The 113954-nt window shown below is 54.5% G+C and overlaps 2 protein-coding genes across 5 annotated transcripts; both read left to right on the forward strand.

Moving 5' to 3' along the window:
• The first annotated feature begins 10263 nt into the window (after positions 1–10263).
• Positions 10264–30669, forward strand: Pdcd6 (programmed cell death 6). Of its 4 annotated transcripts, none has more exons than XM_070042105.1 (6): positions 10264–10431; positions 12754–12815; positions 17754–17798; positions 21413–21571; positions 25799–25973; positions 30088–30174. In XM_070042105.1, exons 1-5 carry the CDS (start codon positions 10331–10333, stop codon positions 25957–25959), a joined length of 528 nt encoding a protein of 175 aa, XP_069898206.1. In that variant the 5' UTR covers positions 10264–10330; the 3' UTR covers positions 25960–25973; positions 30088–30174. The 4 variants fall into 4 exon arrangements, with proteins under 4 accessions (XP_069898206.1, XP_069898205.1, XP_069898203.1 ...); XM_070042102.1 differs by having other exon boundaries at positions 10275–10431; positions 25799–25908; positions 30088–30669; XM_070042103.1 differs by having other exon boundaries at positions 10275–10431; positions 21413–21565; positions 25799–25908; positions 30088–30669.
• A 5067-nt stretch (positions 30670–35736) lies between these two features.
• Positions 35737–107953, forward strand: Ahrr (aryl hydrocarbon receptor repressor). The gene is made up of 11 exons (XM_070042081.1): positions 35737–35832; positions 50741–50813; positions 57785–57966; positions 76283–76380; positions 88525–88614; positions 96142–96271; positions 97175–97308; positions 100737–100924; positions 105957–106018; positions 106242–106383; positions 107029–107953. The coding sequence occupies exons 2-11, from the start codon at positions 50752–50754 to the stop codon at positions 107951–107953; spliced, it is 2013 nt and encodes a 670-aa protein (XP_069898182.1). The 5' UTR covers positions 35737–35832; positions 50741–50751.
• Positions 107954–113954: the final 6001 nt, after the last annotated feature.

Raw genomic sequence — 113954 nt, forward strand, 5'->3', positions numbered from 1 at the left:
GCGCTCTACCACTGAGCCACCTTCCCAGCCCCTGTTTTAGATCTTGTATGAACTTCTTTACTTCCTTAATTTGGTGTTCAGCGCTTATTCTCAAATCACTTAGTTGATTGCTTTTGTTTTCCTTGGAGTCCCGGTCCTTCTGTTGGGCTCCATTCAGCATTCCCTTTGTGGTCTCCCTGATTTCTTTCAGTTCTCTGTTTATGGATTCCATGAATGCCTCCATTGGTCTTTGTCTATTCTCATCCCAATCTCTCAGTTTCTGTATTTCTCTTTGATTGGCTTCCTCTGGTTCACGCGATTCCTGTAGCTCTCTTTGAGTGTTTTCAGCCTGCTCACGCCATTTCTTTATTTCTCTTTGAGTGTTCTCAAGCTGCTCACACAATTCCTGTATCAATCTTTGAGTAGCTTCCTCACACTCATGATATTCCTGCATTGACCTTTGGTTTGCCTCCTCTCTCTCCCTATCATGCTCATACAGAGTCCTTTGCAGGTTTTCAATCTTTTCATTTACCATGTTTACCAGTAGTGTTTGTAGAGCTTTTTGGGAACTCTCCTCTCAATTATTATCTGTTCTGTCCCCTGATTATCATGAGTGGGAGTTGAGATACCCGAACTTGCCATTTTTCTTCTGTTTTTCTGGCTTGCCCTGCCCATTTGGGATGAAAATAACACCAGTTTTGTGGCCCTGCCCATTTGGAATGAAAGAAACACCAGATTTGTGCTAGAACACTATCTTAAGGTAAGCATCAACCAAAGTCTGTAGTTGCACAGTCAAAAGTCTGCAGATACACTCTAGTTCAACAGATACATTTATTCAACATCAAACTATGTATTAATGGACTACGAACCGCAAAGAAGAATTTGGCAAACCAAAAATTATTAGGTTTAGGGAGAGATGTGGGTAAAAATAGGAATAGAGGCATGTGGAAAGGCAGAGGGAGAGTTAACTAAGTCCTAATCTCAAAGCGGGAAATAGGTTGGATAGAATGATAGAGAAAAAGAAAAAAAAGACAAAAATAGAAAAATATTAAAAGTTAAAAAGTGAAACAAAAACAAAAATTATGCAAAATTAAAAACGTAATATTCAGAGAATATGGATAGGATAAGAGTAGGGATAGAAAGGAGACGTGAAAAACTTTAAAATGCTTAAAATATATAGATATAAAGAGGTAATACTGCTATTAAGGAATTTAAGTCTAAAAGGTTTAGAATTGAGTAATTTCTGGATTAAGTGTGTACACAATGGGGGATAAGGTCTAATCATCAACTACGGGTATATCTGAGGATGAGCAGAACAGCAATTAAGTCATGCAAAGAAGAACAAAAGAAGAAAAGTGAAAAGAATAAGGAAAGAGAATAAAGGATCAAAAGGTCAGTAGAGCTAAACAAAAAAAAAATTTTTTAAAGAAAAATTAAAAAAAGGCACACACACTTATATCACTAAAATAAAAATGAGGAAGAAAAAAATAGAAAACAAAATTTTTTTTTAAAGTTAAAAATTTAAAAATTTTAGAAAATTTTTATAAAAGTTACAAAAAAGAGTTCTTTGATTTTTTTGGGGGGGGGGGGAATGGGAAGATCCTGTATCTCCCTTGTGTCTGTAACCAGTCTCTTGTTGGAGTTTCTGGTCTGCTTGTGGTGTTAGATTTTCCTGTGGCTTGGATGGTTTCTTAGTTTTTTGAGCAGGCAGAAAAATGCTCTGCTTTACCCAGGATTTTGTGATCCTCCGTCCAGGCTAGTTCAATGGGAGGGAGATCTGCGTTGAGTATCACAGAAGAGGGAGATGGCTGTTTCCTCTAGTTTGGAGATGCTGTGATGAGGCTAGGTTCTGGGTGGAGTTGAGGCCTTTCATCAAACAGTAGCTTTTCCCTGAGGGGCTAGCTTGTGAGAAACTCACAGAGCCCAGCCTGGGCCATTCTCAGAGTTTATGTTTATTGAATTTCAATTGTCAGGGCTGCCGAAGAGGGGGGCAGCCTCTGGCTCTATTTACCCAGTGAAGAAAGCCACTCCTGGGGCTGTAGGCCTGGGCTGGGTGACTTTTCCCTGGGTGGAGCTGAGCCTGCCCGGTCAGGTAGGTTCCTGTGACCTGCTAAATGACTTGTTTTCTTCCAAGGCCTGAGTTGGAGCTAGCTGCTCAGCCAGGCCTTTTGTCAGTTGGAAATATCCGGTAGTTGGGGGGTGGGGAAGGGTGGCCTTCCCTCCTCTGCTCCCTGAGAAGGAGTGAGGATGTCAGGCTTCTACTCTTGCTGAGTCTTGGTTCCGGGGTCGTGTCTGGTCTGCGAACTGCAGGATGAAGATGTCTGCTCCTTGTCAGTTCTTCCTGGTGTTGAGTAGAATCCGCTCACCCACCACGTCTGATGCCTTCGTCCCGGACTCTGTTGCAAGTATGGCGGCTATGGCGGCCGCGGCTGCAGCCGCGGCTATTGGCAAGTGCTCACATCTGTCTCCTTGCCTGGATTTTCCCTCTCTGGCCTAACTCTCTGTCCTGTGATGGCACACTTGGTGTGATTCTCTGGGACTGTTCACTGGAACACTAAAACTGCTTTCTATATGAGAGCTTGTTTAGTCTCCAGCTTCTCCTCCGCCATCTTCCTGGAAATCTCATAAATTTTCGTATAATTTAAGAAAGAATTTTGCTGAAGCCAGATGCTTATGGCTCATACCTGTAATCCTAGCTATTCAGGAGGCTGAGATCTGAGATTGTACTTATAGAAGCCACACCAGGTAGGAAAGTCAGTGAGATTTTTTTTTTTTTTTGCCAGTCATGGTGCCTGAGCTCTGGGCCTGGGCACTGTCCCTCAGCTCTTCAGTTCAAGGCTAGTGCTCTACCACTTCAGCCACAGCACCACAGCACCACAGCACCAGCTTTTTCTGCTTATGTGGTGTTGAGGAATCAAACCCAGGGCCTCATGCATGCAAGGCAAGCACTCTACCACTGAGCCACCTTCCCAGCCCCTGAGATTCTTATCTATAATTAACCTTCAGAAAGCCAGAAGTACAGCTGAGGGTCTACGTGGAAGAGAAAAAAAAAAAAAAAAAAAGTTCTGTCAAGGCCTAGGCCCTGAGTCCAGGCCCCAGGCAAAACTGATTAAAAACAAAACTACATATCTATATCTAGATGAGACTGTAAGACAGGGAACATTTGCCCCATTAGAGGAAGGGTAACCTGGTTTACCTGAATAGGACTGCCACAGGATCCAGGCAGAAAAGTTTATTGGGGGAGAGCATACTACCAGCCTACACAAGCTGGAGGGTACAGGGGGTGGAAAGGCCGAGGTGCCCGTTACCTGGGTTACAATGCTGGGTGGGGGCTGTAGGGAACAGGCCATTCTTCCTGGGAAGACCTAACAGCAAGCACCCAGAATGCTGCTGTGGAGTGCAAGAACGCTTGGGTTTGACTGGTGGGAGGCAGAGTTCAGCCATTATGGAAGAGAATTTGACAACATCTAACAAGACTACTTATGAATCTGCCCTTTGCCCCAGAAACTCTCCTTAATCTTCCTTTAACATACAAAATTTATTTTGTTTTTTGTTTTTTGTTTTTTTTTTTTTTTTTGTCGGTCGTGGGGCTTGAACTCTGGGCCTGGGCGCTGTCCCTCAGCTCTTCAGCTCAAGGTGAGGGCTCTACCACTTGAGCTACAGCGCCACTTCGGTTTTCTGGTGGTTTATTGGAGATAGGAGTCTCACGGTCTTTCCTGCCCGGGCTGGCTTTGAACCGCAATCCTCAGATCTCAGCCTCCTGAGTAGCTAGGATTACAGGCGTGAGCCACCAGCACCCGGCATATTGTGGTATTTTTTAATATTGGAAACAGTAAAGTACATTTATCCAAGCACTGGGAGTCTTGTATAGCTAAAGAATGGGGGAGAGGCTGGGCACTGGTGGCTCATGCATGTTCACGCCTGTAATCCTAGCTATTCAGGCTGAGATGTGAGGATCACAGTTCAAAGCCAGCCCTGGCAGGAAAGCCCATGAGGATCTTATCTCCAATGAACCACCAGAAAACTGGAAGTGGCACTGTGGCTCAGTGGGTAGAGCACTAGCCTTGGGCTGAAGAGCTCAGGGACAGCACCTGGGCCCAGAGTTCAAGCTCCATGGCAGACAGGACAATTTCAAGTTCAAGTTACAGCCTGGGATACCCTGTCTCAAAAACAACCCAACACTGTAACAAACTACTTAGCTTATTTAGTACCATGCATTCATTCTATTTTTTCTTACACACTGGAAGGTGAAATATCTCAAATGGAGGATAGTACAGTACAGACTGGCAGTGTACGACAAGAAAACAGAGAAGCCACATTTTCAGAGGCCATATCAGGGGTCTGCAGATGGACTCCTATCTCAAGGATCTGCAGCCTCACAAATACAACTTAACAGAAAACTGAACCATGAGAGATAGAGGAGAGAGCGAGCTGGAAAACCAGACCCACAAACCAGATCAGCTCCAATGGGGACCTGAAGGACTCCATGGTGGCGGGGAAAAGAGACAGGAGACAGGACAAGAACAGGAGACATGTGTGGTGTCAGGGTGCAGGGTCACAGGGAGCTGCCGGCCCAGTAACACACCCTGCCTCTAGGAATTCAGGCATGCCCATCACCCAAGAGGTGAGGCTTGCCTGCCCCCACCATCATTGGGTGCCAGTTAAACCTAATCCCCATCATCCACCATGTGGTCCTGATGGTGCCCATTAGATTCAGCATCTACTTCAGAAGTGAGGTTGGATATACTAGGAAGTGATATACTGGGCAAGTGTTTTACATATTTATGAACAAAAATTGTTAGTGTTAGGTTTTTTTAAAAGGTAGCTGAGTAAGAACAGTACCAGGCACGTGGTATTCAGGTAAGGGGTAGGTTTATTCATTGTTCCGGCTGGCACCAGGTCATCTTGGTCCTCCATGCAGTGGGGAAAGGCCTGGGAAAGAGAGCTGGGAAAAAGAGAGCTGGGAAAGAGAGAGAAAAGAGCTAGAAAAGAGAGCGTCTGGGAAAGAGGTGGGAAAGAGCAAGCTAGGAAAGAGAAGAGATCTGGGAAAGAGAAGAGAAGGAAAGAGCTGAGAAAGAGCTAGAAAAGAGCAGAGAGAGTGTATCTGGGCCTGGGCTAGGCTTTATCTAGGGTATGGGCAGAGAAAGGTGTGGCCACATCAAATTCAGATGTGACCTCAGCAGAAGGGGATGTGACCTCTTCCAGGTGTGCCAGTTGCCTAGGTAACCCAGGTACTAGGTGGAGACTTTGCTGGGAGGAGGGTGGAGTCTGCTCACCATCTAGGAGTGGACCTTACAGTTAGATCATCTTTCAAATTAAAAATTAGTCTGAGATGAAGCCAGGCATCAGTGGCTCATGCCTAGGTACTCAAGAGGTTAAGAGTTGAGGATCGTAGTTCAAAGCCAGCCTGGGCAAGAAAGTTGGTGAGACTTATCTCCAGTAAACTACTCACAAAAAGCTGGAAATGGCATTGTTGGCCAAGCGGTAAAACGTCTGAGATGAGTGAATTTAAAACTTTATTACTTTGGAGCCGGGCTCTGATGGCTCACCCCTGTAATCTTAGCTACTCAGGAAGCTGAGATCTGAGGATCACAATTCAAAGCCAGCCTGGGCAGGGAAGTCCCTGAGACTCATCTCCAGTTAACTACCAGAAAACTAAGTGGCTCTGTGGCTCAAGTGATAGAGCACTAGCCTTGAGCTGAAGAGCTGAGGGATAGCGCCCAGGCCCAGAGTTCAAGCCCACGACCAAAAAAACAACAACAACAAACTTTGTTTCTTTGGATTGTACAAAAGTTGCTGGGAGATGACTCAGCAGCAGTTGAAGTAGGAGGTAAAAGGCACAGGAGGAAGTGCAGAACTGGTTTCTCCTTAGCTCCATTAATCTAGTTTGCAAACTAGCAGGGTTTCCAACCTCATGTGTTGTCTTTTTTTGTCAGTTATGGGGTTGGAACTCAGGATCTGGGCGCTGTCCCTGAACCTCTTTGTGCTCCTACCACTTGAGCCCAGGGCCACTTCTGGTTTTTGAGTGGTTAATTGGAAATAATCTCACAGGGACTTTTCTGCCCAGGCTGGCTTTGAACCTTGATCCTCAGATCTCAGCCTTCTAAGTAAGTAGGATTACAGGCATGAGCCACCAATGCTCAGCAAGCTCATGCAATGGGGTGAGGGGGGGAGTACATATTTCTATTTCAGATTTTGAGCTATTTTTTTTTCTCATAAAAGATTGTTCATTTAGGACTGGGAATGCGGCTTAGTGGTGGAGTGCCCATGAAGCCCTGGGTTTGATTGCTCAGTACTACATACACAGAAAAAGCCAAGAAGTGGTGTTGTGGCTCAAAGGTTAGAGTGCTAGCCTTGAGCAAAAGAAGCTCAGGGACAGTGCCCAGTCTGAGTTCAAGCCCCAGGACTGGCAAAAAAGAAAAAAAAAGTTCATTACTAGCCTTCGAACAATGAGACTGACTAAAGTAGGATTTCTCAGTGACTCTGTAGATTATAATTCATTGAATTCACATAAAATGCTATGTTCTAACATGCCCTGAAGTAGCCCTTTAAAACGTACCAGCTCCATGTGCAAGCAAGTTGAATTGGTGACATGGTAGAGGCCAGCAGTGAGCAGCAAGCCCAGGGCTCATGAGAAGCCCTGAGCAAGTCCTGGAACTGTACCAGCAACTCCCAAGACAAAGCAGCAAGTCATCCTGCTGAGATCTGCTAGAAAACACTGAAGGGTCTCCCTCCCTCCAAAGCCTCATAAGTGAGTGAGGATAAAACCGATGGAGTGTAGTTCCTTGTAAGCATTGGAAAAGGCCTAGAATTAGCCTGAGCATGGAACAGGACACGTCTGTGTGCCACGGCCACCGGTTTCTGTGCATCTGTCTGTGGTTGGTCCTGGGGAGCCTGGGCCCCGGTGCCTGTGCATCTCTGTGGTTGGTCCTGGGGAGCCGTGGGGCCCCAGTGTCTGTGCATCTGTCTGTGGTTGGTCCTGGGGAGCTATGGGGCCCTGGTGTCTGTGCATCTGTCTGTGGATGGTCCTGGGGAGCCGTGGGGCCCCGGTGTCTGTGCATCTGTCTGTGGTTGGTCCTGGGGAGCCTGGGCCTCGCGGTGTCTGTGCATCTGTCTGTGGTTGGTCCTGGGGAGCCTGGGCCTCGGTGTCTGTGTATCTGTCTGTGGTTGGTCCTGAGGAGCCGTGGGGCCTGGTGTCTGTGTATCTGTCTGTGGTTGGTCCTGGGGAGCCTGGGCCTCGGTGTCTGTGCATCTGTCTGTGGATGGTCCTGGGGAGCCTGGGCTCCAGTGTCTGTGCATCTTGTCTTTGGATAGTCCTGGGGAGCCATGGGGCCCCGGTGTCTGTGCATCTGTCTGTGGTTGGTCCTGGGGAGCCGTGGGGCCTCGGTGTCTGTGCATCTGTCTGTGGATGGTCCTGGGGAGCCTGGGCCTCGGTGTCTGTGCATCTGTCTGTGGATGGTCCTGGGGAGCCTGGGCCTCGGTGTCTGTGCATCTGTCTGTGGTTGGTCCTGAGGAGCCTGGGCCCCGGTGTCTGTGCATCTGTCTGTGGATGGTCCTGGGGAGCCGTGGGGCCCCGGTGTCTGTGCATCTGTCTGTGGATAGTCCTGGGGAGCCATGGGGCCCCGGTGTCTGTGCATCTGTCTGTGGATGGTCCTGGGGAGCCTGTGCCCCGGTGTCTGTGCATCTGTCTGTGGTTGGTTCTGGGGAGCCTGGGCCCTGGGCTTTGAAGTCTCGGTCCCGGGACGCCTGCTGGCAGGCACAGATGGTAGTTAGGGTTTAGACATTCCTGGAGGGCAGAGCAGGGCCCGGCGGCGGGAAAGCGGGAGGCGCAGGACCGAGGTTGTGGGGTCTAAGCCTGTTCAAGGAGCGCGCGAGTTCGCTTGGCTGAAGAACAAGGGGCCTGGGGACTGTGTAGGGCTGGGCGTGGGCTGGGGCCGCTGGCGCCTGGGAGGAGCGGGAGGAGCGTGCGGCGGGGCGTAGCGGACGGAGGAAAGGGCGGGGCGAGGGCGGGGCTGGCAGAGGACGGGGGCGGGGCTGGCGGAGGACGGGGGCGGGGCTGGCGGAGGACAGGGCGGGGCTGGCGGAGGACACGGCGGGGCTGGCGGAGGAAAGGGGCGGGGCTGGCGGATGACAGGGCGGGGCTGGCGGATGACAGGGCGGGGCTGGTGGAGGACAGGGCGGGGCTGGCGGAGGACAGGGCGGGGCTGGCGGAGGACGGGGTGGGGGCGGGGCTGGCAGAGGACGGGGGCGGGGCTGGCGGAGGACGGGGGCGGGGCTGGCGGAGGACAGGGCGGGGCTGGCGGAGGACACGGCGGGGCTGGCGGAGGAAAGGGGCGGGGCTGGCGGATGACAGGGCGGGGCTGGCGGATGACAGGGCGGGGCTGGTGGAGGACAGGGCGGGGCTGGCGGAGGACAGGGCGGGGCTGGCGGAGGACGGGGTGGGGGCGGGGCTGGCGGAGGACAGGGCGGGGCTGGCGGAGGACAGGGCGGGGCTGGCGGAGGACGGGGTGGGGGCGGGGCTGGCGGAGGACAGGGCGGGGCTGGCGGAGGACAGGGCGGGGCTGGCGGAGGACAGGGCGGGGCTGGCGGAGGACAGGGCGGGGCTGGCGGAGGACAGGGCGGGGCTGGCGGAGGACGGGGGCGGGGCTGGCGGAGGACGGGGTGGGGGCGGGGCTGGCGGAGGACGGGGCGGGGCTGGCGGAGGACGGGGGCGGGGCTGGCGGAGGACAGGGTGGGGCTGGCGGAGGACAGGGCGGGGCTGGCGGAGGACGGGGGCGGGGCTGGCGGAGGACGGGGTGGGGGCGGGGCTGGCGGAGGACAGGGCGGGGCTGGCGGAGGACAGGGCGGGGCTGGCGGAGGACAGGGCGGGGCTGGCGGAGGACGGGGTGGGGGCGGGGCTGGCGGAGGACGGGGGCGGGGCTGGCGGAGGACAGGGCGGGGCTGGCGGAGGACGGGGCGGGGGCGGGGCTGGCGGAGGACAGGGCGGGGCTGGCGGAGGACGGGGCGGGGGCGGGGCTGGCGGAGGACGGGGCGGGGGCGGGGCTGGCGGAGGACGGGGCGGGGCTGGCGGAGGACGGGGCGGGGCTGGCGGAGGACGGGGCGGGGCTGGCGGAGGACGGGGCGGGGCTGGCGGAGGACGGGGGCGGGGCTGGCGGAGGACAGGGTGGGGCTGGCGGAGGACGGGGGCGGGGCTGGCGGAGGACGGGGTGGGGGCGGGGCTGGCGGAGGACAGGGCGGGGCTGGCGGAGGACGGGGGCGGGGCTGGCGGAGGACGGGGTGGGGGCGGGGCTGGCGGAGGACAGGGCGGGGCTGGCGGAGGACGGGGGCGGGGCTGGCGGAGGACGGGGTGGGGGCGGGGCTGGCGGAGGACAGGGCGGGGCTGGCGGAGGACGGGGTGGGGGCGGGGCTGGCGGAGGACGGGGTGGGGGCGGGGCTGGCGGAGGACGGGGTGGGGGCGGGGCTGGCGGAGGACAGGGCGGGGCTGGCGGAGGACGGGGTGGGGGCGGGGCTGGCGGAGGACGGGGTGGGGGCGGGGCTGGCGGAGGACGGGGCGGGGGCGGGGCTGGCGGAGGACAGGGCGGGGCTGGCGGAGGACGGGGCGGGGGCGGGGCTGGCGGAGGACAGGGCGGGGCTGGCGGAGGACGGGGCGGGGCTGGCGGAGGACAGGGTGGGGCGGAGGGCGGGGCGGGGCTGGCGGAGGACGGGGTGGGGCGGAGGGCGGGGCAGGCGGAGGGCGGGGCGGGGCTGGCGGAGGACAGGGTGGGGCGGAGGGCGGGGCAGGCGGAGGGCGGGGCGGGGCTGGCGGAGGACAGGGTGGGGCGGAGGGCGGGGCAGGCGGAGGGCGGGGCGGGGCGGAGGACAGGGCGGGGCTGGCGGAGGACAGGGCGGGGCGGAGGGCGGGGCAGGCGGAGGGCGGGGCGGGGCTGGCGGAGGACAGGGCGGGGCGGAGGGCGGGGCAGACTGAGGGCGGGGCGGGACTGGCGGAGGGCGTGCGAGGGGGGCCGGCCAGGCGCGGGGCCGTGTCCAGTCACGCGTCACGGAGCGTCCGGCAGGCGGGGCCCAGGTCCGGCCTTGGCGAGCTCGCCATCGCTGGGGGAGGCCGGCGGTGGAGGCCGGCCGCGGCTCGGCGTTGCGGGGCGCAGGGCGCGGCGGCAAACGCGGGCAGCTCCGTCTCCCACGGGGAGCACGCGCGGGAGGCCCGGGGCGCCGCCGGCGACACGCGCGACGCGCTCAGCCGGGCCCGCCCCTTCCGGAGACACGCTTCCGGAGCCGGAAGTCACGCGCGCGCAGGCCCCGCCCCGCGGGGAGGCGGAAGCGCTGCAGTGAGAGCGGAGCCGCGTCGCCCGCGTCCATGGCCGCCTACGCCTACCGCCCGGGCCCCGGGGCCGGCCCCAGCCCCGCCGCGGGCGCGGCGCTCCCGGACCAGAGCTTCCTGTGGAACGTCTTCCAGCGGTGAGGCGGGGCCCGTCCCCGTCCCCGTCCCCACCCCGCCGTCCCCGTCCCCGCCGTCCCCGTCCCCACCCCGCCGTCCCCGTCCCCGCCGTCCCCACCCCGCCGTCCCCGTCCCCACCCCGCCGTCCCCGTCCCCGTCCCCACCCCGCCGTCCCCGTCCCCGTCCCCACCCCGCCGTCCCCGTCCCCACCCCGCCGTCCCCGTCCCCGTCCCCGTCCCCGTCCCCGTCCCCACCCCGCCGTCCCCGTCCCCGTCCCCACCCCGCCGTCCCCGTCCCCACCCCGCCGTCCCCGTCCCCGTCCCCGTCCCCGTCCCCGTCCCCGTCCCCGTCCCCGTCCCCGTCCCCACCCCGCCGTCCCCACCCCGCCGTCCCCGTCCCCGTCCCCACCCCGCCGTCCCCACCCCGCCGTCCCCACCCCGCCGTCCCCGTCCCCACCCCGCCGTCCCCGTCCCCACCCCGCCGTCCCCGTCCCCGCCGTCCCCACCCCGCCGTCCCCACCCCGCCGTCCCCGTCCCCGCCGTCCCCGTCCCCACCCCGCCGTCCCCGTCCCCGCCGTCCCCACCCCGCCGTCCCCGTCCCCGCCGTCCCCGTCCCCACCCCGCCGTCCCCGTCCCCGCCGTCCCCACCCCGCCGTCCCCGTCCCCACCCCGCCGTCCCCACCCCGCCGTCCCCGTCCCCGTCCCCGCCGTCCCCGTCCCCGTCCCCGCCGTCCCCGTCCCCGTCCCCACCCCGCCGTCCCCGTCCCCGTCCCCACCCCGCCGTCCCCGTCCCCGCCGTCCCCGTCCCCGCCGTCCCCGTCCCCGTCCCCGCCGTCCCCGTCCCCACCCCGCCGTCCCCACCCCGCCGTCCCCGTCCCCACCCCGCCGTCCCCACCCCGCCGTCCCCGTCCCCGTCCCCGTCCCCGTCCCCGTCCCCACCCCGCCGTCCCCACCCCGCCGTCCCCACCCCGCCGTCCCCACCCCGCCGTCCCCGTCCCTGCCGTCCCCGCCGTCCTCCCGTCTCCGTCCTCCTCCCCGCCGCCCCCCTCCTCCCCGTCCCCACTGCCCCCTCCCCTTCTCCCCTTCCTTGTCCTCTCACTCATCACCGTCCTCCTCCCCGTCCCCGCCGCCCCCTCTCCTTCCCTGTCCTCCTATCCGTCCTCGTCCTCCTCCCCGCCGCCCCCTCCCCGTCCCCACTGCCCCCCCTCCCCTTCTCCCCTTCCTCGTCCTCCCACCCGTCCCGTCCTCCTCCCCCGCTGCCCTCGTCCCCTTCCCCCGTCCTCCCCGCTGCCCTCATCCTCTTCCTCCGTCCTCCTCCCCTTCCCCCTTTCCCCTCCCCGCTGCCCTCATCCCCTTCCTCCGTCCTCCTCCCCTTCCTCCCCTTCCTGGTCCTCCCCCCTTTCCCCTGTGCGCCTCCCTTTCCCCCGCCCTCCCCCTCCCTCCGTCCTCCCTCTCGTCCTCCCTGGGACCCCCCCCCCCCGTGAGTTCCCCTCTTCGTGAGTTCCCCTCTTCGTCTTCCACACCTCCTCACCGCCTTCCCCCTCCTCCTCATCCTCCCTGCCCCCCCCCAGTTCCCCTCTTGGTCCTCCCCCCCCTCCAGCCCTCCTCACTGCCCTCCTTCCCACCATCCTCCTCACCGCCTTCCCTTTCCTCATTCTCCCTGCTCACCCCCATACACACACTAATTCCCCTTTGTCCTCACTCCTCCTTACAGTCCTTCATCCTCCTCCCTGCCCCCCATGAATTCCCCTCTGTCCTCACCCCTTCTCTCTCCACTCCTCTCCTCTCACGAATCCTCTCTTCATAGTTCCACCTCCTCTAGTCCTCCTACCCTTACACACACACACACACACACACACACACACGCACACGCGCCTGCGCGCGACAAGGCCACGGGATGTAGTCTTAGGCTCAGGGTTGAGATGCAGTTTCCAGCACCCCAGAGGAGCTGAAGTGCTTGTTTCAGAAATTGAGCACTGTGAAAACAGACAAGGATCCCCAGTGTCTTCCACTGCTTCTGAGTGTGACTAGTTCTAGTGACCTATGGCCAGGGAGCGATTTAACTAGTTCAGATATGAATTCATACAGGCCTGGGGTGGAGCCAAGCAAAGCTTGAGACAGTGACAAAGGGGATTTAGCCTCTTAGAGGCTAGAGGGGTCCCCCTAAAGCTCAGGGCAAAAGGGGCATGTGGCATTCAGTCACAGTGGCAGGTCTGCTGAGCAACAGTACAGGAGTAGTGTCGGAATACATGTGAATGTATAGTGATGGAAGACATGTTCTGTTCTGTTTGCTTTGCTTTTCGTGCACTTTTCCTCACAGCTCCCCTGGCCTTGATTTTGTAGGGTTGATAAAGATAGGAGTGGGGTGATATCGGACAATGAGCTTCAGCAAGCGCTCTCCAATGGTGAGTTGAAACCTGATAAGTTACTAATAAGCCATTTCCTTTTGGAGTATCCCAAGTACGGGTCACTGTTAAAACCAAGTTGTTGTGGAGGTCTTTCTGTTCCATGGGTTCCTGGTTGTATTCATGACTCCTACCTTACTGAGCGCCAACAACTGATCTTGACGACCTTGGAACGTACCACCTGAGAAGTGGGGCTGGGATGCAGGTCTTAGGAGAGAAACGGGGTCTTGAATGTGTGGGTGAGTTAGTCCCAGCGCATCTGGGGAGGACCATCCCAGACACTAACAGAATGTTTGAGGGGTCCATGTGGCCACTTTTATGATGGGAACTGCTGAAACGTTAGAGCCAGATTGGGAAGTGGGGGCTGTTGCTTCGGGGTGATAGGGAGGCGTTCTTATCGGCTGGGGGAATAATAAGCATTCTGGTGGGCTGGGAGGGCCGCGGCCCTCCCGTGGAGTATAGTGGGGGCTTTCTATGGAGTCATTGTTAGAGACATTGTCCTTCATCAAATGAGTTCCAGTCCCTCTTCTGTCTTCTGGTTTTGTATTGGTAACTTACTTTCGAGAAGTCACTTCTACAGTCTGCAAGTGTTGGAAGGCTGATGTATAGTGGACACACTTTCATGTTGTAGTTGGTTGGACAAGAGATTGGGCCCTTTGGCTGCAGTGCCTCTAGTGTTAGGACCATGCTATTAGCACATGATAGACATTTTGTTCTTTCTGAGAATCTGTGTTAAGTGAGGGGTGGTGTTGGCTACAGACTGGGAAGGTGGCTCATTGGTAGAGCGCTTGCCTTGCATGCATGAGGCCCTGGGTTCGATTCCTCAACACCACATAAGCAGAAAATAAAAGCCAGAAGTGGCGCTGTGGCTCAAGTGGTAGAGCGCTAGCCTTGAGCTGAAGAGCTGAGGGACAGCACCCAGGCCCAGAGTTCAGGCCCCATGACTGGACCCCCCCCAAAAAAATGAAGGCTACCATAGCACCATTTCCCACTGTCTAACCTGTGTGAACAAAGAATCTGGGTGCTATTTCAAAGTTTTGTTATTAGACAATTAAGAGATTCCATTGCCTCTACCTTGGTATTATGCTTTCTTGATTAGTCTCTTCTGTAATTTGCATCTCTGAGTGTACGTCCTTCTCAGGGGAAATATTAGGTAGGTTTATTAGAAAGTGCCTTGTTTCCCAGCAGACTGATAAGCAAATCCTGGCCTAAAACTTGACAACAGAACTCCAACATGGTAGAGGGCTCCAGTGGGAACCCTGAGGGAGGCTGCCTGGGTTCAAATCTTGGGCAGGCACACAGTGTAGAGAGGGTAAATAAAGGAAACCTAGGCAAGATGCTCTCAGGATGTTGAAGGTTGTTAGTTGTAGATACTGGTGGAGGTAATGTTAGTGCTGCTGCTATTGGCCAGCTTGGTGGGAGATAAAGTAATGTCAGTGATCATGGGTTCTACTTATGAGTATCCTATGGACACAACATAGGGTGCTCAGCAGAGTGTCCCCTACCATGGGAAGGCGAGACCACCTCACCTGCTCTGAGCACCTGGCGCTGCTCTAGTCCTCAGCAAGTAGTGGTCAGGACACAGCCTTGGTCACAGCTGTCACTCAGCCTTTGTCAGGAGCCTGCTTGAGAGAGCAGCAGCTGCCTAAAGGGTATTGAGACGTACCTCCTCCCGTAGTTTCAAAGATTAGCTCCTACTGGGCCCCAGTGAAGTAGGGAAACCCTCAGCTCCTGTTGGGGTCTCTTTAGCCTTGCAAGGCCTCAGTCTGCATCCCTAGAGGGGTGGCAGCCTGAGAGGCTGAGGCCGCTGTTTTCTTTTTGTATCTTACACGACAGTCTTTTTTTGGCTTGAGTCTTTCATCTTCAAGGTAGCTGCTAAAAATTTGAAGATGCATTTGTGGCCTCCTGGTAATGAGAGTTTAGAATTAGGAGGTAAATTTTCAGACTCCTTTCTTTCCCTCTTAAGCCTCCTATTTTATGGGTTGGCCAACATAAGTGAATTTTATTTTACTTTGTGTGCAAGTTTCTTCCATTTCTCTCTGGGCACCATGATCACCGTTCAGCCCATGGAGCAGGTGAGGTGGACGCCACAGCTCTGCCTTGTCGTCTGTGGTGCTGTTGGAGCAGAGCCAGGATGCCTCTTCAGAGGGGGCTGTGGACGCTCGCGGCTCCTGTGCTCTGCCATTCTTTTCCTTGCCCTGGAGCATTCCTGTGGTGTTTCCCTGTCTCTCTGCTTGCTAGCATCCCCACATGCTCTGCAAGGCACCTGTATTTCTCTGTCCCCCTGCCACGTGCTCCGGGTTCCCCTGCTTTTCTTTCCTGCCGTGGTGTGTGCTGCTCCTACCCGGGCTACCATTCTTCATTCTGATGGACCCTGTCTCCATTTTCTGATGCTACAGCACTACCACAGACAACAGACAGAAACTCATTTTGCTCAGCCTTGGAGGTTGGGAGGTCAAGAGCGTGGTGAGCTCTGGTCAGGGCTTCCAGGCTGGTCATTGCTTGGTAGAAAGTGAAGTGGCAAGATGGAGGCAGGCCCTCTGTGCCCGCCTCACCTCTGACTGCTAACATACCAGTGCCAGGTTCTGGGGGGAGCGGCTTTAAACCTCAGCTTGCCTTGCATGCATGAGGCCCTGGGTTCGATTCCTCAACACCACATACGCAGAAAAAGCCAGAAGTGGTGCTGTGGCTCATGTGGTAGAGTGTCAGCCTTGAGCAAAAGAAAGGACAATGCCTAGGCCCTGAGTTCAGACCCCTTGATTGGGAAAAAATAAAAAGAAACCCCAGCTCTTTCTGGTTACTTGATCACAAGTACCATGAAGTTCACCGCCTTCTTGGGTGCAGGATCAGCATATTTGTGACTTAATAGATGCAAATCAATTCTCTCCATCTCCTTCTGTGAACTACCACAATATGGTTGAAAAACTACTTTGATTTCTAGTTCTGGGTTAGTCTAGTGTTTTGGTATTGAAACCAGATTAAACTTTCAGGCATTTATAGGAAGTTGTAAATTCAAAAATAAAATAGTTTCCCACTTTAGTCTGAGATTCTAAGCGTAAGCTCCCTGTAGCAGTTCAATTGACGCATGCTGAGTATGTCTGTAGGCCCTTACTTGGGTCTCTAGGAGACAAGGAGCTACTGAGCAAGTACCTTTTTTAAACTTTCACATCATACTGGTCACCAGTGGCTTACGCCTGTCTTCCTACCTATCCTAGGCTGAGTACCTGACAGCCCAGGAAGGAAAGTCAGTGAGAGTCTCATCTCCAGTAAACCACTCAGAAAATCAAAAGTGGCTCAAGTGATAGAGCGCTTGTCTTGAGCTGAAGAGCTGAGGGACAGCGCCCAGGCCCAGGGTTTAAGCCCCATGACTGATTTTTTAAAAAAGGAGGGAAAAACTTTCACATCATTTTTTTGGCTTGTAAAAAAACTAATCTCAAGTCTTTTGTGCTTTGAATTGGGTTTTCTAACATAACCTAGTTGTGATTTGAGGAAAATTTTGAGAGTTTTTTTAATGTTTCAGTTTTTAAATTTAATATACAAAGGGGTTGCAGTTACATAAGTCAGGTAAAAAGTGTGTGTGTGTGTGTGTGTTATTTTTTTTTTTCTGCCAGTCCAGTGACTTGAACTCTAGGCCTGGGCTCTGTCTCTGAGCTTCTTTTTTTTTGTTGTTGGTCGTGGGGCTTGAACTCTGGGCCTGGGCGCTGTCCCCAGCTCTTCAGCTCAAGGCGAGCGCTCTACCACTTGAGCTACAGCGCCACTTCCGCTTTTCTGGTGGTTTATTGGAGATAGGAGTCTCACAGTCTCTCCTGCCCTGGCTGGCTTTGAACCTCGATCCTCAGATCTCAGCCTCCTGAGTAGCTAGGATTACAGGCGTGAGCCACCAGCGCCCGGCTCTCTGAGCTTCTTTTGCTTAAGGCTAGCACTGTACCACTTGAGGCACTGAGCCACTTCTGGCTTTTTCTATGTACTGAGGAATCAAACCCAGGGCTTCATGCACACAAGGCAAGCACTCTACCACTAAGCCACATTCCCAGCCCAAAAGTACATCTCTTTTTGGACAATGTCATCCCTTCCTTCACTCAAATGTTACTTTATTTTAAAGGTAATTTTATCAGAGTTATAGTGTCTATTAAGAGACTGGAGAGAACCCAGACTAAGGCAAGATAAGTCCTTGCCTTAGACCAACCCAATTACAGAGTGTTACTTTGTGCTGGAGCACAGGAGGGGTGTGATCTCCCCATGCCTGGTTCCTGGAGAGGGTGGAGGGAAGATGAACTCAGCAGGCTGGGCAGCCTAGTCCCTCACATGGCCAAAATGACCAACTTGTCTACTTTGTGGGAACTGAGCTCCTAGAAGGTTCTGATGGAAAATTACTTTCTCCCCAGCCGCCTACCCCAAAGGTCTTGAGCTGAGCTGTGCCATTCTACCTAGTTAAACCAAAAATACGATTTGTGGCAAACCTGTTTTTGCTTAGTGATTGACTACAGAGAAACCCTGGACCTTATCCTACTTTGGCCTAGGCCTGTGCTGCTTGAGTGAGGTTTATCCCTCAGGCTCTGGGAGCTCCCCAACTGCTGTTACTCCGTGTCTCTTGTAAGAAACTATTACCATGATACTTAGCCTAGAGAATTGTTGACCTGAGAAGTGTGTCCGCTCTGAGACACTCACCACACCAAAGCTCCACAGAGAAACAGTTAATTCCTAGGTTCTAGTGATTATATGGATGTTTGGCAGGACACGGAGAGCAGTACACACTTGATGCAGAAGAGAGGTGCTTAGTTAGGGCTCTTGAGTGCTCTCAGAGTCCCTAGAACCTGCTCTCTGCTGGGAACCTCTGGCTGCTGGCTCTCAGGGGCTCTTCCCATAGGTGAGGCAGTCAGGTGTCGTGTCAGATGGCTTTATTTTGTCAGGTTGGTGATGTCTGTCATTTGTTTTCAGGTACATGGACCCCATTTAATCCAGTGACCGTCAGGTCAATCATCTGTGAGTATCTGTGCAGACAGGCCAAGTCCTGCTGCTGCCTGGACCAACTTGTGCTTCCTTTTCTCTGTTTCTGGGATTTCAGTCAGATGGTGTTGGGTCCTTGCATTCCACCCTCCCTACCTCTACATCAACTCTTGCCTCCTTATGTTGTTTTTCTGATTTTTTTCACTTGAGTTACAGCTTAACTTGTCCTTTTACTCTCTAATGCTAAAAGTCCTAGATGTATAGAACTTCTGGAAGAGTATTTAGTTGTCTTTAAGCCTTACTTGGTTATTGTTGACAGTCTCTTGCTCATTTTTGATTATACCTTTCACTCAAATGTATATGATGATGTGTTTTGTTTTAGGGGAGGGGATCGTGTGGCTTGAACTCAGGGGCTGGCCACTATACCCGAGCTCTTTTGCTCAAGGCTTGTGCTCTTTGAGCCACAGTGCCACTTCTGGTTTTGAGTGGTTAATTGGAGATTAAGAGTCTCACAGGGACTTTTTTGCCCAGACTGGTTTTGAACCACAATCCTCAGATCACAGCCTCCTGAGTAGCTATGATTACAGACATGAGCCACCAGCGCCCAACTATGATTATCTTTTTTTTTTTTCCAGTCCTAGGGCTTGAACTCAGGGCCTAGGCACTGTCCTTTAGCTTCTTCTGCTCAAGGCTAGCACTCTACCACTTGCCACAGCGCCACTTCTGGCTTTTCCTGTGTATGTGGTGCTGAGGAATCAAACCCAGGGCCTCATGCATGCTAGGCAAGCACTCTACCACTGAGCCACCTTCCCAGCCTATGATTACATTTTTTTTTTTTTGTCGGTCGTGGGGCTTGAACTCTAGGCCTGGGCGCTGTCCCTCAGCTCTTCAGCTCAAGGCGAGCGCTCTACCACTTGAGCTACAGCGCCACTTCCGCTTTTCTGGTGGTTTATTGGAGATAGGAGTCTCACGGTCTTTCCTGCCCGGGCTGGCTTTGAACCGGAATCCTCAGATCTCAGCCTCCTGAGTAGCTAGGATTACAGGCGTGAGCCACCAGCGCCCGGCGCTATGATTACATTTTAAGTATGTTTTTCCTGAAAAAGTAGTTACTTATCCTTACTTTGCTGTGTTCCTCATGACCCCCGCCCCAGGAGGGTGATCTTCCTCTGGTTATGGTTCCTGCTAAGCCTCACATAAGTTTTTCTTTGTACTGTAGGTTTGTGTTTGGTTGAATTTAGTATGCACAAGCTGATGGCTTGAATGGCGAGTGGGCCCTAGAGAGAGCATGCTCAGTATTCCTGCTAGTCAGCTTGCTGGTTCTCAGTTTGGGTTTGTTCTTGCTGTACAGGGAGCAAGTATTTGAGGCCCACATGCAAGAACAGGGGATGGACCTCTGGCCAAATGTTCTCACAAGACGGTCACCGTCTTTTTGGTTTCTGAAGGATTTCCTTTTCTGGGAGGTGGATTTTTCCTCTAGCCTTCTGGAGAGACAGTTCCCTTCCAGCCCGTTAAATAGACAATCTTGGGACCAGTACTTCATTCCACAGGAGCCAGGACACATGCCCATTGTTCCCTCCCATTGTTCCCTCCTGTGAGCGCTTTGAGAAGGTTCTCAGTACTGTTTTGTGAACCCAGTGGCATTCTGCAAAGTGTGTTGGTGTCCGACATGTGAGTTGGAGGCAGTAAAGACTTACTAGGAGGTTTGCTGGCTGTGGCCGAGCCTTCAGCACTAGGAAGATGTGGACCCTCTGGCAGAGGTCAGTCTGGAAGCTGGTCTGTCCATCCTCAACTGAAGGTGCTCTTTAGCATTTGCCTGTGTGCATTATGTCTGCACCACACCATGCATGCAGTTTTTGTCTCTGGGCATCCCTTGGTGTGGAGTTTATTACACATTCCTTCACTGGGATTGGCCCTGGTGGCCTGTAATTTTAGCTCTCGGGGCCTGAGAGCAAAGGATCATGGTTTAAAGCCAACCCAGGGAGAAAGTCTGTGAGGAGGCTATCTTCAATTAACCATGCTGGAGGCGTGGTTCATCAGCTGTGAACCACAAAAGGTGAGGGGTGGAGGCCCAAAATTCAAGCCTGAGTACCTCCCCCTACCCCTCAAAGTCACTGGATTGTCCACAGTCTTTGTCCAGCCAAGGTCACTGCTACAGACACTAAATGATCCCTCATCTCCTCTACAGCAGGAACTCAATCTGAGTTTTTTTTACAGTTTTAGTCATTGTGTCATTATATGTAAACATAGTTATCGGTTCTTACATAAATACATGGTTCCAGAATTTCTGTTTCTTTTGTTTTTTGTTTTTGGAACCAGGGCTTAAATGAAGAACCTCATGCTTGCTCCATTTTCTCAGCTGGTGTTCTACCACCTGAGCCTGCTGTTTGCTGGTTATTTTGTAGGTGAAGTCTGGTGGATTTCCTGAACAGGTAGAATTATAGGCATGAGCCACCAGTACCTAGCTACTGATTTTTTTTTAACTTGTATCCTAGCATTCATATACTTTTTTCTTTGTTGTGCCAGTTCTGGGGCTTCAGAGCTTGGACTCACCCATCAGCTTTTTTTTGCTCAACACTAGCATTCTACCCTTTGAGCTACTTCTCTAGTAGAGAGAAGTGAAGTAGGCCTACAGCTCTACTTCTCACTTTTTGGTGGCTAATTAGAGGTCAGAGTCTCAAAGACTTTCCTGCCTGGGCCGACTTTGAACTTCAGTCTTCAGATCACAGCCTCCTGAGCTATGAGGATTACAGGTGTGAGCCACTGGCACTGGCTTTGTTTATATATATATTTTAACATTTTGCATAATTAGACATAAACATAGTTATCAGTTCTTACATGTTTGGGTCAAGAATTAAATTTTTTAAAAAATGAAAGTCATGGGCTGGGAATGTGGCTTAGAGGTAGAGTGCTTGGTTCACATGCATGAAGTGCTGGGTTCATTCTTCAGTACCATATACTCAGAGCTGAAAGTGGCGCTGTGGCTCAAGTGGTAGCTAGCTAGCCTTGAGCACAGAGAGGCTCAGGGATAGTGCCCAGGCCCTGGGTTCAAGCCCCAGGATTGACTAAAGAAAATTTAAAAAAAATGAAAAGTCATGTTTTTTTTTTTAAAAAAAGTATTGCAATAATTCAGGCAGTTTTACGGTTTTTTTAAAAATGATTTTGTAATGATTATTTTTGTAACTATTCTAATTTAAGTCTAGAATTCTACCTTTTTTAAGTGAAGTATCAAATATTTAAAAGAATCTAAAAGTAATAGGACAACAAACAGCCTCTGTCTTCCTAATTAAAATATGGCTTCACTGTCCTAGCTGTGCTGAGCCTCGCGCAGGAGGTGTGGCCTGAGGAGTGAAAGGGGTAGGCCCTGTCCCAAGACTAGAAGCCACAAGTAGGAGAGCCATTTACCTCTGCACCCCACTTTTCTCTTGGTAAAATGAGAGCAGCCCCAGATGTCAGCTTTCTAGAACATACTGTAGTGTAAAAAATTGTTTTTAAGTTTTATCATGGCTCCATCCACAATCTGCAGCACAGTGTGTGTGTGTGCGCGCGCAAGTGTAAAGGGCAGGCCGGCACCTAATGGGTAAAGTCTGGTGTAAAACCTGACTCTTTACACATGGAGACCTGATAAGTCACTGCTGTTCTTTGTGTCTCAGCTATGTTTGACCGGGAGAACAAAGCTGGAGTGAACTTCAGTGAGTTCACTGGTGTCTGGAAGTACATCACAGACTGGCAGAATGTCTTCCGCACCTATGACAGAGACAACTCCGGGATGATCGACAAGAACGAGCTCAAGCAAGCACTCTCAGGTTTTGGTAATTCACTTGTCTTGATTGGGTAGCAGATTGCGGTTTGGAACCCAGGATCTTCTTCAGCTTTTTTAACTCATTCCATGTGAAATTTCTGTTTACATTGTACAGGTTCCTATTTCAGTATTATTTATGTCGATAATGTGTCGTGAAGGCTTATGTGGAGTCTTCCATGCAGTTTTCATCCAAAATGAGATAAGAGCTATGCAAATGGTCCACTTTTGTGAAATGGGGTGATATGAATTGAGAATGTGGCATTTGAAACAATTTAAAGTAAATAAATGAAAATAAAAGGAGAGTGTACAGTCTATTGATATACAATTCTAAGACGTGATTCTGTAATTTGTCAAGAATAACTCCGTCCATCCAAATTCTGCCTCGGGAGAGCACGCCCATTCTCAAGTGCATGCGCCACAGAGTGTTTGCATACCTGTTGGGCTCAGGTGTGTGACTTTGTGCCATACTTCTCACACATGTTCATGGTCTGCCCAGAGCACATCTGAGGCTTCCAGAGCTGCCATTGTCGCTGAAAGACGCTGAAAGTATTTCACAAAGGAAATACTACTGGCATGTCTGGGGCCAACCCCAAACTCACTGTGATTATACCAAGAGTCTAGTTGGGGACATTTTCATTCAGTACTTTGGTCATCCGTCCTAAATTATCAAACTCTCTGTTTTCTTTAAAAGAATGCTTATAAATGCCTTCTAGAAAAAGTGAAATTATAGTATAGTGGATTGTGGGCATTCTGCATCTTCCCTCCCTAAGTGTATTATGTCTGTACCCTGTGGATGCTACTATGGCTTCTCTTGTCCCCATCTCTCCTTCCAGCATGCTTCCAAGGCTGCCTGTACTTGTCACCTTCTGTGTGGGGGGGGCGGGGGGATAAGGGGGAGTGGGGCCTGAACGCTGGGCCTGGGCGCTGTCCCTCAGCTCTTCAGCTCAAGGCTAGCACTCTACCACTTGAGCCACAGCGCCACTTCTGGCTTTTTCTGCTTATGTGGTGCTGAGGAATGGAACCCAGGGCCTCATGCATGGGAGGTAAGCCACTTTCCCAGCCCTGTGTTTTTTTTTTTAAGTGTGTGTGTGTCTGTGTGTATCTGTGTGTCTCCATGTGTCCTGCTAGTCCTGGGGATTGAACAAAGGGCCTAGGTGCTGTCTCTGAGCTTTTTTTGCTCAAGGCTAGTACTCTACCACTTGAGCCAAAGCTCTGCTTTGGCTCTTTTGCCACATAATTGGAGATTCGTCTCACATACTTTCCTGCATGGGCTGGCTTCAAATTGTGATGATCAGCTCGCAGCCTCCTGAGCAGCTGGGATTACAAATGGGAGCCATCAGCTCCCAGTTGTGGTTTATTTTTCATCACAAAAAAGGTGTGGAAATATCATGAGCCTCCATTTGTTCATTGCTTGATTTCAACCATTTCCCATCTTTTTGTTGTGTTCGCTTGTCCTTTTCTATTTATTTATTTTTATTTTATTTATTTTTTATTTTTTTTTTGGTCAGTCTTGGGGCCTGAACTCTGGGCCTGGGCGCTGTCCCTCAGCCCTTCAGCTCAAGACTAGCACTCTACCACTAGAGCCACAGCTCCACTTCCAGATTTTTTTTCTGCTTATGTGGAATTGAACCCAGGCCCTTGTGCATGCAAGGCAAGCACTCAAACCACTGAGCCACCTTCCCAGCCCATCGCCTGTCCTTCTTTATTTCCAAGGCTTTTTTAAATAGTCTCAACACGGTGTCACATCTCCCAGGTTTCTCATGCAACTGCCGCATGTGAACATTGGCTTACGGCATCAGTGTCATCGGCTCACTTTACAAGGTTGACAGTGTTTTTATGATGCTTCGTTTGAATTATGGTCTGGTGAGGCCCAGGAGCAGCTTTTCTCTGCCACCACCTATCCTTTGGAGAGCACAGGCTGTGTTAGTCTCATCCTGTGACCTATTTCCTGTTCCCGTGTTCGTTGGTGGTTGCTGACTTCAGGCCTGCATTTCTTAGGTGACAGCTGTGACTTAAAGAGGTTCCTGTTAATGGGGCTGCAAGCTGCATGCCTGGGCCAGTGGGTCTGGAGTGGTGTCCCCTCTGTTCCTAGGTGGAGGTCTTTGCTTCACCACCAAGGGCTATTGGCTCCGGGAACACAGTAGGTCATTTCTGTTGCCATCTGGTGAAACCGCCATCACCCTGTCTGGAGAAGAGCGTACCTGGCAGAGGTAGATGGGCTGGAAGGGTGGGAATCATTTTCCCTGCTGCCCCACTCTGACCTGCATCCCTGCTATCGGTGGCATCCTGTTCTGTCCCAAAGAGGAAGACAGGCCTCAGAGATGACTTGAGACTGACCAGGAGCACTCTTGTGCTTCTGCTACTGTGCGAGAATGTAGGGCTTCTTAGTGGACCAGTCCTCTGGGGTGGGTGCGGTCCAGTTAGGGTGCAGTGGGTGCGGTTGGTTCGTTAGCAGTGCTTCCAAAGTTAGAGACTTTTTGCTTAGGAGGAGCGAAGGACCATAAGCTGGGCACTGGTGGCTCACCCTTGTAGTAGTAGCTACTCGGGAGGCCACGATTGTTGCTCCTTCTCAGTGAAAACCTGTACTCTGTAGTATGCACCTGTTACCCTAGCTATGGAGATGCCCAACACAGGCGTATCACACCTGAGCAGGAAGTAAGACCCCCCCACTCAGATACAATGAGCAAAAATCACGGCTGGAGGTGTGATTCAGTAGTAAGAGTATCTTCTTATGAGCACAAAGCATTGAGTTCAAAACCCAGTACCACCAAAGAAAGAGAAGGGCCATGGGAAGGAATTCAGAGCCTGGCCTGATGTCAGCATGCCTGATGTGACAGGTAGATCTGGCTCCAAGGCCTCGTTGGGTCTTCCTGGCTATTCTTGACTGGGCTGCAGGGTTTTCAACACAAGTGCCTTGCTACTGGGGCTCTGTTGCTGTCATATGGGTTTTCATTGAAGAAGGCTTTTTTTTTTTTTTTATTTGAAGAAGGCTTTTGATAAGGCTTTGCCTTAACAGCTGGCTTCCAGGTCCTGGACTCTCCTGGACTTGGGTGAGCCAGGTGAGCCATGTCCTGTGGCTCTCTTGTTTACTGTTCATTTTACTACTGGGCTGACTGGTTTTATCCTTCTCTACAACAGTGCCAGTGGCCCCTCTGTCTTCCTCTGTCCTGGCAGGAGAACAGTGGTGGGCCTCGCCCTCACACACACTTGCACAATGCCCTGTGGCTGTGTCCCAAGGCCAAAGCCACCTGGTCACCTTCTAAGCACTTGCTATGTCTTTCTGACTTAAATTAGGAGTCTGGCCTTCTGTTTAGCCTGAAGGGAAGGGTGGGCATGTCACTGGTTTAAGGTCCCAGAACTTAAGTCACACCTCATTCTGTGTGCTCTGGAAGTGCTTTGAACATGTGCTGCATGTTTGTGCCTTTTTCACAGAATGATTAAGTGTTCATACGTGTAAATAACTGGAGATTCACTCAAACAGTCAGCATGCAGGTCCTTGGAGTCCAGCAGGACTGAACACCAGTAAAATGTGTTGGCACCTGGATCTTACTGAATCAGCAAGGATGCGCATGGCCATACATGTAGTGAATAGCGAGGAAGGGGACAAGAGAGTATTGACTGAATGCTGTCTCCAGCGGTGTCTGCACATTGTCAGAGCTAGCTCCCTGATGGAATTACCGTGCGGGATGAGCATTCAACGATGCTGACCTTTGTGAGGCTGTTTGTACCTGCAGCTCCCCTGGTGTCAGAGTACTAATTTATGTAAGGTCCCCCTCACTTAATCTCTTCCTGATTTAGGCATATGCTTAACTGAAGCTTCTTTGAGATTTTTGCCTTTCAGAGCATTCTCTGATAGTAAGTGTCCTGTGGCAGCAAGTCACATCTGTAACTGTCAAATCTCGAGTAGCAGATGTGGTGAGATGGTACCCCCTGCATTCAGGAAGGCCAAGCCTGGCTGTCCTGTGGGTTGGACAGAGTGAGTACAGTTACTTAACACGAGCCGGTGAGCTTGTGGGAAGCAGAACTGCATTAGCTTCCACATCACTGTTCCAGTTTCTGGAAAAATAGTACTAGAAACCTAAATTACTTCAGAATATTTGAGTAGTGTCTTGGTTTTTAGAGTGCGTTTGAAGGAATTTGCACTTTTATTTCCACATTGATGATGGCGCGGGAGAGTTTGGAAACGATACGTGTCTGCCTTCCTGACCTCCTTTGACTCTGGTCCTCCCTTCCCCAGGCTACCGGCTCTCTGACCAGTTCCACGACATCCTCATCCGAAAGTTTGACCGACAGGGACGAGGCCAGATTGCGTTTGATGACTTCATTCAAGGCTGCATCGTCCTGCAGGTGACTGGGCAGCGAGCATCATGCTGGTTTTCTGAGGCTCACGGAGGCTGACGGGAGGACAGGAAGTGGGTAGCCAGCAGAACGGGGTGCCACCGGCATGTATAGAATTGCCTTATCTTTGGAGAAATAACTGGTGTTCTGTTCATAGTTTTTTATACCCTTGGATATACAGCCAGATGCTATATAAATACATTTCAGTTTGATTCTTGTAAGGTCAGGAGCTGGAAAAAAGCTGTTGCCTAGTGATGGTGTAGCTATTATGATTCATAATGTCATGATATAGCACAAAGCATTGCATTTTTACAGTAATAGCTGGTGTGAACCTTGGTTGTCAGTCTTACAAAGTATAGCACATAGTTAACTTACAGTGCCTAATCCTTGGTAATGATAGTAACCTACAGCCTGACTTACATTTGGTATACTATGCTTTTTATCATTATATAGCTGCTTTTGAAAAAGCTTATTACAAACACACTGTTTACCCTGGTAGACACCTAGTATCTTATCCTTTATTGCAACCCTTATATGAAGAGGCCGTGCTGATTGATGGACCTATGCCCTCTGCTACCAGCCCACTCCAAAATGTTCTATGATGTGTACAGTCCTCAGGACATACATGGCCCTTGTTAGGTACGTGGAACAGTCTGCCTGCTGCCTTTAGTTAGATATCCAGGTTATAGCTTAGAACTTTGGAGTTGAAGTGGATTGATAAACTTTTAGGTGTCTTTAAGACTTGAGGTGGAGTGCTTTGAACACAAGCGGTAGTGGCACAGCATAATGATTAGATTGAGTGATAGCCATTAGTGTAGGTGTGGTGCTTGTAATACCTCTCCGCACCACACTCCTTTTCAGCATGGAAGAGGTATTTCCCCATATTGCTACAGTACTAAGTCCTTGTAGTTTGAGTCCAGGTTGAGGTCATGTCTGCTAGCTTCATACACATGGAAAAATAAGGGCCACACAGGGTTTTTGGATAAGATGTGGAATTTTGGAAAGTACTCAGATCTCTTCCAGTAGTAGATCAGTGTTAATATCAGAATTAATAGATCAGTAAAAGTGCATTTTCTCTCAATTTGACCTGCTGGTTTAGCACTCTGTGATTTCTTTAAAAGTGATTATAGGCCTAGCCTGGTGGTATGTACTTATTATAATCCCAGAACCTGGGAGGCTGAGCCAGGAAAAATGTGAATTTCACTGGAGGGTAGATCCATTAGGATTCAGGCACCGCATCTCTGAACTGGGAAGGCCTTGCCTTGTCTTTCCCCTCCCCCCTCCCCGCTCAGTTCCTCTTAGGTGGTCATGGGACATGAACTCTGGGCCTGGGCACTGTCCCTTAGCTTCAGGTCTAGTGCCCTGCCACTCTGAGCCACAGTGCCACTTCCAGTTTTCTTAATGGTTTATTGGAGATAAAGAGTGACATGGACTTTGCTGCCCAGGCTGGCTTTGAACCACAGTCCACGGATCTCAGCCTCCTGAGTGGCTGGGAGGACAGGCGTGAGCCAACAGGGCCTGGCCAGGTCAAAACACTTTTTTTTTTTTTTTTTTTTTTTTTGCTGGCCCTGGGGTTTGAACTCTGGGCCTGGGCTCTGTCCCTGAGCTGCTTTTGCTCAAAGCTAGCACTCTACTACTTGAGCCACGGCACCACTTCTGGCTTTTTCTTCTTATGTGGTGCTGAGGAATTGAACCCAGGGCCTCATGCATGTGAGGCAAGCGCTCTACCACTGAGCCACCTGCCCAGCCCCTGGTGGAGCACTCTTAAGAGGAGCATTGTGGAATTTCTCTGTGGACTGTTTCTAAAGTGTTGTAGAGTTTCCAGTTTTCATTTGTCCCATAAGTAATAAACTTCTGATCCTATGTTTCTGCCTAATTGTGGGCCTGTTGGCCTTCAGCAGCTCGGGCGACACAGTCAAATCCTCTGGGTAGCTCTCCAGCCCCCAAAGGCCCAAGTCCTCCATGTGAGGTGATTTTTGCCTCCCAATAGCCAGCACGGGACTCACCTGTTCCTGAGTCCAGCGTCCCACTCTGACCGTGGCCTTAACCACTAGACAGAGTTGGTGGAATCTAAAAGAAAATAGGCCATGCCTCTGTAATTCCAGCCACATCAGAGGTAGACAGGAAGATCGTGGTGTAAGGCCAGCCTGGGTAAATACTAGGGAGAGCTCACCTCAAAAAAAAAAGCACAGGCACAAGCCAGCTTTTCTGGAGGCCAAATTAGGATCCCCATCTGAAGCTGCCGTAGCAAAGTGCAGCACCTATCTGGAATGCAAACACAAGCAAAAGGACCAAGTGGTAGAGCCACTGACTAGCAAGCATAGGCAAGTGTTCAGTCCCCAGTGCTGAGAAAGAAAAGCTGTAGCCTACAAGTGAAAATATCCTTTCTTTTTTTTGTTGCTCGTGGGCCTGAACTCTGGGCCCGGGCGCTGTCCCTCCGCTCTTCAGCTCAAGGCGAGTGCTCTACCACTTGAGCCACAGTGCCACTTCTGGCTTTTTCTCCTTTTGTGGTGCTGAGGAATTGATCCCAGGAATCGAACCCATGCATGCAAGACAAGCACTCTACCACTGAGCCACCTTTCCCAGCCCCTGAAAATATCCTTAAAAGTGTTTTCCTTTGTCTTTTTTCCAAGAAACAAGTTTTTTTGAAGTCTTTTTTTTCTTTTATATAAAATGACATGGAAAGCGGTAAGAATCCTGGGGAAATACAAATAGAATATAGATGGGGAAATGATGGAAGGCAACATTGGTCAATATGCGTTGTATTCTAAATTGACGTTGAATTGAAACCACCCTCTATACAATTATTTAAAGATTATTTTTAAAGACATTTAAAAAACCAAATAGAATATTAGAGAAAGAAGATTTACCCTTTCTTTGTTTTTTGTTTTGTGGTGCTGGGATGTGAACACAAGACCTCATACATGTGCGGCAAGTGTTCACCTCAGCGCCTCTCACCATTCTCGGAGTCAGAACTGACGACTGCTGCTGTTGGTGCAGTTCTGTGCCACTCAACCACAGGGAAGCTTTTCTGTGGGATGCAGCACCAGAGGGTTTTGTTACTGTGCATACAGCATATAGCATATATGCTGTATGTGTACAGCAAAACTTTCTGTATGTCTGTGCTCCGTGGCACATCTGCTATTCAGCTTTCTGTGGTTAGTTACCACAAAGACCTGACAATTTTGCAGGTGTCAGCTGATGGTTGCACGGTTGTTTTGGGTCTGGTTAGGGTTAGTGTCCTGATAGGAGTGATGGTAGAGAAGCTCCCTCTCATGACGGTCAGAAAGCAAAGTTGGGACAGGGGCTCTAGTACCCTCTTCTAGGGCCTTAACTTCCTTCCACAGGTTCCACTGCCTATGGTTCTATATCCTGGGAACCAAGACTTCTCTAACACATGGGCTCTGGGACACATTCCGGGTCCACCTTGTACCAGTTGTTAATCATATCTGCAGTCTTCCACTGACCAAAACACAGGTTTTGTGGTGTGTGACTGGAGTGTTTGTGCTAGTATTTTTCATACAGAAACATTTAATGGCTGACACATGGGAGTTGGAGGCCAAATGAACTCTAGTAGGTCTTGATGCGTTGGAGCTGCTGTATTTTTCTGTTGCCACTTGGAGTTGACTTGTATTTTCTTGGCACTAAAGTATATTTTACGTCCATTCAGAAGTGGCGCATGCTGTGTTAGGGTGTAGGGTGGTTTCCTCTCTGCTCCTGACCTGGCCTGCTCTTCAGGCTATTAAAGGTAAAGGGTTAGAGGGTGGGGTAGGCCCTGCATGGTGTGTACACAGCCTGTGCTGCTGTCGGCAGTGCCTAGGTTGGGCCTTTTTCCCTGTCCTGAGCTTTCCCTGGCCCAGGCCCCCACCACCAGCAGAGGTGAGTTACCAGGAGGAGCTGTCTGCTGAGTGGTGTGGACTAGGAGCAAGGGCCGCGTTTGGGCCTGGTCGGGTTGGACTTGCCCCACCCTGTGACCTTTCTCCTTGGACTTTGCTACCCTGTGGTCTGGAAATGCTGACTATGGTGCTCAGGGCTTGTGCCTCCCTGAGTCCATACCATTGCTGATTGTCCCCCTAGGAGTTAAGGAAAAACCGGTGCTTCTGATTCATATTGGGTCCCTGTGTGTTTTTTACATAAGCCTGTTGCTTTCTGTTCAGCCAGTACCCATCTAAATCCTTGTTCTCCTAGAGGCTGACAGATATATTCAGGCGCTACGACACGGATCAAGATGGCTGGATTCAGGTGTCTTACGAGCAGTATCTCTCCATGGTCTTCAGCATCGTGTAACTACATCTTGTGAATATCAGCACCGTTTGGGAAGAAAATGCCAACCCCCTACCTGGGGCAAATCAGGACACAGATGCAGTTAGATTAGTTATTCTTCCTTCTGTGGGTTTTCTATAATTAATACTTGTGACCCGACTGTACATACACGTTTAAACCATTAGTGCTATTGCAGCTGTAACAGTAGCTTCAGTGATATGATTACAAACCTTGGCTTTGCTGACTGGGCCGTGAGGTAAAGTGTAATAATGATTCAGATATTTTACGTGCAAGCAAAACATGTATCATGTCCTTTTCTCAACATCTTCAGTTCTGTAATTGAAAATGCTTCCACTAGAATAGAATTTTCGAATTATATGGAATGTTATGAGTAATAATGGAACTTGCACAGAAACTTTTCATGTGCCTTACTTTTTTAAGAGAGTATTTATTATATTCATTGAAACATACAAAATATGCAATAAAATAATGATACAGAATACTGGACTACATTTTGGTTTCTCTCATTAAAATTTTTTTTCATGTCTCCAACATGCACCATCTGAGATGCGCACATGTCTGAACGTGTGTGATGTTGACCCGTGCTTCGGACACCACTGGAGGGTGTGGACGGTACATTCAGATTTCGGGGAAGGGCATGAGGACATTGGGGTTCTGTTAGGTGCCAAAGGTAGAAAGGTGTACCCATGGGCTTTCTGGAGACTAGAATCTGAGGGTTTCTTACCTGGGTGTACAGTGGTGGGATCATGGGGGGGGCCTAGAGTATGACCCCAAGATGGCAGTCTCTGGAGAGACACATGCCAATTGTACTGCAGACATGACTAGAGTCATGGGTACCACTAGGTACGGTCAGCTTCCACGAGTCTAGCACTTGGTGATACCTAGCTGTTTTCTTCCTTTTTACTTTTTTTCCCCAGTCCTGGGGCTTGAACTCAGGGTTGGGGCCCTGTCCCTGAGCTTCTTTTTGCTCAAGGCGAGCACTCCTACCACTGAAGCCACAACACCACCTCTGTCTTTTTTTGTGTATGGGGTACTGAGGAATTGAACCCAGGCCTTCATGCATGCTAGGCAAGCACTGTACCACTGAGCCACCGTCCCAGCCCTATCATACTATCTTTGTGGGAGGGAGGTGGGAGCGTGGGGGGGGGGGTCATGGGGCTTGAACTCTGGACTTGGGTACTGTCTCTCAGCTCTTCAACTCAAGGCGAGCACTCTACTGCTTGAGCTACAGCGCCACTTCCAGTTTTCTGGTGATTAATTGGAGATAAGAGTCTCTTGGACTTTGCTGCCCAGGCTGGCTTTGAACCTCGATCCTCAGATCTCAGCCTCCTGAGTAGCTAGAATTACAGGCGTGAGCCACTGGTGCCCGGCTTGTCTTACTGTCTTATACTGGCACTTTCACCTACAACTGTTTCCATTGGGCAGCTATACCTATGGAAGTTTCTTATTGATGAGCCTCAAGCATGCTGGTCCCAGTGTGGGGTCCGCCCAGCTTTGTCTAGCTCTTCTTGCCACATGTCTTTAGAGAACCTATGTAACACCTGAGTGTACCTGTTCCACATTCCTGAGATGTGCACGTATACCAGAGGTATATGATGGAAAAGGGGGATGCCTTCCCTATCTCACAACTATGTGCATCTATACCATACACTTAAAGGTCATCTACATGTGGTGTATTTATTTCACACTCTGCAGGAAGACCTGAGCTGTTTGACATGGTCCGGGCTACGGGAGCAAACTCAGAATGGCCTGAGTCAAGGATTCCAGCCGTGGAGCATGGACTCGAGTTCTGTGATTTGTAGGGTAGGGTCTTCTCTGTGATCTGGAAGGCCAGGAGGGCACGGGGCTCAGGGGTGTGGGAAGGCAGTGCCTACCCAGAGGCAAGCAGGTTCCCAGCTGTTCCCAGGTTGTCCCAAAAAGACCTCCTGGCATCCAGGGAGGGCCGCCAGTGCCTTCCCTAAAGCAGGGTGTCTGGGGTCTAGCAGCCAGAGCAAGGAAGCCAGACTCAGGTGTCGGAGAACAAGAGTGCTGAACTGGAGCTACTGCCACGGTCAGTGCAGCCACACAGACCTGCCCTCACTGAAGAATGGCTGGAGTAAGTTGTCTGTCCGTGTGTCCACTGAAGCTTTTGTCCTGTTGTTCCTTTAGAACTGCATAGGGTGGAGTAAGGATGGATGGAGCTGGTTAGGGATTGTGGATAGCCGGTGGTATTGTCCACGGGGACCCAGCGTTGCTCCAGAACACTCTGTAATACACTGATCCTGTATCACAAGGGGGAAGACATTTTTATTTATTTATTTATTTTTGGGTCTGGTTGTGGGGCCTGAACTCTGGGCCTGGGCGCTGTCCCTCAGCTCTTCAGCTCAAGGCTAGCGCTCTACCACTTGAGCCACAGCACCACTTCCAGCTTTTTTTTCTGCTTATGTGGTGCTGAGGAATGGAACCCAGGGCCTCAGGCATGGGAGGTAAGCACTCTACCACTGAGACACCTTCCCAGCCCCAGAAAGACATTTTTAAAACGTTCTTATGACAAGCCAGTGAAATTCACTCTGGAGACTCTCTTCTCAGTTTTACTTAATGTCCGCATATAGAATTAGAGAGGAACCAACTTCCTCCTTCCGCAGGTCTGTACCCAGACATACCTGACCTCTAATCAAGCACAATTGCTAGGGATTATTTCTTGACTCTCTTGCATTTTATCTGATGCCTACGTGTCTCCTTCACTGGTGTGTAGGCAAGTAAATCATGAAGTCTTTGGAAGAACTTAGGCTGGGATTCCAAGGAGGGAATCTCTTGGCATCTTAGATGAGGATACCACATCCATTCAAAACAGAATGGGCTTCTAGAAAAAAATGACAAAATGGTGCATAATTCAGGAATTAGACACAAAACATCTGGAAAGGTTAATGCAGAGGAAAATTACAAGGAACACATTTTCAAAAGGAAAAAGAAAACTCCCAGAGCTCCGTGTGAGGCTGGTTTGGAAAGTGCCAGCTCTGTCCCAGAAGAGACCTGAAGATGGCAGCAGAGGTCCATCCAGGAGACCGAGATGGGCAGAAGGGCTTCCCTCGGTCTGGTCTGGGAGCCAGGCTCAGGCTACCTGGGGAAAACGTGTTGTGTGCAGGCTCAGGTAACCTAAGTACACAAGTACACTATCCACTGTTCCTCCGTCTAGGGATTGGGAAGGAAGTGACCCTCCGGAGACCAGGCAGTCAGGGCCCAGGGGCATTGCCAGAGGGAGCAGATGGAGATGGAAGGAGGGAGGTGAGGGGCAGGGCTGGCCACAGGAGCAGGGCAAGAACAGCCCTGATGAGCCCGAGATGAGGTGATGTCAAAGGTCAGGCTGGAGGAGGACCTGGCATCTCCGTCCTGTGCCCAGGCAACCTGGACCCTACCCTGGGTGAGATGTGGAATCCACCAGGGCAGTGTCCGGCAGGAGAACTCAGAGACAGCACACGGCCGGTGGCCACGGCTGGGGTCCCCACGGGGCAGCCACCCAGCTGGGGTCCTGGGTATTGGTTTGGGTCTGCAAGGCTGGGGCTCTCAGACCAGGATGGAGGGTGGAGGGTGGAGGATGGAGGATGGAGGATGAAGGATGATGGGTGGAGGATGGAGGGTGGAGGGTGGAGGGTGGAGGATGGAGGGTGGAGGGTGGAGGATGAAGGGTGGAGGGTGGAGGATGGAGGGTGGAGGGTGGAGGATGGAGGGTGGAGGATGAAGGGTGGAGGGTGGAGGATGAAGGGTGGAGGGTGGAGGATGATGGGTGGAGGGTGGAGGGTGGAGGGTGGAGGATGGAGGGTGGAGGGTAGAGGGTGGAGGATGGAGGATGAAGGGTGGAGGGTGGAGGATGATGGGTGGAGGGTGAAGGGTGGAGGATGAAGGGTGGAGGGTGGAGGATGATGGGTGGAGGGTGGAGGATGGAGGATGGAGGATGAAGGGTGGAGGGTGGAGGATGATGGGTGGAGGGTGAAGGGTGGAGGATGAAGGGTAGAGGGTGGAGGATGATGGGTGGAGGGTGGAGGGTGGAGGGTGGAGGGTGGAGGATGAAGGGTGGAGGGTGGAGGATGATGGGTGGAGGGTGGAGGATGGAGGATGGAGGATGAAGGGTGGAGGGTGGAGGATGATGGGTGGAGGGTGAAGGGTGGAGGATGAAGGGTAGAGGGTGGAGGATGATGGGTGGAGGGTGGAGGGTGGAGGGTGGAGGATGAAGGGTGGAGGGTGGAGGGTGGAGGATGATGGGTGGAGGATGAAGGGTGGAGGGTGGAGGATGATGGGTGGAGGATGAAGGGTGGAGGGTGGAGGGTGGAGGATGGAGGGTGGAGGATGAAGGGTGGAGGGTGGAGGATGGAGGGTGGAGGATGGAGGATGAAGGGTGGAGGGTGGAGGATGGAGGGTGGAGGGTGGAGGGTGGAGGGTGAAGGGTGGAGGGTGGAGGGCCTCCAGCAGCTCCGTCGGCCCCTGGGTTATGGAGGGTTCTGGAGGGTTCTGGAGAGTGGGGAGGAGGGAGGGGCAGGGGCAGAGTTTGGCCACCACCAGCTGGGGGGTCCGGCGGGGCGGGGCGGGCTTGGCGGGGCGGGGCGGGGCCTGGTGAGCAGGGAGGGGCGGGGCGGGGCCTGGTGAGCAGGGAGGGGCGGGCGGGGCGGGGCCCGGTGGGCGGGGGCGGGGCGGGGCCCGGTGGGCGGGGCGGGGCCTGGTGAGCAGGGAGGGGCGGGCGGGGGCGGGGCCTGGTGAGCAGGGTGGGGCGGACGGGGCGGGGCGGGGCGGACGGGGCGGGGCGGGAGGGGCGGGGGTGGGTGAGTGGAGCGGGGCCGGGTGAGCGGGGCGGGGCGGGGCGCGGCGGGGCGGCCCGGGAGGACCGCAGCGGCCGGGAGGAGCTGGCGCCCGCGGGCGGACGGCGCGGACGGCGGCGCCCGGTAAGGGGGAGGCCGGGCCGGGCCGCGGCGGCTGGAGGTGCGCGCGTCGAGGAGCCGGGCGGTCGGGAGGGGGGGCGCGGGGCCGCTGCCCGACCCGACCCGACCCGACCCGACCCCGGGGCTCGCCCCGTGACCTCCCCACCCCGCACAGACCCTGGCCCCGGGCTCGCCCCGTGACCTCCCCACCCCGCACAGACCCTGACCCTGACCCCGGGGCTCGCCCCGTGACCTCCCCACCCCGCACAGACCCTGACCCTGACCCCGAGCTCGCCCCGTGACCTCCCCACCCCGCACAGACCCTGACCCTGACCCCGGGGCTCGCCCCGTGACCTCCCCACCCCGCACAGACCCTGACCCCGGGCTCGCCCCGTGACCTCCCCACCCCGCACAGACCCTGACCCTGACCCCGGGGCTCGCCCCGTGACCTCCCCACCCCGCACAGACCCTGACCCCGGGCTCGCCCCGTGACCTCCCCACCCCGCACAGACCCTGACCCTGACCCCGGGGCTCGCCCCGTGACCTCCCCACCCCGCACAGACCCTGACCCTGACCCCGGGGCTCGCCCCGTGACCTCCCCACCCTGCACAGACCCTGACCCCGGGGCGCGTCCCCGTGACCTCCCCACCCTGGGCAGCCTGGACCCCCGCAAGACCTCTGTTTCCTGCCCACCGGGGGCCCCACACGGCAGGGGAGAGGCGGCCGAGCCTTCCACAGCGACATGACCAGCCACCGGGAGGTGAGTGTGCACACGGGCGTGTGTGTCAGCCACCGGGAGGTGAGTGTGCGCACGGGCGTGTGTGACCAGCCAGAGGGAGGTGAGTGTGCGCACGGGCGTGTGTGTCAGCCACCGGGAGGTGAGTGTGCGCACGGGCGTGTGTGACCAGCCAGAGGGAGGTGAGTGTGCGCATGGGCGTGTGTGTCAGCCACCGGGAGGTGAGTGTGCACACGGGCGTGTGTGTCAGCCACCGGGAGGTGAGTGTGCGCACGGGCGTGTGTGTCAGCCAGGTCCCGGCCTCGGTCTCCTCCCCTGCAGGCCCGACCCCCGCTAAGCCTTTCACCCTCTGAACGGAGGGCGCTGGGAAGCGGCCACCCCGGGCCTGGTGGGCGGCCGGTCAGTTCTGCTTCTCCTTGGTAGATACTCAGTGATGCCGGCTTTTAGAAACGACCAGAGCAGAAGAGCGCGAAGGCCGCTCATGCCCCTGGGTTCGGGCCGGCTCGGACGCGGGTGCAGGGGCATGCTCTGCTTAGCTGTGTCTTCTACAGTGAGCAGCTATTCTTTTGATTCTTAGAAAAGTTCAAATTTTAGGGAGAAATGAGATCAGCTCACTGCTCAGTGTGTGACCCCAGAGCAGCCTGACTGTGCGTCACAGCGATTACCTGAGGAAGACTCAGTGTGTGTGACCCCAGAGCAGCCTGACTGTGCGCCACAGCGATTACCTATGAGGAAGACTCAGTGTGTGTGACCCCAGAGCAGCCTGACTGTGCGCCACAGCGATTACCTATGAGGAAGACTCAGTGTGTGTGACCCCAGAGCAGCCTGACTGTGCGCCACAGCGATTACCTGAGGAAGACTCAGTGTGTGTGACCCCAGCAGCCTGACTGTGCGTCACAGCGATTACCTGAGGAAGACTCAGTGTGTGTGACCCCAGAGCAGCCTGACTGTGCGCCACAGCGATTACCTGAGGAAGACTCAGTGTGTGTGACCCCAGAGCAGCCTGACTGTGTGCCACAGCGATTACCTGAGGAAGACTCAGTGTGTGTGACCCCAGAGCAGCCTGACTGTGCGTCACAGCGATTACCTGAGGAAGACTCAGTGTGTGTGACCCCAGAGCAGCCTGACTGTGCGTCACAGCGATTACCTGAGGAAGACTCAGTGTGTGACCCCAGAGCAGCCTGACTGTGCGCCACAGCGATTACCTATGAGGAAGACTCGGTGTGTGTGACCCCAGCAGCCTGACTGTGCGTCACAGCGATTACCTATGAGGAAGACTCAGTGTGTGTGACCCCAGCAGCCTGACTGTGCGCCACAGCGATTACCTATGAGGAAGACTCAGTGTGTGTGACCCCCCAGCAGCCTGACTGTGCGCCACAGTGATTACCTATGAGGAAGGCTCGGTGCACATGAGACCCCCGAGTGCCCCTGTATCTCCAGCTCCCCCGGGCTGCGGAGGCACAGGCCCCATCGCCAGGCGCTGGGTGGAGCTGCTCTTACCTGCCTGCCCCTGAGAGGCTGCTTGTCGTCCAGTGAGGCGTGGAGGGGCATCCATGGGACTCTGTCCTGGCCCCGTCTAGAGCGTTATGTGGCAGTCTGTGATGTGCACTTGCTGTTACAGCGATGCTCCTATATAGGGCCGGAGCCAACGCCCAGGGAGAAACTCACCTTGGTCACCGGGCCGGTCTCTGGTGGGCCCTCCTGTCACCTCCCCTCCCCCTTCCCTGCTGTGGCCCAGCCTGTGCTTGGGCTTTCTTGAGGGACCGGTGACCATGGCTTTGTGGTGGCCCTGACTGACCTGGAGGTCACCAGCAAGCTAGGGGCTGTGTGTGAGGCGGGCCGGGTCTGGCCACACCACACCCTGCCATCCTGCCAGCCAGAGGCAGTGAGAGCAGGGAGCCCGCTTTCAGTACTCCTGCCGTGGACCCTGCCGAGGACGCCTGCTGTCTCTCCCCAGCCGCTCCTTTGCCCACGAGAGTCCTTCAGAAAGGTGGTGCTGGGGACTGGGGTCTTCCAGGCTTGTGGGTCAGCTCCGCCCCTTTGCCTGGGGGCTAGCTTGCTGGGTGTGCGGTGTACCGGACACCACTGGGCAGCGGGAAAGGCCCCTGGCCTGTTCTCCCCTAGGCGAGCTAGGCCTGTGCCAGTGGTGCATGCTGGGCCGCAGCCCACTCATGCCAAGCCCAGTGTGTTGAATGTAGGACAGCAGCCTCCTCTGAAGCTCCCCATGTCACCCCCCTGCTGTGTCCAGCTCTAGCTCAGCACTGTCACCCATGTCCACCCCGCTCTGTCTACTCTAGCTCAGCACTGTCACCCATGTCCCCCCCGCTATGCCCAGCTCTAGCTCAGCACTGTCGCCCATGTCCCCCCCGCTGGTCCAGCTCTAGCTCAGCACTGTCACCCATGTCCCCCCCGCTGGTCCAGCTCTAGCTCAGCACTGTCACCCATGTCCTCCCCGCTGGTCCAGCTCTAGCTCAGCACTGTCACCCATGTCCCCCCCGCTATGCCCAGCTCTAGCTCAGCACTGTCACCCATGTCCCCCCCGCTGTGTCCAGCTCTAGCTCTCAGCACTGTCACCCATGTCCCCCCCGCTATGCCCAGCTCTAGCTCAGCACTGTCGCCCATGTCCCCCCCGCTGGTCCAGCTCTAGCTCAGCACTGTCACCCATGTCCTCCCCGCTGGTCCAGCTCTAGCTCAGCACTGTCACCCATGTCCCCCCCGCTGTGTCCAGCTCTAGCTCAGCACTGTCACCCATGTCCCCCCCGCTATGCCCAGCTCTAGCTCAGCACTGTCGCCCATGTCCCCCCCGCTGGTCCAGCTCTAGCTCAGCACTGTCACCCATGTCCTCCCCGCTGGTCCAGCTCTAGCTCAGCACTGTCACCCATGTCCCCCCCGCTGTGTCCAGCTCTAGCTCAGCACTGTCACCCATGTCCTCCCCGCTGGTCCAGCTCTAGCTCAGCACTGTCACCCATGTCCACCCCGCTGTGTCCAGCTCTAGCTCAGCACTGTCACCCATGTCCACCCCCGCTATGCCCAGCTCTAGCTCAGCACTGTCGCCCATGTCCCCCCCGCTGGTCCAGCTCTAGCTCAGCACTGTCACCCATGTCCCCCCCGCTGTGTCCAGCTCTAGCTCAGCACTGTCACCCATGTCCACCCCCGCTATGCCCAGCTCTAGCTCAGCACTGTCACCCATGTCCCCCCCGCTGTGTCCAGCTCTAGCTCAGCACTGTCACCCATGTCCACCACCCACTGTGTCCAGCTCTAGCTCAGCACTGTCACCCATGTCCACCCCCCGCTGTGTCCAGCACTAGCTCAGCACTGTCACCCATGTCCCCCCCTCTGTGTCCAGCTCTAGCTCAGCACTGTCACCCATGTCCCCCCCGCTGGTCCAGCTCTAGCTCAGCACTGTCACCCATGTCCCCCCCTCTGTGTCCAGCTCTAGCTCAGCACTGTCACCCATGTCCCCCCCGCTGGTCCAGCTCTAGCTCAGCACTGTCACCCATGTCCCCCCTGCTGTGTCCAGCTCTAGCTCAGCACTGTCACCCATGTCCCCCCTGCTGTGTCCAGCTCTAGCTCAGCACTGTCACCCATGTCCACCCCCCGCTGTGTCCAGCTCTAGCTCAGCACTGTCACCCATGTCCACCCCCCCCCGCTGTGTCCAGCTCTAGCTCAGCACTGTCACCCATGTCTACCCCCCGCTGTGTCCAGCTCTAGCTCAGCACTGTCACATATGTCCCCCCCACTGTGTCCAGCTCTAGCTCAGCACTGTCACCCATGTCCACCCCCCCACTGTGTCCAGCTCTAGCTCAGCACTGTCACCCATGTCCCCCCGCTGTGTCCAGCTCTAGCTCAGCACTGTCACCCATGTCCACCCCCCGCTGTGTCCAGCTCTAGCTCAGCACTGTCACCCATGTCCACCCCCCCACTGGTCCAGCTCTAGCTCAGCACTGTCACCCATGTCCACCCCCGCTCTGTCCAGCTCTAGCTCAGCACTGTCACCCATGTCCACCCCCCGCTGTGTCCAACTCTAGCTCACCCCTGTCACCCATGTCCCCCCCACTGTGTCCAGCTCTAGCTCAGCACTGTCACCCATGTCCACCCCCCCACTGGTCCAGCTCTAGCTCAGCACTGTCACCCATGTCCACCCCCGCTCTGTCCAGCTCTAGCTCAGCACTGTCACCCATGTCCCCCCCACTGTGTCCAGCTCTAGCTCTCAGCACTGTCACCCATGTCCCCCCGCTGTGTCCAGCTCTAGCTCAGCACTGTCACCCATGTCCACCCCGCTGTGTCCAGCTCTAGCTCTCAGCACTGTCGCCCCATGTCCACCCCCCGCTGTGTCCAGCTCTAGCTCAGCACTGTCACCCATGTCCACCCCCCGCTGTGTCCAGCTCTAGCTCTCAGCACTGTCACCCATGTCCCCCCCGCTATGCCCAGCTCTAGCTCAGCACTGTCACCCATGTCCACCCCCCGCTGTGTCCAGCTCTAGCTCAGCACTGTTGCCCCATGTCCCCCCATTCCCGCCTTCTTCAGAATTGTCCCTTCTGCCTGAAGATCCCACCAGCCCAGCCTCCCCTCTTTTTCCTCCCTGGGGGTTTCTGTCCCTATCGGGCACCTGCCAGAATTCCATTTACATGTATGTGTAAATTTGCTTTTTATGTCCTTTTACTGAGGCAAAAATCAACTAAAAGCAGCCATTTATAAGTGAACAACCCGGTGATGTTTAACGTACTGGTGACTGTGCCCAGCGGTGTTTAACGTACTGGTGATGGTGTCCAGTGGTGTTTAATGTACTGGTGACTGTGCCCAGCGGTGTTTAACGTACTGGTGACTGCGTCCAGTGGGGTTTAACGTACTGGTGACTGCGTCCAGCGGTGTTTAACGTACTGGTGACTGTGCCCAGCGGTGTTTAACGTACTGGTGATGGTGTCCAGTGGGGTTTAACGTACTGGTGACGGTGCCCAGCGGTGTTTAATGTACTGGTGACTGTGTCCAGCGGTGTTTAACGTACTGGTGATGGTGTCCAGTGGGGTTTAACGTACTGGTGACGGTGCCCAGCAGTGTTTAACACACTGGTGACTGTGCCCAGCGGTGTTTAATGTACTGGTGACTGCATCCAGTGGTGTTTAACGTACTGGTGACTGTGTCCAGGGGTGTTTAACGTACTGGTGACGGTGCCCAGCGGTGTTTAACGCACTGGTGACGGTGCCCAGCGGTGTTTAACGCACTGGTGACGGTGTCCAGCGGTGTTTAATGTACTGGTGACGGTGTCCAGCGGTGTTTAATGTACTGGTGACGGTGTCCAGCGGTGTTTAATGTACTGGTGACTGTGCCCAGTGGTGTTTAATGTACTGGTGACGGTGTCCAGCGGTGTTTAATGTACTGGTGACGGTGCCCAGCGGTGTTTAACGTACTGGTGACTGTGCCCAGCGGTGTTTAATGTACTGGTGACGGTGTCCAGCGGTGTTTAATGTACTGGTGACGGCGCCCAGCGGTGTTTAATGTACTGGTGACGGCGTCCAGTGGTGTTTAACGCACTGGTGACTGCGTCTAGCGGTGTTTAATGTACTGGTGACGGTGTCCAGCGGTGTTTAATGTACTGGTGACGGTGCCCAGCAGTGTTTAATGTACTGGTGACGGCGTCCAGCGGTGTTTAATGTACTGGTGACGGCGTCCAGTGGTGTTTAACGCACTGGTGACTGCGTCTAGTGGTGTTTAATGTACTGGTGACGGTGTCCAGCGGTGTTTAATGTACTGGTGACTGTGCCCAGTGGTGTTTAATGTACTGGTGACGGTGTCCAGTGGTGTTTAATGTACTGGTGACGGTGCCCAGTGGTGTTTAATGTACTGGTGACTGTGTCCAGTGGTGTTTAATGTACTGGTGACGGTGTCCAGTGGTGTTTAATGTACTGGTGACGGTGCCCAGTGGTGTTTAATGTACTGGTGACTGTGTCCAGTGGTGTTTAATGTACTGGTGATGGTGTCCAGCGGTGTTTAACGTACTGGTGACGGCGTCCAGCGGAGTTTAACGTACTGGTGATGGCGTCCAGTGGTGTTTAACGCACTGGTGACGGTGTCCAGCGGTGTTTAATGTACTGGTGACGGTGTCCAGCGGTGTTTAATGTACTGGTGACGGTGTCCAGCGGTGTTTAATGTACTGGTGACGGTGTCCAGCGGTGTTTAATGTACTGGTGACGGTGTCCAGCGGTGTTTAATGTACTGGTGACGGTGTCCAGCGGTGTTTAATGTACTGGTGACGGTGTCCAGCGGTGTTTAATGTACTGGTGACGGTGTCCAGCGGTGTTTAATGTACTGGTGACGGTGTCCAGCGGTGTTTAACGTACTGGTGACTGTGCCCAGCGGTGTTTAATGTACTGGTGACGGTGTCCAGCGGTGTTTAACGTACTGGTGACTGTGCCCAGCGGTGTTTAATGTACTGGTGACGGTGTCCAGTGGTGTTTAATGTACTGGTGACGGTGTCCAGCGGTGTTTAATGTACTGGTGACTGTGCCCAGTGGTGTTTAATGTACTGGTGACGGTGTCCAGTGGTGTTTAATGTACTGGTGACAGTGCCCAGTGGTGTTTAACGTACTGGTGACTGTGCCCAGCGGTGTTTAATGTACTGGTGACGGTGTCCAGCGGTGTTTAATGTACTGGTGACGGTGCCCAGCGGTGTTTAATGTACTGGTGATGGTGCCCAGCCATGTGTGGCCTCTGTCTGTCTGGCTTGTGTCAAAGCATTCATCAGCCAGTGGCACCCAGCAAGTCACTCTCCACCCACCCCCAGGCCCTAGCAAAACCCTTCTGCCTCCCCATTCTAGAAACTTATAAGGAACTAATAGATGACACTTTGTGTCTCGTTTCTTCTATGTGGCATAGGGTCCAGGATTGCTGTATGTTGTAGTGAGTGTCAGGCCACCAACCTTTCTGTGGCTGGATAATGCTCCACTGTCTGAATGGACCCCATGGATCTGTGCTTTGTGGGCACTTGGGTTGTGTACCTGATTTGAATAATGATGACCTTCTGTGTGCAAGTTTTGCTTGAACACATGCTTTCTGTTCTTTGGTGCCTTCCCTAGGTGTGGAATTGCAAGGTCACATAGCAATTCTGTTTAACTTTTTAAGGAAGCACAAAACTGCTTCCCAGCTATACTATTGTGCATTTCCCCTTCGAGATGCACAAGGTCTCAGTGTCCCACATTCCCACCAATATTTGTTAATTTGAGTTTTGAGCAAGTTTTAAGTTAAATCTTTTACAGATTTGATTTGATTTTCCTCTCTTTCTCTCTCATCCGCTCCCTGCAGTACTAGAGTTTGAACTCAGGATCTTGTCCTTGCTAAGCTAATGCTCTGTCACTTCACCTGCTTTTTTGCTGGTTATTTCTGAGATAGGACGCCGTTCCCACCAGGTACATGCCTGAGCCCCAAGCCAGCTAACTTGGTTAGCTGAGACCATAGGCACGTGTTCAGTTTCCCTCTGTGGAGAAGAAGTCTCAAGGACTTTCTAGATCAGCAATTCTGTAGATTTCAGGGGCAGGCCACTATGTCCAGCTCAGATTCACAAACTTTTCTGCCTGCGCTGGCTTCAAACTGTGAGCCTCCCTTTCTCAGTCTTCCAGTAGCTACAATGGTAGGGTGAGCTACTGGTCCAACTGCTTTTCATTTTCTTAATGATTTAGGATGCTGACAGTCTTTTTGTACACATGCCTATTCAGTTATTTTGCCCATGTTTTAACTGGATTGCTATTTTGGTTATTGAGTTATGAAGAGCTATTTGAATACTCTGTAAGTTAGGAGTTAGACCCACACCAGGTATATGAGTTGCAATGCCCTTCAAAGTCAGTTTGTTTTTTGTTTTTGTTTTTTGTCAGTCATGGGACTTAACTCTTGGCCTGGGCGCTGTCCCTGAGCTCTTCAGCTCAAAGAGAGTGCTCTACCACTTGAGCCACAGCGCCACTTCTGGTTTTCTAGTGGTTTATTAGAGATAAGGGTCTCATACTTTCCTGCCCAGGCTGGTTTTGAACCCTGATCCTCACATCTCGTCCTCCTGAGTAGCTAGGATGAATCACTGGCACCTGGTCAAATTTTTAATTTTAATAAAATCTAAGTTAACCATCTTCTCTTTTATTACATGTGCTTTGAGTGGCAAATTTAAGATCATCACCCAAATCACACTAAGCCCATGAAGACAAACCCTCTGTTTAAATTTTAACTCTTACATTGGTGACCTCAGTATTGAGTTATATTTTGTAATGTGGCAAGAGGTAGGATCTAACTGTATGAGTTATGTTGTTTATGTGGTATGACGTAGGCCCAGCTTCATTCTTCGGGCTGTGAATATCCATTTATCTCGCCACCATTTATTGAAGAAACCCCAGTTGAGTGATTGGAGCCCTGGTCAAAAATCACCTGACCCTGGTATGACCATTCACCTCCTCTTAATGCTTCAAACAAATCCACACATTTTGTTTTTGTTTTTTTCCAGGGCTGAGAACCGAACCCAGGGCCTTGCGCGCGTCAGGTGGGCGCCCTTCCGCTGGGCTAAACCCCCAGCCCCCACACATTTGTTTTTAAAGACAGGTTCTTCCTAGGTAGCCCAGACTGGCCTTAAACTGCTGGCAGTGGAGTAGTCAAGTAGCACCATCCCTAGCTCCTGCACCTTTTATTCAAGAAAAAAAAAAGTGGAGAGAATTACATCACGAATTCATCAGCCAGCACAGAGAATGGTCGCTAATAGCAGACCCAGCTCCTTCGACCTCTCTGCCTTTGACTCTGCCCTCCCTGCGTGCCTGTATGTATTTTAGTGTTAAACAGGTGAACTTGAATCCACTTTTTAACTCCATTTTTATTTGCATTGAGAAACTGGTGTTAAGAAGTGTTTATGCTGGGAAGGTGGCTCAGTGGTAGAGCGCTTGCCTTGCATGCCTGAGGCCCTGGGTTCCATTCCTCAGCACCACATAAGCAAAAAGAAAAAAGCCGGAAGTGGCGCTGTGGTTCAAGTGGTAGAGCGCTAGCCTTGATCTGAAGAGCTGAGGGACAGCGCCCAGGCCCAGAGTTCAGGCCCCACGACCGGACAAAAAAAAAAAAAAAAAGTGTTTAACTAAAGGGTAGAGTAACTAAAACGATGTCAAGGGGCGTCAGAAAGTACTCTGAATGGTGGAGAGAGCCTGGGTGCCCTTTCCTGACCCTGGGATCAGACCTTTAGGTTCAACCGGATGGCAGAGGAGATGCCTGAGTTTTCTGGCTTTTGCAGTGCTGAGCGGAAACTGAAAGCAAAATCAGTCTGGGAGCGGGAGCAGAAGCAGAAGCAGCCCCTTCCTCCTGCAGGGTCTCCTGGGCACTGCTGTTCCGGGCAGGACGTGTGCTCACTCCAGACCCGCAAAGGCCCAACCCTTCTCCTGCAGAGCGGCAGGGCGGGGGTGGCTCTGAGCCGGAGCAGCGGGTGGGAAATGGAACCAGTTCTACCGTCCCCTCCCTCATCGGGGTCCTCTTCCGCTGGTCTTCAGGGTCCTCTGGCCATAAACTCCATAATACACTGTCATTGTCGTTTAAACAGCAGCTGTCTTTTAAGGTATTAACTAATAATAAAAATTGCTTGCGTACATGTCAGTATCGTTACCATTTCCAGAGCCTCTTCCCTTTTGTGGGTGCATGCTACCCTCTGGACCATTGTCCTTTGGCCTGAATATTTCCTTTAGAATTCCTCATGTGTTTCCAAAAAGTCTTTCTCTTACCTCTGTGTTTGGAAGGCATTTTACAAGATAGAGAAGCCTAGGCTTCAGGTGTGCTCCTTTTTCTTTTTGTGCCAAGACTGGGGGCTTGGACTCAAGGCCCTGGGTTGTAGCTCTGCTTTTTCTTTTATGGTTGATACTCTACCACTGGGCCATACCTCCTGCAAGTCTAGCCTTTTTTGAGGTTAATTGGAGATGGGTCTTGTGTGAGATGGGTCTTGGGCTGCCTTCAAACTTCGATCCTTAGATCTCAGCCTCCTGAGTAGCTAGGATGACAGGCATGAGCCACTGGTGCCCTGCTTAAAAATTATTCTTCATGTCAGTTGTTACAAGCAATTTGGCCAGTCTTTGTGTAAACCCGTCCCGTTTTATGTGCTTGGAGTCCATTGAGCCTCCTATCTGTAATCTACAGTTTTCATCACATTTGGGGAAAATGTCTACTATTAGTTTTTCCTATCATGCCCTTCCTTTCCCTGCTGCTCTTCAGAGACCTCTTACATATATTAATACACTAACGGCATTTAAGTGTTTGTTTTTATTAAGGTGGTATTTGTGGTGTGTGTAGTGTGTGGTGTGTGTGTGATGTGTGTATAGTGTGTGTAGTATGTGGTGTGTGTGCTTTCTTGTGTGTGTAGCATGAGGTGTGTGTGGTTTGTTGTGTGTGTATGTGTGTGTACTATGTGGTATTATGTGTCATGTGTGGTGCATGTGTAGTTTGGTGTGGGGGTGTGTGTTGTATAAATTGTATGTGTGGTTTGGTATGTGTGGTATGTGTGTAGTTTATTGTATGTGTGTGGTGTGTGTGGTTTGGTGTGTGTGGTATGTGTGTAGTTTGTTGTGTGTGTGTGTAGTGTGTGGTGTGTATGTGTGTAGAGTGTGGTGTGTGTGAAAGTACTGGGTTTGAACTTGGAGCCTTACATTGTCATGTGGATATTTTGTTCATAAGGCTGATACTCTACCCTGTGAATTACATTTCCAATTCCAATTTTTTACTAGTTAGAGATAAGAGTCTCAAAGATTCGTACACATAGGCTGTCTTTGAACCTTGATATTCAGATCTCAGCCTCCTGGGTAGTTAGGTACAAACCACAATCACCTGACTCTGGGTACTATTTTAAATGACAATTGTTTTAAAAACTGAATTTTGTTGCTAGTACAATTGATTTCTCCATATTTTTTCTTTTTACCCTGTGATTTTTGCTCATTATAGGGGTTCTTGAAAGTGTTTTTGTTATTTTCTATGTGTACAATGATGTGGTGTGTGAACAGATAGAATTTGATTTCTCCCTTTCCATACTGTGTGACTTGTATTTGTTTTTCTCACCATTTTGCCTTGGCCACTATGGAGTCCGACGTGGGGTGGGAGCTGAGATGTAAGATATCTTTGTCCTGTTCCGACCCTCCTGCCCCATCCTGTACTAGATTCATTGATTTCTCTTCTATACTAGTTTGATGAGAGTTTTTAATTATGGTAAGTGGATTGGCTTTCATCAACTGATGTTTTGAGTGTATTGAGATGATTATATGTTTTTTGTTAGTTTATTAATATAATGAATGGTTGATTAGCTCTCAGTATTGAAGCATCTCTGAATCTCTTGGTTAAATCATGCATTGTAGTTGTGATGTATGACCCTCTTTGTGTATTTCTGGATTCCATGTGTTAATATTTCATTGAGAGGGCTGGGAAGGTGGCTCAGTGGTAGAGCGCTTGCCTTGCATGCCTGAGGCCCTGGGTTCAATTCCTTAGCACCACATAAGCAAAAAGAAAAAAGCTGGAAGTGGTGCTGTAGCTCAAGTGGTAGAGCACTAGCCTTGAGCTGAAGAGCTGAGGGACAGTGCCCACGCCCAGAGTTCAGGCCCCACAACCGAGAAAAAAAAATTTTCATTGAGAATGTCTGCGTCTATGCTTGTGAGGGATGTTGACTTTACTTTCTTCCATGTTTGTTTATTTGTTTTTATTTTTATTTTTTGGGTCCGGTAGTGGGGCTTGAACTCTGGGCCTGGGCGCTGTCCCTCAGCTCTTCAGCTCAAGGCTAGCGCTCTACCACTTGAGCCACAGTGCCACTTCCGGCTTTTTTCTTTTTGCTTATGTGGTGCTGAGGAATCGAACTCAGGGCCTCAGGCATGCAAGGCAAGCGCTCTACCACTGAGCCCCCTTCCCAGCCCCTGTTTGTTTGTTGTTGTTGTTGTTTTTGCCGGTTGTGAGGCCTGAACTCTGGGCCTGGGCACTGTCCCTCAGCTCTTCAGCTCAAGGCTAGCACTCTACCATGTGAGCCACTTCCGACTTTTTCTGCTTATGTGGTGCTGAGGAATCGAACCCAGGGCCTCATGCGTGCAAGTCAAGCACTCTACCACTGAGCCACCTTCCCAGTTCTGACTTTCCTTTCTTATAGTATCTTTGCTTTGATATCAGAGCAATGCTGAACTCACACATGAATTAAATGGTTCATTTGTTTTGTTTCTTCCAGAGATCGTGGACTTGGTCTTACTTCTTCTTTGTTGGTGGAATATGCCATCTTAGGACTTTGTTGGAATACAGGACTATCTAGGTTATCTGTTTTTTTTCTTGAGTGAGTTTAATTTAGCTTGTTGAGTTTGTGAGGATGTCATTTGCCGTATGGTCTCAGGCTGCCGTAGCATTGAAGTCTGGACTGCTTACCCAGTGACGTTCGCTTCTCACAGTTCTGGAGGTTGGAAGTTGAAGATCAAGGTTCTGGCTGTGTTGGTTTCTGGAAAGAAGTCTTCTTGGCTAGCTGGGCTGTTCCTGCAAGTTCTCAGCCAGGATGCCGAGAGCCCGGTGTGCTTCATTCCTCGCCTAAGACACAGCCCCGCACCGGGCCTCCACCAAGTGCCCTACCCCTGGGTTCCCCATGTGTCTGCTACAGCATCCACACGGACATTTCGGGGAGGGCTCATGTCGCAGGAGTGCTCTCTCTGTCCCCTGTCTGTGGATCTGTGATGAAGCCCTCTCTCCCTGATTCTACCAGCTCCCATCTTCTCAGTTTCTTGGACAAAGCTTTGCCTGTTTTGTTAATGTTTTAAAAGAACCAGCTTTTGGATTCATTCATTTTTCTTTGTTTTATGTTTAAAGCATCATAACGTTTTATGCTATTTCAACCCCCCCCCCCCCCCCCCCCGGCGGTAGCAAGGTTCAAACTCAGGGCCTTCTATTGTATTGCTAGGCTTTCTTGTTTGGCTGACACTCTAACTCTTGAGACACATTTCCAATCCTACATTGTGCTTGTTATTTTGGAGATGGAATATCATGGACTACTCAGACTGGTCTTGTACAAAGTCTTCTGGATCTCACCCTACTGAATTGCTAAGATTTTAGGCATAAAGCCACCAGTGTCCTTAGCTTCCATTCTTCTTGGTTAGAGTCTACTTTCTCTTCTTAATGTTACTTCATTTGAAAGCTTACTAACTTGTGACTTTTTTCCTAGTAAACACTGAATTCTGCACCTCACAAAGTTCAAAATCTTTGTGTTTTTATTCAGCTTGGAATATTTAAAAATATCTTTTTTATTCTTTCTCTTTGGCACATGGTTATTTAGAAGTGCATTGCTTTCCACATATTTGGGAATTTTTGTCTTTCTAGTTTAATTCCATTGTGTCAGAGAATGTACTTTGTATGATTTCTTTTTTTCTTTTTTCTTTTTTTTCTTTTTGCTGGTTATGGGGCCTGAACTCTGGGCCTGGGCACTGTCCCTCAGCTCTTCAGCTCAAGGCTAGTGCTCTACCACTTGAACCACAGTGTCACTTCCAGCTTTTTCTGCCTACGTGGTGTTGAGGAATCGAACCCAGGGCCTCATGCATGCAAGGCAAGCGCTCTACCACTGAGCCACCTTCCCAGCTCACTTTGTATGATTTCTGTTGCTTCAATTGCAAAGTCCTGGAATCCTGTCTGAGTGCACACACATGCACTCTGAGGTGTGGGGCGTGATCTCTCACCTCGTCCCTTTACATTGTCATGAAGTAACAATGTCTCCGTGGGTCATTTTTTCAGTTGTATTAGCTTCTGCATCTGTTACATGCACACATTTGGTTTATCCTGTCTTCTTAGAATATGAATTACTTTGTTACTTTGGGACACTCTTTTTGTTTCATCTCTTGTTCTTCAGTCTCTTTAAAACTTACTATGCTGCTATAGTAATCTGGCTAGGGTATCATATTATCTCTGCCTTCTTATGTATGTATATATGTATGTATTTATATATTGGTCAGGCATGGGGCTTGAACTTAGGGCCTGAGTGCTGTCCCTGAGCTCTTCCGCTGAAGGCTAGCACTCTACCACAATGAGCCACAGTTCTACTTCTGGTTTTTGAGTGGTTAATTGGAGATAAGAGTCTCATTGGGACTTTTCTGTCAGGGCTGACTTCGAACCACGATCCTGGGCACTCAGGCTCCTGAGGTGCTAGGATTACAGGTGTGAACCTGTAATTGGCACCTGGCTTCCCAGGTGTTTCTAGCCATAGTGGGTCCATCGCACACATAGGTAGAAATTGGGTGTGTGTCTGCCTGTACAGACAGGACACACGTACGATCAGGTGGGATCCGTTGCCTTTGGCTCAGGGCCTGGGTGCTTGCTGTGCAGAAGCTGCAAGACATTCTGGCTGCTGGAGAAGACAAGGTTCTGAGATGGGGCGGTCCCTGTCGGGTCTGGGGAGGACAGACGGCCGGCCTCCTGGGGCCTGGGCTCCTTCAGGGACCTCGGCCAGCTGTGTGCCTGCCCTGCAAGGACCCTGTGGCTGGGCCCTCATGACAGGGAGTAGGTGGCCGTGGAGGGAGCCGAGTGCCCAGCGCGGGGAGGAAGGTCTGACCCGGTGGAGGGAGGCGCAGGTGGTGGTGCCGGCCGGGCTGGCTGGCATGGGCGCCAGGAGGCCTCCAGAGCACAGGGCCGTGTGTCTGCGGCTGCTCCACGGCTTCTGGGCTCAGCCTCCTGTGCCCTGCTCCAGGCGCCCCCAGGAGGGTTTGTCAAGGTGATGGTGATGTGGGTGCAACTCACAAATCAAGGTGATGCAGCGTGGGTGTGACTCACAAATCCGTGTCTTGTTCTGGGTCATGTTCTAGGGGCACCCTCTGGCCAGGGCTGGCCCGCGGCGGGTGGGGCCCCGGATGGAGGGAGCTGGCTTCTCTGCCTGGAGCTCCGACTGGCTGCCCGGGATGCGTAGGTCCCTCGTGTGACCACGGCCTCTTTCTTGTTCCAGGGCCGGTGAGCATGATCCCCCCTGGAGAGTGTACCTACGCGGGCAGGAAGAGGAGGAAGCCTGTTCAAAAGCGGTAACGCACCTGGGAAGAGGGAGGGGCTGTGAGGACAGGGCAGGAGAGGCTGGGGGTCTTCCGCCCGCTGGCCTCGCCGTGCCCTCCGGAGCGTGTGTGCTGCTGGCCTCTCACAAGTTCCCTTTGGTAAACGGACTTGCTCTGGGCCGCTTTGACACACAGGAGGGGCCGGGGCGGAGGGAGGCCTTCCTGGCTGGCAGCCAGCGTGAGAACCCCCCGTCCCCGGTTCAGGTGATGGGGCTCGGGGACGGGCTTCCCACAGGGCCGGCCTGGGGCTCCTCTCCACCCGGGCTCTGGGGCACAGCCGTGGGGCCAGGGCCCAGGCTGTCTGTCCAGGGTTGCACGGATCACTGCCCAGCCCCTCAGCTTCCTGGGATGGACTTTGTGAGACTCAGGGTGACCATGGCAGCGGAGCGGCTTCCTTTCTGTCTCCTTCCCCCTCTTCTAGGGTTAGTGGAATTGTAGGCAGTCAGAGAATGGCTTCATCAGGAGACCTACAGCTGCTTTCCCACTCTCATACAGAGTCCTCTGCCCAGTGCTTGCTGCTGCGGACTGTGGGGTTTGTGTGTGTGTGTGTGTGTGTGTGTGTGTGTGTGTGTGTCTGCCTGCCAGTGCAGGGGAGTGCAAGTGTTTTAGATGTGTAATTCTGTGTATATGATGCAGCTCTCTGTGTGTGATGTAGCTGTGTGTGATGTAGCTGTGTGTGATGTAGCTGTGTGTGTGATGTAGGTGTGTGTGTGATATAGCTGTGTGTGATGTAGCTGTGTGTGATGTAGCTGTGTGTGATGTAGCTGTGTGTGTGATGTAGCTGTGTGTGTGTGATGTAGCTGTGTGTGTTGTAGCTGTGTGTGTGATGTAGCTGTGTGTGATGTAGCTGTGTGTGATGTAGCTGTGTGTGATGTAGCTGTGTGTGATGTAGCTGTGTGTGATGTAGCTGTGTGTGTGATGTAGCTGTGTGTGATGTAGCTGTGTGTGTGATGTAGCTGTGTGTGATATAGCTGTGTGTGTGTTGTAGCTGTGTGTGTGATGTAGCTGTGTGTGATGTAGCTGTGTGTGATGTAGCTGTGTGTGATGTAGCTGTGTGTGTGATGTAGCTGTGTGTGTGTGATGTAGCTGTGTGTGTGATGTAGCTGTGTGTGTGATGTAGCTGTGTGTGATGTAGCTGTGTGTGATGTAGCTGTGTGTGTGATGTAGGTGTGTGTGTGATGTAGGTGTGTGTGTGATGTAGCTGTGTGTGATGTAGCTGTGTGTGTGATGTAGCTGTGTGTGATGTAGCTGTGTGTGTGATGTAGGTGTGTGTGTGATGTAGCTGTGTGTGTTGTAGCTGTGTGTGTGATGTAGCTGTGTGTGTGATGTAGCTGTGTGTGTGATGTAGCTGTGTGTGATGTAGCTGTGTGTGATGTAGCTGTGTGTGATGTAGCTGTGTGTGTGATGTAGCTGTGTGTGATGTAGCTGTGTGTGATGTAGCTGTGTGTGATGTAGCTGTGTGTGATGTAGCTGTGTGTGATGTAGCTGTGTGTGTTGTAGCTGTGTGTGTGATGTAGCTGTGTGTGTGATGTAGCTGTGTGTGATGTAGCTGTGTGTGATGTAGCTGTGTGTGTGATGTAGCTGTGTGTGATGTAGGTGTGTGTGTGATGTAGCTGTGTGTGTGTGATGTAGCTGTGTGTGATGTAGGTGTGTGTGTGATGTAGGTGTGTGTGTGATGTAGCTGTGTGTGTGATGTAGGTGTGTGTGTGATGTAGCTGTGTGTGATGTAGCTGTGTGTGTGATGTAGCTGTGTGTGTGATGTAGCTGTGTGTGTGATGTAGCTGTGTGTGATGTAGCTGTGTGTGTGATGTAGCTGTGTGTGATGTAGCTGTGTGTGATGTAGCTGTGTGTGTGTGTTGTAGCTGTGTGTGTGATGCAGCTGTGTGTGTGATATAGGTGTGTGTGTGATGTAGGTGTGTGTGTGATGTAGCTGTGTGTGATGTAGCTGTGTGTGATGTAGCTGTGTGTGTGATGTAGCTGTGTGTGATGTAGGTGTGTGTGTGATGTAGCTGTGTGTGTGTGATGTAGCTGTGTGTGTGATGTAGCTGTGTGTGATGTAGCTGTGTGTGTGATGTAGCTGTGTGTGATGTAGCTGTGTGTGTGATGTAGCTGTGTGTGATGTAGCTGTGTGTGTGATGTAGCTGTGTGTGTGATGTAGCTGTGTGTGATGTAGCTGTGTGTGTGATGTAGCTGTGTGTGATGTAGCTGTGTGTGTGATGTAGCTGTGTGTGATGTAGCTGTGTGTGTTGTAGCTGTGTGTGTGATGTAGCTGTGTGTGTGATGTAGCTGTGTGTGTGATGTAGCTGTGTGTGTGATGTAGGTGTGTGTGTGATGTAGCTGTGTGTGATGTAGCTGTGTGTGTGATGTAGCTGTGTGTGTGATGTAGCTGTGTGTGATGTAGCTGTGTGTGATGTAGCTGTGTGTGATGTAGCTGTGTGTGTGATGTAGCTGTGTGTGTGATGTAGCTGTGTGTGTGATGTAGCTGTGTGTGTGATGTAGGTGTGTGTGTGATGTAGCTGTGTGTGATGTAGCTGTGTGTGTGTTGTAGCTGTGTGTGTGATGTAGCTGTGTGTGTGATGTAGGTGTGTGTGTGATGTAGGTGTGTGTGTGATGTAGCTGTGTGTGTGATGTAGGTGTGTGTGTGATGTAGCTGTGTGTGTGATGTAGCTGTGTGTGTGATGTAGCTGTGTGTGTTGTAGCTGTGTGTGTGATGTAGCTGTGTGTGTGATGTAGCTGTGTGTGTGATGTAGGTGTGTGTGTGATGTAGCTGTGTGTGTGTGATGTAGCTGTGTGTGTGATGTAGCTGTGTGTGATGTAGCTGTGTGTGTGATGTAGCTGTGTGTGTGTGATGTAGCTGTGTGTGTGATGTAGCTGTGTGTGATGTAGCTGTGTGTGATGTAGCTGTGTGTGATGTAGCTGTGTGTGTGATGTAGCTGTGTGTGTGATGTAGCTGTGTGTGATGTAGCTGTGTGTGATGTAGCTGTGTGTGATGTAGCTGTATGTGTGATGTAGGTGTGTGTGTGATGTAGGTGTGTGTGTGATGTAGGTGTGTGTGTGATGTAGCTGTGTGTGTGATGTAGGTGTGTGTGTGATGTAGCTGTGTGTGATGTAGCTGTGTGTGTGTTGTAGCTGTGTGTGTGATGTAGCTGTGTGTGTGATGTAGGTGTGTGTGTGATGTAGGTGTGTGTGTGATGTAGCTGTGTGTGTGATGTAGGTATGTGTGTGATGTAGCTGTGTGTGATGTAGCTGTGTGTGATGTAGCTGTGTGTGATGTAGCTGTGTGTGTGATGTAGGTGTGTGTGTGATGTAGGTGTGTGTGTGATGTAGCTGTGTGTGATGTAGCTGTGTGTGTGATGTAGCTGTGTGTGTGATGTAGGTGTGTGTGTGATGTAGGTGTGTGTGTGATGTAGGTGTGTGTGTGATGTAGCTGTGTGTGATGTAGCTGTGTGTGATGTAGCTGTGTGTGTGATGTAGCTGTGTGTGTGATGTAGCTGTGTGTGTGATGTAGCTGTGTGTGTGATGTAGGTGTGTGTGTGATGTAGCTGTGTGTGATGTAGCTGTGTGTGATATAGCTGTGTAGATTCCACATGCACTGAGAATGTGGTCTGAGGTTGCCCTGGACCTCGTTGGGGGTGTTTGGTTGTGTGGAGGGGGGTGTCTCTCAGGCTGTGGGGCTGAGGTGGGTCAGGCTGCAGGCCTGAGAAAGGGGGCTGGTGGTGGGCTGGACATGGGGCTGTGGATAAGAGGCTCCCAGTGGCCACCGACAGGGCACAGTGTCTCGGGGACACAGAGGCATAGTGAGGAGGGGACAGCCCCCCTGCTCAGTGTGAAGATGTGACCCTCTGTGGTAGAGGACTGTGTAGGTAATGAGCCGTCCCTTTAATAAGGAAAGAAAAAAGGTTGCCACTTGGCTCAAATCTAGTGGTCTTGTCACTGTAGAAAGAGTAAGAGCTGCATTTTTTCACTTAATTATATTTGTAACCCTGCTAAAAGGCTGTTGAGTTTCCTAAGCCCAGACATTTTCTTTTTATTTATGGGTGTTTGCCTGGCTCACGTCTCAGATGTCTGGTGCCCTGTGCTCTGGGCCTGGGTTCTGGGCCTGTGAACGTCTGGTGCCTGTGCTCTGGGCCTGGGTTCTGGGCCTGTGAACATCTGGCGCCCTGTGGTCTGGGCCTGGGTTCTGGGCCTGTGAACGTCTGGTGCCTGTGCTCTGGGCCTGGGTTCTGGGTGGGCCTGTGAACGTCTGGCTCCCTGTGCTCTGGGCCTGGGTTCTGGGCCTGTGAATGTCTGGTGCCCTGTGCTCTGGGCCTGGGTTCTGGGTGGGCCTGTGAATGTCTGGTGCCCTGTGCTCTGGGCCTGGGTTCTGGGCCTGTGAACATCTGGTGCCCTGTGCTCTGGGCCTGGGTTCTGGGCCTGTGAATGTCTGGTGCCCTGTGCTCTGGGCCTGGGTTCTGGGCCTGTGAACGTCTGGTGCCCTGTGCTCTGGGCCTGGGTTCTGGGCCTGTGAATGTCTGGCACCAGGGCGCCCTGTGCACGGCCACACACCTTGGCGGCCAGGCTCCTCAGCCAGGTCTCTGCTTCTCGGGCTGTAGCTGGGGTGTGTGTCAGCCCAGGACCTGGGCCCACAGCACACGCAGCAGCGCCTGACCCTTCTGCCTGTTCTAGGGACGTGAGGGCGTGGGTAGGTCACTTGGTGGCTGATGCTTTGTCTTCTGCCGGTTTCCTGAGCGGACATAGGGTACCAGTTTTCATGACGGGTTAGAATCAAACCCAGTCTCATAGCTCATTTGTTGGAGGGTAAAGGCCTCTCAGGAGCACTTGTAATTCTGGACACCACCAAGTTGCCTAGCATTTTACATTTCTTCCTCTGTTCCCTAGCACAGGACATTTTCTAAACTTCAAGATTTTAATTTAGTTCTCCTACTGTAAGTGAAGGTCTCTGTATTTCCTTTCTCTGAATTCTCGGATAATGCTTGCTCATTTTTCTGTAGGGTAGTTTCTGTATTCTCGGATAATGCTTGCTCATTTTTCTGTAGGGTAGTTTCTGTATTGGTGCTTCTTTGTTGTAGGAGCGTGCTGTCACTAAAGATCCTAGCTGGGGAGGAGCGCCTCAAATACTTTTCCCCAGTTTGAATTTTATTTGTGGTGTTCTTTGCCATGTGGAAAACTTCAACTTTTATTAAGTTGAACTTGTGGCTCTTTTCCTTTGTGGCTAATGATAATTTTGCATCATGATTGCAAGCAGGAGATTTTGTCACTGTATTTTCTAATAGTTTTTTTTTTTTTTTTTCTGACTGTGGTTTGAGCTCGATGCCCGGTGCTGTCACTGGGCTTACTGAGTGTAGTTTATTCAGCTCACCTTGTGAGTGAATGGGCTGGGGCTGGTTCTGGTGACGGGCTGAGCAGCCTTGTGTCGTGGAGCATGGCAGCATGGCACGCAGGCGACGGCCACACGCACAGAGCCAACGCCAGGACCGTCTTGCTCTCCTACCACCCACGGTCTGGGGTGCTGACCGGGCCTCACAGAAGCAGGCCACACAGACCACCAGACCAGAGCCACTGCCTTGCGTGGTCCTGCGGAGTCACACTCAAGTCACGGCCAACCGTAGCCCTGACCGTGGCTAGCTGTGCGTGTGAGCAGACCTCCAGGCAGGGCTGTACCCCCTGTCCAAGCCTGGGGTCTCTAGGCTCTGCAGAGGCCTCTGCCCATCCTCTGCACCCACCTGCACCCCAGCTCCGTCCACCCTGGCCCTGCCTTCCCCTCACAGGCTCAGGCCTGTGGGTCACCTGTGCCCACCGCTTGTCTGGGAGTATGGTGGGTGCCACATGGAATGCAGAAGAGGCTGAGAGGCCAGGAGTGAGCTCACGGTGGCACCTCAGTCCTCCTTGCTTCCAGAAGCCCGCAGGCCATGGGGCGGTGTCCACACTCCGTGTCCACCGGCGTCCGTGGCGCTTAAAACTCACCGCTTCCTCCCCAGACACGTTGCCCTTCCACCGTCCCTCCTCAGGCTCCGTGAGACCAGCAACACGTCTTCAGCGCATGGCAGAGCCAGAGCCACGGGACCCTGCTTTGCCTTTTCATTTCCCCTTTATTAGAGCATAATTGAAATGCATGTTTCCATTGAGTGTGCATGGCTTTTCAGAGTTGATACTTCAAACATGTCTGGCACGTCAAAAGTTTCCTCATGCCCCTTCCCTCCTGTCCCCAGGCAGACTCTTTCCTGTGGCCGTGGGTTTTGGCTCCTTTGTAGGATATACTGAATTGGCTCTCAGTTTGGAGGTCTGAGGGCAAGCCTTTGCTTCCATTCCTCTTGAGTAAATACCTGCACATGTGATTTCCAGGTCAAACAGTGCACCTAACTGTTCAGAAACCCTTAAACCGTGCTCCTAAGAGGTGATCGTACACTACCTGGAAAGCTGTGGATTCGGGTCGCATTCCTCTCTCCCTCGGATGGCCAATCTTTCTAGTTTCAGCCACAGTGATTTACCAACCATTATGGCATCCTGCCAGTCTCATCAGGGTTGGATTGCATTAGGCTAATAACTTTAGTCTGACACTGCATGCTCCAAGTTTCCTGGTGTGTATAGTTTAATCATTGTGTTTGATAGGTCTGGGGCCCACTTTATCAACATTGTGCACGATCACTTCTGAGGTGTACTTTATCAAAGCTGTGTGTTCTGAGGTGTACTTTATCGGAGCGCTGTGTGTACCGTATTGTGTGAGTCACTGGTTCCTAGGTGTAGTTGATCATTGAGCCCCACTGGTCCCAAAGTGCACACCTTGGGAATAAGGAAGTTTTCATCCTTATTAGTACTTTCTGTCTTGCGTCACTTGAATGCTCCCGGTAATACCTTACCAGGTAAAACCTCAGAGGACAAGTTCCAGACCTGGGCCAGGGCATCCTGATGGAGAAACCCTTATGACTCAGATCTTTTCCCCATAGGAGGCCTGCCATGGGTGCACAGAAGTCCAACCCTTCAAAAAGGCACCGAGACCGGCTCAACACCGAGCTGGAGCACCTGGCCAGCCTGCTGCCCTTCCCACCTGACGTCATCTCGAAGCTGGACAAACTGTCGGTCCTGCGCCTCAGTGTCAGCTACCTCAGGGTGAAGAGCTTCTTCCAAGGTAGGATTTGTGCTTACGCCTGTCCTCAGAGTGCAATGGGGCTGTATGCTCTCCCTGGTTCACTATTGTCGGGAGGTGTGTAGAGAGTCTCTCCTGGTTCACTGTTGTCAGCAGGTGTGTAGAGAGTCCCTGGTTCACTATTGTCAGCAGGTGTGTAGAGAGTCTCTCCTGGTTCACTGTTGTCAACAAGTGTGTAGAGAGTCTCTCCTGGTTCACTATTGTCAGCAGGTGTGTAGAGAGTCCCTGGTTCACTGTTGTCAGCAGGTGTGTAGAGAGTCTCTCCTGGTTCACTATTGTCAGCAGGTGTGTAGAGAGTCTCACCTGGTTCACTATTGTCGGGAAGTGTGTAGAGAGTCTCTCCTGGTTCACTATTGTCAGCAGGTGTGTAGAGAGTCTCTCCTCGTTCACTGTTGTCAGCAGGTGTGTAGAGAGTCTCTCCTGGTTCACTATTGTCAACAAGTGTGTAGAGAGTCTCACCTGGTTCACTATTGTCAGCAGGTGTGTAGAGAGTCTCTCCTGGTTCACTATTGTCAACAAGTGTGTAGAGAGTCTTTCCTGGTTCACTATTGTCAGCAGGTGTGTAGAGAGTCTCTCCTGGTTCACTATTGTCAGCAGGTGTGTAGAGAGTCTCACCTGGTTCACTATTGTCGGGAAGTGTGTAGAGAGTCTCTCCTGGTTCACTATTGTCAGCAGGTGTGTAGAGAGTCTCTCCTCGTTCACTGTTGTCAGCAGGTGTGTAGAGAGTCTCTCCTGGTTCACTATTGTCAACAAGTGTGTAGAGAGTCTCACCTGGTTCACTATTGTCAGCAGGTGTGTAGAGAGTCTCTCCTGGTTCACTATTGTCAACAAGTGTGTAGAGAGTCTCTCCTGGTTCACTATTGTCAGCAGGTGTGTAGAGAGTCTCTCCTGGTTCACTATTGTCAACAAGTGTGTAGAGAGTCTCACCTGGTTCACTATTGTCAGCAGGTGTGTAGAGAGTCTCACCTGGTTCACTATTTTCGGGATGTGTGTAGAGAGTCTCTCCTGGTTCACTATTGTCGGGAGGTGTGTGAAGAGTCTCACCTGGTTCACTATTTTCGGGACGTGTGTAGAGAGTCTCACCTGGTTCACTATTGTCAGCAGGTGTGTAGAGAGTCTCTCCTGATTCACTATTGTCAGCAGGTGTGTAGAGAGTCTCTCCTGGTTCACTATTTTCGGGACGTGTGTAGAGAGTCTCACCTGGTTCACTATTGTCAGCAGGTGTGTAGAGAGTCTCACCTGGTTCACTATTGTCAGCAGGTGTGTAGAGAGTCTCTCCTGGTTCACTATTGTCAGCAGGTGTGTAGAGAGTCTCTCCTGGTTCACTGTTGTCAGCAGGTGTGTAGAGAGTCTCTCCTGGTTCACTATTGTCAACAAGTGTGTAGAGAGTCTCTCCTGGTTCACTATTGTCAGCAGGTGTGTAGAGAGTCTCTCCTGGTTCACTGTTGTCAGCAGGTGTGTAGAGAGTCTCTCCTGGTTCACTATTGTCAACAAGTGTGTAGAGAGTCTCACCTGGTTCACTATTGTCAGCAGGTGTGTAGAGAGTCTCACCTGGTTCACTATTGTCAGCAGGTGTGTAGAGAGTCTCACCTGGTTCACTATTGTCAGCAGGTGTGTAGAGAGTCTCTCCTGGTTCACTATTGTCAACAAGTGTGTAGAGAGTCTCACCTGGTTCACTATTGTCAGCAGGTGTGTAGAGAGTCTCACCTGGTTCACTATTTTCGGGACGTGTGTAGAGAGTCTCTCCTGGTTCACTATTGTCGGGAGGTGTGTGAAGAGTCTCACCTGGTTCACTATTTTCGGGACGTGTGTAGAGAGTCTCACCTGGTTCACTATTGTCAGCAGGTGTGTAGAGAGTCTCTCCTGGTTCACTATTGTCAGCAGGTGTGTAGAGAGTCTCTCCTGGTTCACTATTGTCAGCAGGTGTGTAGAGAGTCTCTCCTGGTTCACTATTGTCAGCAGGTGTGTAGAGAGTCTCACCTGGTTCACTATTGTCAGCAGGTGTGTAGAGAGTCTCACCTGGTTCACTATTGTCAGCAGGTGTGTAGAGAGTCTCTCCTGGTTCACTATTGTCAGCAGGTGTGTAGAGAGTCTCACCTGGTTCACTATTGTCGGCAGGTGTGTAGAGAGTCTCACCTGGTTCACTATTGTCGGGAAGTGTGTAGAGAGTCTCACCTGGTTCACTATTGTCAACAAGTGTGTAGAGAGTCTCTCCTGGTTCACTGTTGTCAGCAGGTGTGTAGAGAGTCTCACCTGGTTCACTATTGTCAGCAGGTGTGTAGAGAGTCTCTCCTGGTTCACTGTTGTCAGCAGGTGTGTAGAGAGTCTCACCTGGTTCACTATTGTCAGCAGGTGTGTAGAGAGTCTCTCCTGGTTCACTATTGTCAGCAGGTGTGTAGAGAGTCTCTCCTGGTTCACTATTGTCAGCAGGTGTGTAGAGAGTCTCACCTGGTTCACTATTGTCAGCAGGTGTGTAGAGAGTCTCTCCTGGTTCACTATTGTCAGCAGGTGTGTAGAGAGTCTCTCCTGGTTTACTGTTGTCAGCAGGTGTGTAGAGAGTCTCTCCTGGTTCACTATTGTCAGCAGGTGTGTAGAGAGTCTCTCCTGGTTCACTATTGTCAGCAGGTGTGTAGAGAGTCTCTCCTGGTTTACTATTTTCGGGACGTGTGTAGAGAGTCTCTCCTGGTTCACTATTGTCGGGAGGTGTGTAGAGAGTCTCACCTGGTTCCGCGTTGGTCAGGGGTGTGTGGTGTGCTGTACTTCGTACACCTCCTCCCTTGCTCATGGGGTCAGGCAGACCTCTGTGTGAGTTCACCCCTGACAGGAGTCCGGTTCCCTTTCTTTCTCCTCAAAGGTGGGGTCTTCATCCTCAGTGCTGGAATGGGATGGGTTTGCTGAGGGCCAGGGCCCGGGGTCTCTATGGCGGGCGGGGCTGTGGCCGGCTTTGCCGCTCCTCTCTCCCCTAACACTCTCTGTAACTTGGGTCTCTGGATGGGCCACGGCCAGCCCGGCTGAGTGTCTGGGAAGGTATGGCTGTGGTCGGGGTCTGCCCTGTGTGTGGGAGGAATCCTCACCCACTCGCTCCAGCGGCTGCCCAGGCCTGTCGCTCCCTCACCAAGAGCCCAGTGGCTCATCCCCAGAGCGAAGGGTTCTTGAGCACAACACTGGCCACTCTGGGCTCTGGCTGTTGTTTGGGGGAAAAGGACTGGGCAGGACTGGGTGCAGGGCCTGTGAAGGGCTGGGAGACAGGCTCTCCGCCGTGGGGCTCTGTCCACCCACTCTGTGATGCTCCCCAGCTTTCCTGGAGAGGCAGAACCCGTAACCGTGTGCACAGGGGTCTTTCCTCACACTGACTTGCATTGAGCATTTCACCAGTATTCTTCCTCATTCCCACAGTGTGTGTAGTCCTGTCCTTGTGTTCCTTAGGTCTTTAGACTTTGGGTACCCTGGACTTTGGGTCTCTGATGGGCTCAGGAAAAGTGGCAGATGGAGAAGTAGGATCTTATTTGTTAGAAGCAAGAGTGAAGTCCATTACTGCACTGTGTGCCAGCGGAGGGGAACAGACAGTAAGAGTTTGTCCACACACAAAGAAAGGGCTAGGGTGGGAAAATACCCAGGACAAGGACGGTGTGGAAGATGATGCTGGGTGGACAATACGTCATGGTGGAGGTGATGTGTGTAGGACGTCATGGTGGAGGTGATGTGCAGGATGTCATGGTGGAGGTGATGTGTGTAGGATGTCATGGTGGAGGTGATGTGCAGGATGTCATGGTGGAGGTGATATGTGTAGGATGTCATGGTGGAGGTGATATGTGCAGGATGTCATGGTGGAGGTGATGTGTGTAGGATGTCATGGTGGAGGTGATGTGTGTAGGATGTCATGGTGGAGGTGATATGTGTAGGATGTCATGGTGGAGGTGATGTGTGCAGGATGTCATGATGGAGGTGATGTGTGTGTAGGATGTCATGGTGGAGGTGATGCGCAGGTTGTCATGGTGGAGGTGATGTGTAGGATGTCATGGTGGAGGTGATGTGTAGGATGTCATGGTGGAGGTGATGTGTGTGTAGGATGTCATGGTGGAGGTGATGTGTGCAGGATGTCATGATGGAGGTGATGTGTGTGTAGGATGTCATGGTGGAGGTGATGTGTAGGATGTCATGGTGGAGGTGATGTGTAGGATGTCATGGTGGAGGTGATGTGCAGGATGTCATGGTGGAGGTGATGTGTGTAGGATGTCATGGTGGAGGTGATGTGTGTAGGATGTCATGGTGGAGGTGATGTGTGCAGGATGTCATGGTGGAGGTGATGTGCAGGATGTCATGGTGGAGGTGATGTGCAGGATGTCATGGTGGAGGTGACGTGTGTGTGTGTGTGTGTTGGAGGTCCTGGCATTAGTTGCTTCACAATGATAGGAGGCTGATATCTGAGGATTGTGGTTTGAAGGAGGCCTGGAGAGGAAAGCTTGGCTGTCTCATCTCCACTAAACTATGAAATCACTGGAAGAAGGCTGTGGCTCAAGTGGGAGAGGGCTGGGCTTGAGCAACAAAGCTCAAGGGACAGCAGCTATGCCCCAGTTCACGCCCCAGGACCAGCATCAAAAGAGACACAGAGAGAGAGAGAGAGAAAGAGAGAGACAGAGACAGAGACAGAGAGACAGAGACAGAGAGAGACAGAGAGAGACAGAGACAGAGACAGAGAGACAGAGAGCGAGTGAGGAAGAGAAGAAATAAGTGCGCAATTACTGTAGGATGGATTTAAAGAGGGTGAGTCGTGCTCGAGAGCTATAATGTTCTTATTGTCTTTGGAGGTTGATTATCTCACTTCAAGGCAGAACTAGGGTTTAACTTTTAAACTAATGGAAAGGAAAGAAGGAAGGGGAAAGTACAGCCAGTACAGCAGGAAAGACAAGAAAATAGGAAAGCAACCCCAGTCAGTTAGCACAAAGTCAAGTCTGTCAGTAGAAATAATTCGTGTGAATGTACTCATTGTGCTAATTAAGATCACTGGAGTGTTCACAAAGAGAACAGCTAGTCACAGGGGCAGAAAATGTTAAATGCAAGAAGGACAGACACACTGGGAAATTCCAACAGCAGCACAGCCCCGGGGTCCGCAGTCAGATGCACGATGTTGTTAGCCCTGAACGGACTTGCTAGAGAATGGTTCTCAGCCCTGTGAACAAGCGGGGTCCTGCCAGTCACGCAGTAGACACACAAGTCGAATCAGTACTGAGAAACCTCCATAGTCGATGTCTTCAGAGCATTGCAGCAGTGATTGATTCGGGCAAAAATATCAGTGCAATCCAAATTTTAGTGGTGAAAGTGAGGTGAAAAACATACCTACTGTGGCTCACGCCTGTAACCCTCGCTACTGAGGAGGCTGAGATCTGAGGATCGTGGTTCAAAACCAGCCCAGGCAGGGAGGTCCATGCGACTCTTATTTCCAATAAACCACTAGAAAACCAGATGTGGAGCTATGGCTCAAGTGGTAGAGCACCCGCCTTGAGCTGAAGAGCTGAGGGACAGCACCCAGGCCCAGAGTTCAGGCCCCACAACCGGCAAAAACAACAACAACAACAACAAACAAACGGGCTGGGAAGGTGGATCAGTGGTAGAGCACCCGCCTTGAGCTGAAGAGCTGAGGGACAGCGCCCAGGCCCAGAGTTCAAGCTCCACAACCGACAGCAGCAGCAACAAACCGTACCTACTAATTGGAAAAGAGAAATGGGAAGCAGAGGCACGCGGTGCTCAAGGCTTCTGTGGCTGGTTTAAGCCTGCAGTGGCCACACCGCACGGCCATTCAGATAGAGAAGGGTGAAGGACACCCAGGGAGGGAAATGGGCACCCAGCTTGTGTGTGGTCTTCAGAGACAAGGGCTGGGGAGAGGGTGGAACCACAGGTCCGTCCAGAAGTCTGGCCTAGAGACGCGGCTGCCTCAGTTGGTGATGCTGTGTGGCCTTGGGGAAAGGCGTCTAGGGTACATGGTACTTCCTTCATGTTTGCAATGGTCTCAGAATAAACCAGCAGAAGATTAAAAACAAACACAAACCACCAAGCCCAGGAGCGGAGAACAAGCCGTCGGTGAGGGGTCTCCAGGGTGGGGGGACCTGGGAGGGGCTGCAGGGGCAGGGCCCGCTGGCGGGTCTCAGCAGCTTGCATGCACATGTGCGTGTCTGTGAGGTGTGTGCTCACTAGGGGTGCTTGGGCCTTTTGTGACGAGACCTAGAACTGTACTGAGCACTTGACCCCCTGCCACCATTACTGTAATGTTTAGCGCATAGGAAGCGGTCTGTAGGCCAGGGACCTCAGAGAAAGGGAGGTAACTGCCCATCACCTGGGCAGCCCTGATGCTTGCTGAGACTTCCAGAGGGGATGTGGGGTCCTCTGTGGAAACGAAGGTGACGGGAAGTCTAGAGCAGATGCTATGGAGAAGAGCAGCCCTTTTCCTGGGCAAATATAACAATGACAACATGAGCATTTGTGCACACGTCACAAATGCAGGCCTGGACAGCAGCAGAGGCCACAGGGAGAAGTGTGGGCAGTGGTGGATGTGGCCACCAGGGCACCAGGACTGAGCAGGGCTTGCATCGAACACGAGGATGGGGGAGAGCCGCATGGAGCAGGAGGAGGGGAGAGAGCTGCATGGAGCAGGAGGAGGGGGGAGCTGCATGGAGCAGGAGGAGGGGGAGAGCCGCATGGAGCAGGAGGAGGGGAGAGCTGCATGGAGCAGGAGGAGGGGGAGAGCTGCATGGAGCAGGAGGAGGGGGAGAGCTGCATGGAGCAGGAGGAGGAGGGGGAGAGCCGCATGGAGCAGGAGGAGGGGGAGAGCTGCATGGAGCAGGAGGAGGAGGGGGAGAGCTGCATGGAGCAGGAGAAGGAGGAGAGCTGCATGGAGCAGGAGGAGGGGAGAGCTGCATGGAGCAGGAGGAGGAGGGGGAGCTGCATGGAGCAGGAGAAGGAGGGGGAGAGCTGCATGGAGCAGGAGGAGGGGGAGAGCTGCATGGAGCAGCAGGAGGAGGAGAGCTGCATGGAGCAGGAGGAGGAGGGGAGAGCTGCATGGAGCAGGAGGAGGAGGGGGAGAGCTGCATGGAGCAGGAGGAGGAGGGGGAGAGCTGCATGGAGCAGGAGGAGGAGGAGGGGGAGAGCTGCATGGAGCAGGAGGAGGAGGAGAGCTGCATGGAGCAGGAGGAGAAGGAGCTGCATGGAGCAGGAGGAGGAGGAGGGGGAGAGCTGCATGGAGCAGGAGGAGGAGGAGGGGGGAGCTGCATGGAGCAGGAGGAGGAGGAGGGGGAGAGCCGCATGGAGCAGGAGGAGGAGGAGGGGGAGAGCCGCATGGAGCAGGAGGAGGGGGAGAGCTGCATGGAGCAGGAGGAGGAGGAGGGGGAGAGCTGCATGGAGCAGGAGCAGGAGGAGGGGAGAGCTGCATGGAGCAGGAGCAGGAGGAGGGGAGAGCTGCATGGAGCAGGAGGAGGAGGGGGAGCTGCATGGAGCAGGAGAAGGAGGGGGAGAGCCGCATGGAGCAGGAGGAGGGGGAGAGCTGCATGGAGCAGCAGGAGGAGGAGGGGGAGAGCTGCATGGAGCAGGAGGAGGAGGGGGAGAGCTGCATGGAGCAGGAGGAGGAGGGGGAGAGCTGCATGGAGCAGGAGGAGGAGGAGGGGGAGAGCCGCATGGAGCAGGAGGAGAAGGAGGGGGAGAGCTGCATGGAGCAGGAGGAGGAGGAGGGGGAGAGCTGCATGGAGCAGGAGGAGGAGGGGGAGAGCTGCATGGAGCAGGAGGAGGGGGGAGCTGCATGGAGCAGGAGGAGGAGGGGGAGAGCTGCATGGAGCAGGAGGAGGGGGGAGCTGCATGGAGCAGGAGGAGGAGGGGGAGAGCTGCATGGAGCAGGAGGAGGGGGAGAGCTGCATGGAGCAGGAGGAGGGGGAGAGCTGCATGGAGCAGGAGGAGAAGGAGGGGGAGAGCTGCATGGAGCAGGAGGAGGAGGAGGGGGAGAGCTGCATGGAGCAGGAGGAGGGGGGGGAGAGCTGCATGGAGCAGGAGGAGGAGGAGGGGGAGAGCTGCATGGAGCAGGAGGAGGAGGGGGAGAGCTGCATGGAGCAGGAGCAGGAGGAGGGGGAGAGCCGCATGGAGCAGGAGGAGGAGGAGGGGGAGAGCCGCATGGAGCAGGAGGAGGAGGAGGGGGGGAGCTGCATGGAGCAGGAGCAGGAGGAGGGGGAGAGCCGCATGGAGCAGGAGGAGGAGGAGGGGGGGAGCTGCATGGAGCAGGAGGAGGAGGGGGAGAGCTGCATGGAGCAGGAGGAGGAGGGGGAGCTGCATGGAGCAGGAGGAGGAGGGGGAGAGCTGCATGGAGCAGGAGGAGAAGGAGGGGGAGAGCTGCATGGAGCAGGAGGAGGAGGAGGGGGAGAGCTGCATGGAGCAGGAGGAGGAGGGGGAGCTGCATGGAGCAGGAGGAGGGGGAGAGCTGCATGGAGCAGGAGGAGGGGGAGAGCTGCATGGAGCAGGAGGAGGGGGAGAGCTGCATGGAGCAGGAGGAGGGGGAGAGCTGCATGGAGCAGGAGGAGGGGGGAGCCGCATGGAGCAGGAGGAGGAGGAGGGGGGAGCTGCATGGAGCAGGAGAAGGAGGGGGAGAGCTGCATGGAGCAGGAGGAGGGGGAGAGCTGCATGGAGCAGGAGGAGGGGGGGGAGAGCTGCATGGAGCAGGAGGAGGAGGAGGGGGAGAGCTGCATGGAGCAGGAGGAGGAGGGGGAGAGCTGCATGGAGCAGGAGGAGGAGGGGGAGAGCTGCATGGAGCAGGAGGAGGAGGGGGAGCTGCATGGAGCAGGAGGAGGAGGGGAGAGCTGCATGGAGCAGGAGGAGGGGGGAGAGCTGCATGGAGCAGGAGGAGGAGGGGAGAGCTGCATGGAGCAGGAGGAGGGGGGAGAGCTGCATGGAGCAGGAGGAGGAGGGGGGAGCTGCATGGAGCAGGAGGAGGAGGGGGAGAGCTGCATGGAGCAGGAGGAGGAGGGAGAGCTGCATGGAGCAGGAGGAGGAGGGGAGAGCTGCATGGAGCAGGAGGAGGGGGGGAGCTACATGGAGCAGGAGGAGGGGGAGAGCTGCATGGAGCAGGAGGAGGAGGGGGAGAGCTGCATGGAGCAGGAGGAGGGGGGAGAGCTGCATGGAGCAGGAGGAGGAGGGGGAGAGCTGCATGGAGCAGGAGGAGGGGGAGAGCTGCATGGAGCAGGAGGAGGGGGAGAGCTGCATGGAGCAGGAGGAGGGGGAGCTGCATGGAGCAGGAGGAGGAGGGGGAGAGCTGCATGGAGCAGGAGGAGGAGGGGGAGAGCTGCATGGAGCAGGAGGAGGGGGAGAGCTGCATGGAGCAGGAGGAGGAGGGGGAGAGCTGCATGGAGCAGGAGGAGGAGGGGGAGAGCTGCATGGAGCAGGAGCAGGAGGAGGGGGAGAGCTGCATGGAGCAGGAGGAGGAGGGGGGAGAGCTGCATGGAGCAGGAGGAGGAGGGGGAGAGCTGCATGGAGCAGGAGGAGGGGGAGAGCTGCATGGAGCAGGAGGAGGGGGGGAGCTGCATGGAGCAGGAGGAGGGGGGGAGCTACATGGAGCAGGAGGAGGGGGAGAGCTGCATGGAGCAGGAGGAGGGGGAGAGCTGCATGGAGCAGGAGGAGGAGGGGGAGAGCTGCATGGAGCAGGAGGAGGAGGAGGGGAGAGCTGCATGGAGCAGGAGGAGGAGGGGGAGAGCTGCATGGAGCAGGAGGAGGAGGGGGAGAGCTGCATGGAGCAGGAGGAGGGGAGAGCTGCATGGAGCAGGAGGAGGAGGGGAGAGCTGCATGGAGCAGGAGGAGGAGGGGGAGAGCTGCATGGAGCAGGAGGAGGGGGAGCTGCATGGAGCAGGAGGAGGAGGGGGAGAGCTGCATGGAGCAGGAGGAGGAGGAGGGGGAGAGCTGCATGGAGCAGGAGGAGGAGGAGGGGAGCTGCATGGAGCAGGAGGAGGGGAGAGCTGCATGGAGCAGGAGGAGGAGGGGGAGAGCTGCATGGAGCAGGAGGAGGGGAGAGCTGCATGGAGCAGGAGGAGGAGGGGGAGAGCTGCATGGAGCAGGAGGAGGGGGAGCTGCATGGAGCAGGAGGAGGAGGGGGAGAGCTGCATGGAGCAGGAGGAGGAGGAGGGGGAGAGCTGCATGGAGCAGGAGGAGGAGGAGGGGAGAGCTGCATGGAGCAGGAGGAGGGGAGAGCCGCATGGAGCAGGAGGAGGAGGGGGAGAGCTGCATGGAGCAGGAGGAGGAGGAGGGGGAGAGCTGCATGGAGCAGGAGGAGGAGGAGGGGAGAGCTGCATGGAGCAGGAGGAGGAGGGGGAGAGCTGCATGGAGCAGGAGGAGGAGGAGGGGAGAGCTGCATGGAGCAGGAGGAGGGGAGAGCCGCATGGAGCAGGAGGAGGAGGGGGAGAGCTGCATGGAGCAGGAGGAGGGGAGAGCTGCATGGAGCAGGAGGAGGAGGGGGAGAGCTGCATGGAGCAGGAGGAGGAGGAGGGGAGAGCTGCATGGAGCAGGAGGAGGGGGAGAGCTGCATGGAGCAGGAGGAGGAGGGGGAGAGCTGCATGGAGCAGGAGGAGGAGGGGGAGAGCTGCATGGAGCAGGAGGAGGAGGGGGAGAGCTGCATGGAGCAGGAGGAGGAGGAGGGGAGAGCTGCATGGAGCAGGAGGAGGGGAGAGCCGCATGGAGCAGGAGGAGGAGGGGGAGAGCTGCATGGAGCAGGAGGAGGAGGAGGGGGAGAGCTGCATGGAGCAGGAGGAGGAGGAGGGGAGAGCTGCATGGAGCAGGAGGAGGAGGGGGAGAGCTGCATGGAGCAGGAGGAGGAGGAGGGGAGAGCTGCATGGAGCAGGAGGAGGGGAGAGCCGCATGGAGCAGGAGGAGGAGGGGGAGAGCTGCATGGAGCAGGAGGAGGGGAGAGCTGCATGGAGCAGGAGGAGGAGGGGGAGAGCTGCATGGAGCAGGAGGAGGAGGAGGGGAGAGCTGCATGGAGCAGGAGGAGGGGGAGAGCTGCATGGAGCAGGAGGAGGAGGGGGAGAGCTGCATGGAGCAGGAGGAGGAGGGGGAGAGCTGCATGGAGCAGGAGGAGGAGGGGGGAGCTGCATGGAGCAGGAGGAGGGGAGAGCTGCATGGAGCAGGAGGAGGGGGAGAGCTGCATGGAGCAGGAGGAGGGGGAGAGCTGCATGGAGCAGGAGGAGGAGGAGGGGGAGAGCCGCATGGAGCAGGAGGAGGGGGAGAGCTGCATGGAGCAGGAGGAGGAGGGGAGAGCTGCATGGAGCAGGAGGAGGGGGAGCTGCATGGAGCAGGAGGAGGAGGGGGAGAGCTGCATGGAGCAGGAGGAGGAGGGGGAGAGCTGCATGGAGCAGGAGGAGGAGGGGGGAGCTGCATGGAGCAGGAGGAGGAGGAGGGGGAGAGCTGCATGGAGCAGGAGGAGGAGGGGAGAGCTGCATGGAGCAGGAGGAGGGGAGAGCTGCATGGAGCAGGAGGAGGAGGGGGAGAGCTGCATGGAGCAGGAGGAGGAGGGGGAGAGCTGCATGGAGCAGGAGGAGGGGGAGAGCTGCATGGAGCAGGAGGAGGGGGAGAGCTGCATGGAGCAGGAGGAGGGGGAGCTGCATGGAGCAGGAGGAGGGGGAGGGGGGAGCTGCATGGAGCAGGAGGAGGGGGAGAGCTGCATGGAGCAGGAGGAGGGGGAGCTGCATGGAGCAGGAGGAGGGGGAGAGCTGCATGGAGCAGGAGGAGGGGAGAGCTGCATGGAGCAGGAGGAGGAGGGGGAGAGCTGCATGGAGCAGGAGGAGGAGGGGAGAGCTGCATGGAGCAGGAGGAGGGGGAGAGCTGCATGGAGCAGGAGGAGGGGGAGCTGCATGGAGCAGGAGGAGGAGGGGGAGAGCCGCATGGAGCAGGAGGAGGAGGGGGAGCTGCATGGAGCAGGAGGAGGAGGGGGAGAGCTGCATGGAGCAGGAGGAGGGGGAGAGCTGCATGGAGCAGGAGGAGGAGGGGGAGAGCTGCATGGAGCAGGAGGAGGGGAGAGCTGCATGGAGCAGGAGGAGGAGGGGAGAGCTGCATGGAGCAGGAGGAGGAGGAGGGGGGAGCCGCATGGAGCAGGAGGAGGGGGGAGCTGCATGGAGCAGGAGGAGGGGGGAGCCGCATGGAGCAGGAGGAGGAGGGGAGAGCTGCATGGAGCAGGAGGAGGAGGAGGAGGCTCCCTAGTCCATAGCCCAGATAGCTCAGCTCTTGCTCTGGCTTTGTACTCCAGCTTCTTTAGATCTTTCTGCTTCTCAAGTTTAGCTTTCAGTGGGATATTTATGCTTAATTTTCTTTGGTCAGCGTGGACAATGGGATTTTATTCTGATCTGTTCATACCGCCATACAGCATGAACGTTGATAAATTTACCCCATTACTTACTTGACAGGATAAAACATTTTAATCTGGTGCACATATACAGTGTACAATAAGAAAGCCTGGATGAGCATTTCCAACTTGTCGAACGTCAGCATTTGTCTATATGGAGACCTTCAAAGTCTTTTCCTTTGGTTATTTTGAAATGCAGTCCCTTTACTGTGCTACACATTGGAATTACCTCAAACTCTTGTTGTTTGCAAGTCCTGGGTCTGGCACTGTCCCTGATCTTCTTTTGCTTAAGGCTAGCACTACCACTTGAGCGACAGCACCACTTCCGGCTTTTTCTGTGTATGAGGTATTGAGGAATTGAACCCAAGGCTTCAGGCATGCTAGGCAATCACTCTACCGCTGAGCCACCTTCCCAGCCCTTGAACTCTGCTTTTGTATACATTATCCCTCTTCCCACTACCCTTTCTGCCCTCTACTGACCTCCTATTCTATTCTCATCTTCTAAGTGAGCAACACTTTTAGCTTCCACAAATAAATGAGAGCATGTGCTAATTCACTTCACATTCTAGTTCCATCTTTGTTGCTGCAAATGACACAACTTCAACCTTCTTACAGCTGAATGGTTTTCCACTATGTTTATACACGCACTTTCTTCTCCATTTACCCATCAATAAACACTTGGGTAGATTGCATGTCTTGGCTGTTGGGAACATGGAAGCAGGTGTCTCTTTGATATGATGATTTTTCTTTGTTAGCATGCCCAAGAGTAATTCACAGGATCGTGTAATAGTTCTAATTTTAGAGTTTTTTCCCCCATGCCATACTGCAGTTTGAACTCAGGTCTGGGCACCGTCCCTGAGCTTTCTTGCTAAAGGTTAGTGCTCTACTACTTATGCCATAGCCACTTGGGCTTTCTGCTTGTTAATTGGAGATAAGAGTCTCATAGACCCTTCCTGCCTGGGCTGGCTTTGAACCACACTGCTCAGGTCTCAGACTTTTGAGTAGCCAGTGTCTGGCTTAATTTTAGTTTTTCAAAGAGCTTTCATATTGTTTTCATAGTGATTATTATAGAACATTGGTTGCATTCTACTAGCCATTCTAACTAGGGTGAGTTCATATCTCTTTGTATTTTGTTTTCTTTCTTTTTCTTCTTGCTAGTACTGGGGCATGAACTCAGGGACTTGTGCTCTTGCTTAGATTTTTTTTGCCCAAGAATAGCACCTTACCTCTTGAGCTACATCTCCATTTCTGGCTTTTCTCCTGAAAAGAGTCTGGGGTGTCTTGGTCACCCCAAGATGATAGAGGATGTGTTTGCCCTTGCCCTGTTATCAGATGCCACCTGGCTCTGTTTAGTTTGTCTTTCCTCCTTCGATTTTCTTTCCTAGTCTCCTCTGTCTCGAATAGGGCCCACTTCTGCGTATTGAGGATCTGAAATATGCTTTTCCTAACCTTGTAAACATGTAGGAAGTTTGCTGCAATTCTGTACCACCTCTGCTGCAGCTGGCCTGGTCCTGTCTAGGAAAAGGATGGCTGAAGGCTGCCTGGAGCCGCTCCACTCCGGGGGACTGGCTGGAGCCAGGGCTGAGGCGGCCACACATGGCAGGGATGGCCCAGTCTGTTCCTGTCTGTCCCAGGAACACTGGGCAGAGCTGGGCACAGGGCTCGGAAAGGGTGGGTCCCACCGCACGGGTGACCCCAGGACCATCCCCTGCAGGACTGCACACCCTGCTGGTGTGAAGCAGGGCTCAGGCGTGGTGTGTGGGAGGGGGAAGCCGGCCAGCGGGGCGTTCACCTCCCCTGCTCTCAGCGTGGCCATTTCAATCCCCACGCTGATTCTTCATGCCTGCTGCTGCAAACAAGCCTCTCTGTGGCTGCAGGAAGCCAATGACAAGTTGGGGTGTGGAGGTGGCCCTGGGAATTTCAAAGGTGGCTGTGTTTGTGGATGGGGGCGGGTGTTGGCAGACCCTACCGAGGCCTGCAGGACACTGCAGACACAGCCGGGCAGGAGTGGGCTCGGGCCAGCTGGAGACTGGAGAGCAAAGGGATCCCGCCCACTTCTAAGGAGTGGTCCCAGCCAGGGGGAGGGGGACTTAGAGCTCCTGCCGCTGGGGCCCAGCTCTGGGTGAGGAGGGCTGCGAGGTCTTCTGGTGGAGAGCAGAGGCCTGGCCAGGGGCTGCAGGGCTGGCCTTGGCACCTGTCCTCTAGCTGCACTCGCTACCTCAGAGAGCACCTTGCTCCAGGCCCCTTCAGGCTGTGCCGGGGGAGAGGCGGGCTGGGAACATGTGCTGTTGGCTACCCCATCCTGTCATGTGCCTGCCAGCCAGCCAGCCTGGGTCTCTTTGCACGCAATATGACCTCACATGAGCTGTGGTGTCTGCAAGAGGAAGTGGGCAGCCGGAGCACGCGATGGTGCCGCAGGAGGGTGGACAGTGCAGGGAGGTGCGTGACAGCGAGCTCTCCTCCCCACCCCTGCCTGGGTCCTGGGCGCTCCACACCCCCAGCTCCCTCCCTTCCACACAGCCAGTGAGGGCTGGGAGGAGGGAGCTGGCCAGAGGGGCAGGGAGAGGGCTCTGCTGGCCCTGTCTGCATCTGTGCACCTCTGCCCTGGGCTCCTGAGGTAGGATCCCGCCCACCAGTGGCCGGCCCTTCAGCTCCTGGAGGCCCTGTGGAGGAGGAGCCCTCCACACGGAGTGCTGGGCGCCAGGATGCTGGGTGCCCAGAACTCCCTCTGCCCTGGCCACATGGCCCCCAGGGACTCAGGCCAGCCCAGACCCTGACCATCCTCCTCCCAGTCCAGAGCTCAGGCCAGCCCAGACCCTGACCATCCTCCTCCCAGTCCAGAGCTCAGGCCAGCCTGGACCCTGTCCATCCTCCTCCCAGTCCAGAGCTCAGGCCAGCCTGGACCCTGTCCATCCTCCTCCCAGTCCAGAGCTCAGGCCAGCCCAGACCATGACCATCCTCCTCCCAGTCCAGAGCTCAGGCCAGCCCAGACCCTGACCATCCTCCTCCCAGTCCAGAGCTCAGGCCAGCCCAGACCCTGACCATCCTCCTCCCAGTCCAGAGCTCAGGCCAGCCTGGACCCTGTCCATCCTCCTCCCAGTCCAGAGCTCAGGCCAGCCCAGACCATGACCATCCTCCTCCCAGTCCCAGAGCTCAGGCCAGCCCACACCCTGACCATCCTCCTCCCAGTCCCCAGAGCTCCCAGACAGGACTGGGGAGCAGAAACTCTAGTTCTCAACTGCATCCTCTCAGCTACAGCCCAGGTGATTCTCTCAGTAGTCTGTGCCCATGAAGAGACAGACTGCCTTCCTCCTCCCAGGAGCAGAGGGCCAGGGCTGCCTACCCCCAGGAGAGGTTAAAATGAAAACCAAACACCGACCCCTGCAGCGTCCTCAGGAGACTGACCAGGCCCAGTGTGTGGCAAAGGCTGTGGACGAGGGTGTGGGGCAGGGCCCAGGGAGCCTGCTCTGCCCCTTTGTGCCTTGAATGTTCACGTCTCCCCAGGAAGGACCTATTTTCTGGTGAAGGAAATGGGTCTCTTCCACACTTGGTGCCATGAGCAGAACTCCAGTTCCTTTAGCTGTGGGAGTCCGGGGTGGTGGCAGGATGGCTTCTAAGAGAGAGGGCAGAGATGTGGGCCACAGGCCACAGCACAGCCCTGGGGCCTTTTTCGGGACTTGCTGTGGAGAGCAGCCTCCCGTATCCAGTCATTGGTCCCTGCTCAAGGCGTCGGAGGGTCTGAGTCTATAGCCCAGGTGGCCTCCTGGGCCGGGGAGCCCCGCACAGAGGCCGGCTTTGGGTGAGAGTTGTCGCTGCCCACTCTGGAGGGCAGGGCCAGATGCTGAGAACCCAGGGAAGGGTCTGCAGAGGGGCAGACAGGCCCTGGGACATTGCCACACGGTGCAGCTCAGACCGTAGAAAGCCAACAGTCCCCCAGTCACCGCCGTGGGGACTCGGCTCAGCCTGGGTGGACTGCAGAGGGTTATCTCTTCCCAGCAGGCCCAGTTCAGCAACTTCGTCCTCTCTCAATGAGGTGGGCTAGGAACAGGGGCTGTGGCCCTTGGTGAAGGCTTGTTGTCTGTGCCCAGCTTTCTCGGGTAGGGAGAGGCGGGCTTTGGGGTTGTTGTTGGGGGTAGGCAGTCTGATAAAGTCAGGGCCGTGGGCCGGCCACCTGTGGGTGGAAAGTTCACCACTTGTTCCTTTGGGCAAAAGTGGATGATTCACATATCCCATGTAATAACAGTAGTTTACATTCTACCTCACAGTCAGAACAAGAATCAAGGATTTCATCTCCTTGAGTAAACAGGGCCCACTGAAATCACTGGTCACTTTGGCAAGACAGAAATAAGGGGCCTGCTTCCCCGGCGTGGTCTCCCTCCCAGGTAAAGACGAGAGTAGCCACCTTCCGAGGACGTGGACAGCTTTGGCTAGGGCCCTCCGCTAGGACGCGCTTACCTGACTGTCTCAGGAGCCTGGGGTAAGAGTCCTCCACGAACCCCACGCACCAACGCTGCAGATGTGGAGTTAGGTGTCCAGGCAGAGCCCTGAGGTCAGCACCCAGCTGGATGGATAAGATTTACAGCTGTCAAGTGAAGCCCAGGAAATGGAAATAGGTTTTTAATATTGCTGTTTTTGCTTTCTTCTCTTTTTGTCTTATTTGTTTGTTTATTTGTCTTTGGAAAGATGGGGTTGGGTACAGACATGGAGGGACAAAGGCTGAACCAATGCAGCGGTGGGACTCAGACACAATGTGGAAAACAAACTATGCAACTTGTGGATGGGGATGGGAGGGGAAAAAACTGGGGAAGCGTGAGGGAAGAGGGGACGTTGTTGAGAAAGAACTGTACTTTTTACCTGACTTGCGTAACTGTAAGCCTTCTGTATATCACCTTATGATAACAATTACATTTTCTCTGTCGGTCACGGGGCCTGAACTCTGGGCCTGGGTGCTGTCCCTCAGCTCTTCAGATCAAGGCTGGCGCTCTACAACTTGAGCTACCACACTACTTTTGGCTTTTTTTCTGCTGAGGAATTGAACCCAGGGCCTCATGCATGTGCAAGTGCTCTACCCCTGAGCCAGCCCTAAAAAATTTTTAAAGACTGTTTAACTCCCAGGGCTGCAAGTGCTACCCCAAGTAGGGGGCAGGCTGAGGGAAGCCCCGGGAAGCTGCTCGAAGGGTCGCTCCTGGGTCAGGGGTCGCTCCTGGGTCAGGGGTCGCTCCTGGGTCAGGAGACGCTCCTGGGTCAGGGGTCACTCCTGGGTCAGGGGTCGCTCCTGGGTCAGGGGTCGCTCCTGGGTCAGGGGACGCTCCTGGGTCAGGGGTCGCTCCTGGGTCAGGGGTCGCTCCTGGGTCAGGGGACGCTCCTGGGTCAGGGGACGCTCCTGGGTCAGGGGTCGCTCCTGGGTCAGGGGGACGCTCCTGGGTCAGGGGTCGCTCCTGGGTCAGGGGTCGCTCCTGGGTCAGGGGTCGCTCCTGGGTCAGGGGGACAGGTGCGCACTCTGTGCCCACAGCAGGAGGGGGGGGGCTGTGAGGCAGTTTTGGCCCAGCCTGGGAGGGGCTGACAGGTGGGCTGATTCTCCAGCCAGGATCCAGTGCCATACTGGGATCCACTGGGGCTTAGGGCCCAGGAAAAGGCCATGGTCGTGGGCAGAGCTGTCAAGCTGAGTGGACTGGGGTTCTACATGAATTTCCTGGGAAGGGAGTTGGGCAAGATGGTGCTCAGGTGGGAGCCGCTTCCAGCCAGCGTGGCTCATTCCTCCCGGCCCCCTGGCCCCCACTCACAGGGCTGACCTGCCGTATGTGGAGACGGGGTAGAACCTGCATGTTACCGGAGGCCGGGGGGGGGGCGTGCAGCTCGGCCGCCATCCAACAAGACCCCTGGGGTGAGCCTGGGGAAGCCAGAAGGCACGGCAGGGACTCATCTGTCTGCTCTTCCCTGCAGCCTTGAGGGAGAAGCATGTGTGGCCAGCGGACACCCTCCCCTCCGGAGAAGGCCCTATCAGAGCGTGTCCTGTGCAGGAGGGGCGGCTGCTGTTAGAGGTGAGCGTCTACCTGGTGGTGACCCCGTGCCCGGCGGTGACCCTGTGCCCGGCGGTGACCCCATGCCTGGCGGTGACCCTGCGCCTGGCGGTGACCCCGTGCCCGGCGGTGACCCCGCGCCCAGCGGTGACCCCCGCACCGCACTTGCATGCGGCTCTCCTCTGGGAAGCCCTTCAGTTAACATAAAGCCACAAGGCTCCTGTGTGTGCTCAGGAGCAGTTGGGCCCACGCGGTCCCGGGTCAGCAGATAGTTGTCAAACTCCCGGAGGTGAGCACGCCCACAGTTTGGGACAGAGAGATGCCTGTAGCTGCGGGACCGACATGCAAGTCTGAGTGTCTTTCTTTATTCTGCATTTTCTGGTTTTGTTCATCAATGAGAGAATCTAATAAAATAATAAGCCATTCCTTTTCCAGTTTAAAGAGCTGGAAACGTCAGTGTGGAGCTTCTCCGCCTGAGTTTGGCTGGATTGGCTTCTGAGACGGACTGGACAGTTCTGGAAGTGCACACTGGACTGGGCTGGAGGAGCACTGGGATTTTGTTTATTTATTTAGTTATTTTGTAGTCCTGAGGCTTGAACGCTGGGCCTGGGCACTCTCCCTGAGCTCTTTTGGCTCAAGGTCAGTATATCACTTGAGCAATTGTACCACTTCTGGCTTTTTCTGGGATAAGTGTCTCACAGACCTTTCCTACCCTGGCTGGCTTTGAACTGTGATGCTCAGATCTCAGCCTCCTGTAGCTGGGATTACAGGTGTGATTACCAGTGCCCAGCTTGGACACTGAGATTTTAGAGGGCTGGGCTTTCCCTGAGCCACTCACTCTGGGCCTGTGACACTTCAGGGGGTGATCAGGACGGAGCAGCCTGTGGAGCTCGAGGTCTGGCACGGGACCTGGAGGTCAGTGGAGTTGTCCTGGGGTTTGATGGGCACCCATGGAGCCTGCTGGACTGTATCTTTCCCACTCCCACTCCTAACTCGGCTGACCATGACAAGGCCAGGGTGAGCGGGATTTTCCTTTCCTGACTGTGGCTGTGGGAAAGGACTGGCCTCCAAGAACCAAACCTGTTCTGGAATTACCCTGAAGAGAGAGCAGAGGATCTCTGCAGCCACAGAGGTCCTGTGAGCCTCCCCTCCCACCTTCGTGCCCAGCAGGGTCAGCTGGGGCCGGCCTGCCTTCCGTCTGGGGAGCTACCCGGCTGTGGGTGCTGGTTTCTCCGGATGTTCTTAGCGTTATGAGAAGCTGAGCGCGGTATTCCAAGGGGCCTGGCAATGGTGCACCCCGGAATGAGCAAGTCCTACAACTGACATTCTGTCGCTAGCGTCTCACAAATCCAGCTGGCATTTCCTCTACAGAAGACAGACCGCTCTTCTTACAGATGGCTTATTTGCTGCGTTTATTCAGCTGTTCACCTAAAAGCAGACCATCTGCTTCTCTGCTGCTGAGTTCAGAGAATTCTTTATGAATCCTAGACACGTGTCCTTTGTCAGTTCATAAATCCTGTGGAACGATTTGTAAAATGTGCTCTTTTCCTTGTCCAGACATGGCAGACTGCAGGGGAGGTGATTAATTCTGACAAAGATCAGTCTGTCAGTGTTTAATTTTGATGAAGATTGATTTATCAATGATTAATTCTGACAAAGATCAATTTGTCAGTGTTTAATTCTGATGAAAGTCAGTTTATCATTTTGTAGGCAAAGACTTTATATATCACATCTAGGAACTCCTAATTACTTCCATTTATGTTGGGTTTATGCCTAAGTATTTTATAGTATCTATGTGGTGTTCTTTTTTTTTTCTTTTTGTCGGTTGTGGGGCTTGAACTCTGGGCCTGGGCGCTGTCCCTCAGCTCTTCAGCTCAAAGCTAGCACTCTACCACTTGAGCCACAGTGCTACTTCCAGTTTTCTGGTGGCTTATTGGGGATAAGAATTGCACAGACTTTTCTGTCTGGACTGGCTTTGAACCGTGATCCTCAGATCTCAGCCTCCTGAGTAGCTAGGATGACAGGCGTGAGCCACCGCTGCCCAGCTTCTATGATGCTTTTATTTCACTATATAATTCTCATATCTATAACTAGAGATAGGTGTTTTGTTGTTGTTATTTTTTGTGTTTTGTTTTATGGTACTGTGGTACTCAGGGTCCCACACAAAACAAACACAGGAAGCAAAAAAATGGACACTCAGCCAGGCACTGGTGGCTCAGGCCTGTCATCCCAGCTACTCAGGAGGCTGAGATCTGAGGATCATGGCTCAAAGCCAGCCCAAGCAGGAAAGTCCATGAGGCTCTTATCTCCAATGAACCACCAGAAAACCGGAAGTGGCGCTGTGACTCAGTGGGTAGAGCACTCTCCTTGAGCTGAAGAGCGCAGGGACAGCGCCCAGGCCCAGAGTTCAAGCCCGACAACCGACAAACAAAAAAGGGAAACTCAGCGTCCTGACCAGCTGGGATTACAGGTGTGGGCCACCGCCCCAGGCTAATTGAATTTATTGTGCTTTGAATCATTCTCTCTACTTCTCCTTTGTGGTAGAGGCCTTTCACAGAAGCTGGACCCACCCCTCTCCCCTGAAATCTCTCCCCTGGACCTCCCCCCTCTCCCCTGCAGTCTCTCCGCAGGGTCTCCCCCCTCTCCCCTGCAGTCTCTCCTGGCTGCCGCTGAGTGCTGTTGTTCTGTCTCCACTGGAAAGTGGGCATGTGTCCTGCTCCCTTCATCCCTGCCGCGCATGGTAGCACAGAGCCGGGAGGAAAGTGCTTATCTGAGGGCCGCCCCCTGGCTGCAGTGCAGGTCTGTGCAGCAGCTCATGGCGGCCTAGCGTAGATGAGAAGGGGAGAAGCCGGGAGAGGCTGGCGGTGTGTTCCTGGATCTTTCCCCGATGCCCTCGAGGGGCACAAACGCCTGCCGTCCGCACTGCTCCTATTGGCAGAGGAGACTGTGTCCCGCACACGCAGGGGCGGCAGTGGAGTTCAGGCTCCACCGTCCTTCAAGGATCACCTGCCATCCAGCCCTGCTCCAGGTGAGGAGTTTCCCTGTCACACCGGACTGAGACAGGGCCAGACCCAGCCTTGCTCTGCCTCCAACCCAGGACTTCACACACGGCCCCGAGCTGCAGGCGCTCTGCCCACACAGGCCGGGCCCGGTTGTCGGAAGGGCTGCCGACGGGCCGGTGGCACCCTCTGGGCCCCTTCAGTCTTGGGGGCTCTGGTTTCAAATCTCACAGCCTCTGGGGACTGGGTAGTGGGGACTTGTGTCAGCCGGGAGCCACGTCACCAAGGCCAGAGTGAAACAGGAAGCTGTGGGGAGGTGCCGTGACTAGTGGGGTCAAGGCACTGATCCTCACGAGGAGGCAGTGGGCATGGCTGCTTTCCTCGCCATCTTTCACAGAGTACAAAATGGAGCCTGATCCCAGGGGCTAGAGACAGGCTACGTGGCCTAAGGGCTGGGCTGCTGGGACTAGGGGTGTTAGCAGACATCCTGGGACTCCGGCTGGGACTAGGGGTGTTTGCAGACATCCTGGGACTCCGGCTGGGACTAGAGGTGTTTGCAGACATCCTGGGACTCCGGCTGGGACTAGGGGTGTTTGCAGACATCCTGGGACTCCGGCTGGGACTAGAGGTGTTTGCAGACATCCTGGGACTCCGGCTGGGACTAGGGGTGTTTGCAGACATCCTGGGACTCCGGCTGGGACTAGGGGTGTTTGCAGACATCCTGGGACTCCGGCTGGGACTAGGGGTGTTTGCAGACATCCTGGGACTCTGGCTGGCTCTCTCTAGAGGATTCTCCAGCAGAGCCAGGATGTAGGCAAGTGGTGTAGGGCCGCAAGGGTGTGCCAGAGGGGGCCCGTGCCTGGATGCCAGGTAGGCCCTGACAGAAGGTGGAGCAGCCGGGTTGAGTGTGAGCTATGTCAGAAATACAAGGCACCATGTCTCTCCATACTGCCAGAATTTATGGAATAACAAGTTCGTAAACTCTTATCAGTCTCACTGGTCCTCATTTGCCAAGAACAACTGAGTTCATTTGATACGAGGGACATTGGCTTTTTAACATTTGTTCCAATTGTTGTGACTAATATTAGCTCTCAGATCACACATCACACAAGGCCTGTTTACAGAATAGCAGAGAAGGGGTTAAAGAGGCTTGTCACATATAATAGCTTGTTCTCTGCAGCAGGATGTGTACAACAGGGTCTCGGCACCGGCCACTCACTGTTGCCATAAAGAATGCCATGGAGCGGGGCTTAGAAAGAATAAAGATGGTTTTAGCTCACCATTCTGCAGTCTGCAGTGTCGCAGACAGACGGCCACCTGTGCAAAGCTCTTCCTGCTGGGGGGACTCCACCAAGGCTTGAGGTGACACAGGGGTCAGACACTGGGACATCCTCAGATGACACAGGGGTCAGGGCTCCCCGGTGTGGAGGAGGTGACAATGGAGGGCAGGTCCGGGCTCTCAGGTGTGGAGGAGGTGACAGTAGAGGGCAGGTCCGGGCTCCCCGGTGTGGAGGAGGTGACAGTGGAGGGCAGGTCCGGGCTCCCCGGTGTGGAGGGGCTGTGTAGTTGTCGCATGGGGATTCCAGTCCCTGAGATGTGGCAGAGGCTGGAATAGAGGATCCCTGAGATGAGGAACTTTCTGGCCTGGGCATGAGCAGGTGGAGTGTGCTTTCCGTAGGCCTGGGCCCTGGGGCTCCGAGAGCAGCACGGGGCCCGTAGGGCACCTCAGTGCCACTGGATAAGAAAGCACGTCCTACATCTCCCTCTGTCTTTGACTTTGGGTAGAAGGGATGAAGCCCCACAGCCGGAAGGCGGCGGCCTTCCGAGGCCGGGGCCCGTGCTTGCCCTGGCATTCTGAGAACTTTCAATGAACAGGAGCTGGAAATGCTTGCTCCATCTTCTGGCTCAGGGTTTCCTGCTTTCGCCTGAGTCTTTTGGACCAGAGAAACCCCACTCCGGTGTCATTGCCTGTGTGTCTGGCAGCTGGCCCCGCACACCGTTCACACACACTCTTGAATACACATTCTTCCTTCACAGCAGAGGTTGTGTCCAAGAGTGATGGTCTGGCTTCACCGTGGCCTCCAGGTGGACACAGCTAGGAGGCTCACCCTGGGGATACACCCAACGGGAGCCACTACACCACACCAGTAACGGGGTGCAGTCTGCCACCCCTGGTCCCAGGGCACCGCTCTTGGTCCCTCTGGAGGGGTCAGGTGTCTGGGGTTGAAGGAGCCCCCTCTGGCTTTGGATCACTAGGGCTCACCACCGCCAGCCTGACTACCCACCACCAGCTTCTGAGTTTCTGCTGTTAGCCTCAGATCGTCAGCTTCTGACCCGTGAGCTTGGCACACTGGGCCCCAGTGGTGCCGCCGTCAGAACCCCTGTCCCACCCCTGCCCCTGGGCTACGGGCTCAGGCCAGTGTGTTCAGGTGGCCGGGCCCCGTGATGCCCGTCGAGTCTCTACTGAGTACTGATGCTGAGGTAGCTGTGTTACCAACGTTGAAGCAGCAGCACACGGTGAGGGAGGAGGGCTTTGGAGGCAGAGGGGTCTTCACGGTGTCAGGTCTGAATCATGACACTGTCAGGGCCCCAACTCAGCATTAGCACCTGAGCCAGATTACAGCTCAAACTTCTCAAGTGGAAGAACAAGCAGGTAGACGTGGGCATTTTACCGGCTGGAGCTGAGAGGTGCCAAGCCCTCCACGCCCGCTCTCTGTGGCCAGTGTCTACACCTCTTCAGGAGCCATTTCCAAGTGCTGTTGCTGCTCTGCAGACACTCAGGCTGGGATGCGTACACAGCCCGCCACGCTCTCCCCGGCAGGCTGCTGCTTGCACGCACACAGGACCCAGGCGGCGGCCCCTCGAGTGATCTGGCTCCAGGAGGTCCAGCCAGCTGCCCCTGCGCCTGCCCGGGCCGCGGCTCGCGTGACTGCACGGCCGGCTGCTGAGCGGTTGCTGTGACAACCGCTCCCCGGGGAGCAACTTGCGCCAACTGGCCTGTCTCTGGGCCAAGGAGTAGGCGTGAGAGCGGCTGGAGAGAATTGCGCCCCCCCTTTTTATCCCTCTTCTGAGACCTTGACAAAAATAATCTTTGAAGTGGTTGCTAGCTACTTTTCTGCCATGGGACTGGAGGGAATCAGGGCATTCAGCGCTGTGCCAGGGCAAGCCCAGCCCCTCCGAGTGCTGGCCTCATGCGTCTTGGATGGGCAGGGAGAGAGGGCAGCAGACCACTGACCACTGCCATGGCCACCAGGCCTGCCTGCACCGACCTCTGACCTCGGCTTGTATAGACTGCTAGCCTTCACTCAGGCCGGCTGCTGGCCCTGACACCTGTGCTGACCACGGACCCTCACCTGAATTGCCAATGGCCATCACCTATTGTGACCACTGCCTTTCCCCTATACTGACCACAGACCTTCAGCACTCATCCTCCTGCGTGCTAACTACTGATCCTCATGTCGGCAGACTACTGACACACACGTGTGTTGACCACTGACTAACACATGTTCTAACTATTGATCCCCAAGTATGCTGATCACCGACCCTCATATGTGCTGACCTCTCACCCTCGCTTTCCCTGACCAGCCCCTCATGACAGGTGGCAGTATTTAAACATAGATGTGATTTTCCCCCTTTTGAAAAGGAGCAGCCATAATCTCAGGGCCAAATTCTTTTCCACTTGGAAAAGTGATCTCATTTTCCATGTCTCATGCTGGGGGTGGGGAGAAAAAGAAAAGTTTCAGGATTTAAAAGAGAGAGGGGGAGAAAAAACCAACCAGCATTCACAATGCGTACTTGAAAGATGGCTCCACATCTGTAAAAGAACTTGGCATGATGGTTTGGACCAAAAAGTCAATCTGATATTAAATCCATATGATTCCACAAACAGCATTTTATGGTCTTAAAAAAAATCTGCTTTGTTTTTGCTTGTGACTGATCTCATAAAATCTTTTTTAAGAAGCCACTTTATACGCTCATGTCTTGAACATTTCTTTGAACTATTAATAGTAGGGCATCTTCAGTATGTGGCAACCGTCGGGCTGGGGCAGCCCGTGGCAGGCCGGGCGGCTTGGCTCTGAGAGGGAGGTGGGGGTTTGGGGTTCCGGGGCGGGGACCCCCACCCTGGCTCAGCCAGGTGCACGCCTGTAGCTCCCCTGAAGAGGGAAGGCCCCTGTGCACCACCCTGCCCCCATGGAATGCACTGGACTCTGCAGACTCTCCCATGTGTCCTGGTTCTGTGACCAGGTTCTTGCGTGACCGGCTGTGGGACATGCCGCGGCACTCTGCGTCAGAGTGAAGTCTTGTGTTCTGACTCTCCCACCTCATGCCGGTCTCTGCCTGGGTACCAGGCCCCAGGGGCAGAGGCTCAGGGCCCTGGAGTGGCATGGATAGCAGCCAGTGGCAGATCGTGGAGTGCTTTGGTGGTTTGGAACCCCCTCATTCTGGGACAGAGCCATTAGCTCCTGACCGTGGCGAATGGTGGGCCCATCGCTGGACCCCATGGGTGCTGGACAGACAGGCTTTCCTGACCGTGCACCTGTTAATCACAGGAGCCAATGGTGTCCCCGTGTTCTCCTATCACAAACTAGCCCAGGACTCATCACCTGGTAATGCTGAGCACAGGGTTGAAAATGCCGGCTGCTGCCACCCGTGTGGATATTCTTCACTGGATCAAATGCTGGCAAGATAAGCACTCCAGGATTTCCCACGGGGAAGTCCTGGAAGTCGGTGTAGGGAGACCAGCCGTTTAGTGCAGGTTGACAGTGCTGGATGCTGGCTTCTTTTCATAAAAGTTTTGAGGGCCAAGTGACAGCCAAGCCTCACAGCAAGATTCTGAATCTTGAGAAGATCTAAGTACCTTCCTTCACAGCTCTTGCTTCCGGAAGCTTCCCCTGCTTGCTCTCACCCCCACACAGCATTCCTTAACCCCGAGGGATACCACATTTACTATTTATTAATTGGTAAACAAATAAAAAGGCAAAATAGATGCTTGTCAGTGGCTCATACCTGGAATCTTATCTACTGAGGAGACTGAGCTTTGTCATGGTTCAAAGCCAGCCTAAGCAGGGTAAGAGTCTATGAAACTCTTTTAACCACTGAAAGCTGGAAGTGGAGCTATGGCTCAAGCTTTAGAGTGCTAGCCTTGTGCACAAAGGCTCAGAGACAGTGCTCAGCCCTGAGTTCAAGCTCAGCACTGGGTGAGGGGACGCAAAATAGCCCAATAGGGCATTATCAAACTAAAAACCTTCTTCACAGCGTGATCAGTCAGAAGTGGAGAGGCAGTCTGCAGAGTAGAAGGAAACATTTGCAAACCATGCATCTGAGGAGGAGTCAACATCTAAAATACACAAGAGACTCAGTAGCAAGAAAACAAATGCCTGGTTAAAAATGAGCAAGGACCTGGAGAGATGGTGTCAGAAAATATGAAGTGGCCATGAGGTATATAAAGACATGCTCAAATCACTGTTCATCGGAGAAGTATACACCCAGACCACAGCGTCTCACTGCAGTAAGAATGCTGCCATCACAAAGAAGGGTGGAGACTTGTGTGAACTGATAGAGCCGTTGTGGAAAACCATATGGAGGTTCTTCCAAAGACTAAGACAGAACTCAACATGATCCACCAACCTCACTACTGTAATTCCACCACTCAAAGGACATGAAGTCCGTACTCTGCACTCATAGAACCTGCAGCCAAACGTGATCCCGCCCAAGTGTTCCTTACCTGATGAAGGTGTTTAAGATGTACTTATGTACAAGGGACTACAATCATGACAGGAAGTCCTGCCATTGTAACATCATAGTTCGGACTATAGTAAACAAGCAAGACCAAAATAAAATCACCGCAGGATCTCATTTACATGTGGAATCTGAAAAGTGGGACTTGCGGAAGTGGAAAGTAAGATGCTGGCAGCCGGGAGTGAGGATGGAGGGAACAAACGGAAGGAAAGTCTCACGCGTGCTGCAGTATGGAGAACCCCTGAAGGCATTATGCAGTTACGGGGGAATGCCGTGCGAACCATTAGCAGGTTCAGGAGGGGTCAGACTAACAGAGGCAGAGGTTGAATGGAAGTGTGCTGGGGAAGGGCATCAGCAGCCTTGGTGTTAAATGGGGAAGTGAAGGGTTCTAGAGACCTTGGTGATGTCTGCTGGCCTGTGTACTCAAAAGGAGGAAGATTATGTCTTGGATATTTTGTCACAACTTCTAAAACTTTTTTTTTTTTTTTTTTTTTTGTCGGCCATGGGGCTTGAACTCTGGGCCTGGGCGCTGTCCCTCAGCTCTTGGGCTCAAGGCGAGCGCTCTACCACTTGAGCCACAGCGCCACTTCTGGTTTTCTGGTGGTTCATTGGAGATCAGAGTCTCACGGGCTTTCCTGCCCGGACTGGCTTTGAACTGGGATCCTCAGATCTCAGCCCCCTGAGTAGCTAGGATGACAGGCGTGAGCCGCCAGCGCCCAGTTTAATTAAAAAGTAATTTAAAAGTAAGCTGTCATTGGAAGACGCTCTGTCTTGGTACAATGTGTGGGAGAAACATGAGTCCCCAGGGGCCTGACTGCAGCCTGGTCACAAGTGTCACCAAGGAGCGCTAGAGAAGCCCTCCAAGAACAAACCCCCCGGACGGAGGAGGTGGGAGGAGAAAGCCTTTCACTCTTAGGCACGAGGTCTCTACCGTGTTGGCCGTGGCGGGGGGAAATTACCTTCCAAGCTCACTGTTGAGCAGGTGTCACGGCGGTGGATGCCAGGGGACAGGCTCCCCACACTCCCGGGCCGCTGCTCCTAGTCTAGCATTGCTTTGGCACTGTCAGGAAGAGAGCCGCTTCCTGTGTGGGTCAGCACAGGTGACGAGTTTGGCCTTTTGTTCAATGATATCAGCACACAATCGTCAAAGTCCCACGGTCCCCCCTTCCTTCCCAGAACTGGGGCTTGTTGGGGACAGAGCCTCGTGAAGGAGGAGCCTGGGCGCAGACTTGCACACGGCCCCTGAGATGTTCCAAGTAGACGCTGGACTCTCATTCCTTGTTCACCACTGGGACTGTGCAGGAGTTAATATGCCAGGCACAAACCTGGTTGGTTGCTCTAGGACTTTCTGGTGGACCAAAGGTTAAACAGGACACATTTCACCTTTACAAACCTGGACAACAGTGACAGACTGTGTGAGGAGGAGGAGGGGGAGGGCGGGGAGGGGCAGGAAGGGAGGAGGAGGCGGTAGCGGCGGCTGGGTGAAGAGCCAGCTGTAGTGTTCGACAAGCTGTACAGGGCCCCCCTCTTTTGGTTCTAGGGCTGCCGCTGGTACTGAGATTCTTCACTAGAGCTGCACGACTCCATAAAATCTAGATTCCCCTGTGCGTCCTCCTCACCCTGGAGCTTTCTTCTCCAGGGCATCTGGGGAGGTTACCTCAAGAGCAGATAGGAAGTGGGTGCAGGTCTTTCCAAGGTCCTGCAGAGGAAAGTCATTCGAGAACTGTTGTGGAATTTCTGGTTTGTATCTGAATCAGCAGTGCCTCCTACCCTCCTGAACCTTCTGGGTCCCAAACACTTTATTTTCCACAGTGATAATATTATTTCAGTTTTTATTTATATTTTGTGCCCGTCCTGGGGCTTAAACTCAGGGCCTGAGTGCTGTTCTTGAGATTTTTTGTGCTCAAGGTTAGCACTCTATCACTCGAGCCCTGCCGGGCTTTGAACTGTGATCCTCAGGTCTCAGCTTCCTGAGTAGCTAGGATGACAGGCGTGAGCCACCGGCGCCCGGCTTAAGAAGCTGTATTTCAGAATACTTTATTCAAGGTGTAAATTTGTTTGTATAGAAGTCTTTTTCCTACTTCCCCTCTGTGACCCTCAGGGAACCGTTTTCTGACATTTGTCACTGTAGATGTTCTTGTACTTTATATTCTTTCTGTCTAGTTGCCTTTACTTAACACATTTTGGATATTTAGTCACATTTTCATTTGATCAATAGTTTTGTTGTAATTTACATATTTTCATTGTGTAATTGTCCAGTTGGCGGGTATTTTCTAAATTTGGATTATTATGAACACAGCTGTTGGGAGTGCTTTGCTTATATGCTTTTGTGCACATACCTGTCTTACCTGGGTAAATACTAAGTGTGAGATTTTATTAACATAACATTTGTGCATGTTTGTGGAAGTGTGATAACGATACACATGCACACATGCAATGGGTCACAATCAAGAAGAATAATCACCGTTTTCATCTCTGAAACAATGGTCACTTCTCTGTTTACTTTTTCAGGGAACTGAGGACAGATTCATATTGGTGGAGTGGTTTGATCTGGGCGATCTGGCCTTTGATTTAACCTGTGTTGGCATGTGTGAAATACCATTTTCCTGTGGTTTTAGTTTCCATTTCCTGGTGATTATCAGTGGTCACCTAGGATACATTTTCATGTGTGTACTCAGCACAACTCTTACTCTGTAAAATCAGTTTCAAAAATTTATTCAAATGTTTCTGTCAATTAAAAAACTAGGTTTGGGAACGCGTATGTGTACGTATGTGTGCATGTGCGCTACTTTAAACTCAGAACCCAGGCACGACCTGAGCTTTTCTTGTTCGAGGCAAGAGCTCTACCATTGGAGTCACAGCCTCACTTCTGGCTTTTTGGTGGATAATTGGAGATAAGAGTCTCATGGATTATATTACTCCAGTTGACTTCAAACCAGCATCCTCAGAGCTCAGCCTACTGAATAGCTAGTGTAACTGGTATGAGCCACCAGCTCCTGGCAAAAACACACATTTTATAATTATTAGAGCTTGAACTCTGGGCCTGGGCGATGTCCCTCAGCTCTTCAGCTCAAGGCGAGCGCTCTACCACTTGTGCCACAGCACCACTTCTGGTTTTCTGGTGGTTTATTGGAGATAAGATTCTCACAGACTTTCCTGCCCAGGCTGGCTTTGAACTGAGATCCTCAGATCTCAGCCTCCTGAGTACCTAGGATGATAGGCATGAGCCACTGGCACCCGGCACAATTTTTAACCTTGAATCCATGACCCCCTTCCTCTGTGACTTGCTGGTATGGGCCTGTTATGAAGTAAGAATAAATTAGAGGTGGGTGCTTGATGTGGCCACAGGCGGGCTGCTCCAAGTTCACACAGAACATCACTTTTAGCATTTTAGGTAACTCACCTTCGTGTTCTTGTTTTTTCCTAGTCTCTCAATGGCTTTGCGCTGGTGGTAAGTGCAGAAGGGATGATCTTCTACGCTTCAGCAACAATCATGGACTATCTGGGCTTCCACCAGGTAATAGAGCAGAAAAACCTTTCAGTGCATTCAGTGCTAGGTTCCTTCACCTTCACATACATACGCTGTCCTCCAGGCTTGAGAAGATCTGACATCAAGCTTTCCAAATCACGGAGCTTTAAATATGTCTTGCAGCTGTCCCACAGTCCAGCTGTATCCACAGCAGGATACACTCAATGATCTAGAAGCTTCTGGGTGGGATATGACTCTGTCTTGGACTTCACGCACTCAGGATTCTATGGACAGTGCCATCCTGTGTGTATCCCATGTCTTAGACCGCAGATATCGAGTACCTTGCGAGATAGTTAGGCTTGCACCTAAAATAGACCACCATTGACACCATCTCCTTTGGTCATAGATCAAAGGAGGGTCAGAATCCAAGAGAGGCCATTTTCCTTCCTCCACATAGTTAGCACAGGCATGGTGTGACCCAGGAGTCTGCAGGCCTCACGTTCTCCTTTTAGCCCAAAGGGAATGGGCTTGGTGCTGGGTCTGGGGAGGAGAGCTATGCAGAGAGCTTGACTCTAAGTCAGAACTTGCTATTATTTCCTTAGTGCTCCATTATTCCCCTCCAAATGTTAGAAGTATAAAGCAGCTTTGCCTTCATTGTAAAGTATTTCCAAATACCATTAACTCAGGCATTGCCTCTAGTTGATGCAAACTATTTCACCAACACGTGAAAACGGCCTCTGTTTCGTTTCCATGAGCGTCCTGTGCCAAATGCCTCCTGGAAAGGCCAGAGCCAGCCCCTTGCTGTCCTAGCCCAAGCAAAGCCGTAGGCTTTATGTGTGTGTTTTATGCCTCTGGTGTTTATTTACTGAGGAAATTACCCATTCCCTCACAGTCTCCCTGAGTGCACCAGCTTGGTCTGAGAAGACTGACTCTGAAGGCAAGATTAGTAGACACATACACATTTTTTGCACAAAAAAAGTAAAACACCGTGTGCAATGGCTAATGCCTATAATCCTAGCTACCTGGGATGGTGAGAAGACCACAGATCCAGGTCAGCCTGAGGACACATGTAAGGGGCGTTTGAGAGACTCCATCTCAACCAAAAAAGCTGTTTGGTGGTGTACACCTGTCAGTCCAGCTATGACCAGGAGGGTTAATAGGAGGCTTACCATCCAGACCATCTCCAGAGAAAAAGAAAGCAAGACTCTACCTCAAAAACAACCAGAGGAAAAAAAACTGGAGCATGGCTCACGTGGTTAAGCACCTTCCTACCAAGATTTGAAGCCCTGATTTCATACTCTAGTAATACAGAATAATACCAGCTGGAAGACAGAGATTGCTGGAAGCTAGCAGAGCAGTCGGGGAACCTATAAAGAAGGAGTTCTCAAGTGTAGCTCAGTGGTCTCAGCCCAGAGCTAATGGGGAACAAGTGAGGAGGACTGCCCGAGGGCTCCGGAGACAGCCCAGCAGCACACAGGCATGCACACAGGCACACCCACAAATGTACACCTACGCACCAGTAGCTTTCTTGCTTGCCTGCATTACATGCAGACGAAAGCCTTAGTGAGAAGCCACTGCACCCCTAAACCAAAAAGAAATAACAGTGCCATATGTTGGTGAAAATGTGAAGGAGCTGAGGCATGCTGCACCACCGTGTGTGAGTGCACGGCTACACCACCGTGTGTGAGTGCACACCACCGTGTGTGAGTGCACAGCTGCACCACCATGTGTGAGTGCACACCACCGTGTGTGAGTGCACACCACCGTGTGTGAGTGCACGGCTACACCACCGTGTGTGAGTGCACGCTGCACCACCGTGTGTGAGTGCACACCACCGTGTGTGAGTGCACGGCTACACCACCGTGTGTGAGTGCACAGCTGCACCACCATGTGTGAGTGCACACCACCGTGTGTGAGTGCACACCACCGTGTGTGAGTGCACACCACTGTGTGTGAGTGCACGGCTACACCACCGTGTGTGAGTGCACGGCTACACCACCGTGTGTGAGTGCACGGCTACACCACCGTGTGTGAGTGCACACCACCGTGTGTGAGTGCACGGCTGCACCACCGTGTGTGAGTGCACACCACTGTGTGTGAGTGCACGCTGCACCACCGTGTGTGAGTGCACACCACTGTGTGTGAGTGCACGGCTACACCACCGTGTGTGAGTGTATGGCTACACCACCGTGTGTGAGTGTACACCACTGTGTGTGAGTGCACGCTGCACCACCGTGTGTGAGTGTACGCTGCACCACCGTGTGTGAGTGCACGCTGCACCACCGTGTGTGAGTGCACGCTGTACCACCGTGTGAGTGTACGCTGCACCACCGTGTGTGAGTGCACGGCTACACCGTGTGTGAGTGCACGGCTACACCACCATGTGTGAGTGCACACCACCGTGTGTGAGTGCACACCACCGTGTGTGAGTGCACGGCTACACCACCGTGTGTGAGTGCACACCACCGTGTGTGAGTGCACACTGCACCACCGTGTGTGAGTGCACGGCTACACCACCGTGTGTGAGTGTACGGCTACACCACCGTGTGTGAGTGTACACCACTGTGTGTGAGTGCACGCTGCACCACCGTGTGTGAGTGTACGCTGCACCACCGTGTGTGAGTGCACGCTGCACCACCGTGTGAAAATGCACGCTGCACCACCGTGTGTGAGTGCACACCACCGTGTGAGTGCACACCACCGTGTGTGAGTGCACGGCCACACCACCGTGTGTGAGTGCACGGCCACACCACTGTGTGTGAGTGCACGGCTACACCACTGTGTGTGAGTGCATGCTGCACCACCGTGTGTGAGTGCACACCACCGTGTGTGAGTGCACGGCTACACCACCGTGTGTGAGTGTACGGCTGCACCACCGTGTGTGAGTGCACACCACTGTGTGTGAGTGCACGGCTACACCACCATGTGTGAGTGCACACCACCGTGTGTGAGTGCACACCACCGTGTGTGAGTGCACGCTGCACCACCATGTGAGTGCACGCTGCACCACCGTGTGAGTGCCCTCTACACCACCGTGTGTGTGTACGGCTACACCACCGTGTGTGAGTGCACGCTGCACCACCGTGTGTGAGTGTACGGCTGCACCACCGTGTGTGAGTGTACGGCTACACCACCGTGTGTGAGTGTACGGCTGCACCACCGTGTGTGAGTGCCCTCTACACCACCGTGTGAGTGCACGCTGCACCACCGTGTGTGAGTGCACGCTGCACCACCGTGTGAGTGCACACTGCACCACCGTGTGTGAGTGCACGCTGCACCACTGTGTGTGAGTGCACGCTGCACCACCGTGTGTGAGTGCACGCTGCACCACTGTGTGTGAGTGCACGCTACACCACTGTGTGTGAGTGCACACCACCGTATGTGAGTGCACGCTACACCACTGTGTGAGTGCACACCACCGTGTGTGAGTGCACGCTACACCACCGTGTGTGAGTGCACACCACCGTGTGTGAGTGCACACTGCACCACCGTGTGTGAGTGTACACCACTGTGTGTGAGTGCATGCTGCACCACCGTGTGTGAGTGCACACCACCGTGTGTGAGTGCACGCTGCACCACCGTGTGTGAGTGTACACCACTGTGAGTGCACGCTGCACCACCGCGTGTGAGTGTACGGCTGCACCACTGTGTGTGAGTGCACGGCTGCACCACCGTGTGTGAGTGCACGGCTACACCACCGTGTGTGAGTGCACGCTGCACCACCGTGTGTGAGTGCACGGCTACACCACCGTGTGTGAGTGTATGGCTGCACCACCGTGTGAGTGCACGCTGCACCACCGTGTGTGAGTGCACGCTGCACCACCGTGTGTGAGTGCACGCTGCACCACCGTGTGTGAGTGTACGGCTACACCACCGTGTGTGAGTGTACGGCTGCACCACTGTGTGTGAGTGCACGCTGCACCACCGTGTGTGAGTGTACGGCTGCACCACCGTGTGTGAGTGCACGCTGCACCACCGTGTGTGAGTGTACGGCTGCACCACCGTGTGTAAGTGCACGCTGCACCACCGTGTGTGAGTGCACGCTGCACCACCGTGTGTGAGTGCACACCACTGTGTGTGAGTGCACGCTGCACCACCGTGTGTGAGTGCACGCTGCACCACCGTGTGTGAGTGCACGCTGCACCACCGTGTGTGAGTGTACGGCTGCACCACCGTGTGTGAGTGCACGCTGCACCACCGTGTGTGAGTGCACGCTGCACCACCGTGTGTGAGTGTACGGCTGCACCACCGTGTGTGAGTGCACGGCTACACCACCGTGTGTGAGTGCACGCTGCACCACCGTGTGTGAGTGCACGGCTACACCACCGTGTGTGAGTGTATGGCTGCACCACCGTGTGAGTGCACGCTGCACCACCGTGTGTGCACGCTGCACCACCGTGTGTGAGTGCACGCTGCACCACCGTGTGTGAGTGTACGGCTACACCACCGTGTGTGAGTGTACGGCTGCACCACCGTGTGTGAGTGCACGCTGCACCACCGTGTGTGAGTGTACGGCTGCACCACCGTGTGTGAGTGCACGCTGCACCACCGTGTGTGAGTGTACGGCTGCACCACCGTGTGTAAGTGCACGCTGCACCACCGTGTGTGAGTGCACGCTGCACCACCGTGTGTGAGTGCACACCACTGTGTGTGAGTGCACGCTGCACCACCGTGTGTGAGTGCACGCTGCACCACCGTGTGTGAGTGCACGCTGCACCACCGTGTGTGAGTGTACGGCTGCACCACCGTGTGTGAGTGCACGCTGCACCACCGTGTGTGAGTGCACGCTGCACCACCGTGTGTGAGTGTACGGCTGCACCACCGTGTGTGAGTGCACGCTTCACCACCGTGTGTGAGTGCATGCTGCACCACCGTGTGTGAGTGTACGGCTGCACCACCGTGTGTGAGTGCACACCACTGTGTGTGAGTGCACGGCTACACCACCGTGTGTGAGTGCACACCACTGTGTGTGAGTGTACGGCTGCACCACCGTGTGTGAGTGCATGGCTGCACCACCGTGTGTGAGTGTACGGCTACACCACCGTGTGTGAGTGCATGCTGTACCACCGTGTGTGAGTGTACACCACTCTGTGTGAGTGCACGCTACACCACCGTGTGTGAGTGTACGCTGCACCACCGTGTGTGAGTGCACACCACTGTGTGTGAGTGCACGCTGCACCACCGTGTGTGAGTGTACGGCTGCACCACCGTGTGTGAGTGTACACCACCGTGTGTGAGTGTACACCACTCTGTGTGAGTGCACGCTACACCACCGTGTGTGAGTGTACGGCTGCACCACCGTGTGTGAGTGCACACCACTGTGTGTGAGTGCACGCTGCACCACCGTGTGTGAGTGTACGGCTGCACCACCGTGTGTGAGTGTACGGCTACACCACCGTGTGTGAGTGTACGGCTGCACCACCGTGTGTGAGTGCCCTCTACACCACCGTGTGAGTGCACGCTGCACCACCGTGTGTGAGTGCACGCTGCACCACCGTGTGAGTGCACACTGCACCACCGTGTGTGAGTGCACGGCTGCACCACCGTGTGTGAGTGTACGGCTACACCACCGTGTGTGAGTGCACGCTGCACCACCGTGTGTGAGTGCACACCACTCTGTGTGAGTGCACGCTACACCACCGTGTGTGAGTGTACACCACCGTGTGTGAGTGCACGCTGCACCACCATGTGTGAGTGCCCTCTACACCACCGTGTGTGAGTGTACACCACCGTGTGTGAGTGCACGGCTGCACCACCGTGTGTGAGTGTACACCACCGTGTGTGAGTGCACGCTGCACCACCGTGTGTGAGTGCACGGCTGCACCACCGTGTGTGAGTGTACACCACCGTGTGTGAGTGCACGCTGCACCACCGTGTGTGAGTGCACGCTGCACCACCGTGTGTGAGTGCACACCATCGTGTGTGAGTGTATAGCTACACCACCATGTGTGAGTGTACACCACCGTGTGTGAGTGTACACCACCGTGTGTGAGTGCACGCTGCACCACCGTGTGTGAGTGCACACCATCGTGTGTGAGTGTATAGCTACACCACCGTGTGTGAGTGCACGCTGTACCACCGTGTGTGAGTGCATGGCTACACCACCGTGTGTGAGTGCACACCACTGTGTGTGAGTGCACGCTGTACCACCGTGTGTGAGTGCATGGCTACACCACCGTGTGTGAGTGTACACCACCGTGTGTGAGTGCACGCTGCACCACCGTGTGTGAGTGCACGCTGCACCACCGTGTGTGAGTGCACACCATCGTGTGTGAGTGTATGCTGCACCACCGTGTGTGAGTGCACGCTGCACCACCGTGTGTGAGTGCACACCATCGTGTGTGAGTGTATAGCTACACCACCGTGTGTGAGTGCCCGACAGCAGTGGGAAGATCAGCTACCACCGAGGCTCCATTCCAGGCGGTGACACTGTAACATGAACTGTATCAAAAGACAAAACACCATAGGAAATGCCCGGTGGGAGGGGGAGGCGTGCACGGGCAGAACGCGACCCCAGAAAGATGAGACATTTCCAGCCTAGTCTCGATGGCAGAGCCCCCGGCTCTCGGTACCCCTTCAGAGTACAGATCAACCAGTGGAGAGGAGCACAGATTGCAGTTCAGGAACCAGAAGGGCGTCTGAGGGGTTCTGATACCCAGCGCGCAGAGCACCGCACCGGGCCTCGTCTCTGCCTGTTCCCTGGGCTCTAACCACTTCCTCCTCTCCTGACGGGCCACACGCCCTTGCTGCCTCCTGCAAAACGCGTCTGTGTGACACATGTGGTCCTGTGGAGCTTAACCACAGCACTATAAGCAACAGCGAGGATTCTGGGAAGCAGCAGCAGAGCTCGCTCCGCTCTGTGCAGAGGAGCTCAGGAGTTACATTCTCAGAGGGCGCCCTTTCTAAGGTGCTGATTCCTAAAGGAATGTTCTCCCTTCTAGAAGAATCTTCTGTCGCTGTAATGATTTTCACTAGAGGTGAACCTGTTTTGAAGCCTGCCCAACTGTTGGCTACCCAGCCTAATTCAGAATGAAAAAGGGTTTCATTCTGAGAAAGTGGAGGGCAGCAGACCCTGGGCTGGGCCTCTGAGGGAGTTGACGGAGCCCAGGGCCTCCACTGCCACCAGACGGCGGCCTCCCGCCGGGACGCGGGGCCCGCAAGGCTAGCTTCCAGCCCTTCCGTCGGAGGAACAGAGAGGTCTGAGTTGGTTGTCCTCAAAGCCCTTGGAATGGGCAGGTCAAGGCATGAGGCAGGGGGTCTTGAGACATGTAATGATAGACAGCCAAGACTTCAAGATCCAGAGCGGCCTCAGGACAGCAGGTATCCCCAGGTGTCGGTGACTCTGGGGACTGTAAGAGCGCACCTGGCCTCAAGCCATGACTGCAGGAGTGCTGCGTGGCCCGTGCGGCCATGTCCTTCCAGGGTGAGCTCACGGTCAGCACAGAGCCTGCCTCCCCACAGGACACAGCTCTTCATAGCTGTGATTTGCTTTTGACAGACAGATGGCGAGGTTCCACGGTCCTTACCAGAGCAAATTGGGGCTACGGCTAAGAGAACTGTGTTTTGATATTTTAGACAGATGTAATGCATCAGAACATTTATGACTATATCCACGTGGATGACCGCCAGGACTTCTGCCAGCAGCTGCACTGGGCCATGGACCCCCTGCAGGCCACGCGCACGCAGCTCCCACTCCCCGAGACAGGTGCGCCAGCGCCTCCCCTCTCCTCTCTGGACTTCGCTTTTCCTGCAGGCCTCCTCCCCCCACACCCACAGCCCTCCTCCAGGCGGCTGTTGTGGCTCTGGGAGGGCTCTGGGGGCGTTCATTTTCTGGTTGACTCCTGGCATCACTAGGACAGACTCAGGGTGCTCAGTGTAATGAGAAAAGGTCTTCAAGGCTTTGGCCCAGGATGTCAGGGTTGACCCATTGCTTCTAATGGGAAACAGAACACCATGACCAAGTCCCTGGTGGAGAGAGCTGCTTACCCCATGACAGGGTGCAAAAGAAAGGGAGGGAGAGGGCTGGGGTCACCCTGTCCCCTCGGAGGAGCATCCCCGAGGCCAAGGCCTCCCGCGAGGCCCGCTTCTCAAACTCTCCTCCACCGTGCAGTACTGCTGGGTGGGGCAGAGCCTGCAGCGCTTGGGCCTTGGCTGGGTTGAAGATCAGCCCATGGGGCCTGCATGTCACTTCAAAACTCCCCAAGGCTCAAAATTTATCTAAAAATCCCTCCAAAGTGTTGTCTTGGGGTGGTTGTCCTTTGTCCATTCTCTGACCACGTGTGCAAGCTGCCCCAGCAGGTGGCTGGGGGGCGGGGCGCAGAGGTGGCCCTGGGCGCTACCTGGGGCTGTGCAGAGAGCTCTTCCTAGTTCCTTCACAGAAAGAAACTCGGAGAAGTTTCTACCATCCTCATGGAACAGGGCTAAGCAATGGGTCCGTATGCACACAGGCAGCAGTTCTGAAAGCAGTGCTTTTCGCTGAGCCGTTGGGTGAGTGACGCCGTAGGCCAGGTGCTGGTCGGCTTCCTGCTCCATAGCCACTCACCACCTGCTCCTCCTATGGTTATGTCTCCCCACGGCCTCCCTGCCACCACCCGCACTGACTTGGCAGATGACATCATGCCGGGAAAGCTGCTCAGGGCCCAGGAAGAAGGCACGGGCGTGCCCCCGGAGTACGCTGCCTTCCTGACACGTTGCTTTGTCTGTCGCGTGCGCTGCTTGCTGGACAGCACCTCTGGCTTTCTGGTGAGTTGGCAACCCCTGGACAGGCCTCAGCAGAGGCTTCCGGACACTGGAGCATCTCCATTGTGTGAGAGGGAGGCTGGCGGAGGCTGAGTCCCCGTGAGAGGGGCTGGCGGAGGCTGAGCCCCCGTGAGAGGGGCTGGCGGAGGCTGAGCCCCCGTGAGAGGGGCTGATAGAGGCTGAGTCCCCGTGAGAGGGGCTGGCGGAGGCTGAGTCCCGTAAGAGAGGCTGGCGGAGGCTGAGCCCTGGTAAGAGAGGCTGGCGGAGGCTGAGCCCTGGTAAGAGAGGCTGGCGGAGGCTGAATCCCCGTGAGAGGGGCTGGCAGAGGCTGAGTCCCCGTGAGAGGGAGTCTGTCAGGCCCGGGCTGGCGGAGGCTGAGTCCCCGTGAGAGGGAGGCTGTCAGGCCCGGGCTGGCGGAGGCTGAGCCCCGGTAAGAGAGGCTGGCGGAGGCTGAGCCCCGGTGATAGGGAGGCTGTCACGCCCGGGCTGGTGGAGGCTGAGTTCTGGTCACAGCTCCAGCACACATGCTAGCAGCACTGGGACTTGAAAACTTGGGAAACCTGTCACAGATCAGAGAAATGAAAAAAAAAAAAAAGTATTTGAGAACTCAGCGAGTGTTTCATTGGGGTCAGCAGTAGCTTTCCGTGACAGCCCTCTTCCATCCGCGTCCCGCAGCGTCCAGAGTGGACAGGCCGGAGGGGCACAGGGCCCCCACCAGGGCCGACCGCAGCTGCAGCCTGGGCTCCTGCCTGGGCTCCTTGCTCACACACAGCACCTGGCCTTCCACTTTTCCTGTTGGACGTTTCCCTCCCCAGTTCTGCATGGAAAGGGGGAGGAACACAGGGGAGGAGCCTCAGCCTGCAGGCCCGGGGCCCCGGCTGCTCCCGAGGCCCGGCCCCTGGTCCCCTCGAGGCCCAGGCTCTCAGGCAACCTTACCAGCCTGATGCGAACCTTTGACCGTGAGCTTCAGTGACCACTCTGTGTTGTCCCTGCACCCTCTACCTGATCTGAGATCCCGTTCCTATCCTCCTCCTGGACCTACTTCGTCTCCTCCACTGTACCGGGAGCCCTGGAAATCCCCTCTCTCCCTGGGACAGCGGTCCTGTGGATTGCTGCCCGTCCTGTGACCCGTGGATCCTAAAGGCTCTGTCTCCCACATCTGGACCGTGGGTCCAGAGGTCAAGCCCTGGTGTCTGCACAGCCCCAGGGAGCATTTCTAAAGCGAGGAGTCCTGGAGACGCTGGGCTGACGCCTGCAGAGGGCCAGCCATGCCCCTTTGTCTGTGCACGGCTCAGGAGTCTGCCCATCCCCTGGCCTCGCCCAGCTTGATGGCAGCCTCTGTGATCTGCTTCCTACGCTGGCCTGGGACTGGTGGGGCAGGAAGTCTGACTCCCTGCTTCACCTGCGCTCCCCAGGTCTTACCTCCCGATCCTGACTCAGGCCCCTCCCCTCGAGCCTCCGGTTAGCTAACTCAGAGAGAGGTGCCCTTGCCAGGCCTGGGCAGGAAATCACATGCTCCTCAGCTTCCTCACCGGCTTTGTTTTTGTGTTAAGAGACGTTTTAAACAGTAAAAACATGAAGTGTATATCATACAAGTCAGGTCTTCAGAAAAGCAGGCGTGATAACGCACCGCTCCTCCCCGCACTGCCAGGCCTGCTCTGGGCATCTTTGCTGTGGCTCTGCATCCCACAGAAGCCCACCCTGCCGGCCCCTGCCCTGGCCTCCACACGGTCCCCCCGGCACCCCCTCACGTGACAACCACTGAGCCGGACAGCACATGGCGTGGTGCCCTGGGCATCTAGCAGAAGTGGGAGCTGACCCCTCCCTGCAGTTCATTCTGCTAATCACTTCCATTAAATCCACATCTGGACTGGATGACAGTGCCAGCTGTGAGCCAAAACTCAGAGGAAGAAGCCCTGAGTTCAAGCACAAAGAAGGATCTAGACCCATATTAAAGAGAATCCACATCTCTCTCTTTCAGGGCCATCAACGCCTAACAAGTGTAGTTTAGCTGCAATACTTATTGGACCCCCAGGTCCCCGGGAGACAAGGAGTCCAGCCTCCCTGTCTGTTGGAGGGTCCGTCCTGCAGCTCACAGCAAGAGGCCGCTTTTTGCTCTGCCCCACCCTGACCTGCTGTCTCTGTGGACAGCGTTGGTCATGTTTTATTTAGGGCCTAGGCTCTTATGTGTGTAACATCTTATTCAACATTCCATGGACATTGGAATATTTGGAGGGATCTCACTGTGCGATTGAGAAGAGATTGGAATATAGCTTAGAATGAAACTGAAACAAACACTCAGGAGAGGGTGTAGTTTGAAGCTAAGATTGAAGCTAAGATTGAAGCTAAGATTTCCTGTTAGGAAAGAGCAAGCGTCGGGCCGGTGTTACTCCATACCAAGTGATCAGGACTGGCAGGAGTCACAGAGCTCCGAGACTTCTCTGGGTCCTCCTACCCCAGTCTGGACACATGCTGCCTGAGGCCAGGTATTAACATTGTAGCAATTTTGTATCTGGTTGAAATTAGGTCTGTAAGGTGAGGTCAGCCATGGCAGAAACAGTCACATCAAAGAGATTGGCAAACACCACAGACCTGGAGTTGCTTCCTCCAGGGGGAAGGACGTCAGGTATTTCCTGGTGCACCATTGCTCCCAGGCGCCACGCCAAGCGTGTGCCTGGCACAAACGTTTGTTTGTTTAGTAAACTCTGGGTGGAGGGAGGGGAAGGGGCCGGGAAAGGCTCTGGGGTCACGTGGTGAGCTCATCCGGCGGCACAGGGGCTTGGAGCTGACTCAGGAGCTCATCAGCATTCCCTTTAGAATGACGTCTTTTATTACAAATTCATAAGATAGTTGCTGGTTCGGATTTTGTTGTTGTTATTAGTCGTGGGGCTTGAACTCTGGGCCTCAAGGTGAGCACTCTACCACATGAGCCACAGCACCACTTCCAGTTTTCTGGTGGTTTCTATTGGAGATCAAAGTCTCACGGACTTTCCTGCTCAGGCTGGCTTTGAACCACTCTTCTCCAATCTCAGACTCCTGACTAGCTAGGATTACAGGTGTGAGCCTCTGGTGCCCGGCTTTTTTTTTTTTTTTTTTTTTTACTCCCGGTATAGATGCTAGTTGAATAAAATTAAGTTGTCTCTAAGTCTTATCATTATGAAAGTGACAATTTGGGAATCATGCATTTAAAAGAAATCTTTCCTGAGAGATCATCTCCACCATATGTTCATGTACACCTGTGTTGGCGTACACACACACACGAGGCCCAAGTGTACACACATGCAAATACATTGCCCACAAAAGGTAGCACAGACTGCAAAGGGACCTGGGCAGGTGTCAGGTGTGGGCACAGGCCTGGGGTGTGCTGACCCATAGGTGTGCACCTGCACACACGTCCAGAGCAGTCTGCCTTTCTGTCTCCAAAACGCCAGACGATGCAGTTCCAAGGGAAGCTGAAGTTCCTGTTTGGACAGAAGAAGAAGGCACCGTCAGGTGCGGCGCTGCCCGCTCGGCTGTCACTCTTCTGCACCGTGATGCCGGTCATTTTACCTCCCGTGGCAGAGATGAGAAGGGGCAGCACATTCCTGAGGGTGAAGCACAGGTCAGACACGGACCCAAGGTAAGCAGACTGCCACGTGCTGACACACTGTGCGTTTCTGTTTCTGTTTTTGCTTTCTTCTAGCATGTCATACACATGAAGATTGGCATGTGTGTGACAACTGATAGGAAGAGGTGCTTTCAAATGTCTGTCGAAGACTGCACCACACACCTCTGGCTTTCGTGGGTCTGAAGCTGCCCAGTACAGAGACACGCCCCCGGGAAGCAGCTCTCTGGGAGATCTGGTGGTCACCCTGGGCTGTGCACGCTCTCACCCAGAGCACATGCACACTGGAGGGATCCAGGGTGTCCGTCAGGTCAGGTCATGGCTGTGTCTCTGCCTCTTCCCACCTGATTTTCTTGCCAGACTTTTCTCAGCATTTCAGAAGCACAAAACACTTGGTGTTATTTTGGGGGAGAATAGGGTCTTATCTGTAATGGGTGAATGGGTTTCCTGGGAGCCTGTAGACAGATTTTCCACTACATAGAGAGTCCAGTGGGGGGCTGGGGCAGGGGGCTGGGCTAGGAGGCTGACTTCTGACTTTCCCCTTGGATTGTGGGCTGGGGCAGGGGGCTGGGCTAGGAGGCTGACTTCTGACTTTCCCCTTGGATTGTGGGAGGCCCTTTTCCAGCTTCACTCCTAGAACCACGTAACAAAAGACCACCAGGCCCTCGGAGGCCGTCCCTGGGGTAGAACTATAGTGCAGCCACCAAGGACGCAGCTCAGCTCACAGGCCATGGCGTCATGAGCCAGAGCAGTATGACTTGGAACAGAGTGGGACTTGGCCCGGTTCCCCTGACCTGCAAGCCCTGACCCACGCCTGTGGGCTCTCGTCCAGCAGCAGCCCCTGCGCTGCCTTTGGTCACAGGTGGAGTGAGTGTCCCCAGGTCTCTTGAAGGCAGACCCCGAGCAGCGTTGACCCTCCCGCGCCGGTGCCTCCCGAGAGGCAGGGAGACCATGCGGCAGCATTTCAGGAGGGATTTGGAAGGGTTTCTGCCTGCTGAACGCCCACCCCATGAAGGATGCACATGTACTTCCTCCTGGGTGAGGGACACCAAGTGTTCCTAAGACTTGCCCACCTGTGCTTGCTACACACACACACACACACACACACACACACACACACACACACACACACCTGTGCCTCCACACACACACCTGTGCCTCCACACACACCTGTGCCTCCACACACACCTGTGTCTCCTCCCCACACACCTGTGCCTCCACACACACCTGTGCCTCCACACACACACCTGTGCCTCCACACACACACCTGTGCCTCCTCCACACACACCTGTGCCTCCACACACACCTGTGCCTCCACACACACACCTGTGCCTCCACACACACACCTGTGCCTCCACACACACCTGTGCCGCCTCCACACACACCTGTGCCTCCTCCACACACACCTGTGCCTCCTCCACACACACCTGTGCCTCCACACACACCTGTGCCTCCACACACACCTGTGCCTCCACACACACACCTGTGCCTTCACACACACCTGTGCCTCCACACACACCTGTGCCTCCTACACACCTGTGCCTCCTCCACACACACCTGTGCCTCCTCACACACACCTGTGCCTCCACACACACCTGTGCCTCCACACACCTGTGCCTCCACACACACACCTGTGCCTCCACACACACCTGTGCCTCCACACACCTGTGCCTCCACACACACACCTGTGCCTCCACACACACCTGTGCCTCCACACACACACCTGTGCCTCCACACACACACCTGTGCCTCCTCCACACACACCTGTGCCTCCACACACACCTGTGCCTCACACACACCTGTGCCTCCACACACACCTGTGCCTCCACACACACACCTGTGCCTCCTCCACACACACCTGTGCCTCCACACACACCTGTGCCTCCACACACACACCTGTGCCTCCACACACACACCTGTGCCTCCACACACACCTGTGCCTCCTCCACACACACCTGTGCCTCCTCCACACACACCTGTGCCTCCACACACACCTGTGCCTCCACACACACCTGTGCCTCCACACACACACCTGTGCCTTCACACACACCTGTGCCTCCACACACACCTGTGCCTCCTACACACCTGTGCCTCCTCCACACACACCTGTGCCTCCTCACACACACCTGTGCCTCCACACACACCTGTGCCTCCTACACACACACCTGTGCCTCCACACACACACCTGTGCCTCCTACACACACACCTGTGCCTCCACACACACCTGTGCCTCCACACACACCTGTGCCTCCTCCACACACACCTGTGCCTCCACACACACCTGTGCCTCCTCCACACACACCTGTGCCTCCACACACACACCTGTGCCTCCTCCACACACACCTGTGCCTCCACACACACCTGTGCCTCCACACACACACCTGTGCCTCCACACACACCTGTGCCTCCACACACACCTGTGCCTCCACACACACACCTGTGCCACCACACACACCTGTGCCTCCACACACACCTGTGCCTCCACACACACCTGTGCCTCCACACACACACCTGTGCCACCACACACACCTGTGCCTCCACACACACCTGTGCCTCCACACACACCTGTGTCTCCACACACACCTGTGCCTCCACACACACACCTGTGCCACCACACACACCTGTGCCTCCACACACACCTGTGCCTCCTCCACACACCTGTGCCTCCACACACACACCTGTGCCTCCTCCACACACACCTGTGCCTCCACACACACCTGTGCCTCCTCACACACCTGTGCCTCCACACACACACCTGTGCCTCCTCCACACACACCTGTGCCTCCACACACACCTGTGCCTCCACACACACACCTGTGCCTCCACACACACACCTGTGCCTCCACACACACCTGTGCCTCCTCCACACACACCTGTGCCTCCTCCACACACACCTGTGCCTCCTCCACACACCTGTGCCTCCCCACACACACACCTGTGCCTCCTCACACACCTGTGCCTCCTCACACACACCTGTGCCTCCACACACACCTGTGCCTCCACACACACACCTGTGCCTCCACACACACCTGTGCCTCCACACACACCTGTGCCTCCACACACACACCTGTGCCTCCACACACACCTGTGCCTCCTCACACAACTGTGCCTCCACACACACCTGTGCCTCCACACACACCTGTGCCTCCACACACACCTGTGCCTCCACACACACCTGTGCCTCCACACACACACCTGTGCCTCCACACACACCTGTGCCTCCACACACACCTGTGCCTCCTCACACACCTGTGCCTCCACACACACACCTGTGCCTCCACACACACCTGTGCCTCCACACACACACCTGTGCCTCCACACACACACCTGTGCCTCCACACACACCTGTGCCTCCACACACACACCTGTGCCTCCACACACACCTGTGCCTCCACACACACACCTGTGCCTCCACACACACCTGTGCCTCCACACACACCTGTGCCTCCACACACACCTGTGCCTCCACACACACCTGTGCCTCCACACACACACACCTGTGCCTCCACACACACCTGTGCTCCACACACACACCTGTGCTCCACACACCTGGCTGTACTTTTTCTATGGATCTTCTCATCTCCCAAATTCAAGGCCAGTGTACTGCTACTGCTCTCCCCTGCAGGTGTGACTTCAACCTGCCAAAGACTGTGAGACTCCGCTCTGACCTCTCTCGTGGTGGTCCAAGGTCTGTCCTGTACTTCGGTTTCCTGTGTTCACTGCTCTCCTTCTGTGTCACAGGTCTGCAACCCTAATCCTGTGACAGCTTCACAGATACCGAGCAGAGAAGCAGCTTCTGGGCCAAACACTCGGTCCCCGTATAAACCAGCAAGCTGCCAGGAATAGACTTCTGGAAAGTGTTCAATGAATTGATGCACCCTTGTTTCTTAAGATATGAGGAAAAACAGCTCCACAGGGAAAAGGCACAAAGATAAGATGTGGTCAGTGCCACAGCTAGCGACCGGGTGGACCACACGAGGCAGGGCTCCGGGTCAAACTCCACTCACTTAGAAATGCTCTGCCTTCATCCAGAGTTTTCTATGCTTTTAAGCTGCTGTCACTTTGTTTCCTGTTTGTGGTGCTGGGATTTGAACTCAGGGCTGACACTCTCCTACGTAGGCCACACATCAAGCCCTACTCTGCTGTTTTTTTCAGGATGGAGTCTCGAGCACCTGGCTCTGAGCTATGATTTGCTGGGTCTCAGCCTTCTGAGCAGTTAAGAGCAGAGATGTGATCCACTGGTGCCCAGTTTGATTTAGCGTTATCCTTCCCCAAAGCTCCGGCAGACCTGACATGGAGCCGAGGGGTCCTGGAGAGCGCCCTCTCCTGCCCCCTGGGGTTCATGATGAGAAACGCAGCTCAATCTTGCAGTCTCACCCTCCCAGGGCCCAGATGGAGGCCTACTGTGGCTACGGTCACACCTCTCCCACGGAGGCGTGCAAGCACGGCAGATCGTCCGGGCAGAAGGGAGGCTGGGGTGCAGCTCAGTGGGTGGAGCACTAACCAAGGAGCAAAAGTGTCAGGTACAGAGCTCAAAAAAAAAAAAGAAGAAGATAGAAGGGAGCAGAATGCCACGTGGGAAGGTGGCTCCGTGGTAGAGCACCTGCCCTGCATGCATGAGGCCCTCGGTTTGATTCCTCAGCACCACATAAGCAGAAAAAGCCGGAAGTGGCGCTGTGGCTCTATCACTAGAGTGCTGGCCTTGAGCTGAAGAGCTGAGGGACAGCGCCCAGGCCGAGTTCAGGCCCCATGACCAACAACAACAAAAATAGAATGTCATGTGGGGGACAGGGCCGCACCCTCCAGGAGCTCTGAGCTGAGCGGGAGCAGCCGTCGCTCACTCCACAGGCAGGTGTCCACTGGGAGCCATCTTGGTGCACTCCGGTCACTGTGGCTTTCCTGGTGAAGACTGTGAGAGCCTTTGTTGTTTCTGGGTCCTCTTGGTGAAAGCCCACGTGTGCTTTTTCCTACTTGCCAAAACTTACCCCAGACTTCAAAAGCATCTGTCATCGGCCATTCTACACTGACTTCCATCTGTTCTTCATAGATCAAAGGCTATCACAAATCTGTGTGAATCAGAACGTCACCGGAAACCCGGCTTCTTCCCAGGTACCTCTATTACTTCTCTGTCTCGTCTTTTCTTAATGGGCAAAAGGTCTTTGTCCCGGGAGAGCCCTGCCCGAGGAGCCCCACACGTTCCAGGCTCTGCCACCGGATGGTGGCCAGCTACTGTGGTCCGGAACTGATCTCAGGAATTGGACATTCTTCCCACAAGAAAGACATTGTCTCTCAGCCCCACGGTGACCGCTCTCCTCTGTCTAAACCCTCACAGGAAGGAGCAACGAAGAAAACAACATGACTGAGTTCCGAGCACACATGGACAGTGGCTGCTGGGCCCAGGCTCTGGGCAGGGTCCCATGCCTGTGCTTCAGAGGCAACTCCGACTTCCTCCTGAGCCCCAAGCGGGGAGCAGGGTAAGTGGTACCGGGCTTCCAGGCCTCCGTCCCTCGTCAAGTCACCTCAGACGCTAACGTAAAGGGTGGATGTGTGGAGAAGAAAGGTCTGGACGGTCTGGACGCAGTCTGGACTCTCCGAGGGAACAGCTGGGCTACTTTATTGTCTACTCTGTGTACAGACATGGCCCCGGCTTGGGCAGCATCGAATGTGATGCTCTTAGGACAGATGGTGTGGCGTGGAAGCCCTCCTGCTCCTCGACACTCCCCTTGCCTTTCTCGCCCAGCGACTCCTCCTCTTGTCCTACCAGGGTCTTGATAGCCAGATCGGGCGCAGAGGGTCTCCCTGTGGCCACTGACTCCCAGCACACAGATGCCCGTCTCCAGGCCAGACACAGGCCTGGCCCTCCAGCTTACCCCCTGCTCACGTTAGCCCTGTGGAGACTTTCCTGTTGTAGGAAAGAGTGCGTGTACGGCTTCTTACCCAAGCACTGGGGGCGGGAAGGTGAGCGGCAAAAGAAGGCCTGCTCTGTCCTCTCAGGCCAGCAGGTGGCTGGAGTGGCGGGGCCTGCCTTGGAGCTTCCCCTGGAGTTCAGGCCGTATCTGCTGAGGTCCCCAGGGTGCGGCTAGGCCCCTGCCACTGTCTGATGGCCATCTTCTTGGCAGGAATGAGGAAGAAGGTCAGGAGAGGGTGCCACGTGCGTCTGCAAAAGTGACAAGGCAGAGGGAGAGGCACGGATACAGTCGTCACTCAGAGACAGCTGTGCCCTCCAGGCGTCCGAGCTGGGCGGCGGAAGAGCCTGTCCGGGAGGATGGCAGCCGGCCGAGGCCAGAGCCAGGAAAGAAGGACCTACACTCCATGCATGCTGTGCTCCACAGCTCCTGCGTGTCCGGCCTGGGCAGCCAGGGCGTGTCCAGTGCTGCTGGCCTGACTACTACCTTCAGCGATTCACTGGGCAGCCCCCTCAGTGCCTATGGAAGCCAGATGAACAGGCCCCTGAGGGATGGCCCCCAGGCCCAGGTGCACCCGTCCACCCGTCATGTCCCCCAGCGCTGCCTGGGGACGCGACTTCCCCGATCTGGGGTACAGTGCTTCATGGCTGGAGGCTTCTCCATGGAGGGCACCGGCCTGCCCGGCCTGCCAATGACTCCTCTGTTGCTGGAGGTACCAATCAAGACGGAAGGTGACACTGGGTGGCAGGGTGCGGCGGGGGGCTGCCCTCCCAGCAGGGGGTGGCTGGGAGCCAGTGGGGCCAGGAGACGTCTGAAAACAGAGCCAGACGGCCTGCCCCAGGCCTGCACCCAGCCCCCTGGGCATCCCCACAGGAGGACCCCAGCTGGACCCTGCAGGGAACTGGCCCCGCCCTACCCTGCACCCCGTGCCTGCCAGGAGCAGCCGACCCACCACCACCTCTGCATGCCGGGCCGCAGAGAGGGCCAGAGCCTTCCTCTGGGCTGCGGTTGCAGAGCACCTGGGGCCGGCCCTGTGGTCAAGTGTGAGCCCTTAGACTCACTCTCATGGCCGTCTCTCGGCCGGGAGGCTGTACCCGAGGTGCTCCCCAAAGTGCCTCTGGGACACTGGCCCCTCTGAGGGCCTCTCCCACCTCAGCTGCCTCTCTCCAGGAAACCACGCCATCTCCAGGTCTCCCTCGGCACGGCCGCCTCAGCCCCTGAGACGGGGAACAGCAAGCACCGTCCGCCTCACATGCATGCAGCTGGCTCCGTGCAGCGTGTGGGATTCAGGGGTTCTTACATGCAAGCCCAAGTCTGTCCAAATAGGACGGCATTTCTCTTTGAGGCAGTAGCCAGCTGTGTTCCAGGAGGGCCAGCCCTCCGGCCCTCAAAGCCAGGGCGCCCTGCCCCGGAGCCGCTGCCTCCCCGTTCCTGTGTGGCGCTGTTGAGCAACGCACAGGCAGCACACCGTGCAGAGACAGAGCTCTCCAAGGAGAGAGGCAGCGAGCCCATTCACCAGCAGAATCTAGAACATTCTGTGGCAACCTGTAGGTACCTGCTCTCCAGCTCCTCCCACTGTAGCAGGTGTTCATACCCAGGCCAGAGCTGGAGCTGCCCCGGGGGGGGGGGGGGGGCGAGGCTTGTCTGTCTAATGTTCTCTGTGGACTGTGAGGATAGCTGTGAGCTTCCTGAGCATACTCTGGAGATCACAGTGTCAGGGAAGGAAGAGCCAGTGCTCCCTGGGGGCTAGGTGCTGCCCACGGGGCTTTCAGGAAAGGCCTCCTGCTACCAGCTCAGGAAGAGTCAGAGAGAGAGACAGGCATACAGTAGGGTTTAGAGAACTGTAAGGACTGTCTATTAAAGTCAGAAAGGGGTTGCAGTGTTCCCACAAAATAACAGCTGATGGCGTGGGTATGTGGTGTGTCACAGGGCGCAGCTCAGACCAACCTCTCCGCCACCTCAGTGCCCACCACGCAGCGGGAGCATCCACGACGTGCTCAAGGCTGGGGGACATCCAGCCGCAGGCTTGGGCAGCTGGCCTTCCTCGGGCGGGAGTCTGCATGACCTCCCCGGGCACCTTGGATGTGGCAGAAGCCTGTTAGACAGCACCCTTGGCTCCTGCTGCACACAACCTCCAGCAGGACTTTCTCTTCATGACTCACGGCTTCAAGGTGCTGGGTGTAGGTCTGGCTCAGCATGAAAGCTGTTGGCAGACACACCGTGCCTCACACATCTCAGTCTGGTGGGTGTGGTCGGCAGGACATGGTCTGCCTGCCCTGCTGCTGGCTCTCGGGAGGACTGGCCTTCAGCGAGATGGGGCTGAGAAAGATTATCCACCAAGCCCAGGGTCCTAAGCCACCACTCACGGCCCCTGTGGCCTCTCCATCCCTCTTGGCCCACAAAGGCCTCCAAAGGGTGGTGCTGGGTGCCACTGACACAATGAGGCTTCCTCGGATCTCCACCTCCACTGCCATCTCCCTTCCCTGAAGTCTGAATTAGGAGGGAAGCCCAGCGCCCGGCACCTAGCCCCTTGCTTCTCCCCACACCCCCTTTGCCCATTTCTCTGGCTGAGCATAGATCCCCAGATCCTCATATTTGCACATTTAACCTTGAGACTTTCTCAAGGGGTGGAGACTTTCTCCTTCCTTTCTGTTCTAAGAGACCAGCTTCTGAGCAGGAGGCCCTGCTGGAGCTCAAGCATGTGACAGAAGAATACCCTAACCATCCTCACACCCCCTCCCAGGAAGAGATCAGTGTTTATCCTCAATCAGCCTCAGCCTTTGCCTTCACAGAGCGACACCTGCTCCTCCCGCACAGGCCGCGGAGGCCAACAGGGCGGAGACACAGAGAGCAGGTAGTGCAGGGCTTGTGTGACACGCCCCCAGTGTCCAGACAAAGGGTCCAGGGACGAAGCCTGGAGCTGCCATGATGGAATTCAGAGATGTTGCATGTTTGTGAACTGTTGTCGGAACTCTCCCGGGACGATGTACATTCCAGGGCAGATCGTGTGTGGCAGCAGGGGTGTTGGTTGCCCATCAGAAAATGCTTTGCAAACTCTTAATTCCATACCTGCAGGCGTGCAGGAGCAGCACAGCTTGTGCGGACGTGCTCACTGGCAGTGCAGCTTGTGCGGAGGTGCTCACTGGCAGTGCAGTGTGTGTGGACGTGCTCACTGGCAGTGCAGTGTGTGTGGACGTGCTCACTGGCAGCGCAGCTTGTGCGGACGTGCTCACTGGCAGCGCAGCGTGTGTGGACGTGCTCACTGGCAGCACAGCGTGTGTGGACGTGCTCACTGGCAGCACAGCGTGTGTGGACGTGCTCACTGGCAGCACAGCGTGTGTGGACGTGCTCACTGGCAGCGCAGCTTGTGCGGACGTGCACACTGGCAGCGCAGCCTGCGTGGACGTGCACACTGGCAGCACAGCGTGTGTGGACGTGCACACTGGCAGCGCAGCCTGCGTGGACGTGCACACTGGCAGTGCAGCTTTTGCGGACATGCTCACTGGCAGTGCAGTGTGTGTGGACGTGCACACTGGCAGCCTGCGTGGACGTGCTCACTGGCAGCGCAGCATGTGTGGACATGCTCACTGGCAGCACAGCGTGTGTGGACATGCTCACTGGCAGCACAGCGTGTGTGGACGTGCACACTGGCAGCACAGCGTGTGTGGACATGCTCACTGGCAGCACAGCGTGTGTGGACGTGCACACTGGCAGCGCAGCGTGTGTGGATGTGCTCACTGGCAGCCTGCGTGGATGTGCACACTGGCAGCGCGGTTTGTGTGGATGTGCTCACTGGCAGTGCAGCCTGCATGGACGTGCACACTGGCAGCGCGGTTTGTGTGGATGTGCTCACTGGCAGCGCAGCGTGTGTGGATGTGCTCACTGGCAGCCTGCGTGGATGTGCACACTGGCAGCGCGGTTTGTGTGGATGTGCTCACTGGCAGTGCAGCTTGTGCAGACGTGCTCACTGGCAGTGCAGTGTGTGTGGATGTGCTCACTGGCAGCACAGCGTGTGTGGACGTGCACACTGGCAGTGCAGCTTGTGTGTGGACGTGCTCACTGGCAGTGCAGTGTGTGTGGATGTGCTCACTGGCAGCGCAGTTTGTGTGGATGTGCTCACTGGCAGCACAGCGTGTGTGGACGTGCTCACTGGCAGCGCAGCGTGTGTGGACGTGCTCACTGGCAGTGCAGCGTGTGTGGACGTGCTCACTGGCAGCGCAGCTTGTGCAGACGTGCACACTGGCAGTGGTCCTGCACTAAAGGCAGCAAAAATCTTCCCAGTTTTTCAGTTTTGTTGCTCAATGTGTACAAAGCAGCAGTGGGACTTGAAATGTGTGCTGTGGTCACTTCTCAGGGTCTTGTTGTCAGCACTAACTGTGCTTGCTTGTGGTATGTACCCTTTGGAAAATGAAAAATGGTAGAGTGCTATCACGTGGGATGGACTGAGAGGAGTTGACACAGACAATACTTTATATATTTTTCAGTTTCTACTGGTAGAAGGAAGTTTCCAGTAGCTAGGCTGTCCTGGTGAACTTTTAAACGAATGCATGCGGTGCATTTCTCAGAGTTTCACATGTCTTTCCTGTACTTGATTTTCCAAGTGCAGTTGCCCTACCTCCTCAGAGGTGCCAAGCTAAAGCTTCACCACTGAGTCGGGCAGCCGTCCAGAAGGAATGCGGCCCCTTGGTGGTGCTGCCGGCTGCTGGGCTCCTCTGACTCCAGTGCCCTCAGAACACCCCAGACAGAGCTGAGAGGGAGCCCAGTGCTCTGCATACTGTCACAGGTTTGGAGATAGGTGTGCAGGAGGGGTGGCTGACTGCCAGGCCCCAGGTGAGACCTGAGACTGGGGGCTGGCCTTCCTTTCCTGTGGTGAATAGAACACGGGCTGGCCTTCCTTTCAGCCTTTGTAGATTGGACGCTGTCAGGCACGTCTCAGTCACAGATAGCTGTAAGCGGGGCCCCACTCCCCGGGAGTCGGGCTAGCTCCCACTGCTGGCCACGGCGCTGACCCTTGCCTGGGCTGAGACCCCAGCCACACATCCACCTCAGTACCTACCCAGTTCTGTGGGCAGAATGTCCCCCATGGGCCCAGTATCTGCCTGTGCACAAAGGACTTTCTGTCCTACCACCCTTTCCTTCCCAGGGAGCTGCTCCCACGCCTGGTTAGGACTTCTGAGGGGACAAAACAGTATTTGTTTTACAGTATTCCACATATTTATCCATTCCTTTATTGGTGTTTGCTGAGTACAGCACAGAGCAGGGACAGAACCCAGAACAAGCATGGTGAGGCCACAGGAAGGGATGGGCACTCGACAATAAAGAGCTGGAGTGGGCAGCCAGGGCCACGGGTGGTAGGTTTTTGAAAGCAGGGGACTAGAAAGGTCTAGAGATGAAGGGAAAGGAAGGGAGGAGTGGGCAGCATGACTCAGGACAGGCAGCAGGACGCGCTGGGGACCAAGACCGGCCGGGGGCTGTGCGGAGCTGGCGTGGGGAGGGCCGGGACCCAGGCTCCGCTCCTCACCCAGAGCCAGCTCCTTACACTGCTTGTCTCCCCTTAGGGATTGGTGTGGTATTCTAAGTAGCAGTCTGAGATCAGTTGAAGATATTCCAAGGTGTTGTTTCTGATTTTTCACTTAAGGATATTTTTCTTTTCATCATACAAAAGTTTAAAATTGTAGCATAGCAATCTAAAGTCTTTATGGCTGATGCTTTGCTCTTTCAGCTCTTGACAAATGCAGCTGTCTGATGGTGTCCCCCGGGCACTTTCCCGGGCCTCCCTGGTCGGATCTCCACCCCAGCGCTGCAAGGAGGGATTGCACACTGCTCCAACCTGTCTGTTTCTTTATGTTTTCCATGTTTTTTATAAACATTATTTTTAGTCCATATTTTTGTTCTGATTATTGATAGATAGCTTGGGCATCTTTCTACTTATTCAGTTTTCATTACATATGATCTCTCCTCTCCTCTTCTACCTCCCTGGAATCCCTATCTGGGAACTGTGACCATTCTGTTTCCTTGGTGGACATCTGTAATGTGCACAGTTAACAATGTCCATGCCAGGGCTAAGCACAACCTTTCTGCTCACAGAACCAGCCCAGATCCTACCTGCACCCGTGCCCTCAGTGCAATCCCGAGTTTACTTCTTTTGGGGGAGGGCATAAAACCCCTCTGGGTTTGCTCTGCTGACTGCTGACCCTGAGGACTAGTCTCCATGCAGAAGAGGGGAGGTTACTCCAACTGAAGTGAGAAACCCAGGTTTCTGTACCTGGTCATCCTGCAGCAGTTCTGCTGTTTTTCTGGGTGCACACTGGTGCACCTGGCGAATGCCAGGTCTGCATAGGACAGCAGACGCTCCCACAGGCTAGCTCAGAGCAGGGCATAGAAAACCCAAGGCTTGGCCGAGGGGAGAGGCCTTTGCTTCCTCTCTACTCGCCGGTTGGCTACAGTGCAGCACAGACTTTGATTATTGCTCCGTTGTCTTTCCCTCCCTAGCCTTGGGCCTGGCCATGACTGTGATTGTGTGTGACCCATCTGTGCCTCTGAGGGCAGGTGAGGGCCTGGCTCAGAGGTTCTGCACTGTCTGGCTGCAGTCCGTGGCCTGGCTCGGTCCATGCCCCGGGCCTCACATTGGCACTGCCCTTGAAAGCTGTGCATGTGAGCAGCGGGCTGCCTGGACCCAGACGTGGGAGCCGTGAGAGGGCTCCAGCGCCAGGAGAGCTCTGCAGGCTGGGTGGGGCCTGGTCGCGGCTGGGGACCGATAAGGACCCTGGCTGTCCAAGAGCGTTTTTGCTGTGTGTGTTGGTGCCGAGGCTTGAACTCAGGGCCTGGGTGCTGTCCGTCGGGCAGCTGTCAGCGGCCGTGCGCGTGTCCGGGCTCTGTCCTAGGGACACCCTGTTACCGCACCCGTCTCCCCGGGGCCCGCCTGTCGGGGGCTCCGCTCACCTTCTTCAATAAACCTGTGTCGTTTTGCTTCTACTTTTGTGCCAAGGACTCGTTCTTCCATGGTTGTAAGGAAAGCGGGCCTCAGCGCCCGTCCTTCGGGCTGAGGCGCGGGCGCAGGGCGCAGGGCGCAGGGGCACGCTCTCCTGCAGCCCCGTTTAGACCTGTCCGTGGGCTGGGGCACCGCTGACCTGCAGGCC

Source organism: Dipodomys merriami, unplaced genomic scaffold, assembly GCF_024711535.1.
Source record: "Dipodomys merriami isolate MVZ:Mamm:240054 unplaced genomic scaffold, mDipMer1.0.p SCAF_32, whole genome shotgun sequence".
Taxonomy (NCBI): domain Eukaryota; kingdom Metazoa; phylum Chordata; class Mammalia; order Rodentia; family Heteromyidae; genus Dipodomys; species Dipodomys merriami.

Excerpts from the sequence above, each read along its gene's own strand:
- Pdcd6 (XM_070042102.1), top strand. The coding sequence starts at position 10,331 with ATGGCCGCCTACGCCTACCGCCCGGGCCCCGGGGCCGGCCCCAGCCCC. Across the intron at positions 21,572-25,798 it reads GCAAGCACTCTCAGGTTTTG|GCTACCGGCTCTCTGACCAG; the intron begins GTAATTCACTTG and ends TCCCTTCCCCAG. Across the intron at positions 25,909-30,087 it reads AAGGCTGCATCGTCCTGCAG|AGGCTGACAGATATATTCAG; the intron begins GTGACTGGGCAG and ends TTGTTCTCCTAG.
- Ahrr (XM_070042081.1), top strand. The coding sequence starts at position 50,752 with ATGATCCCCCCTGGAGAGTGTACCTACGCGGGCAGGAAGAGGAGGAAG. Across the intron at positions 50,814-57,784 it reads AGGAAGCCTGTTCAAAAGCG|GAGGCCTGCCATGGGTGCAC; the intron begins GTAACGCACCTG and ends TTTTCCCCATAG. Across the intron at positions 76,381-88,524 it reads AGGGGCGGCTGCTGTTAGAG|TCTCTCAATGGCTTTGCGCT; the intron begins GTGAGCGTCTAC and ends GTTTTTTCCTAG.